Source organism: Ursus arctos, unplaced genomic scaffold (assembly GCF_023065955.2).
Source record: "Ursus arctos isolate Adak ecotype North America unplaced genomic scaffold, UrsArc2.0 scaffold_28, whole genome shotgun sequence".
Classification (NCBI taxonomy): Eukaryota; Metazoa; Chordata; class Mammalia; order Carnivora; family Ursidae; genus Ursus; species Ursus arctos.
This window is the reverse complement of record NW_026622963.1, coordinates 38,208,941-38,348,257: the sequence shown is the minus strand read 5'-3', so window position 1 is coordinate 38,348,257 and position 139,317 is coordinate 38,208,941. Positions and strand designations below refer to the sequence as shown.

The 139,317-nt window shown below is 59.6% G+C and overlaps 2 protein-coding genes and 1 non-coding gene across 3 annotated transcripts in view; all 3 read right to left on the bottom strand.

The window, feature by feature from the left end:
- The window catches only part of CTSH (cathepsin H), a 14,333-nt gene extending 11,894 nt beyond the window's left edge, over window positions 1-2,439 (bottom strand). The window contains exon 1 of the mRNA XM_026510613.4: window positions 2,294-2,439. Coding sequence (XP_026366398.1) covers window positions 2,294-2,384 — 91 coding nt within the window. The 5' untranslated portion in view covers window positions 2,385-2,439. The remainder of the gene's footprint in view (window positions 1-2,293) is intronic.
- A 16,625-nt stretch (window positions 2,440-19,064) lies between these two features.
- Window positions 19,065-113,957, bottom strand: RASGRF1 (Ras protein specific guanine nucleotide releasing factor 1). The gene is made up of 27 exons (XM_026510612.3): window positions 113,682-113,957; window positions 92,945-93,051; window positions 87,803-87,950; window positions 80,414-80,506; window positions 77,621-77,874; window positions 70,036-70,115; window positions 68,088-68,281; window positions 67,772-67,881; window positions 64,298-64,416; window positions 62,489-62,649; window positions 59,331-59,394; window positions 57,465-57,601; window positions 55,427-55,509; window positions 49,984-50,232; window positions 46,740-47,113; window positions 43,977-44,102; window positions 42,446-42,616; window positions 42,081-42,187; window positions 41,503-41,615; window positions 39,563-39,623; window positions 36,476-36,579; window positions 34,972-35,056; window positions 32,231-32,428; window positions 28,569-28,648; window positions 22,745-22,862; window positions 21,730-21,798; window positions 19,065-19,157 (listed from the first exon to the last, which is right to left on the bottom strand). Exons 1-27 carry the CDS (start codon window positions 113,955-113,957, stop codon window positions 19,065-19,067), a joined length of 3,774 nt encoding a protein of 1,257 aa, XP_026366397.1.
- Window positions 61,814-61,974, bottom strand: LOC113263810 (U1 spliceosomal RNA). Its single transcript, XR_003319401.2, has one exon. It is a non-coding gene; the product is annotated as a U1 spliceosomal RNA (small nuclear RNA).
- Window positions 113,958-139,317: the final 25,360 nt, after the last annotated feature.

Here is a 139,317-nt window from a genome sequence, read left to right as displayed (position 1 = left end):
TCTTTTTTTTTTTTTTTTTTAATGGGTCAGCATTAATTCTGGTCTTTTTTTTTTTTTTTTTGAGATTTTATTTATTTACTAGAGAGAGCGAGAGAGCACAAGGGAGCATGCGTGCACTAGCGGGGGTGGGTGGGAGAGGCAGGGGCAGAGGAAGAAGCAGACTCCCCACTGAACAGGGAGCCTCACCAGGTGCCCCTGGTCTTTGTTTTTTTATAGGTCAAAGGGCTCAGAAATCCTGCTAAATAAGCAGGTCCCTAATTACTGATTGCTTCCGGGAACGGAAGGCAATTTTTAGAGCAAGGTTTCTCAATTCCTATGCCTCAGTCACCTGATGCGCTAAGACCTCATCAGCTGATACCCCGGCGAGGTCCTCTCTTCTTCAATTTCAGTTTCCTTCAAGAATGGACAACAGTTTTGAAGATTTGCTACTGTCTGTCTCTTTTGCTGCCTCTGCTGTCTTTAGAACCACATGTTCAGATTTAGGAGGAAGGAGAGGCACAGATCAGTTTTGGCAAAGAGGATGCTATCCCCTCGCTGTGCCCACAGTCACTTGGAATTTCTTTGTGTTTCTCCAGGGACTCCCCCCTGCTCCCCAGGCAGGAGATCACACTGCTCAGTATTCTGATTTCCCTTTGTGGGTCACGCATCCATCCTAGGAACCAAGCTATAGCCATTTTCCCTGGGGAAGAAATGCCCGTTTCCCCAGTACAGTCCTGCGAAGGGTTTCAGAGGATCCCCAGTTCTGGTTACGGGGCCCTGCTGCAGCGGATGGCTTCAGAGCAAGACAGACCTCAACCCAGCAGGACTTCAGGCAGGACAGAGTTCAGGACTACTGCCTAGCCTTCACCTCTGGGATATTTCAAAAGCAGCAAGCAGGTATGACGAGCCTGGACTATTTCTCATTCACGGGAGGTCAGTGGAAGAATAAGCCAGAGGTGCTCTTGGGGCTGGGCCAGAAGGATCTGCTGGTGAGCCCAGGGCCCCAACCTCAGGCAGACCCATTCCAAATCCACTGCGACTTCTGGAAGAAGTCTGTTTATGTACGCCCTGTCTGGGGGCTGTGTGGGGAGGATGGAGAACAGGGTCAGCAAACCATGGCAAACTGAAAAATGTGTTATTTTTATACTTTCAAATGATTGAAAAAAAAACCTATAACATTTTGTAAGACCAGAGAATCATCTGCATTCAAATGTCAGCGTCCATACATAGGAGTTTATGGGAACACAGCCAAGCCCGTTCGTGCGCGTACTCTTTGTGGCCGCTCTCAAGGGCAGGGGTGAGGACTGCTACACACACGGTATGGCCCACGAAGCCGACAGTACTTACCATCTGGGCCTTGACAGAAAGCCCTGCTCCGGAGCTGGGATGGCTTCAGCGCCAAGGCTCCCCGCGCAGCCCACACAGCCAGGGTTTCCTTAGGTTGGGGCCGGCCTGGAGCTGCCCCCCTCCGGCCCCCAGGTCTGCAAGACTGGGGGCCCTTCTTGTACAAACGAGTAGAGAGAAGTAAGCAGCTTCTGAGCCTCAGTGACCTTTGTCCTGTCTCTAGGCTGCTTTCTGACAACCCTTTTCTGCGCGCCGGGTGAGTAGGGCAGGTGGTCTCAGAGCTCAGAGCCTGGGGTTGGTGGGCTGAGCGTGGGCAGCAGCAGGGAAGGAGGAAAGCCCACAGGGAAGAGCCTCCAGCCTGGGGAGGTTCCTAGATCCCCAGCAGTGGAAGGGGTGCAAGAACAGGGCACAGCCGGACCAGGCACAGCGCCTGTCGCCTAAAGGGGACTCCTGGTGCCCAAACTCACACCGCCGGGCACTTGGAGAGAGGCCCTGGGGTTTCAGGGCTTAGAGCACTTGTCGTCCTGCAACAGTCCAGCCAACCCATTCTACAGAAAGACTCTCAAGGAGCCCATGGGGATCCCCAGGGAGCTGCTAGAAAGCCTGGAAAGCCCCTGCTCACCTTGGCAGGGGGCATCAAAATCTTCTAAGTCCCCAGGCTGTGCGTGGGTGCGTGGGGGCTGCGGGCTTCTCTGGCATTCCAGGCAGTGGCCTGTGCCAGTGGGACCCCAGACCCCCAGCCCACCGGCTCCTCTGGTCATGCAAGACGCCCTCCGAGACCTCCCCCTCCTCCCGACCCCGTCCGTAACGCAGCTCCCCCCTCCCGGGTCCCCACTCGCGGAGGCCCTGGTCCTGGCGCCGCGGAAGGGCCCTGCCCCACTGCCCCAGCCAGGGGCCCCTCCACCCCCAGTCCTCCGAGGACCGAGCCGGCCCTGCGAGGCCCTGTTCCCGCGGTGCCCCCTCCCCGTACCTAAGGAGCTTGCGTAGAGGTCGGTGGCGCCGCAGGCCGGGGGTCCCAGGAGCCCCGCGGCCGCGCAGAGCAGCGGCAACACGACCCACATCGTGGCGGCTCGGCCCGCGGACTGGCTGCGAGCGCCCCGGAACGAGGCCTAGGCGGCGGCGGGGGCGGGGCTCCGCGGCTCCGGGGGCGGGGCTCCGGGACACCCCTGCTCGCCCGGCCGCGGGGGGAGCGGCAGCACCTGCACTCCGCCGCCTCCCGCCCCGGCCGGCGCCCCACCTCCTCCTGCCGCCGTGCCAGGAAGGGCGCGCGGGCGGGGGTGCTGCGGGGGCGGTCACGGCCTGACCTCGGCCCCCCCCCCCCGCCCGCCCCGACCCCCGGGGCCCCGCCCCGACCCCGAGCCCCCCTCCGGTCCTCCCGAAGCGCGTCCCTCTGGTGGTCCCATGCGCCTAGGGATGAACTTGGAAGCAGAGGGAGGAGACAGCCGGTTCTCTGGTGAGGGTCCCCCTGAGCCGCTCTCACGACAGGCATTTCGGTCTTCCCGGTGAAGTCCTGTTATCAGCTTCAGGCCCTTCCGTCTATTGGGCACATGTGCAGAAAGGAGGAAGCCTACATATGAGTTTGGGTGTGAGAGAAACAAATACAATGAGGAACGTTTCAAGCCAAGGGGCCTGAGCCCTGTGATTGCGGGGCCGGGATGGGGGTGGGGGCTGGGGGGTGGTTCAGACCACCTGTAACCAAGCACGGGGCAGGGGGGGAAAGGGGGGCATGTTCCCCTACGTTCGCACCCAGCGGAGCACAGGTTGTTGACCCTCCCTGCCCCCACTCCCATTTTACAGATGGGGAAACTGAGGCTCCAGAGTGGCTGGTGGCTGATGTGGGAAACAAGCAGCGAGCGTCCTCTGGGAGCTCAGCTGCCTGTTGGAGACACTCCTCTAAGGGCAGAAGACGGTCTTAGCTTAACATTATCCCAACCCCCCAGGATCCTGGGAGTCTACTGTAAACAGAGATTTCTTTGGAAACTTCCTTTATCTCGATCCCCCAAGATACATGCTGGCAATCATCCCCGAAGCACATGGCCCCTGATACACATCTAAAGGCCTCATGACTAGGATTTCACTGGACAGTAATAAATGACCTTTTCTAACAATAGCTGGCCTCCTCAAGGTCCTGGAAACCTTGCTTCCCAAATTTCTTCGAGACTTACACTGGCCCTAACCCCTCCCAACCTGTAAGTATATAATGGGCCACTCCTCACAACCCCAGGCAGCTCCTTCTGCCCAGGGGTCCTGTCCCCGTGCTTTAGTAAAACCACCTTTTTGCACCAAGAGGTCTCAAGAATTCCTTCTTGGCCGTGGGCTCTGAACCCCAACATTTTCCTATATCCTTAACTTTCCTAGTAAGTGCAGGGGGAGTGTGAGCCCAGGTTTGAGCGACTGCAGTCTGTCATTCTGGTTTTTTGCAGCCAGAGGCATTTTGGTGAGGTCAGAGCCCGGAGTGGGGGGGTGCTGCCTGTCTCAGCTCTCCCCCTCCCCCCACACCCTCCCTCACTCCCTCCCACCCTCCTTCCAGCAGAGGATTTCTCTCCCAAAGTGCTTTGCCCTGCCCTGCCTCTGAGGCCCCAGGGGAGCAGGTCCGGAGAGGCTCTCTCGTGGGATCTGCCTGGTGGCTAGGGCCCAGGAACGTGCACTTCAAGGGCCTCTGGGTGACCTCCCCGTGTAGCATGTGGCCGCTGCCTGGGCTCGAGAACCAGCAGTCTGTGCGTGCGGAGACCGTCTTCGTCAGTTTACGACTTTGCCCTTGTTTGGACGCCCCTCTGGGTGCACTTTGAGGCAAGGACCTCAGAAAACACCTGCGTTGTTGTTTGCTCAGTTAAGTCCCTGGCCTCGGGAGAGAAGGGTCCTCTCTCTGCAGGCGTCTTGTGCTTTGGGTTTGCGGGATGCACCTCACCTTCCCGCCCATCCCGGTTGCCTGGAGCGAGGCGGGACTGAGGGCCCTCATGGTCTCAGACCCCAGGCTTGCCCCCTCTGCTGGGTCCCCGGTGACCCTCTTTTGCGGATCACTGCAGAGGGTCTGAGCTTAGTGTGGAGAGCACTGGCTCGGTCAGTTGGAGACCACTGTTTGGCTCCAGTCCTGGCCGGTGGGACGTAAGCGGGTGGGTCACGCCATAGTAGTGACTCGCCCCAAACCTGGGCTCACTCTTGCGCTCTCCGTCCTCGGCTGCCTGCCCTTGTTTTCGTGGCACTTGTCTGCATGTCTGGCTCTCGCTGGGCGTCACCGCTATGAGGGCTTCTCCGTAGTTCTGGTCCTCTGCGCTTCTGCAGACGTGAGGCTGAAGACCGGCGCTGCCAGCACAGCCCTGCGGGGTGTTCAGTCAGCACGATCCGGGCACTGCCGTGAAGGGACTCTGCAGATGAAATTCAGGCTTAGAGTCGGCTGACTTTAACTGATGGTCCTGGATTACCGGAGGCCTCCAGTACAATCGCGTGGGCCGTTCAAAGCCAAAGAGGAAGGCCCAAGAGTCAGAGAGATCAGCCAGAAGGAGGACCAGGAGCTTGAATCCCAAGAAGGGCTTTGCCCGCCATCGCTGGCCTCGAAGGGGCCAAGAGCCGAGGAACGTGGGCGGCTTCCAGAAACGGAATGATGCCAGCCGCCAGCTCGCAGGGAAGCAGGGACCTCAGTCCCACCAGCCAACAATCCTGCCACCAACCTGAATCAGCTGGGGAGCAGCTTTGTTCCCAGAACCTCCAGAGGGAAGGCAGTGTGGCTGACACCTTGAGTTTGGCCATGTGAGACGGGGAGCAGAGGAACCCGCCAAATCCACATGGACCTCCGACTTCTGAACTGTGAGATCGTGTCTTTGCGCCTTTTTTTTTTTTTTTTAAGATTTTATGTATTCATTTGACAGAGACAGCCAGCGAGAGAGGGAACACAAGCAGGGGGAGTGGGAGAGGAAGAAGCAGGCTCCTAGCGAAGGAGCCTGATGTGGGGCTCGATCCCAGAACACTGGGATCACGCCCTGAGCCGAAGGCAGACACTTAACGACTGCGCCACCCAGGTGCCCCTCTTTGTGCCATTTTAAGCCTCTGAGCTTGCGGTAACTGTTACCCAGCAGTAGGACACCAGCGTACCAGGCGAAATGCTCGGGTTACCTGGCGCCTCTGGAGACAGGTGGCAGGCGAGGAGGCTAGCATGCATTTGCACTTCTGGGGTCTGGGAGGCGAAGAGAGGGGAGCGGCTTTTACCCGCCCCACCTGGGAGTCATGACCGCCTTCAGGGATGTGTCAGACCCGGAGCCAACCACTCTATGTGAACAAACTCTCTCAATGCTCCCTCTTCAGCCCCATCGTACAGATGAAATGACTGAGGCACGTAAGCTATTTGCCTAAGGCCATGCAACTAAGGGGTGGAGCTGGGGTTTGAACTGCTGGCCCACTGAATCCAGAGTTCTGCTCCTCAAAAGTAGGCATCGGCCCTGCGGGACCAGGTGGATGGCAGGGAGCCGCAGGCCTGCCTGCTTTCCCAACCGGCCAGGTCTGCGCTCCCCTGAGGCGCCCGCACGGGCCAGGCGTCCAGCCAAAGTGCAGCTCCTGGATTCTGGGGTGACCACCTGCATGCCGCACGCCTCCCACATCCTGTTCTTGGGACTGCTGCCTGCCTGCCCCACCTCTGTTTATCCCTTTTCTTTAGGTCCAATCTCCTGCTCATCCCCAGCTGTTAGCTGCAGGTTTAACTGGTTTTCCAGATCACCTGTCAGAGTCAACCTCTTAGCAGATAAGCTGGGCCCTCGCCAGATAAATTTCTGCACCCCACCTCTGCCATCTTGTAATGGTAGAAACTGCGTTCACAATATAATCTCATAGCTACCACTGACACAGACCGTGTTGTTCCATGCTCGTAACAACCCTGTGAAGCTTGTCAGAGCGTACATGTACCCACTTCCCAGCTAAAGAAGGTGAGGCGTGGAGAAGTTCAGTAGGTGTGCTGGTGGGTGGTGGAGCTTCACCCACAGCCGCGTGCTGCTGATCTCACGCACTAGGCAGACCGAGGGTTGGCTGAGTGGGTGGGTGGATGACTGTAGAGGTGCGTGTACGATGGTTGAGTGGATCGAAGGGGCCATTGCTAGCTGGCTGGCTGGCTGGCTGGCTGGCTGGATGGATGGAAGGATGGATGGATGAAAGGATGCACAGATGGACGGGTGGACAGATGGAAGGATGGATGGATGGATGGATGGATGGATGGATGGATGGAAGGATGGAAGGATGGATGGATGGATGGATGGATGGATGGATGGAAGGATGGAAGGATGGATGGATGGATGGATGGATGGATGGATGGATGGAAGGATGGATGGATGGACGGGTGGATGGAAGGGAGGATGGATGGGAGGATGGATGGAAGGATGGATGGACGGGTGGATGGAAGGGAGGATGGATGGAAGGATGGATGGATGGATGGATGGATGGATGGATGGACGGGTAGACACAGAGGTGAGTGACCAGAGGGCCTACCAAATAGGAAAGGTGAGGAATACAGGAGGGGTGTAGGTCCGCATCAAGGAGGTTCACAGGAACTCAGACCTCTGGCTTGTTCCATCCTCCACCAGGAGACACGGCTTAGTCATCTTGGTTACTTCCTGTGCTGTGGGTCAGAGAAGTTGTCTGGAAATGTCCTCTGCTAGAGAAGTCATCATTTGTGTTCTAAGAAGTGAGGGAGCACCGTGGCTACGCCTGGTGATGCTGTAGCCACAGCCAGGAGAAGTGCGGAGGCTTGCAGAAAAGTCCAGAGGCTGCATTTCATCAAGGCCAGGACTGGGGTGAAGGCCTAGGGTATGTTGTGCGAGGGAAGAGTTAGATCCCGTCATTGTAATTAGTGACATTTCGTTCATCATGGATTTTTTGCAGTGTTTTTATTTAAAAAAATATTGCACTAAAATATAATTTAACTTGATTCCTGTTTTTTGGCATTCCCTTCCATTTTGCACGCGAGGGGTATGTCTCACTTCATTCACCCTAGTCCCAGCGCAGCAGTTTCTGGACTTTTCTTCAAGCTCCCACACTTCGTGGGGTGGGAACATACCCCCGCTCAGCTGGTTTTGCTCTTGCATCCGGGGAGGCAGGAGCTCAGGGGCTGGAGCCCGGAGCATGTCTGCCTCCAGTCGTTTCTCCTACAGAGCCTCCTTCGATCTCTCGTCCACAGCTTCTTTCTGTCTACACTCCTTTGCCTGTCACTTAAGACCTCCTATGATACATCCCTATCCTGCTTGTTATGTCCACCACCACTGCACTCCTCATCAGTCCACAGGTGAGCTCCTTGTGGGGCCCAACCCCCAGCTTTCTCTCTGTTCTCCTGTCTTATTCTGTCTCTCCTACAGAAACTTCCTCTTCCAGGACCCCCGAATTAATAATCTACACCACACACTGTTACGCTTTATCCCTTCCTGTTCTGGAGAGCGTCTTGCAGAGCTGGTTGATCTTCTGCCAGCTTGTACGCGTTCGGCTGTCAGTCTGAGTGGTCAGTGCCCATGCTACACTGGTGGTTAAATATTTTGAAAGTCAGGTTTCCTGTATCTTGTCATCTGCAGTAAAAATACCAGAGCGCTGGAGCTCAAGCCCAGGCCCGGCATACAGCAAGCACAGTGTAAATGCAGCCAGAGCAATAGCTGACCTCATTTGTTCTGAGTCGGATGTGACGGGCTGGGGCATTACAGGTGGCGTTTGAAGGGCTCTGGGTCCTAGACGAGGGAGGCCTGGAGGTGCTGGACTCCCCTCCCGGTGGGGCTTGCAGTCCCCACAAGAGGACCAGGAATGGGTGTATGGGTCTGTGGTTGGGCTCAAGGCTCAGGGGCAACAGCGGGAGAGGAAGCAGCAGGTGGGGCGACACGGAGGCCCCGGACCCAGAAGAGAACCCGCAGGTTGGCCTGGCCCCTGGCCGTGTATGCAGAACATTCCCCACCTCCCTTCCTGGCAACGAGACTTGACCCTGCCTGTCTCTGGCATGAGTCACTTGGCCTGAGTGTGGGTCACAATTGCACAGTAAACACACACGCTTGCAGGTGCAGGGGCCCACAAGGGGCTGCCTGAACGATGGGGGCCGGCGGGGCGAGATGGTGCATCTGGGTGACCCCCCACCAGACCCCTCCCCTGCACCTGCCTGGTCCCCGGGGCCCCGCCTGCCATCGCTGGGACCCTTCCTCATCTGACACCTGGCCCCTCCTTTTCTCTCAGCCAGACACCTTGCGTTCCTGCCCCTGCAAGGTCCCGTTTGAGACACTCCCTCCGAGAAGCTCTCTGACTAGACCCCCTCTCTCGTTCCTGTGTCGTCGGGCTGCCGGGAGCGTCCGCTCAGCGGTGAGGCCCGACCAATCTAAAGCACTTGTGATCGCGGCTGGAGGGCTTCTCAACAGACACTTAGGTTCAGCTCGTGCTCTCTGTCTTATTTACGCAGGCTTCACGCCCAACGTGGGGCTGGAGCTCACGACCCTGAGCTGAAGAGCCGTCTGCTCTCCCCACCGAGCAGCCAGGTGCCCCGTCTCTCTCTCATTTTTGTTTTTTTTAAAGATTTTTATTTGACGGAGAGAGACAGCCAGCGAGACAGGGAACACAAGCAGGGGGAGTGGGAGAGGAAGAAGCAGGCCCACAGCGGAGGAGCCTGATGTGGGGCTCGATCCCAGAACTCCGGGATCACGCCCTGAGCCGAAGGCAGACGCTTAACGACTGCGCCACCCAGGCGCCCCTCTCATTTTTTTGAACTGAAATTCACGTAAAACGAAAGGAAGTGTTTAAAAGTGTGTAGTTCAGGGGCTCTCAGCACGTTCACGGCGTGTGTAACCCCTGCCTCCGTGTGGCTTCCAAGCCTTGTCGTCCCCGCGGAACAGCCCACAGCCGTGAAGTAACCACTGCGCGTCTCCTCCGCACCACTAACCTGTCTCCTGCCCCTGGGGGCTTGCCTGTGCTGGAGACTTTCTGCAGGGGTGTCGGGTCCCAGGTGACATCGCGTGTCTGGCTCTTGGCGTCGTGTTTCTGAGGTTCACCCAAATGTCTATTTTATTTCATTTTATTCTTTTGAGAGAGAGCAGGGGTGGGGAGGGGCAGAGGGAGAGGGAGAAGCAGACGCCCCACCGAGCAGGGAGCCCGACGTGGGCTCGATCCCAGGACCCCGGGATCATGACCTGGTCTGACACCGAGAGTCCCACCCTCTGCTGCCTGAGCCAGCCAGGCGCCCCCATTTTTGTTTCAGGCTGAGTAACGGTCCCCTGCACGGGTAGACCACATTTGTGTATTCATTCCTCCGACCGTGGATTCTTGGGCTGCTTCCACTCTTTGGGTATTACGGAAGCGGCTGCTGTGAACATTCGTGGGGAGACACCTGGCCGGGGCATCCCCGGATCCCATGGGAACCCCGTGTTTACCGTCCTGAGCACCTGCCAGACCGTCTCCCACAGAGGCTGCCTTGTGTCTCTGCGCCCCAGCCGTGAGCGCGGGTCTCCGTTTCTCTTGCACAGACCCATGATTTTCTGGGGGTTTTCGGCTGTCGTCATGGCCACTGAGAGGGTGCGGCGCGCTATCTCATCGTGGCTGTGGTTTGCATTTCCCCCGTGACTAATGTTGGACACGTTCTCCTGTGCTTGGTGGCTGTCTGTCCATCTTCTCCGGAGAAATGTCTATGCAGGCCCTTTGCCCGTTTCTAAAACTGATTTATTTGTGCTCTTTTTGTTGAGCCGTAAGTGTTTATATATTCTGGATACTAAACTCTTACCAGTTACCTGATTTGTGAAAACATTTCCCCCTTCTGTAGGCTGTCCTTGGCTTTCTCGATGGCGTCCTTGATGCCCTGAGTTGGTAATGTTGGTGGAATCCACTCTGTTTTCCCTTCAGCCCCTTCCTTGCAGCCCCACCTGGAAGCAGACCCAACAACGGACCAGCACTGGTGGGTCAGCGGTGCTGGGAGCTGCAGGAGACTCTGGGCGCCCTGCCCGTGCTGGGTCTCCGGGGCTGGAGGTGACAGGTCTGTGGCATGAGCCAGAGGTTGGCCTCAGACGGGACAGATGAAGCCCTGGGTGGGAGAAAATTAAGGCTTCCTGGAGGGTCGTTGCGAAAGGGTGGGGTTTGGGAAAGCTGGTGGTGCGCCGGGCGGAGGGAACAGCGTCAGCGGGGGCAGGCGGCAGGGGTGGGGGCTGCGGACCGGTGGACCTGACATCAGAGCCTGCTCTGGCAGTCACCCAGCAACCCTGGGCTGCCCCATGCCGCGTGACACGCTCGGTTCGTTCCCTGTGCGAGGGGCACGGTGGTGCCCACCGTGTCACGATTCACGGAGTGGGTCACTGTCTGTTGCTGCGGTAACAAATGATCACGACCTTAGGGGCTCAACCCCGGGACCCTGAGCTCGTGACCTGAGCCGAGGGCAGACGCTGAACCGACTGACCCACGCGGGCGCCCCAGGGGCCTGGGCTTCTATGTACAGTTTCTGGGGGGACAGTCTTTCCCAAACGCATTCCGACTTGGGCAGAATTCAGTTCCTATATTTGCGGGACTGAGGGCTCTGGTTCCTTGCTGGCCGTGGGCTGGGGCCTCTCAGCACAAGGCCACCTGCGTCCCTGCCCCCTCCTCCCTCTGTCTTCCAGCCCGCGGAAGCGGGGAGTCCTTCTCTGTACCGTCTCTGCCTCCAGCTGGAGAAAAGTCTCAACTTTTAAGGATATATGGGATTACGCTGGGCTCCGTGATAATCAAGGCAGTAATCTTCCTAATTTAAAGCCTGTAATCTTAATTTCATCTGCAAAATCCCCTTTGCCAATGTAATATAGTCACGGGTTCTAGGGATTAGGGCGTGGACGTCTCTGGGGGACCATCTGCCTGCCGCAGTCCCAGGTGACATTAAATAGAGTTAACCATGGTTGGCACCAGCCGATAGTGTGTCTGGGTGGCACATGTGGGATTAGGGGGTGAGGAGGTCATACCCGGGGCTGAACCGACATTTGCCTGGTGAGGCTTTGGTGTATCATTCTCTAGTCTGGTGCTTCCGAGCCAGATCACCCAGGGTGTTGTTAAAATGCAGATTCTGACTTAGGAGGCTGGGGGGAGGGCCCGAGATCCTGTGTTTATAACAGATTCCCAGGCAATGCCCGTGGTGCTGGCTTAGGGATCACATTTTGAGTAGCAAAGATCCGGTTCATTTCTTCAACAACCATTCCCTGTAGACCGGGCTCTGTGCTGGGCAGCGATGAACGTTTTCACCCTCGTGCAGATTACAGGTTAGTGGGGGAGGACAACTGTGTAACGAAAGCAGAAACGGTTTTCATAGCAATGACGTAGGAAAGAACGTTAGGGTTTGAAGCCGACGGCCAAGAAGGAATTCTTGAGGCATCTTTGGTGCAAAGTTGGTGGTTTATGAAAGCACGGGGACAGGACCCGTGGGCAGAAAGCTGCACCGGGGTCATGAGGAGTGGCCCATTATAGACCCTCAAGTTGGGAGGGGGTTAGGGACAGTGTAAGCCTCTAAGGATTTTGGAAGCAAGGTTTCCAGGACCTTGAGGGAGGCCAGCTGTTGGTGGGAAAAGGTCATTTTTTACCGTCTAATAAAACCTCAGTCATGAGACCTTCAGATGTGTATCGGTGGGCCTTATGCCTGGGGGATGATTGCCAGCAGGTATCTTTGCGGGGGGGGGGGTGGTTAGAGATAAAGGAAGTTTCCAAAGGAACTTTGATACGTTAAAGTAGACTTACAGCATCCTGGGGTCAGGCTAAGGCTGCCTTTGGCCCTCGGCAAGTATTCACATCGAGGCAGCTGAGCCCCTAGAGGAAGGTCACTGTGCCTGTTGCAGGGACTTGTCAGTGGGCTGTAGGCAGGAAGGAGATTTCATCAGTTTTCTTCCACCTCTGTGTCTCACATCAGTCACACTAACACATTGTGTGCCTTTCTCACTCTTATTTCTCGTAAATCTTATTGGAAGATTTAGGCTTTATTCAGTGGCTCCTGGGTGGGGCAGCGTGTGCCCACGCACCAGCATGGTGGGGGGCTCGGAGACAGGAGGGAGGGCCGGAAGTCAGCAACAGGGAAGGAAGGGGCGTTTAGGGCCGGGCACCTTGTTTCCTGGTGGAAACTGGCAGAAGCCCCCAGTCGTGCTGGCCTGTTCAAAGTTGACACTCCCGTCTCCGGAATACACGGTGAGCCCACCGGAGAGAGAGCGGTGAGGAAACGTCCCCACTCTGCTTGGACACGTGTTCTGTGACTTCCAGCGCCAGCGCCCGCAGTCCGGCTCATGCCCCTTCCCGGCCCCTCCGGCTGGGGCATCAAAGCCCAGAACGCAGCCGGGGCGGTTTTCAGGGCGCAAAGCGATGGACAGAAACCCGCAGGGCTCACGCCCGAAGGCTTAGTGCGTCGTGCTGGGCTGCGTGTGTACGTGTTGTTTGTGTGGGCTTGTGGAGTTGTCAGATCGCGGACGGACTTCTAATAGCGGCTGTCCGCCGAGAGGCTGGTCCGTGCTGGCCCATCGCCCTGCTCTGCAGAACTCCAGGTGGGGGCTGCAGGTCCTGGGGCACCCTAATCTCTTGCCCACGGTTGCACAGCCGGTAAGCGGCAAAGCAATGGTTAGAACCGGTCTGTCCATTGCTTGCGGCTTACTTAGCCAATATGTGTTGAAAACATATATTCTGTTAAATTTTTCTGAGTGTCATTTCATTTGAAAAAAACAGTCATGGGGGAATGCGAAGGTCAGGCTTGTATCCCAACAATACCTCCGCTGAAATTTCAAGTTCTGTGCAGCTGAATTGTATAATTTAGACTGTAACGATGCCACTGGGTCAGCGAGACAGACACACTTAGTAATGCTTACTACTGAGCACGAAAGAGCCATTTAATTTAAACACGGTAATTCAAACATGTGCTTTGCCTGGAGCTCATAAAATGTCATTCTGTTAAAGCATGTCTCCATTTAGGTAAGAGGACTGTCCTATCAAAGCTACTTTGTTACGGAAGTGAGAACGGTTCGGCATATTGTTATTAAGTTATGAACGGATAATGGAAGACACTGTGGAGAACAAAATGCACTTGGCGGGAGCAAGACCGACCGCATGGGCTACGTTGTGGGGACGCTTGTGGTCCCTTGAGTCGTCGAGGGCGACAGAAAAGGTGGGGGCGGGATAAGGGTCCCCAAAAGAGAACAGTCCTTGAACCCTAGAACCTGTAAATGTCAGCTTGCATGGAAGGGGATTCTTTGTATTTTTTGTTTGTTTGTTTTGTTTTTTCCTTTAAATTTTTATGTAGGGGCGCCTGGGAGGCTCAGTGGATTAAGCATCTGTCTTCGGCTCGGGTCATGGTCCCGGGGTCCTGGGATCGAGCCCCGCATCGGGCTCCCTGCTCAGCAGGGAGTCTGCTTCTCCCTCTGCCTCTGCCCCTCTCCCTCCCTCTCCCCCCCATGCTCTCTCTCGCTCTCAAATGAATAAATAAAATCTTTAAAAATAAATGAAGTTTTATTTAAAATTTGCTTAGTTAACATACAGCGCAGTGTTGGCTTCAGGAGTAGAATTCAGTGCTTCATCACTTACATAAAACACCCACTGCTCATCGCAACAGGTGCCCTCCTTGATGCCCCTCCCCCACCGAGCCCAGCCCCCGCCCCCATCATCCTTCAGTCTGTCCTCTATTGGTAAGAGTCTCTTATGCTTTGCCTCCCTCTCTCCTTTTCCCCCTTCCCGTATGGTCATCTGTTTTGTTTCTTAAACTCCACATATGAGTGGGACCGTACGGTATCTGTCAGGAAGACGTTCTTTGTAGATGCGTTCAGCTAAGGGTGTTGGTACATTTACTGGCTTAGCAGAGCGGCCGGAGCACACGTACCCGAACTCGTCTGAGCGCGGAGCCGAGGGAGGCCCCTTGTCCCTGTGTCTGAGCCGCAGCCGTGAACACGGGGCTGAGGCGCTGGCCGGGGGCGAGAGCAGACCCTCCTCCGAGCCCCCGGGGCAGCGTGGCCGTGCGGACGGACACGGTGACTTTGGCGGGGCTTGAGGTCTGCAGAACGTGGGCAAATACATTTCTGCTATTTCAGGTCAAGAATCAAAGGCGCCCCGGAGTTCTCAGTAGTTTTGAAGAATGTAGGGTCCTGTAGTCGGAGAACGCTGGCACAGGGTGCGGGCAGGGGCGGGCACGAGCTGCCACCTGCCCGCAGAGGTAATCAGGAGGTTAACGTGGACGGGAGCCGTGTGGCCCTGTGCAAGTGGGAGTCAGGGGTGACGTCTGGGTTTCCGGCTTGCACAACTGGGTGGGGTGCCGAGGAGGCCGGGGTGGGGCGGGAAGCTGCTGAGGTCGGTTTGGTCCAGTTGAGTTCCAGGTGGCAGTAGGTGACCCCCAGGGAGACGGCTTCTAGATGGTTGGCGAGGGTCTGAAGCCAGGAGGCAGGTGTGGCTGTAGCTGGAAACCTGCGGGTTATTGGCTGCATGGGTGTCCTGTCCCCAGCTGGTCAGGAGCTCTGGGTGGTCGGGGACAGGCTGGGTTGCTGTTCACCGGGTGTGCACATGAGGGAGTCTGATGAACGCCTGAGGCTGCGTGGGTCCGGGCGGCACCGTGGAATCCTGTCGCGACAGCCTGCCTCTTCAGGCTCCTGCCCCTGCCGCCATCGGGCCCTGCAGGGAAAGAGACCACGGTCATTGAGCACAGGGCGGGAGGAGGCGCTGGCACCGGCAGGCAGGGCCTCCGTGGAACCCGGTCGCGGCAAAGACCACGGCCACCTTCGTCGTGTGTACTGACCTTAAAAACAGCCGTGAGGAGTTGGGGGCAGAAGACACCCTCGAAACCCAGCCGGCCGAACTCAGACAAGCAGTGAGGTGAAGCGAGCTCGCCGCGTCTCCCCACAAGCCAGCCCACAGCCTGGAGCGAAGCTGGCTCCGCTCACCGTGGGAGGGGCACGAAGCTGGCGCCGGCCACGCAGGAGCAGGGGCCAGGGATGCACCAGTGATGCTGAGCCTGCTTGCATTGCAAATGCTCGTGTTTTGTCCATCACGGATGCTTACGTTAATTTCGGCTTTAAAAGCACTAGAATGTTACCTTTATTACGGAGATTTTCGGCAGCCCCTTCAGTGTGACACGTGGTGGATGGGGGGGGGTTCCTGTGGCCTCACTTTAGTCCTGCCCCGACACAGCTCCGAGAACCGCCCAGCGCCTGACCCCAATCCCGAGCGCCTGCATTCATGGGAGTGGTGCCCTCGCCGCTGCTGGGACGGTGACACCGCGCTCTTGCGTTATCCGGGTCAGGTCAGGCGTCTCAGCCTCCACACCACCCCCCGCCTGATCGTCCTCCCGGCGCTTACCACCCTGCCCTGGCCATTTCCAAAACTTGCCCACTGCCCGCTGTCCAGCAGAACACGAGCCTGGCAGGGGGCGGGGACCCCAACTGCCTCGCTCGTACCTGAGTCCACGGAGCCCGAGCCTTCGGTAAATATTTCATGAAGGAACGACGGCTGGGCTGGTCAGGCAGGTGCCTGCTTTGTGCTCAGCATCTCACCGAATCTTCACAGCAACGCTGCCAGGGAGGCAGTGTTATTGTCTGCGTTTTACAGAAGGGGAAACCGAGGCACAGAGAGGCGGCATAACTTGCCCCAGGTCATACAGCTGGTGAGTGGCCAGGCGGGGATTTGAACCTGGGCAGCTGGCTGAGAGTGGGGCATTCTGGGTAACTTTGGGGTGCAGGGCCAGCCTTGTGCCTCGCCGTGTGGAGCTGCTGTCCCCCTCTCTACCCACCTCCATGACCAACTGTGACACCCAAGATGCCTGCAGATGTCCCGCGGGGAGCAGCACTGCTGCAGCAAGCGGCCCTCCCCTCAGGAGTAGATGGGGGTCGTCTCGTGGGGGACGAGGGCAAGGCGGTCCCCGTCCTGAAGCCGGGAGGCCAAGGACACACAGTTGTGCTTTTCTCCTGCCTTCCCAGGACCTCAGAGGAAGGGGACTGCAAGCTCAGCCATGCTGGGACCTCGGGGACGCCCCGCAAGGCAAGGCCCAGGGAGCCCAGCATGGCCTTTCGGGCCAGAAGGAGTCACGGCTGGCGGCTTTGCTCTAAGAGGTGTGTTTCCCGCAAGCCCTCCTGCGGCCCTCCGACCGCGCCTGTTCTCCCCTGCCGTCAGCTGCTCCTTCTGTGCTACGCACTCTGTGGGCTCACTCGTTTAACCCTACTCCAGCATGAAGTGTTCCCATCCCCGTTTTTCAGATGAAGAAGTTGAGGCTCAGAGAGGTGGAGCGACTTGGCTGGGCTCACCAGCAGGTAAGTTGTGCCGCTGCCAGTCACAACCAGCGGGGTCCCCGTGGAGAGTCAGGTCCCCGCAGAAGTGGGATGAAAAGCGTGGGCAGAGAACGAAGGAGCAGGTGCGACCCGCCAGCCACGGGTCCCAGGGAAGGCGGCTCTGGGATGTTCCGGAAGTGGGTCTTGCCTTACTTGGGGCTTCGTGCCTATAACTGAGGGCAGCGTTCTGGCGCTGGCCCCCGTGGGAGACGGTCAGGGGTGCCCCCGGCTGCTCCCTGGGGCGGGGTGCGGTGCTCAGACCCTTTCTCCTCCGTGCACTCCTGCTCGCCCTCCTCTGTCGCCACTGGGGGCTTCGGGTGGCGGCCAGGGCCGCAGCCGCACAGCGTGTCCTCTGCTGGGCCCAGACAGGAGCTGCCCTCCCCTCTGGGGATTCTCGTCCCTGGGGCTTCCCATGACCCGATGTCCCCCATCTCATGTCCACCTCCGTGTTGCACGCTCACACTAGTCCTTCCCGAACAAGCACCCTGTCTCACACTTCTGGGGTTTGCTGGCCTCTGCCTGGGGCGCCCTCCCCCCTGCTCTGCCTGGCAAGTCACCTTGCCTACCCCACCTCCTCGTAGCTGCGGGGTTTCTCCAATCCCCCCACCACGTGCCCTGTCCTTGGTGTCCCCAAGGCACTTCCCACCCCATCCTCGGACAGAGGCTCAGTGCTTTGTGTCTAGTGACTGAAAGATGCTGCAAATCCTTTGCTCCTCTTCCCATCAGGAGGAGCAGTGGGGTCTCCTTCCCCTTGTGACCCAGCGGGACCCATGCTGGATCCATGGGATGTGGTAGGAAGTCTGAGGCTGGGTCATAGAAGCCTTGCAGCTTTTGCCCGAGCCTCTTGGAAGGTGGCTCTTGGGACCCAGTGACCACCCGGGGAGCCCAAGCCACAGGGAGAGGCCAGGTGAGGGTGCTGAGCAGACAGCCCCAGCCCCAGCTCAGCCCCCAGCCAACATCAACTTCCAGCCACTGAGAACGCCATCCTGGACACCCTGTCCTGTCCTGGACATCTTCCCCCGCCCAGTGGAGCCTTCAGGTGACCCCAGCTGCTGTGGCCCTGACCTCAGGAAAGTCCTGTCCTCACCCCCCAGGACTCGGAAACCTAACAGAAACTGTTCCAAGTCATTAAAGCATTGGTGTGATTTGTCCCAGGGGCAGCAGGTCACTGAGCCGGTCTCCCTCATCAGACCGCGAGTCCCCAAGGCCAGGGTCTGTGTCCTCGTCACTCTGGATCTCCGGCCCCAGCCCAGGGGTCTGGGAAGGACCAGGGGCTCCTCAGATGCCCCTTGAGTGAGCGAATGAAACCCATCAAAACTCACTGTTCACCCTGAGATAGAAGAGATTTATTAGCAAGAGGTAATCAGGAAACATATATTTTTACAAAAATGGAAATTTCTTTTTTTCCAAACAAGCCGTAAGTTGAAATATTGTAGGACTTGAAATAGAATTCTCATACCACTAGGTATTGCTTACAGCAAAAGTTGTCCGTGTGTCGCCGTGAGCATGCCTGCCGCGTGAGTGAACCGCGTCCTCTCTGCTGGGCGGTGTAAAAAATCGGTGGTGGTACTCACAGAATAAGCACTGCGGTGCTCTATTCCTGCTAGAAGGCGCTCAGACAGGACTGCAGTGTGTGCGATAGAAACACTCGGGGGCTGGCTCCCTAGTTCTATAGTGTGGTACTATTTTCACAAAGCAGACAGACTCAGAGCATCTCAACGTAAGCTGTAGTGGCCGTTGGGCAGCTAAGAGAGGAGGAGTGACGTGTTCTGTGTCCCCGACTTGCAGCGAGCGCGGGGCCGCGGTCGTTGGAGGCGACGCGACCTTGCGCTGTGACTCCGTTTCCTCGGGACGTGCCAGGGCCGCGTCCGGGTTCGCGGAGACGGCTGCTCATGCTACCTGGTGTGAGTCCTAGAGCGAGGGGCGCGCGGGGCCTGCGCGAGGTGGCAGCGCTGGTGTCGCGGGGCATGGTTCTCGGTGGACAGGACGCCCCTCCGTCCAGGTTACTGGGGGACGGGGGAGCCTGGACCCCTGTGATTTTGGCTGAAAAAGCTGCTTTGGAAATTGGCATCACCGTCAGCGGGGAGATCTGTGAGTGACTGGACTTCAGGGTGCGGTCCCCTCCCGCCTCCCCCCACCCCCCAGTTAGAACAACTACATGAGACATGCTGGGAGGACGCCCGGGGCGGGGGGCGCGCAGCCCGGGGGCCCGGGCCGGGGCGGGCCGGAAGCAGGAGGGTGCCCTGGCTCGCGTCCGCACGGGGTCTGTCCCCCCTTCCGAGAGAGTGAGGGGCCAGGAAGACTTGGACATCGTCGTTGGAAAGAACCAGGCGCTGCGGGATGCGGGGAGGGGCGACATCGGGAACGGAGCCGAGACGCCTATTCCGGTCTACAGGAATCTAAGAACGAGAACGGACTGGTGTTCTTGGAGCAGCACACACTAGAGAGGAGAACTCAGGGACCAGACAACTATGTACAACGTCACACAGCGCGTGTCCGGGGAGCGGCCGGCCCGGCTCAGGTGGGCAGCTTGGGCTCCATGCGCAGAGAGGACTCGTACAGGCTTTCCTCGTCCATCACGAAGGACCGGTCCAGCAGGTACTGGGTCACCTGAGGGGAGGAAGACACAGAAGGAGAAGTGGCCGCGGGCCGTGGGGCCCCCGGGACACCTGACGGCGGATGCGGGGGCCCCAGGGGGCAGGTCCTCCGCCGGGTGGCCAGGCCGGTGCGCGGCGCTAACAGGCCTCACGCAGCGTTCTGTCTTCGTGTTGTCTCGGTATAACCGTTAACATCGTCCTGACAGTAACGCCAGGTCGTGGGCGGTCAGCATGACCCTCGACTGCTGTTTCTTTGGCGGAACGCTAGATGAAGTATGTGGGGCTTTTTATTTTTTAAAAGATTTTATTTATTTGAGAAAGAGAGAGAGAGACCATGGAGCAGAGGGAGAGGGAGAAGCAGGCTCCTCACTGAGCAGGGAACCTGATGCGGGGCTCGACCCCAGGACCCTGAGATGAAGGCAGATGCTTAACTGACTGAGCCACCCAGCTGCCCCGATTTTGGGCTCCTGTTTTTGAAAAAAAAAATCGACCTTGCCAGGTGTAGAATCCGAGTGGTGGGTGTCTGGGTTTTCCATGTTCTCTCAACGTGTCTTTATGTTGCGAAGATAGATTTAGACGTTCGGCTGACAGAGCGCCGAGCCGCTGCACCCCAAGAGAGGAAAGTGGAAACGGCTGTGTGAGGGCCGGGCTCCCCGTCTGGCCTCGCGCGGCTCACCCCGCGACCAGACCTTGGACGGGACAATCAGGAGGACGCAGGGCCTGCCGGACTCACTCTCCCCTCCTCCCCACGTCACAGGCTGGGTTCCTACAATTAGATGTGCCTGAGGGGCCAGAGCCCAGCTACCCCCCCGCCCCTGGGCAGCCCCAGCTTCGCCAAGCGTCTTCCCTAGGCTCGTTCATTTGTCAGCTGTTTGGAACCAAAGGTTCGTTTCTTTGCTCAGAAACCCAGGGCAGAAGGAAGAAGACATCGCAGGTCTTCCACCGTGTGGGGGAATCTGTGGTGGCGGCTAGAGCAAAGCCGGGTCTCGGCAGCGAGCGTCCTGGCTCCCGGACCCCGTGATACTGGGGGGAGGGAGCGGCTACCACGCTGGCTCCCAGTCGCAGACGCAGTGATGACTGTGCCCGACTCAGGCTCTCGGCGGCATCTCCGGGGTGGCCTCCCGGTGTCCCAGTCTAGATCAGCCCACATCCCCTGAGAAAGGCGTGAGGGAGGGTACGGCCGCGGGTCTTCCTCGCCCAGCTCCAGCCTCCCGCCGACACCCCTGTCCTCGAGCACAGAAATCTCGACCCTCAAGCCCCCCGGGCACCGGCGCAGGGATCAGCCAGTTCTCTCCATCACGAGCATGCTCGGGGTCGAGCTCCCCGCACAGCTCTGCGTCAGGGGAGACGGGCCGCCAACAGCACCCCCGTGACGCGGGCAGAGACAGGAGTCCGTAGCTGGTGACATTCCATGCGTCGGCACTCGAGGTGGAGCTTTGGAGGAAGGGCCCCGGGCCTGACCCAATGCCTGGCACGTAGCGTGTATCAGGAAGCATTTGTGGAATGACAGAATGAACACAGAGCAAGGGCAAAGGGGCCCCATCGGTAACCCACTGGTTTTTCTCAAAATCAGATTCTCAGAGGGCAAATCTGCTGCAAAGGAAAGTGAAGCTTGATTTTCTGGGGTGCGTGGGGGTCAGTCTGGGGCTGGACAGTCTGTGAGCCATGAGCTAGAAGGCTGAGGGGCTCTGGATGGGAGGGGACGGATCTCTGGGCAGAAAATAGGTCATAGGATCGGAAGCCAGAGTTTGGGTCAGCAAGCCTCAGTGACTTATCTGTAAAATGGGCACATGGTTCAGAGCGTGAAGGGAGACCAACACGCGGTCTTTCCAGATGCAAATTACACCAGTTCTGTAAGCTCCTTTCCTGGCTTCGCACCATCCTGAGGACGAGGTTCCGGACCCTTCCAGGAGCCCAAGCTCGCCTGGTTCAGGCCGGTCTGCTGCAGCCCCCTCAGGCAGGCCCCCCCCGCACGGACCTGCGTGGGTTCTCTCCCGCCCCGGCGGCAGCCGCCAAGGGGGAACCAACCTAGGTGACCATCGTGAGAGAATGGATCAAGGAGACGGGTCTCTGCGGCGCTAAGACAAATGGTCTCAGAGGAAGAAAAGGACTCGGAACGACGAGGTGTCCTGCGCGACATCAGAGGGAAAAAGCTCGGCCCTGCTCGCGTTTGCACGGAGATGGGGACCCCGCTGCCTCGGGATGGGGACTTGGTCGCTGGGGGGCTTTCCACCGCCTGCCCTCCCCAGCTGCGAACTGTGCAACTGGGGACCGGACTACTTTCAAGAAGACGTGAACGCTGCCTCCCTTGCCTCGGTGGGGGACCAGACAGGATCAGCGGCCACCCCGGGGCGGCTCAAAATCAGCCCGGCGCGGCTGGGTCAGCGCCCGCCGCTGCGTGAAGCCGGGAGAGCTCACCGCTGGTCAGGGGAATGGAAGAGGGAGGGCTTCCTGACAGGGCTGGCGTTTGAGCGGGGGCCCCGGGGAGCCCCGAGCAAAGGGGGTTGGACGTGGAGGGACAGGGAGGACGGAGGGGTCCGGACCGAGCGCCTGCGTGAGAGCCGCCGGGACGGCGGAGCGCTTACCTTCACCTGGTGCTCTATCTTGTACGCGGTTTGTTGGAACTGGCGGATCTCTCGGATGATGTGGGATATCTGCGGGGGGGGGGGGAGTCTGAGAAGACAGCTTGCTGTCTCCGCCCCCCCCCACTTCGCAGCACAGAAGGGGCACCGGCAGCCAAGCCGGAAGTCGCCTCCTAATCCACAGACACGTGGCCTCCTGGAAGCCCCACCCAGCAGCAACCTGTTCCCACAGGTGAGACCGTCAACACTCTACAGGCTGCCGGTGCCAGTGAGAGACACGGCTCGTCCCATCAGTGGGGCAGGCGGACCATCATCCCGAAGCAGCCCCCGCTTCTCAGCAGAGGTCAAGGCCCCGGCCACGTGCTGAGTGCCCGCCGTGGGCAGGCGCCCCGAGAGGGCGTGTGACAGAGAAGCCCTTCGAGGGAAGGAAATCTTTGGCGGAAGCCCACCGCCCGGCACCAGTCCGAGGTCCCGGGAGATGCCAGACGGGCCGGCTACGACTCGGCCCCCACCCCTCCCAGGCCCAGCAATCTCGGGGCAAATCTGAAACCTGCTCGCCTGTGCTCAGGACGTGCTGCGGTCATGAATTTGTTGGGCCCCACGAATTTAGTGTTCATATGGACAGTAAAAGAAGGGGTGCAGATAAAGGGACAGACCTCGGGTTGTACAGTCGCGGCTCTAGACCCAGAGAGCGCTGCCCTTCACCTGCAGGGTGATTGTGGGTTGGTCACTGGCCTCCCCCCCGCCCCGTCCCCCCGAGTTTCAAGCTGTTCGTCTCTGGGGTGGGGCATGCCGCTCCAGGAGTACCCACCCCTCCGCCTGCGGGCATCATCGGAGGGAGTGCAGTAAGGCCGGCTCGGGCCTGCCGCATGCAGCCTGCGCCTCAGGGGGAGCCCTGGCCCACGTTGGAGGAGCCAGACGCAGGCTTCCGAGAGCACGTGCCCGGTGGAGCAGGCCCGGTGGCCCTGGGACTCGGGTCTGGGCTTGGACGCCCCCCCGCGCCGGCTGGGAAACTCACCATTCTCATCTTGGAGAAGTTGACCAGGCCGTCCTCCGTGTAATTGGGCGTCCCCTCTTCGATGAAGGCCAGGTCGGTGAGGTACATCCCCAGGTAAGGGACACAGGGTGGGTCACAACTTGGAAGCAAATGGCATTAAACAAGAGTTTTTCATTTAGACACACGAGCCTCTGCTAACATAGGGCCCCCTGCACGCGTCTTGCTTTGCTGAGGGCAAAGGGATTTCTCTTCTCGAGAATCCCGGGACCTCTCGGGCCCGAACTGGCTCTGAGGGTCAGTCCTGTGGGGTGATGGGGTGACATGGTATCAGTGGGGCCCGGGGCGTCCCCACCAACGGTCCCCTCCCTCCTTGAGCCACAAAGCCCTCCCCTACCTCTCCAGCCCGTCCTGGATGAGCCCCCCTTCCCCGTCTCTCCAGTGAAACTCTCCATCCAGTCCTGCTCCACTCACTCCGCAGCCCCTGCCCCATTCCGCCAGCCATGGTACGCAGCCCCCCAGCGTCCTCCTGCTGCTTGACACTCCCTGCCTCTACTTCTGGCCCCCCGGACGTCCTGCCCCCCAAGCACAGGGGTCCTCTGAGGTCCCCCTCCTGCAGGAGGCTTCTGGGCAGGGGGTTGGGGGACAGTGCCCACGACAGGTGACTTTTGGGGGAGCATTTTTGGGAGATGGGGCCCAGGAGTGATGGACCACACCTCCTGCTTTGTGGCTCTGAAGCAGGGGCTTTGGTTACGGTTTTGTGGTGACATCTTCCCACGCCTCCGGGTGGGGCAGGAAAGGGGCCGATTTTGTGATGGGTCCAGCGGCCCCCACGTTCCGGCAGAGCTCCGGGGAGCGCCCTCAGGGGACCCTCACGGCGTCCCGGGGCCTCCTCTCAGCTCAGCACACAGATGCAGGGAGCTCTCTGCACGTGCCTGCAGGTGTGGCTGACCCGCTTCCTAGACCCTCTGACCTTCGTCTCCTCGAGGCCACATGGCAACCTGCCAGTGTAGAGGGAGGTGAGGCGGGGAGGACGGGGTGGGGGGCAAGGACAGACACCCAGCCTCTGCCCCTCGCCTGCTAGGTGTGTGACCCCGGCCGGTCTGCCGGTCCCGAGCTCCCCCCACACAGCGGAGCGGGTCCCCAAGGCCGTTTTAGCTGCTCCGAAGGGGCGTTTGGGTGATGCCCGGACACTATTAAACGACACTGATTCCTGCGGTAAGAAACACCAGATTTTCATCTGGTGGTAGAATGGCCTGGATGCTTTCTGACACTGGCCATTTCCGCCCCCGCTTCTTCCTTTTTAAACAAGTAGCAGCAGGTCTCAGGATCGAGTGTTGGCAAATACCGGGATCCCGGCCAGAACTCGGTAACGTTTTGTTTCCGCTGCGTCTCCTTCCAATGCTAGCCTGTTTTATGGCAAGTAAGGTGGTTCATTTACTGCCCTGGTATCGTTCTCCTTCTTAATTACACTTATTTTGGGGGAAAACGTGAGTTACTCATCAGGAGACTGCTAAGGGTGTGTAATTACAGCCAGCATGCGGGTGGGGGGTGGGCCCTGGAGCCGGGGGGGGGGGCAGGGGCAGGACAGTTGTTTTTTGAACTAGGTCTTGACTCTTTCTTGAGTGTTGAAAATAATTTAGCAAGTTGATTGATCATATTTTTTAAAAATGAAAAAAAAATCAGAAGTAGAATCAAAGAAAACATCTGAGTTCATTGCATGGACCAGACATAATCGTTGTTTTGCGAAGTTTCCGTACACGCTATGCATGTATGCATTTCTCTATATATGTGCATACATACATACATACATATATATATTTTTACTGTAGGTCGTGATCAAAAAAAAGGCCGGACCCGTACGGGTCACCGGCAGGTATCTCTGGGTCCCACCGGACACACAGTCTGTGACAGTTCAGGCCCAGCTTTCCACGTCCTGCCTGTCATCCTGTGAGTCTGAGGCACAGGCTCGGGGGTGGATGGGGACACAGTTCAAAGATGGAGGAGGAACTCCGGGGCCCGTAGGGGGTGGCAGCTTGCTGGCCGGTGGTCTCTGACGGGGCTTCCCAGCTCGCCCTGCTGGTTCCACGGGTGACTCGGTAACCCGAGGCCGAGAAGCACCTCTTGTCGGGGATGGAGGGGGGAGGGGGAGGGAGGCCGCGTGGCCGTGGAGTGTTCCTGGAGACCTTGTGGGGTTGCTGACTGCCCAGACCAGGGGGGAAGATCGGGGTCCTCTCCCATGGGTGGAGGCGGATTTCCCTGACCTATTTACCGAGGCTCACGAGCCGGCTGCAGCGACACGGCCCATGTGCAGGTTAGTCACCGGCACGTGGCACCGCCGGCCCCGTTACCACTCCGTCCCTGGTCACTGCTCCCCAGTGAGGTGCTTCCAGGGGGGGCCCAGGGAAGAGCACGCACGAGTCCTTCAATCACGTGCACGCACACCGAGTCCACACACACAACCAACAGCCAACCCCAGAGCCGTGCCGGTCCCTGTGTGGGTGGCCGGCGTGGAGTGGCGGGTCGGGGCAGGTGTGCGGAGGAGAGGGCCGGTGGAGGGTCCCCAGAGGGCGCCCCTGTGTGGGGACGGAGCCCCGGGAGCAGCTGAAGGAAAGGCAAGCATGCTGGTGGCCCTGACGTCTGGCTAGCTGTGCGCTTTCCCCGTGGACAGCTCGGTCCCTCTCGGGTGGGGTCCTGCCCCATCACAAGAGCTGATCTGGGGTGGCTTCCTCTGCTGACAACCCCTCACGTGCCCATGCCTGGTGTTTTAGGGAAAACAGAGGAAAGTGCCCCACTTTCCGGTCTAAACGCTGCCTCTGGCCTTCTGGGCGGTGCCTACATGGGCCTTGCCTGTCAGTGTTGGTTTGGGGTTCCCGACTGGATGTTTCTTTCCACCAAGAAATTTTCGATGATGTCAAGGAGATGACAGAGGTCACGGGGTACCAGCAACTGAAAGTCAGATGCGGCTGCCCCGTGGGCTTGCCACCGAGGGGTCGCCTCTCCCTTCTCCCTCCTCTGCCCTGCCCCGGTGGGGGATGGGCCACTCTCCCAACGCTCTGCTGCCTCTGCTTAAGGACCTCCCCTCCTTCCCAGGGAGGGTGTGAGGGGCACTCAGGCTGGGCTGTGTGGCCCCGAACCCCGGGGGCCAGGGTCCAAACCTCTGGCACGTGGTGCAAGAAATTAAGGTACTCAGATTTTGGGGAAAGAACTGCCGTGGGGCAGGAGTGGGGGTGGGGCTCGGAGTCCAATCTTGTTTCTGCCGCCTGGACACTAACTGCTCTGCCATCTCGTTAGCGGAAGACCAGCCTTTGCTGGGTGGTCACAGGCAGAATCAAGCTGGGGAGAGGTAGTTGGTATGTTGGAGCCCCTGGACTCCTCATATATCCACGGGTGGATGGATTTTCACCCCGTGAGGGGGGTCCGGCGAGGGGCTGGTGGTCAGCTAGCCCACTGGCTCCCCATGACTGTTCCTGTCCTTCTCTCAGGTAGCCGGGGGGCCAGGCTTTCTGGCAGCAGCCTGCCGTGAAAGCCGGGGCCCCGTGGTCCTCTACCAGAGGGCTTCCTATCCAAATTAAAGTCAATGTGCAGGTAGGCCAATGTGTGCTGGGTTAAGATTAGACGGGGTGGGCAAAACCAGAACTGACCCCAAAAAGGCTGGTGACCAAATTTTACTGACGCATTAGATCTCAGCCAAATCCTGTGGCTTGGAGCCGTGGGAGGCTCTGATGGCCGGCAGGCTGACAGGAGGGACAGTCTCACAGGTTCTCAAGGGGGTGGGCTTGGGGAATGAGCAGGGCAGGAAAGGTCATGCTGAGGGTGTCTGGACAGGAGACAGGTGCACACACCAAGACCTGTAGGTGGACTCGGGGGCATTTAGGGGGTGGCTGAGGGGAGGAGGGGTAGGCTGTAGGGGAAGTCTTTGCTGGTAAAGGTAATAGGGCCACTCATTGACATAGTGTTGTGGGCTGGGACCCACACGGTAAGACTCAGCACAGCTCCTTGTCCGGGTCACCAGCTGTGCCCACAGACTGCCACTGTCCCATGCCTGGTGAGACGGACCACAGGGGTTCACACGCCATGGCTCTACGGGAAAACCACAGTGCCTCCGGAGAAGGGGCGCCAGACATGTCTGCCCTCTGTCTCCCCAATCTCTTGGTCCTCCGCAGGGCTTGGCCCACGTGTCCATAAAGCAAGAACCTGGTTTGCACGAAGGTCTCAGCCCCCAGAATGCTCGGTGACCCCGCGGCCCGGCCGCCCCCGCGTGGCAGGGAGCAGAGGCGCCTGGGACAGGAGCTGACACAGGCTCACAGGGAAGAGGGGAGACAGCACGGGGACTGAGACAGGACAGGGGCCGTGGAGGCAGCGGTGGACGGACAAGGAAGCCATGGGAAGGAGACAGATGGAGGGGCGCCTGGGGCGGGAGGACAGGTTGGTGCATGCACACTGGGGCAGCCCCCACAAGCACAGCCCATGGCGGCTCCGGGGAGCCCAGGCACCAGACAGACGGCACAGGTGTGGGCGGGACATCTGTCTGAGGACATGAACGCGGAGATGAGTACAGCAATGGTACATAGAGCTGGCAAAGGACGGGCCGGGAGCGGCGGGGGGGCAACAAGGAGGGCAGACGGGGCTGGGGTGCATGGGGCATCTGGGCCGCCACCTAGGGCTGGGGGTACGGGCCTGCCCCATCCCCAGGCCCTGGGGGCAGTGACTGTGCGAACCGCAGGACAGCAGGACAGGCGCTCATGGGTTCTGAAAGGGGCCAGGGCCCCGGGGTGGCCCAGGCTCTCTCCACGGGGTGCAGGGAGGAAAGGGCGAGGCCATCCCTGCGAGGCCCATGGAAGGACGGCAGAGACCAGTGCAGTGGCCCGAAGCACACGGCTATGGGTGACCGTGAGCCCGCCGCACGTGAGTGTGTGGCCATGGTGGGTACAACGGGCTGGGGCTCTACTGGGCTGGCACAGCTTGCCGGGACCTGCACGGGAAGTGGCCTGGGGCAAATCACGGAGCCCCGGCCTCGCAGGCCCCTCTGTGCCAAGGCCCGGCTCTGTCGCCATGGCCGCCAGGGCCTGGGTGTCCTCAGCCTGAGAAGTAGGACAGGACAGTTGCACAGTGGTGGTTCTCGGGGGGGGGGGGTGATTTTGCCTCCCGGGGTGGTCAGCAAGGACCGGAGGCAGTTTTGGTGGTCAGAACCTGGGGAAGGGGCACTGGCATCTCGTGGGTGGAGGCCGGGGATGCTCTAAACATCCTACAGAGCACAAGACGGCCCTCGACACAGGACGATCCTGGTCCAATGACAAGAGAGCAAACAGCAAGGGCAGCTGGGGGAGCTCTGCAAACAGTAAGGTGCGGCTGGGGGAGCTCTGCAAACAGTAAGGTGCGGCTGGGGGAGCTCTGCAAACAGTAAGGTACAATTGTTGCAAAAACTGCGTTTTTTTGATTCCAAGATGCCATTTTCTGTACAACGCACTCTTGTTTTGGGAACTGATTCTCAATAAAAAAAGGAAACACAATCAATGAAATAAACACATTGACTTTAGGGCACATCCTGACGTCAGAAATCCTGAAACGTGGGGACAGTGAGCACGTCAGAATGGAGGCATCCAGCCTCAAGCTCTCGGGCTCAAGGGACGCCAGCGTCCTTCCCTCTCCTCTCGGGGGAAATGCCTCTGAGACCCTGGGATTTCTCTGCCAGACCACGGAGGACAGAGCCGACCCACCCTGGAGGTCTGGGGTGCCTAGGGGTCTTGTGGACGGATGGACGGACGGACGGACGTGGCCCGTGAATGCCTCCGCAACGCAGCTCTACGATTTAAGCAGTAATGGTGACAAAAGGACACACACTTACTTTTTCAGAGCTTCTCGCAGATTCTTAAATCTGCCCTCTGACGATACAAGCTTTTGGAGCTTGTCAATCAAAGCTTTTGTCTAGAAAGAATCAGAAGCATTTACTAACACGCGGCACGCACTCCATGGGCTGCCCTCGGGGCTCCGGAACCCCCTCTGCTCTGCCCGAGTCCGGGGCCTCACCCCCCAACTCCTGAAGAGTGAGACACGGACCCTCGTTCTGCGCGTCCGTGAGCACACGCACCCTTCAGAAACACAGAAGTGGGGCGTGGGGGACCTGGGCACCCCGAGACTGGGGGGTGGCGGTGGGACTCGGCAACTGTAAGGAGCCCCGTCAGGGCAGGGACTTTCTCGCACACTGAACCCCAGGGATGCAGCCAAGGGATACGCCTTCAGCTGCGGCTCTCAGGACCCCACACAAATACAAGAATCGAGAAGATCATGCCTTGCCGGGCAAGAGCCAGCCCCTGGCCGAGGGTCCCGTCTGCTGCACGTCAGGCTGGAGACTGGTGTCTGCCTACGTGAGGCCGCCCTGGGTCGGGCTTGGCGCTCCTGTCCCTGCATGGCCGGGGAGCCCCTGTGCCTTGGTGGCCCCCAGCTCCCTCATTCACCCAACGGCGAGGGGGTCTAGTGAGCCAGCTCCCATCCTCAAAGTCCAGACCGCGGCCGAGGGGACACTGGCCACAGCCCCTGAGCTTTGGGCCAGACGTTTTCTGAGGAATCTGCCCACAGAAAACGACAGAGTGTTCCTTCCGATGGGAGAAGAGACCACGTGTGCTCCCCCAGGGGCACGGCGGGCAGAGCACCCGGTTCAGGCTGCTCCCTGACTGGCGAGAAGCCCCGTGACCAGTTTGGCCTGACCCCGCTCCAAGCAGAAATGTGTTCTGGGGCCGGTGAAAGAGACACATGTAGCCAAGGGCACAGGATTCTGCTTTCCCCCGAGATGGCTGCCCTCCCGTGTCTGTCCTGAAGCCCAGACGCCCAGGCCACCTCCACCCCAGCGTCTCAGCTTCCCCCCTGCACTTTTCCAGAGTTTTCTGTCCAGAGCTGCTGCCTCGCTCCTCTTTCCCACCCTCCTGTGGAGGAAGGACCTGAGGCATGAGGCCAGATGCGGGGCCGAGAGTCCTGGGCCAGGGGCCTGGCTGGGCACCGCGACCAGCCTCAGCGGGCCCACGGGCAAGACAGGACTCCTCTCCGAGCACTGGGTCTCCATGCTCACATCTGGAGAATGGGAGGGTAGGCCCGGGTGTTCCCTAAAGGCCACAACAGTTCAGATGTCCCGGGACCGTGGGCCCCACAGAAGCGGATCAAGAGGCCCCGGGGGCCGCGTAGCTCTGGGCGACGTATCACCCGCCAGCGGTCGTGAGAGCCTAGGGGGGATGTGCTACGTGAGGGGGTTTGGGGTATACACTTGGGGCCAATCTGTGGCTCTGAGATGGGTACGCTCTGATTCCTTCCACGTCTCTGTTCCTCTGGGGTGTCACTCTGTCCAGGAAGGAGCTTTGCCACCTGAGAGACCACTGGGTTTTCCCAGCCGCTGCTTAAAAGAGTGAGTTCGGCTTGAAGCAGCTCAGTGTCTCGTGGCGGGGCCAGGAGCTCAAGCGGCCCCAGGCCCCCGGGATCTCGGGCGTCCCTGTTGGCGGGCAGAAATACGGGGCACTTGGAGTAGGTCGCCGAGACCAGACACCAAGCGAGGAGCCTTGGAAGTGGTGTTGAGAACAAAGATGACCACAGAGCCCCCTGAAGGTCCTCCCTTCCTGTCCGTCAGACAGAACGCTTCTGGAGGCCAAGGCTGCCCCCTCCCCAAGAGGCCCCGAAGTATCATTAGCCAAAAAGAGACTTCTGTTCCTACGAGAATGCAACATCCTCCGGAGGGGAGACACACAGATCTGTGAGTCATCTGCACCTCGAGGGGGTCCCCTTTTCATGAGGATGGGGCAGGGGATGGGAGAAGAACAGGGAAACGGAGCCAGAGGTCCCCACCAAAGCCTGACCGCTTGGCTCTTGCACGGGTGGCCTGCCCTTGGAACCAATGCTTTCCTGCTTCGGGACAGCACATTCAAGCAAGTGATGAAAACTCGTTTCAGGCCTGCTAAGAACCGTAGCCCTTCGGGTGGGTCTCAAGTATCCACAGGACACCTGCAGAGGGACAGAGACCGTCCCTGGCTGGTGCGGGCCAGGCACCACACAGACGCACAGGGCACAGCAGACGTGCTGGGAGAAGCCAGCAGGGCCCAGCCGGCCACAGAGCGGGCAGGCCTGCGTGCACTTTCGGAGACACCTCTGACGTCTGGACCCAGGTCCTGAATGGCATCTGAGCTTCCTAACTGCCTTCCATCCGCACTCTCCTAAGAGACTGGAAGACTTCGAGGTGGTCCAGGTGGTTCCCTCCCAACTCCAGACCAAGGGTGATGCTGGGGAACGAGGCCAAGAGAGTCACGGAGGCCCCAGTGTGGTGGGAAAGTGGGGCTGGTCTGAGGGCAGAAGAAAGACGCGGACCTGGAACGGGCCCTCAGACTCCGCCGACAGCCCCGCCTAAGCCCTGACAGGCCAAACCAGCCTGGATGCCCCGGGGGTCCCAGCGCCCTGTGCTACGCACGGCCAGATGTGCCTACAGGCCTGAGCTCCCGAGCCCTAGCCTCTGATCTTAGCAGGAGCCCCTGACAGTCCTTGTCCTAGCCCTGACGTGTCTGTGCGTGAAGAGGCAAGAGGCCCAGGCTTGCCGGGAGCAGAGCCATCCCTGTAACATACTCAGGCTCACTGTCACCTGGGGCCAGAGTGACCAGATGTGGGGAAGGCAGCGTCCCAGGCCTTCCCGGTTTGGCTGCTTAGCTAAGGAGGAGGAATTCATGGACCAGCTGCTCCCTGCCTGGGTGGGGGCAGGATCGTGACCTGCCATTGGCATGAGGATGGTGGGGGGCAGGTCATAAAGAGAACACTGAGGGGGACTCAGTTTTCAAATCCAGAATGGTCCAGATGAGACCTTGGGCCCCACAGAGCCCACCGAGCTGTAGGACCACAGACACTGCTGCCAAGTTATTGGTGCCTTTAGAGGCTCGCTCTGCCCTTCGATGGTGCCCGTCCAGCCTCCTGCACACGTTATCCACCACGTGCACCAAGGAGGTGGCCCCACTGTGTGCTCCTCTTAGAGCTGCCCCCTCACGACCTCAGTGTAGGGAACTTTATTCCCAAGGAAGAATCCACATCTCAGAATCATGTTCTGAATGAATAAAGATCAAGCCCACGTTTAAGATCACCGACTATCTCTGGTGGCCAGAAGGACTGGTGAGGCTAGAGTCCTGGGAAGGAACTTGCAAGACCGTCTGGCCACCGTCTCGGCAGCCCTGCAGATCCGGATTGGCATCAGCATGAAGCCACCACTCTTGTCCCAACTCAAGGAGAAGAGCCTTGGGACCAATCGTCACTGTCTTACACGTCCTGCTTTGGAGTATTCATTATTCAAGTGGAATTAAAGTCCCGTGGGTCCCAGTGCCACATGCGTGGGCCCGATACCTGGTCCCAGGTGATATAGGAGAAGAGGTTCTCCAGGGAGTGTTGGCCCTCACCCTTTCCTTTGCCCACATGTCCACCAGAGGACAGCACTCTGGTGTCCCAGCCCAGCCCAGCCCCAGGCAGGCAATGGTGCCAGCTTCCCACCCGCACCTGCTTGGAGACTTTGAGCCACGTCTTTTTCAGCCGGAATATTGCGCTCCGGTTCATGGACGAGGTGATCTCCAGCACAGCATTATAGTTGTGTAAGCAGCGGCATATGTCGGCCACGGCCACCCACTTCTCAATGGCACTCACTCTTGCATTGATGTCTTCATTGCGGATGATTTCCGAAGCAATCAAGTTACTGATCTTTAAGCCCATGCAATAAGACAAGAAAAAATAAGAGGCATAAGTATTGCAAAGCTGATAAATCATTATCTTCAGATGCTATGGTTGCCTGTTTGAAAAATCCCAAGACAATGCTCTGGAACATTACAGAACAACTAACAAAGCTCATTAGGGTGGCTGGTTAAAGACAACATACAAAAATGAGAAGTTTTCCTATGTATTGGCCATACCAGCTAGAAAATACCATGAAAAAGATCTTCACAATTCCAATGGAAATGGGTTAGTTACCTAGGAACCTAAACTGCTGTGAACTTGGGAAGATCCTACATGCAAAAAATTTACCAAAGGTGTAAAGGTTTGAATTATGAAGAAAAAGATCAAATTCCCAAATGGGAATGTAAATATGCCATTTTTCAAAACTAACACGTGACTTTAATGCAATCCAAGAAACATGCAATGGGAGCTTCCTGAGAACCTGACGGAGTGACCCACGGTTCATCTGGAAGAATGAAGGAAAGCCAAGCTCTGTGACAGTCTCCAGCATTCAAATGGGGCTCGGAGAGGACCCGGGCTCCATGGCATCCTGGTCTCACATATAAATTCCCCCAGGAGACAGGCACATTCACAGGCACAAATCAAATGTGAGTGGGACCGGGGGCAGTCAGGGAGCCAGGGGGTGGGACCAAAGCATTGGTCCAAAGCATTCTTTGCAATTTCCTATGAATCTACAATTATTTAAAAAAAAGTAAAAAAAGACTACTTGTTATAAAAAATTAAGGTAATAAAAGGACATTTACAGATGAACTAAAAACTATAGGGCTTTATTGCCAAGACCTCTTCTCAAAAATAATTTCTAAAGGATGTACATCAAGAGGATGGATTATAAAGGTATTTAAGAATGGAAACCCCTGAAGAGAACCAGGAAGGAATGATAACTCAAAATAGTACATGTATTTCAACTCTTAATTACATTGATGTGATAAAGGTGTTTTTTTTTTCATCACAAATACTGAACCCAAAACCACTTTTACATATAAGTCATACAAATTTTTTTTTAAGAATTAGCTCAGGAGAATCTTCCAGAAGATAGAGAAAAATGAATATCTTATAACTTATTCTATGAGGCCCGTATAATCTCGATACCGAAACCGGATACGGACAATACAAGAAGGAAAATCACAGGGGCATTTATGTAACATCCCACGACCATGTTAACCTGTCCCTGGAACGTGAGCGTGGACACAACTATCCCAGAAAAATCTGCATTCCCTGCATCAGACCGAAGGGGGGAAACAGTAGGCCTGTCTCAAAAATGCAGAGAAAAAACTGTTGATAAAATTCATTATTTATCTGTGGTAAATACCATTAGCAAACAAGGAAAATAATTTCTGTAACCTGATAAGCAAACATCATCCCACACGGGGAAACAGGAGAAGCGCTCTAACCACCACCGAGATTCATTATCAACATTGCGCTCAACTCCGTCCTAAGGGGCTGCAGGGGTGCATGCGGGCAGCAGGGGTGCAGGCAGGACGAGGGCGGGTGCACTCCAGGCACCTCTGGCCCCTGTCCTCGTTCTGGCCCTGATGCTGGAGAGCCCAGTCAGTCCCACTCAATGAGGCAGAGAGATCGCAGGCAAAGGGCCAGAGAAAGATCTAGAAACAGTTGCGGGCTGTGACGGCCTCCGTCATGGAAGCACGCGTTCTGTGTGTGGCGGAAATGCTGGATTTGAAGAGAGATGGCCAGATGCCAGGGGGTGATGAGGACAACCCTCGGAGGTGGATTGCGTGGGTTCAAAGCAGGCTGTCCTGCTGTGTAACGGTGGGGATGGAATTGAACCCCCTTGGGCCTCAGTTTACCCGATCATAAAGTGAGAGAGACGGGGTTAAGCGAGATGGTGATGATGGCGCCCGCAGCACAGCGCCCGGCATGAGGCAAAGAGGCAGCTGACGCTTACTCGGTGTCCTGGCCGTCGGCTCGCCTGGGCCCCGGGCACACACTGGGGCGGGGAGGGCGAGGGCGGGTGTTTCCGGGACCCGCCCGCCTGCTCCACTTACTCTCTGCAGCCGGGACACGGGCCCCCTGTTCCGCTGCTCGTTCCCTACAGGGCTCCTCCCCCGAGCTGCAGGACGGGGGTCTCCCGCTCTTCCTCCCGGCGGCCAAGGAGCCTCCCCAATGCGGGCTGTGGGCCCGGGAGTCCCGGCCAGGCGGTCAGGACAAGCTGAGTCATGTGCTCCTGTGTCCGGCCATCACGGGCCTTCCCTGGTGTGATGAGTCTGCTCAGAGTGCCCTCGGGGCTCGTGCGAGGCCGGGAGCGGACGGCGCCCCTTGCTGGAGGGGGCGTGGCCGTGGGGATGTCGCTGGGACATGTCTTCCTCCAGCCAGACACTCATCAAGGAGACTCCAGGCATCTGCCCTTGGAGCCTGCGTCTCCTTGTGTCTACAACGTGGGCTAAGGGTGGGTGTGAGATTAGGACGCCTGCCACGCACCCAGCACCTCGAGGGTCCTGATGAAGCAAAACCCGGGAGAGAAAGGCACTGCCCCCCGGCCCCCCCAAACTCACGTCATTGAAATGCTTCGTGGTTTTCATGATGTAAGGGGTCCTTTCGTTCTTCTCCAGTTTCATCCAGCCTTGTCCAAAGAACTCCCTGCGGGAAGTAAGGAAACCCAGGGCCGATGAGCTTTGCCTTGCTCCGTTCTTTGCCTCGATTTCTCTGCTTTTTGAAAGGCCTTCGCTTCTCAGAGAGGAGCTTCCTGCAGAGCCCCAGAGAGGAAGGGACCCTGGGCTGGCGTCTAGCTCTGCCTGGCGTGGCTCAGGGCTCCGCGGCCTCATCTGTGCAATGGGACCGTGAGCACACTTCCCCACGGGGCTGCTGCCAGGCCAAGAGACTGTGTGGGAAGGCCCAGCATCTACCGTGGAGTGCAGAATCGGGGCAGGTCCCGTCCTGGAGCTCCTGCCTCACGGCGTGGGTTCCCATGTCAGACTCACCGTGCAGAGGCTGGTCTGCACACTAGGGACAGAGAGTAAGGAGCCCGCGGTCTGCAGACGAGGGACGGAGGGTCAGGAGCCCGCAAGCCAAGCCAGCTGAGCGTTCTGGTGAGGACCACCACATGGGAAGGCCACAGACCGTCTGAGCCTCCCCGGGGAAGCTCTGCATTTGGCAGGGACAGTGAGGGGACCCCGGCAGCGTGCTGTGGGCAGGAGGGGACTGAACTGTGTTTGAAAAGATTCCCTGCTTCTCCTCCCACAGGAGCCCATCAGGAACAACCAGGCTTCACCAGGAGACGTGGCAGGTGTCTGAAATGCCGCCACCCTCTACCCGGTGACGGCCGTCGGGAGTTTCTGGAAAGCAGAGACCCAAAGCCCTACAGCGGTTCAGAGCCTCAGATCCGGAGATTCCAGCTTTGGAAAACTATTCTTGGACGGCTGTCAGAAACTCACAGAAACACTTCGTTGCAAGGAGGTCTCCCTGAGCTTTAGATACAAATGTGAGAACTGAAAACAGCCCCGTGGCTTCGCGCACTGTTGGGGAATCCCGTGCACTTATTACGGTGCTGTTAGCGAGCGCCAGTGGCACGCTGTCGGCCGGGGAAGGGGGGAGGCGTGAACTCATCTAAAGAGTGTAATTACAAGGAGCCGCTGGGGGTGACTGACAGTAGCCCACCAGAGTACGTGATGCCAGGCCTTGGGGCTTCTTCAAGATCAGAGCTGCCCCGCCCTCTGCACCTGGGGCGCACGGGCGTGCACGCTCACGCACGCGTGTGTACACACTCTCACACACGCGTGTGCATATATGCTCCTTCGTCCACACATACCCTCCTCTAGAGCTCTGGAGCAGGAGCGCTGAGCTGGAGGTGCTTCTGGAAGAGCGTGTGTGTCTGCGTGGGCGCGTGTGTGCAGAACTTGGGGCCAGGGGAGAGGACCCTCCTGCACCCCGCGAACGCACACACTTCTGCTCCCCTGCCGAGAAGGCACGTGGCCCTGCAAGTCCAGTGCGTGGGTCCGCGGAGGCACCGAGGCCGCTGCAGGGGGCGAGGGGGAGGGCCCGGCACCCGCGCCCACTCACTCGTAAGGGATCTTCTTGAAGACCAGGTGGTCCAGCAGGGTCAGCTGCTCCGCGATCTCCAGGGCCGAGTGGTTTTCGAAGGGCTCTGCCTTCACGCCTTCCGCCTGAGGGGAGCGAGTCCTGGGTTAGGCCCTCCCGGGTTTCTGGCCGCGTCTCTGATGTAATCTTGGCCTGGGTTCTGGTGAGCGGGCGAGGGAAGGGGACGGCGGGAGCCAGGAGCCCCGTCCGCTGGGCCCGGAGCGTGTGCAGACCTGCGCTCCGTGAGTCAGTGCTCACACGGCATGGAGGCTACCTCGTCCCAGCCAGGACCGAGACCGCAGAGGCTTCCAGAGGACCATGACTGGCTCACGTCACTCGGCAGGAAGTGGGCCAACTAGGCCTGGAACCCCGGCTGTGACTCCCAGGCTCCCAGTGACCTGTCACCTCCCCTCGGGCTCTGTCTGGATCCATAGTTGTCTCCATAACATCTCCTTTGAAAACTCATTAGTGGGTGTGGACTCAAGGTGTGATTACCTCCCGGGGTGCCCAGAAGAGGGCTGTCTGGACTTCGTTTTGGGGTTCCCATGTTTCTGGCCCCCAGGGACACCGTGGGCACCACCTTTACGGGTGTCCACCTCCTGGCCCCCCCTTGGGAAACACTTGCCAGGGGACCAAGGTCCCGGTGGCAGGGATTTGATCAAAGGTGGACATGGAGAGGCTGGTGTCCCTGCCCCAGAGGCCCCATGTCGGATGTGGGAAGGGACAGAGGGCGCTGGAGAAGACAGTGGAAAGAGCACCAGGGCTGGCCTTGGTAGTGGCCTGTGTCCATGAGGGAGGGGTCAAGAACGAGACTCACCCCGATCTCCAACTAGGCCACATGGGACAGAGGGGCCAGCTACACTGCCCAGAGGCCCCAGGGACTGGGCTGAGCCCCCAAAGCTGCACTGCTCACAAGGGGACAGGGCCCACCCCATATCAAGGGGGCAAGCCCTCCTGCCAGACTGTCTGCCTGCCTCCCTCCCCCCTCCCTCAGCGAATAGTCACTGAGGATCCTTGCTGGACACTGGACACAGAAGGACCAGAAAACCCAGTCCTGGGCTTCAGGGAGCTCCTGCCACAGGCCGGGGCGGGGACGGAATGCAGGAAAACAGGGAGGGTACCCACGCGGTCCCCCTGGCATGATGACCCCAGGCCAGAAGCCTGATGCAGCAGCGTGGGGCACGATGCCATCAGGGCACGACCAGTGGGGACACGGGGACAGGAGAAGCAGGTGCCACCAGGACACCAGGTTTTGGGGTAAGGACCCTCCCGGAGGCCTAGGATGGCTGAAATGTCAGGCCTGAGGGCCTGTGGCTGGCCTAGGCCGGGGACGGGCCCGTGGGGGTCGGCCGCAAGAAGGTGTGCTGGGCAGGAGCAGCGGGCGGCTCACCCTGCGCCCTCTCGGTCCCCAGCAGACAAGGGGGCCTGGAGGAGAGGCCGGAGGCACCGCTCCCCCACCTGCCATGGGGCTGTCAGTGTCCCCGCAAGCAGCCCTTAGGCTCTCTGGTGAGGCCGCTGGGGCCTCCTCCACACAGGAAGTGCCCCCACAGGCTCTCCGGGAACAAGTCAGGGCCGGAGGGCAGCTCAGCGCTGTTTTGTTCGGCAAGAGCCTCAGGATGTTTGCCAGGGAACAAGGGGCTCTCTGGCTCTTGAGGGCTCAACATTCCGGTTGGTCCCTGTTGGGAAACTGCTCCCCTGCGGGGAGGCGCCAGGAAGGAGCCCGGTCTCCCAGGGCTCAGCCAGCGTCCCCGCCCCAGGGGTCAGTGTGGTGTCTGTGCAGGAACAGCTCTCCTGCCCCAGGGCCCAGCCTCAGTGCCTCGCTCAGGAGCCAGGCTGTGGGCCCGCTGCAGGCAGGTGTTGCCCCGTGGGGGCCTCGCCCATGCCCAGGCCCCGGAGAGCCGGCCCCGGGAGCCGGGACGGGAGGGGAGCTGTGGGCCCAGGACCCGGCATCCTCAGTCCTCACACTGGGTATGGCAGCGACTGGAGGTCGATTAGCCAGTTTGGGAAGTGAGCCAGCATGGGGTGCGGGGAGGTCAAAACCAGTCTGCCGCGAGCTTCACTGGCCGCCGTGGTGGCGGGGCCCAGGACTCTGGGGTGGCTGTGGTGCCATGCTGGGGGGCACATCCCTGCCTTGGAGGAGGAAGCGGGCCCAGCCAGGCCCTGGGACCACACATCACTCCTTTCCACATGTGAAACGCCACCATGAGCTCGTATTCCTCGTGGCAAGCCCAGCGCTCCCCGGGGCACCCTCATTTCTGGGCGGGTGGCCAGCAGCACCCCGACTCCTCCGACTGAGGCAGCGTGGTGTGTGGACCAAGCTCTTGCTCTGGAGTTGGGACTGAGCCGAGCGCGAACTCCAGCTCTGACGCGACCCTGGGTGGGGATGTCACCTCCCCAGACCCCTGCTGCTTCATCTTGAACGCGGGGATGGTGGTGTAGACTTGCTGTTGATGAGAGCCTGGCAGGGGTCTGCGTGCAGGGGCCCATCAACCACAGCCAGGGCCCCGGACCACGCGGGAGCAGAGAACACGGCGCGGGGCCAGGGGCAGTGGCAGTGAGCAGAGGATGGGGAGAAGAGGGGGAGAGTTGTGACGGGTTGATTTTCCTCCCTCCAAAAAAGTTGTGCTGAAGTCCTCCCTGGTACCTGGGAACGTCCCCCGACTTGGAAATAGGGTCTTTGCAGATGCGCCCGGGTAAGAGGAGGTCATCGGGCTGGGTCCCAATCCAATAGGACTGTTGTCTTTACAAGAGAAGGGAGCTTGGGCACCGGGACAGACATGCTCCGGGAAGGTGATGCAAAGACACGCAGGGATGAGGACGGCCTGGAGCGAGGAGGTGGGGATCGGAGGCTCACGGCCATACGCCAAGGGCCGCCCAGAGCTCCGGGAAGCTGGAAGAGGCATGAAGGCCCCTCCCCTGGAGTGTCCTCCACCAACACCTCGCTTTTGACTCCTGTCCTCTGGAACTGCGAGAGGACGCATTGCTGCTGTGAGTCATGGCGCTCTGTTCCGGGCGCCCCGGGGAACCCGTGCGGGAGGGGACCGCATGGCCAGCGGCAGCCCGGCTCACCATCTGCGTGATCTCCTCCAGCGTGATCTGGTTGTCGCCCGGGTCCTCCTGGGTCAGAGTCCTAGGGGACGAGATGGCTCGATGAGCCCCGTGCAGCCCGTACCCCGCCTCACCTCCGCCCCCCCCACCCCCCCCCCATGCAGGGCCCGGTAGGCTGCCCGCCTCTGTGCTGAGCTTTCCCGTGCCGGAGCCCACTGCCCGTTTGTCACGGACGACTCCCTGATGGCCTGACCTTCAGGATTCCACTCCCTGACCCTCCTGGCTGGGTGAGGCCTCTCCTGGGGCTCCCTCAGCCCCGGTCTCCTGGTGTTGGGAAGGCTGTGTGCACACCTGGCCCCTGCTACCTGGGGGCTAGGGGCCCCTGCGACCTGGCGGCTAGGAGCTCCTAGGGCAGGCTGATGTCTGATCTGTCCACCCCCGTGGCTCGGACACCAGCACAGGGTGGGCCCGTGGCCAGTGCACGTTGAATGACAGGAGGAACACGGGGAAGGAACCCCAGGCCTGGGGGCAGAGTGGGCAGGAGAGCTGTGGAGCCTTCCAGAGGGAGGAACAGAGGAGGTGGGAGGCCCAGAGGTGGCCTGTGTGGGGAGGAAGGAGGCGGCCAGGGAGCACGGAGTGGGCAGCGGGCCGCGGTGGGCAGTGAGGGTGGACCCTGAGTCGGGCCACATGGCCCAGCCCCCACTGTGATAGCATGGTGACCGTTGAGGGAGGAGGAGACCGGGGGCCCGTGGGGCCTCGGCGGACAGACTCGGACCAACCAGACGTTTTTAGGTAACCTGACGGCCAGGTGATAGTCATAGAGAAAGCGTCCTGCCCCAGGTGCCACAGTTGGCCGTGGCGCGGGCGCCATTCCAAGCAGGGTCGCCCGAGCCAGCCTGCTGTCTTCGTGGCACCGGAGGCAGAGTCCTGCACGATGAAGGTGAGAGGGGCCTGGAAGGCCCTGTGGGACTCTGAGCCCGAGGGACTGACAGGGTCCGTGACGAGGGCCCAGGAAAGCAAAGTGCACAGTCTGGGCGGAGGGAGGCTGGAGACTCAGGCCGTGGACAGGAAGTGGCTGCAAGTCTGGGTCAGAGAGAGCGCCCGGGGACAGGGGGGCTAGAAGCCGGACCCTGAGCCCCGACAGCGGGGCAGGGCTGGGGGGCGCAGTCCAGGTCAGCCAGATGACAGCAGCGAGAGGACAGCGGGTCTGTGCCGACACCCACCCCCTGGGCTGCAGAAGCCTCAGCGTGACCTCACCCCTGCCTCACCCCGCCCTTGGAGTGAGTGTCGCTCACCCGTTTTATGGGGGAGAAAAAGAAGGCTGAGGAAGGGGACCTGCCCAAGGTCACGCAGTGAGTCACTCGCTGAACCAGCTCCTGACCCCTGACCTCAGCCCTGACCCCTGCCGTCCGCACCGGAGGAAGACGGACGAGTTTGGGGATGAACAATGTAACTCGTTTCAGACCTGCAGCCGCCCCCGGGCGCCCGCAGACAGGAGGGCGCCAGCCCGTCAGCACAGCTCTCGGCGGGGGCGCGAACCCTCCTTATCTGGCCGAGTGCTGGTGCAGCCCCCGGTGCCACGTGGCTTGTGACCGAGGAGCTGAACTCTAAATTGCGTTAAGGTAACAGCCCTGGGCGGCTAGCGGGGGCCACAAAGGGCGCCACGGACCAGCCAGCAGCTGGGGGTTGTGCAGGGAGAGCAGGCGTGGCTCCTGCCTCAAGGACGTTAAGGTCGGAGGGGAGGAAGGACACACGGACCGCCTGCTCGGGGGTCCATCTGCAGAAGCGGGGTGCGCGCCCCCCTCCCCCAGCGGCTCAGGGCTCCTCCCCCCGCACACCTGCCTGAGGCCAGCCTGCCTGGAAGGGCCCTCCATGGCTCCCTGCCCGTGGCCGGCCGTGAGGGGGCAGAGCCTGGGCCCCCGCGCAGCAGGCCGTGCTCAGCCGGGCCGGAATGTCCATACCTGATGATGTTGGCCGCGGCCTTCCTCTCCTGGGTCAGCAGCTCGGGGTCGTGCATGACCTCCTCCAGGAAGCTGATCACTTTGCATCTGAGCTCGTCATTGGTCTCAAAGTCCTGTGCGGGAAGACGCGGCGGCGGCTCTGGACCCTGTACTCAGGCCCCCCGGCGCCGGCCTCTGGCCAGCCACACGCGCAGGGCTGCCTGCCCGTCTTCCTTCGCCCTGGCCGTGCGGGGCTGGGGGGGGGGCACCAGGGGAGCCTAGAGACCCTTAGGTGTAAAACTCCAGGCAAGACCAAGGGTCACCCCTTGGCCGGCTGTGCCCCAAGGCCAGGACCCTGGGGGTACGGATCTACTTGGCTCCCTGCTGCAGAGGTGGAGGGACGCAGGCCCCGGGGCCCTGGAGTGTCCCTGGTGCCCTCCCAGGCGGGGTACCGGAGCGGCCCCTTGTCAGGGTGCTGGACGGCTCACCTGGGCTCCCTCCCTCCCGCTGCCCCCGAGGCCGTCCTGCTCACAGTCCCGGCAGTGGGTCTCAGAGGGCAGTGGCTCCTGGGGGCCAGTGCCAGGGGGCCTCCCATGCACCTGAGAGTGTTTGGAGACCCAGTGGCGGAGGACGTTCAGGACGCGGTTGGTGGCCGCTCGGCGGATCACGAACTCCTTGTCCCCGTTCCTCTGGTCAGGGGGAAACCCTGCTGGCACAGGGACAGAGGGTACGGGAGGACTAGAAACGGGGCTCAGCGCTCGTCTGGACTCAAGCCCCAGGCCTGGGTAAGCTGGGCCGCTGCCATGACTGGCGGGTGGGCGGCTGCCGCTGGGGGTCAGTGCTGGCCAAGGTCCGGAGCAGCAAGCCCTGAACACCGGGGGGCGGGGGGAACAGTTCCCGGGGCTGGGGCGGCTGGCCTGCAGCTGGGCTGAGCCCGTGGAGGGGCGGACCCCCTCCCGCATACCTGCGCTGGCCAGGGACAGCCTCCGGTACTTCTCCTTGTTCGGGGTGCCCTCGTTGGCTCCCGCCGTGGCTATGGCAAAGGCCGAGGCCGCTGACAGGGCACTGCGCGTGTTGTCCAGTTCCCGACACGAAGTCATGACGACCCCGTTATTGTAGGAAAAGAGGGGGAACTCTGTGGAAGGGACGGAACCAACCCTCAGCCTTCCCTGGCGCAGCCCTCGCTGTTAGGAAACCAGGGGTCCCCACAATGGAGCAGCCTGAAGACGGGCAGCCGGTCTTCACTGCCCCTGGGGCTTAGCAGGCGGAAGTGGGGGGCGTGCCACCCCCAGGGCGGTCTCGGGTAGGGAACCCCCCCCCCCCCCGCCCGCCGCCTTCTCCGCGGAGCTGTCCCCAGTCTGCTGGAAGTCCCCAGCCAGTGCCCCATCCAGCTCTGCTGTTCCTTCCCCCTGGGGCTCAGCCGGCCTGGGCTGCTTGGGGACAGCGTCGTGAGCCTCCTTACGCTCTCAGCCTGTTTGGGATGAACACATAACCCGTCCAGCACCTGACACCAGTAATTCACGCTGTCGGGCTCACGGGCGTGGTGGGGTGGCGCGAGGCCCGTCGAGCGGTGCCGCCTCGGGTGCGTTCATTACCCTCTCTGAGTCTCCGCGCCGCTGGGCGGTAGGAACATTAACACCTACTCTGAGCGGCGAAGTCACAGTCAGAGGAGGGAACGCAGCCTCAAGTACGCGGCGTCGCGCGAAACGCTACGTGCACCGTGGAACGTCGGTGCCGAATGATGTGTGATTTCTAGCGGTACAAGCCGTAGACCCTGACTCCGGAGCCCTGTCATGTCATCTTTCAGTCTCGGGGCAGCAATCCCTACTCAGGGCAAAGTCACGGTACTTATGCTGCAGGGAGCAAGTGATTTATTTTGAAACCTCCAGGCTCAGTCCTGACGCTTGCGCTGTGCTGGGGCTGAGCCGTGGCTGTGGGTCCACGGCCGGGCCACCCTGGTCTTATGGGGTCTCCCGGGAGGCCGGGACAGCTGGGGAGTCCGTGGGCTGGAGGCAGGAGGGGCCGCCCTGGGAGGTGAGGCGGAGCAAGGGCTTGCGTGGGGAGTACCGCGTGGGGACCCGAGACCCTCGGGGTCAGGAGTCAGGCGTGGGCGGGGGCTGTCACCACCTGCCAGGGTCTCCTCCCTCGTTCCGTAACTGGGAACCACCTGGCCGCTCCACAGGGCTGCCCAACCGTGAAAGGACCCGGCCCAGGGCTCGGCAAACCCCTGAACCCGGGTGTCCGGGAACGACACCACACCCCCGTCGGCCCCTCCTGCGTCAGCCGCACCCCCTGGTCCGGAGTCGGGGTGACTGTGCTGGGGAGCAGCGGCCAGTGCTCGAGCCCCGCCGTCGCCCTGTGGGCTGTGACGCACGGTGGTGGCCCTGCACGCGGGCTCCCTCGTCCCCCCGCCTGCACTCAGCCAGACACCGCCCCACCCCGGCCCCAGGCATCCTCCCGGAATCCTTCTGGAACTCCCGAGTGCTGAGCTGCACCTGAGGAATTTTTGCTTTTGACCGACTTTGGCGTCGTTGGTGATTTGGTGGGTGACGCCTCAGTGTCCCCGTCGTCACTCTGGTTTTGGTCGTTATCGGACTCCTCCTTCACGGAGACTTCTGAGCCTGGGGGAGAGAAGAAATAATGTCACGTGTCTTCAATAGTCGTTCGTTGAGAAAATCAGGCCTGTAATTGGCCGAAGCAGAACAGAGCGGGTTTGGGATTTGCCGGCTGAAAGAAGCGTGACAGCTTTATCTGCCGAGGGTGCTGTCGGAGCCTTTCTTGTGCCCACGGGGGCCGTTGAGTCTCCGCGATGGCTCTTTTCTCCCTGGGCTTCGCAGACCCTCACGGGCCCCGCTGGGGACCTTGTTAGGATGCGGGTGCTGACTCGGGGGTCTGGAGCAGGGCTGCACGTCCCTAAGGCGCCCCCAGGGGATGCCCGCGTGGCTGGTCACAGACCACACTCTTGAGCGGCAAGTTGTGGTGCCCTGCGACCCCCCGCGTGCGTGTGTGTGCATGTCTCTGTGTGCTTGGGTGTGCGCGTGAATGTGAGCGCATTCACGCATGTGCGTGCACATGGTTGTGTGTACATGTGTGTCTGCGCGTGTCCAAGAGTGCATTGCGCATGTGTCTGCGTGCACGTCTGTGTGTGCACCCGTGTGCGCACCTGTGTGAGCGTGCACGTACGTGAAGCATCCTAGCTAGGGTGGCTATCTGCACCACGTTGCCCGGTGGGTCCTGCTTTGCGCCTGCGGTCCTGCACTTCCGGTCACTATCCAGGTGTCCTGGCTGCGGCAGTAACTTACAGTCTCCCTAACCTTGGGAGACTCACGGTTTACACACTTCAGAGAAAAGTGATGAATTCTATTAGAAGTGAGATCTTGGGGGCGCCTGGGTGGCTCAGTAGTTAAGCGTCTGCCTTCGGCTCAGGGCGTGATCCTGGCCGTTGTGGGATCGAGCCCCACATCAGGCTTCTCCACTAGGAGCCTGCTTCTTCCTCTCCCACTCCCCCCTGCTTGTGTTCCCTCTCTCGCTGGCTGTCTCTATCTCTGTCGAATAAATAAATAAAATCTTAAAAAAAAAAAAAAAAAAAGAAGTGAGATCTTGGGGCGCCAGGGTGGCGCAGTCTAAGCGTCTGCCTTCGGCTCAGGGCGTGATCCCGGCGTTCTGGGATCGAGCCCCACATCAGGCTTCTCCACTAGGAGCCTGCTTCTGCCTCTCCCACTCCCCCTGCTTGTGTTCCCTCTCTTACTGGCTGTCTCTCTCTCTCTGTCGAATAAATAAATAAAATCTTAAAAAAAAAAAAAAAAAAGAAATGAGATCTTGGTCAAAAACTCTTAACCTATCTGGGCCTCAGTTTCCCCAGCTGGAAAGCAAGTGAAATTACACGTGACCGTTTTGAGACCCAGACAGGCCTTCTCTTTAGAAACGCACGTCTGCGTGCACACGCCATTTGGCGCACAATCAGACAGGTTCAGGGGCCCCTCGATCGCGGGTCGAGGAGCCCGTTATGAGATCACTTTTCAGGACTGAGTCGTGTTAAATTTCGGAATGTGACAGGCCTGGATCCGCTGCGCGTTTGGTCAGATGGTTACCCGTCCTTTGCCCCTATAGGCTGGCATCTGGGGCCCTCCTGGTTACAGACGCTCAGGCGTTACTGTATGTGTCACGGCTAGATGTCGCTGGTGACATTGGTCCCTGGGCTTCCCTCCCCTCCTCCTGACACAGAGGAGACATCCTGACCATCTTCAACGTCTTTCTCAAAGGCTCTTCCTCAAGGCCTGGGGTTCCAACCAGCCCAGGTGTGTGTGTGTGTGTGTGTGTGTGTGTGGGTGTGTGCGCGCGCACGTATGCTGACCGAGGACTGCGCCCGGGGCACCGAGGACGTGTCCTGAGCTGAACTAAGGCAGAGAACCAGGGGCGCCTGGGTGGCACAGCGGTTAAGCGTCTGCCTTCGGCTCAGGGCGTGATCCCGGCGTTATGGGATCGAGCCCCACATCAGGCTCCTCTGCTATGAGCCTGCTTCCTCCTCTCCCACTCCCCCTGCTTGTGTTCCCTCTCTCGCTGGCTGTCTCTATCTCTGTCAAATAAATAAAATAAAAAAATTAAAAAAAAAAAAAGGCAGAGAACCAGACCGACCATCCAAGGAGGTGCCCTTCCAGAATGGTCAGGAGGGCTCTGAGAGTAGGGAGCTGGCGGCCTGTCCCTCCTGGTCTCTCTGCTGTCCCCACACCCGCTGTTCCAGCTGCACCGAGCCGCACGCAGTGTCTGAACACACAACGCTCTTCCTTGCTTTGGTCTTGCCCGCTCCGATGTGCTCCCCTCCTTCCGGTGAATTCTGGGCCCTCCAGAAAGCCTTCTCTGACTCTGCAGACAGCGTCCCCAGCCCACCCCCCAGGGCCCCTCGAATTCCCTTGAACACAGCGCACCAGACGTCCCCGTGGACGTGTGTGGTCCTGTTCCTCGGCCGCACCGTGAACCCCGGGGTGCGGGAGCTAGGTCTGCTGACCTCTTCTGTCCCGGGACCCACCCCACAGACGGACTGACGGACGGGGGACGCAGGACGAAGCTGCAACGTCAGGCGTCCTGACCACGGCGCCGCTCGTCGGACGCCCTGCGGGTCTCTGCCTCCCTCTCTGCAGGAGGGGCTCACTCGTGTGTGGCCACCCCCCTCTGGCGGGGACCCCCAAGCCCCTCCTGCCCTGGGGGAGCCCGGCGGGGCCAGGGGCCGAAGGGCTGGCTCGGCCCATGTGTCCACTCACTCTGTTTGCTGAGAGCCGCGAGCTCTTCGGGCTTCTCCGCGGCCGTGTCGCCCTCGTCCGGAATCTTGTTGGTGAAGCTGCCAGACACGTAGAGCTTGCTGGTGTCCAGCGTGGCCTTGCCGAAGGGCGACACGGCCGAGTACAGGCTGGTGTAGCCGTTGGAGCTGCAGCCGAGGGCGGCCAAGTCCAGCGCCTTGCCGCCCGTGATGATGGGGATGTTCAGGGACAGCTTCCGCCGGCGGCTGGGGGACGACGTCTTGGTGATGGACAGGGGCGGCGGTGAGGAGAACTTGCGGGTGGCGCGTGGGGACTTGGGAGGCTCACCGTACAGAAGCTTGGTGTTCTGGCCGCTGGCAAACAGGAGCTCCAGCGACCTGCGGGGCGGATGGGGGACGGAGACCAAGGGTCAGCGTGGGCCCGGCTGCCTTCCCAGGCCCGGGGACCCCTGTCTCTGGGGGGCTCCGGGGGCAGCAGGACACAGGGGGGCCCGTCCACCTTGGGACCCACACCCACCCGGCGCCGCTTGGCTGAGCGCACTGTGCGGAGCTGCCCAGAGATGCTGAGATCGCAGAGCAGACCCCGAGGCGCAGTGATCTCAAGGGGCCCGAAGGTACGGACAGACAGGCACTCCCGGGCGGGGGACAACCTCATCATTTCAGGGACAATAAACCAGTGGTTCCACTTCCAGTGCCGGTTCCGAAGGCCAGACCGACCTGGCGCACGCTCTTGAGTCGTGTTTATAGGATTTAAACCTCTCTGAGCACCCACACCCAGGATCAAGGGGAGCGGGGACTCGAGGACACAGCCCCCGTTGGCCTCGTGACCTCACTCAGCTCAGACCTGGGCTCTGCCAGCTCAGGACAGCTCTGCCCCAGATTCTGTGCTGAGTTCTGCACCATGCGAGCCCCTCCATCAACAGGCGTGCACCCTTAGCCCAACACTTCCCAAAGGTTGTTTTTGGGGGGATGCAGGTTTGGGAAACATCTCTGGTGTTTTTGCTACGTGTTGCAAGGAAAACCCTTCCTTTCCCACTCCGGCCGGTCGTCCCACTTTGGCTTGATGCCCCAAGCAGCGAAGCCAGTTTCAAGCGGCACACCTGGGACCCCGGCACCTGGGCCGGTCCTCTCAGCAGGCGCATGTGAGTGGACACAGGCAGGGGGCGGTGTGGTGACGTGGCCCGTGGCCAGAGGTCGCACGTGCTCAAGTGTCCCATCCTGTGGTCCAGGCGGGGACGTGGGCTTCCAGGCCAGCAGCAGGCTCTCGTGCACCAGGGCCTGATGTCCCCCACGTGCTCTGACCTCCCCCCGCACAGGTCCTGAGTGTGTTTACAGATGGGGAGGCCGAGTCTCAGAGATCGGACACCTCCCGGCTCCAAACTCCGAGTCCTCTGCCCCCCCACCCGGGGCTCAACCAGCCAGGGGGCAAGCCTGGGGCAGGGAGCGGAACGTGGGGTCTCCCAGCAATCCTGGTCGTGCCCCTGGCTCTGCATGTCGGGGGCCACCCCTCAGGGCCAGGCTGGCAGCGGGTGACACGCACATAATAATACATATAATCGTTCACACGTGTGCAACGTGTCTGCTCTGTGTTCTGCGCGGGACAGACCTCTGGGCCCCCAGGAAGTTCTCCTTAGTTTGCATGTGGGAACCCAGCCCGGCTGGGGTGGTTTGTCCAGCTTTCTTGGGTTGGGAAGGTTCCAGAAGTTCAGAGCAGAGAGATAAGACCTGGTCTGCCCTGATGAGGCCAGAGCAGGAAGACGGTGAGCGCTGGTGTCTGCAGCCCGAGGGACCGGGGCACGGGGCAGCGCTGAGGGCAGCTGGCTGCGCCGGCCGCAGAGGTGGGGAGGGGGAGGGGTGGTTAGAGCTGCAGGCCTCCTGACCCTCCTCACGGCCTGGGCTCTCAGTTTGGAGCAGCTTGGCCTCCCAGTAGCCCTGGGAAGCAGGAGGGACACAGCAGCTCTTCTCCAGGTAGCCCCAGAGCTGGGGCTCGGGCCCAAGTCCCACCCAGGGGGTGCGGGGCATTCAGCGGGGCTCTGAGGCTCAGGATAGGCCGGCCCATCCAACACTGAGGTCTGGGCAGAAAAGGAAGTCACCTGCTGGTCCCTCCCATTTCCTGATGAGTCCCCCCAGAGCAGTGAGGTCCCTCGGGGGCCTGGATCCAGTCCCTGAACTTGGCCAACCACAGGGCAGCCCTCGTGTCGCGGCCTCGCTGTCCTGGTGCTGAACGGGGATTGCTAGCTGCCTTCTCCATGTGTCTCAGCTGGGCTGCAGGCCCACGTGGGATCACTCCCGCACGGCCTCGCTCCGTGCCGGCCTCGCCTGGGTAACTACCAGGTGAGACGGGGTAAAAGGCTTCTGTTGGGTGCCCGGCCGTTGGACTGACGCTGTGGTTCTGAGGCCGGCTCTCGGGGCTGGCCCCAGGCCTCCACCAGGCTAGCCCTGACCCTGTGATGTGGGCTGTGCCTGCCCTTAGAGTTCTCACCTGGCAGGGACCCAGGGCTCGCGGTGACCCACCGGGCCCCTCGAGGCTTGGCCAGAGCTGGGGGTGGGCGGTTGAACAGCAGTTGGAGCAGGGCAGCAAGGAGGACAGGAGGAAAAGGAGAGTGAGGGCCACCCTGCCCGCTACACCGACTCACAGACGGGCCCGCGAGTGCACGTGACCACCCAGGGCCCTGGCTCAGGCCCCCATCAGCCCCAGACTTCTGGGGCCCGGGGGCGAGCCTCCGGGCCTCTCCGGATCCCGGCTGGCCCAAAGGCAGGGCTGTGCTGTGGCGCTGGGGTGGAAGGGTGGCCTTGACGTAAGGCCAAGGCGGCCTGCCTTCCACACGCCGCACCAGCCCGCGTGTGCCCAACGGGGCTCCCTCTCTCCACAGCAAGGTGGGGTCCCGGCAGGGAAGGGCTGAGGCTCTCGGCCTCTCTCCGTGTCTTCCACCCCTCCCCCCGTCATTCCTCCCTCTCCCCTTCTTTCTGAAATGGGAAGGGGGGAAGCCCTGTGCTTCGGGGAGAGCCGCGTGCACCCTCGAGACGCCGCCCCACCCCAAGAGCCCGCGGGCAGAGGGGCAGACAGCGGGGCCTGGGCCGGTCAGCCCTCCCGGCCCCCGTGCAGAGCACTGGCTGGTTCCTGGGGCGCCCACATCCCCCCCGCCCCCGCCTCAGGTCGCAGGCTCTGCAGCCACCTGAACCCCGAGCTCGGCTTCCCTCCCGGCCTGGAAGGCCCGGGGCCGTCGGGAGGGGGAGGCTCTGCCCACCTGGCGGGGATGGCGCTGATGGGCTTCCTGTAGATGGTGATGAGCTTGTCCAGCACCACGACGGCCGTGGTGAAGACGCGGTAGGAGTGCAGGAAGGTGTTGAGGAAGTCGATGCTGAGGAAGCGCAGGTCCGTCAGCCGCTCGAGCAGCCGCCCCACGCTGGCGTAGCGGATCTGCAGCACTTTGCAGGAGTTCATGGTCTTGCTGAAGCGGATGTCCACGTCGTCGCAGTACAAGGAGGCGTCGGACCTGCGGAGGGAGGGAGGGCCACGGGGAGACGGGGTCTGGACCCGCGAGCCCACGACCGTCTCCTGAGCCGTCGCAGTCTCCCCGACGCGCCACAGCCGCGGACGGGCGGACGGGCGGGAGGACGGGCTGCCGGAGGACTGGCTGGCCTACTTGGGGGACAAGCAAAGCGCGGGAGGGCGACACGGAGCAAGAACGGGACGCGGGTTCTAGCTCCTGGCAACAGCCCACGTACGCGACGTAAAACTCCTAGAAATTCTGGACAGAACGTAACAAACTTACAAGTAACGTGTTGCTGAGATCACAGGAGGGGGGTCTGTCCGCACACGTTCAGGGCACCTCTGTTCGTAACCGCCCTGAAGTGGAGGCCGCCCGGGGCCCGCCCGCGGCCGAGAGAACAGCCAGGCGGGGTGTGTCCACGTGGGGAGGGTCGCTCGGCTGGAGAGGGCACCGCGCACGGGGAAGGGCCCAGCGCCGCGGGTCTCGAGGACACACCAAGCGAGCGAATCCAGGAGCAAAGTCCGCACGCCGTACGTCTTCATTCTCATGAAATGTCCCAAACAGCCAAGTCCACCGACACAGACAGCAGGCGCCGGCCGCCAGAGGATGAGGCACTGACCGCTGACACGCGTGGGCGTTTGGGATGATGGAAACTTCCGCAATCAGGCGGCGGTGAGGTTTGCCCAACACACTGACGCGCTGAAATCCCGAACTGCACACTAAAACGCTGAGTTTTATGCTACAGGAATTACACCTCAGGAAAAACCGAGCAGAGGCTAAAAAGCCGTAAGGGAAATTGCTAGTGGCCAAAAATGAAGAGGAATTTGGAAACCAGTTGATGCTTTCTGGGTCTTTGGGGCATTGGCTGCTGGTGGATACGGAGCTCCTCGGGTTTCCATAAGGAACGGCAGGGCTCCGCGCCCGATGGGGGGAGGGTGTTGGAGTGAGACCCCCACAGATGGCTGAGGCCCTGGACAGTGGCCTCGAAAAAATCTACCCACTGGGAGAGGGAGACGGTGAGCGTCCTGGTTTAGCCCCGGCTCCGGGGAAGGGAGGACGGGGCACAGAGTCTCCTGAGAACGTGCTATGTGCTCTCTCCGTGGCCTGGAAATACAAACACGTACCACGTCGTGGCCTGGGAGCCCCAAACGCTATGAAGAGGAGTCCCAGGCTGTGGGCCCCCCAGGGCACTGGGCCGCCTGGGCCTGCAAGATCGTCACAGATAAATCCCCCGAAAAATGAGCTCACCAATCAAAATTAAGAGCCATACAAGGATCAAGCCCCCAGGGGCGGCAGTCAGCAGACGGAGCACATCGCTGAGTTATGTCCCTGGAGTCTCGTGTTTTCTGACAATCCGACTATGTTTTCCTACCTGTGATTTTTCCCACTGGCAGCCCACCCACAGCTGTCCTCCCTTCGGCTCAGGATGAAGCCAGCTTGCCACAGCCCTTGCCGAGGAACCTCCAGCCTGGGCAGGGGTGGGAGGGGGCTTCCTAGCAGCCCCGTCCCTTCACCGTGCCGGCCTCCGCAGGGGAGGTCCTGCCTCCCTTGACTCCCCCTCAGCTGCCTGTTGGAGTACGAGGGTGGGTCTTCAGCCAGCACTAGATGCTGGGCCTCAGGTATCTGACTGAAAGTAAGACCCTCAGGGCTGGGCAGGTGTCCTGGACCGGACCGTCCAGAGTCCCGCAGGCGGGGTGTGTCCACGTGGGGAGGGTCGCTCGGCTGGAGTGGGCAGAGTGATTGCTGCATGGTGTGGGATCCCAGCAGGAGCTACCCGCTTTTCTGGGACCTTCCATGTTGGATATGGTGGGGGGACGTCTCCGTCCTTCCACGCCTGGGCCCCAGCGTGTCCAGCCCTGGCCCGGCATCCTCACCAGGACCGCCGGACCCCTCTGGCAGCTGTTTGCTTCTAGCACCTTCTCTTCGGGCTCCTTCTGCGTCTGGACGGGTAGAGAAGGCTGGACATCCCCCCATCCCCCTTCTCCTCTGTTCCGAACTGGCCGCCACTGTCGGTCACAGGGCCTCTGTCCACTGTGCAACCCCATCCTGGACTTCAGCTCCTGCCAGTAAAACGGGAGACTGCCCCAAAGGGACACCTGTTCCGACGACTCCCTCGCGGGCGGCCTGAAAGAGCGCTGTGGCCGTTAGCAGCGTCTGCCGCGGCTTCGGACCGTGTGCCAGGCCTTTGCCGGCCCTGTGGGAACGACGCCAGCAGTCCCGACTGTAAGCTCAGCCCGGCTTCTCTCTTCGCTCTCGTCCACGCTTCTGGACGGGAGCTCCAAGCGCATCCCGCCTCCGGGCGTCGCCGGGCAGCTGGGCTTCCGGGGAGGGCGCGCCACCTCAGGCCACCGTCCTTGAGGCCACACGCTGGGGCCACTGTAGCGCCCTGGAGCCTGGGGCAGGTGCAGTGAGAGTCCTCAGAGCTCTGCGTAGCTGCGGACCCTCCTCTCGCCCATGCCCACCAGCATCCACGCGCCAGAGCGCCCGACAGGCCGCATCAGGAGGCAGCTCGGGACGTCACGCCTCTTTGTACTGCAAACCCCGAATCAGGACCTTCCTGACTCCGTCTGATGTGGGGACTGTGCCAGGAGCGCGGAGGCTCCTGGGCACAGACACAGGGAACGACCCCTGCCCACTGGCCATCCAGACAGGCCTGCGGTGTCCACGCGCTCCCTGTCAGAGCGGCGACTGGGGTTCCTGCTACCGGCCGGTGGAGAGCCTGACTCCTCGCCTGTCATGTTACCCTCCTCTGACTCCTGCCCTGCTCTGCCCTGTCGCTCACGCTGCAGATCGTGTAGGAAATCCCAACCGGGCCGTGCAAAATAGAGGAACCTCCAAGCAGGACAGAGGAGGGAGCCAGCAGCGTGTGGGACACGCGGACACACACGAACTCAGCGGAGCGTACGAGTGCTGAACGTGCAGAGGATGGGAGGACCCGGTGGACACCAAACATTCAGGACACGAGGTGTCTGAGGCACGGGGACACCCCGTGCTCATGCCTGGAGATACCCCATCTGGCCCTTTACCCGCTGCCTGGGGCCAGGCACATTGGCCGGGACGGCTTGGCCAAGACTGCAGGTGTGCGGCCGGCCCAGGGGCTTTCCGCAGGTGGGCCCACCCGGTCAGGCTTCCACGCTGGTCCTCGCAGCCAACCACGGGCGAGGAAGGCTGAGGGGGCCAGTGGTGCCGTGTAACCAAGTGTGACATCCACTCCAGCCGGGACCACTGGCCGTCTCAGTCCCCGCTCCTCACGCACGTTCAGAACCGACGCCCTGGACCGTGAATAAACTCCTTCCTGGGGTCTGTGAGCCTTCTTGTCGCAGGACCTTCGTCTGGGCGAGTGGGTCTGACAGTGAACGGGGAGGCCGGTCACCTCCCACACGACACGTGGCTCTGCGGTCCTGCCGCCCTCGGGGCTAATTACCATCCCCAACGCACACACGTTTTCCTGTCTCTGCACCTTTGTTCACGCTGTTCCCTCCCCCAGAGCGCCCTTCCCCTCCAGCATCCTCACAGTCGGCTCTGGCGTCCCCTCTCTGGGGCATCCTCCCCACCGTGCCAGGGGCCGACGCCACTTGCCTCTGGACCCTCTCAGACTCACGAGCGTTTCTCTCACTAACAGATCAGTGAGGGCAGAGACCAGGCCTGGTTGCTCTGCTCCCCCGGCCCTCGCAGGACGAGGACACCGCGCACAGCCACTCCTGCCTGAGCCTGGGGCTGGCAGGTCCTCACATGGCCACGTCGGTGTGGACGTTCCCTTTCCTCTGTCACTGTCAGAGTCTAGAACTCGCTATTCTTCCTTCACGGGCGACACCTAGCTCACTTTGCCGCCTCCATGTTGCGTCCTGGGCAGAAAGCGAGTGGGCGCCCACCACACGTTTAACCGTGATTCCACACGGGACTGTAATTTTCTCGTCAGAACAAATCCACCCCGTGCCTCGCAGCATCTGAGAAAGTCAGGGCGCCAGCGCCACCGAGGGAATTCAGCTGGCTTTGCGCTCCCGCCGCCAGGGCTCAGGCCCGCCCGTCTGCTCGGGAACACGGGCTCGGCCCGCGCCACGGTGCGCAAAGACCGCCTTGGGACGCTGGGCTTCGTTCTGTGAGCCTCCCGAGTGGGTCGTGGGCAGCCTCGCCCCGAACCGCAGGAACAACGCTAGCTCTCTGTCCAGGACACAAAACCACAGACGCGGCCTCCTCCTACCCCCACGCAAGACGACAAACCCAGGAGGCCAGTAGGGAGGGGTCATCCTCTCCCACTTACAAGTGAGACATCTGAGCTCAGAAACACCGCGCGGCTCGTCCGCCATCACGCACACAGCTGCAGCCGGGGACCTTCACGGTCAGGCCCTCCTCCCGATCCCGCCAGCGCTGGCTGTTCAACTGTGCGCTCACGGAGCCCAACAATACCTCGCTTGGTATCCAACCAACCCTGCCTTGGCTTCCCGGACCCGTCCACACCGTGGGGCCGGGTGTGGCGCCTTCACGCACCGGGCTGAAGAATGCACCTGTCGCTCCCCGAGCGCACCCTTGAAGCATCATAGGCAGCGGGTCCCCCAGACCCACACCTCCAGGTTCGGGTCCCGGCACCGCCCAGGCTCCGAGGTCAGAGGTCCGGACAGAGGCCGGAGAGCCGCGGGGCCACCCGGATGGGGCAGGAAGGAGGGCGAGGCGGGGGCAGGAGAGCACGTCCGCTGGTGGAGAAGCAGGCCTGGCGCAGCCCTGGAGCTCTGACCGCGGGCTCAGCGGATGGCCACCCCCTCCCCCCCGGCCCTTGCGGTCACTCGGACAAACACCGTGGCCCCGGAGCCCGTGTTTATGAAGTGTTCTCATTTTGTAATTTGGAAAAAAAATAGTTACTAAAATTAACGCATAAAGTTTCATCCTGTTACCATTTAAACAGCCGACTACAAAAATCCATGTTTTAAAAACAACAAAAACGGAGCTGAAGTCCTCATTCAAATACACGTTAACTTAAAGCAAACAAGCACACAGACGCCCCCGAGCCCTGGAGATGGAGCCTGGCGCCTCCGGAAGCCCTGTGGCTGGAGGACCCTGTGCCCTGCTGTGGCCGTGGCCGTGACCGGGTCGCGAGCCCGCCGGCTGTGGCTGTGGCCATGGCCATCTCCAGGTCGTGAGCCCGCTGGCCGTGGCCGTGACCGTGTCCGTGTCCGGGTCGCGAGCCCGCAGCGGTACTTACTTGATCATCTGAGGCACGGTGACCTTGGAGTTCTCCTCAAATGCATTCATCATCAGCCCGTTGCACCGGATGTTATCCACACACTAGAAGCAGAGAGGGGGCCCCAGGGTCAGAGCCGCGGCTGCCACCCGGGGCTCCACCGCAGCTGTGCCCAGGGAAAGCTCGCGGGCCCAGCCTGACACGGGGTCCTCACGTGGGACCGTCGTCCTGGCAAGGGCAGGTGGGCCGCAGCCTCCCGTCACTCCCACCAGAGGCCAGCTCCTACTGCAGCGACCTTTTGCGGACTGGCCTGACCTCCCTGGGCCTTCCTGTCCCTAACTTGGAAGTGGGATGATGCCAGCCTAGCTGGGCTGTTGGCAACAGGGGCGCCCGCCCTGGGCGCTCTGTTGCTGACCTCTGGGGTCTGGCGTGAAGGGCCAGGTCAGGCCCGCCGTGGCCGGCATCAGCCTCCACGCCCCTGCGCACATGGTCCCGCACCCTGGGTTTTCTGCTCAGCCACGGCCATACTCTGGGGCCGCAGACAGTTTCCACATTAAAAACCCCGTCTGGGAGAGGCCAGGCTGCCGTCACTAGGGCAACAGATGCCCACGTTTCACTCCACCTCGGAAAAACTCAAAATCCACATTCTGCTTTGAATAAGAAGTACCCCCAAAATGAAAAGTACACCTTTGGGGGGATCCTTTTACCTCTCCCCGCCCCCGCCCCCAGCCTTCACATCTTTGCCGCCGGCGCATCTCAGCATCTCAGCATCTCCTGGTTTTGAGGACGCGTGTGTCGGGGGAGCTGGCAGAGGGGCTGGCCCAGGGGGCGGCCCATCCAGTCTGTGGGGGACAGTGTCCCGTCAAGGCCAGGCCCCCTTTCTTTGGGGGGGTGGTCTGTCAGAGGGAGGGTTCCTGCTCCTTGCACTTCCCGGCTCGGAGGCTCCCTTCAGCTCTGGTTCTATCAGCAGCAGCGAAGGCAGGGTGCCTGGCCGTGGACAGGGGTCCCCGGAGGTATCGGGGGACCTGGGGGAGGGCGGAGGGCCCCCGCTGGTATCAGCACTGTTTCCTAGTTTCTGGTTTCCCGGTTTTCTCTGGGGCGCGCTGGGAGCCCCGAGAACACGTGTTAGTACGCAGAGAGTGCAGACGGCCGCTACGCGCTACCCTGACCTGCCTCGCTCTTCTGGCATTTCCAGACGGGCAGGCAGGCCAGAGGGTTGGGGGAGCGGGCGGTCTGGGCATAAAAAACCAGGGAGTGGGGCCCACCATTAGATGGAGCAGAGCTTCTCCCCGAGGCCTCGCGGCCCGGTTGGGGGGGATCCCAGCTTTGCTGTCCTCTTTCTCCCACCGTCCGCTGCTCCCCTGCACGATCACCCAGGGTGCAGAGGGCACGCCGCAGGCAGATGGAGCTCTTCTGCGAGGGGACAGGGCTGCGCTAACTCAGAGAGAGGCCTGTGTCTCTCTCCGGGGCCACGGACAGCCTCTTCCAGACTCACGTCTCCGCCCTGGTCCCACAGGAGCCCCCAGCCCTCTGGGTCTGCTCACCGGTCCCTGGGAGGTCTGTGCCTCCCGTGCGTGCTGCCCCAGAGGAGCGTACCACCCTAACACGTGCGCAGGCAAAGACCGAGGCGAAGCCTTCTCTCTGTGTAGCTGACACTAGGCCTTGCAGGGCCCTTCCTGCCTCTCCAAGCTCTGTGATGTCCAGCATCCTAGCATGGTGCTGTGCAGACTTTTCTGTGCGTGCCAATGTCCTGGGGCATTCGTGCTAAAAGGTGGATTCCCAGGCTTCGTGCCCGAAATTTGCATCTAGGAAGTCTGTAGGGAGCCCCAGGGGAGCTCAAGCATCTGGAGTTTTAAAAATTCACTGTAGGATATGATTCCAGCTGCAAGGAGTTCCCCACCCAGACTCTGCCAACAGGAGGGGACAGCTGGCCTCAGCCTTGGCCGGGGCTGGACCCGGAGGACACTTGCGTCTTTTCCGTTAGAACCCTGTCCCCAGGGTCCCAAGAGCTCAGGCGGGAAGGGACCGCATGCTTCCAGGAACAGGTGATCCCACTGACCTGGCTGATGTCACTGGTCCACGCCGCCTTCTCCTGTCTGGACGAGGCCACGAGGATGACCGTGAAAGGCGGGGAATCCTTGGGCTCAACCCCGATCTTAAAATCCAAGTGGTCTATGTCTTGGTTGGATCCTTTGGCTTCCAGTTGCAAAACATGGAGTTAGCAGAATGAGCGGAGCCCTTTCTAAGCTGGGAAACATCTTAACGATGCCCTCGCCATCTCACCCGCGGGAGAAGGCCCCGCAGCGGCCGGGCACCGGGCCCCTCGCTACCGGCAGAACACCCCCTCTGCCCACGGTGAGGAGCCCCCACTCCAAAGATGAGCAAAGGCTTGGAATGAGAAGTCGCTCACGACCACATGGGGCTGCCCAGCGGCAGAGCCGGGGGTGGGGGGGGTCGGCCTCTGCCCTCATTTCGCCAACGGGCAGCTGAGGTGCCGGGCGAGGACATCGCAGAGACGCGGCAGCCGTGGTGAAGCCAGAACTAGAACCAGCTTCATGCTGGGCCTGCCCACCCCACCCCCCCGGTCATACCGGGGCCAGAAGGGGAACCTCAGCTCGTCAACGTTTAGGGGCCGGACTGGACATTCAGCTCAGCGTAGAGCCCCCCAAAGCCAAAGTATGTTCTGGGTATTTTTGTTACTGTTCCCAACCTGAGAACTTCCTGGAGCTCTTGGAAGCTGTTTACTGGGGAGGCTAAGAGCACGGTGTATGGATGCCTTTCAGGGTGCCCGCGTTAACTGGGGGGTACAGCGAGTGGGGCTCTGCTCTGCCGTCGCTGACTACGTGACCTTGGGGGTGCCCTTCCCGCTCTGGCTGCAGACGTCCTCCTGTGCACAGAGGATGTGACCTCTCTGGGACACCACCCTTCCAGTTCTGACACTCGAGAGTTTTAGGGTCTCTGCTGGGCACAGGACCCCCTGCTCTGGGGTGGCTCAGGGATGGGACGGTGCTGGCTGCTCAGAGAAGTGGGGTGTCTGCGTGTGAGGGTGCTGAGTGGGGAACATGTGGGGCCGGGCCTCCACCTCCCTTGGCCCTGGAGGGAAAAGGGCTTTGGGGCCTGACCCTTCCGCTTGAGTCTGGGCTTTTCCATGGCCCAGCTGTGGCCAAGATTAGAGCAGGTCAGGCCACCAAGAGCCCTCCAGGTAGATGTTACACGTTTGTCCTTCCCTTGGGGGCTGCATGGCCCGGCTCCCAGGGCAGGGGCAGGAAAGGTTGACCGGGAACGTGTGTGTGTGAGTGTGGACGGAGCCCCACGCCTCCCGCAAACCCCGTGATCTGAGGTGGTTCAGACGCAGCCCTGCTCTGAGGCACCCCAGTCTGGGGAAGGGCAAAGATGCAGAGTCCTGTTGGGGTCCTCCCCCAGGTAGGGTGGGGGGGCAGAAGGGACACGAGGACCAACGTCAGCCCGATAAACAACAATAGTGACTCTACCCCCCCACCCCCACTTAAAATAATGAGCACATTCCCCAGTGACGCCCGGGCAGGGAAATTCCACAGAACCCCCTCCCACCAGCTCACCTCCCACCTCCCCACCAGTCCCCCTCTCACTGGAGGACAGAGCCGTGCTGCCCTGGCCCTTTCCACATGACCCAGGGGAGCCACCGTGCATGGAACCCCTGGCCACGTGAATGATGGGTGCTCACGGAGGGTCTGTGACCCCCAAACCGAGCGGGGCCACCATGTTCAGGGGCCCGAGAAGCGTGGAGGGAACCGGACGGTGGATGGGGGCTCCCACCTGCCGGCTGGCCTTGCTGGGCACTCTGACCGCCGTACCTCAGTGCCCTCCCTTCCCCCCAACAAGACGGGCCGGGGCGAGCAGGTGTCGGCAGAGTGCACGCAGGCTCGCGAGCAGCTCGCACACCTACCGTCTTCCTCTGTGCTCTCTGGGTCCTCCAGCAGGGTGCAGTCGATGAGGGAGATGACCCCGTTCTGAAAGACAGCAGGGCCCACCTCGAGTCAGCAGGGACGCGCGGGGGCAGAGCCGCATGTATGGGGGTGGGACGCGGCCGTACAGGTGTGACGCGTATGCACACGTGTGTGCGTGTGTCGTGTTCCCCGTGGGTATCGTGGTTTTCGTGTCGAAGGACATTATCCTCACGTAAGAAGCCCCATGAAATGGATCAGGTGGGACCGTCTCACATGGGCTTCCCCCGAATGAGGGTCAAGGGACATCTGCGGGGGGGTGGGCTAAACCTGCACAGTCCGCACCCCCCAAGTCTGGGCCTCGACTTCACGTTACCAGTGGGGACACAGGGCAGTTGACCGGATGCGTCATGGGTCCTGTTCTGATTTTACAGGTAAGGGATGAGATCCGGTGAGGGGTCTCGCCCGAGGTCACCTGGCCGCTAGTGCTGGGTCGGGCAGAGCCTAGAGGCCTGACCTCGCCCAAGTCACTGGCTGGCTACCAGTTCCGAGGGACACCTGGCAAAGCGCCTCCCCTCCTCGAGTGTGGGAGCAGCTCCTGGGCGTGAGACGCTCCGACACTGTAGTGAGGAACAGTGACCCACGACTGTGGGGGGTGGAAGATGTCGATACCCCACGCCCCTCGGAAGCTGAGGTTGGCTTTCCTCCCCCTCGAGTGCGGGCCGGGCTGGCGGCCTGCTTCTCGGATGGCGTGCACCTCCTGCTTGCTCTCTGGGGGTCCCTCGGACCACGTGTTCTGGGGGAAGCCAACTGCCACGTGGGGAGGCCACCCTGGGAAGGCTGGTGCAGCCCCTGGGCCTGGGCGCCTCCCCGAGACCCCCACCCCCGGCCACCCAGCCCAGGAGCTCCAGGCCGCCGGGCTCGGCCTCTGTGAGACCACGACTGCCATGAGCCACTCCGTCTGGGGGTAACTCGTCACGCGGCGTGGATATGTAACGTAAGAACTGACGGCAGCAGAGACCCAGCCGTGGTGCTTGCAGGGCAGGCTGCCCCCGGGAGGGAGAGCGGGCCTGCAGGGGCGTCCAGGTGCCCCAATCCTGGGTCTTGCTTCTTGCTTTGCTCTTCAGCAGCCTCGGCGAGCCCTCAGCCTTGACAACCCGCAAAGCCCCGCGTTGCTCTGACAGCTTCTTCCTTCCGAAGACCTTGCGGTGGTTTTAAATCTTGCAGGTGTGTCCCAGGGCGTTGGGAAGCGGCCTTTCAGCCTGCAGTTTCGGAGCACAGACCCTGGAGCCAGACGGCCCGCCTAGGTTCAAATCCCCGCTCAGCCACTGGCGGGCTTCTAGACGCCTCTTACAGACGGGGAAGCAACAGTGTCTGCTTCAGCGGGTGGTTCTAGCAGGTGGGGGCACATCAAGTGCATAAAGACGGCGCCCGGCCGCGGTAATCAGTGTGCCAGCCTCGCCGCCGTTATCGTGACGTTCATGACGACGGCGTCAAGCGTGATGACACCTGCACCTGCCGAGCTCGTACCGCGTCCCAGGCGCTGGGCTCGTGCTTTGCACCCACTCCCTTAACCCTCACAACAGGTGAAGCAGGTGTTTTCACTCCCGTGGTGCGGTGGGTAAACCGAGGCTTGGCGGGGGCCCGCCAGTTGGAGCAGCACTTCCGTGTTCCTTACGCTAAGGGACTTCAGAAGCTCAAACACCCCCCACCTCTGGCCGAAGTAAGAGAAAACCCACAAACAGAAAAACACGTGCTTTCAGACTCAGGCTGCGCTCGACCTGCCGCACTGACCACTGTCTGCCGGGGGACGTCCCTCCTGCCCTGAGACAGAGCCTCGCGGCAGAAACCCCGAAGCTGATAAATACGGAGAGCGCCCCCTGATCTGTAGTCTGGTCGACACTGGAGTACTCGCTGTGAACTAATTTCCGCTCGCGCGGCCCACCCGCTAATTTGTCAACAGGCTCACGTGAGTACTTTCCCCGACGACACCGCTTGACCTCGCAGCAGCTCGCGGGACGTTACGGGCCAGGCATCCGGGGTCCGCCTGATGCTCTGGCACCTTCCGGCCCTTTCTGGGACGCACCCTGTTCAGACGCCAGGTCTGCCGAAACACGTTTGCGGGGGAGACCGTGCCCACAGGCACACCTGCTTCGCCTCGACTGGACGCCAGCCGCCTGCGTCCCCGCAGAGGCCCTGCTGGGGACGGTTACCCCTGTGCTGCCAATGGGGAACGGAGGCCGAGACAGGGGCAGGGCCTGAACTCAGAGCTGTGAGATAAGCTCTGTGCCAAGCTGGGGACCAGGAGACTCTGCCCGGAGGGCACCTTATGTACGGCCCGTGGTGTTTGAGCAGACGTGAGGACGGTCCTCCAGGGCAGAAAGACGCGGACGGTAGGAGCCAAGGCCCTGCGGTCTGTGAAGGAGCGGGGGGATTTGAGGTGCCGATTCCCTTTCACTTCCTTCCTTTTTGACCATCAGTCTGGGGGAAGGTGGAGTGCAACCCCCTCCCCCCACCACCAATGATGCAGTCGAGTTTCCCGCATTTGGGGAAATCGCAGGGGTCTGCCATCCAGAGGGCACGGAGAAGCCTCGACCTGGGCAAACCAGCTTCGTGGTTGTGGGATCTCTCCTGTCGGGTAAATGTTCCCCTTCCCTTTTGGGATGGGCCAGTTAGCTGAGTGTGTGGGGTCTCGTGTGGGTTCGCGAGGTCCTGAGGACCGGACCTGTGCCTGAGCCCCTCCGCGGCCTGCGGGTGCCGTGGTGCCGGAGACACCCCGGGAGCGGCCGTCTGAACGCCTTCCGCGTGGAGGCCAGGGAAAGGGTCTGGTGCTGTCTCAGCCCGGCCCTCCCGTGCAGCCTCGCACACGCGTGTGCGCACACAAACACACAAAGGTGCACCCTCAAGGCTTTGTTGGACCCGCGGCTCCTCTGCCGGGCACCAGTGGTTGCGGCCCCTTTGGGGGTCCCGACACCACTCACCCTCCCATTCCCCATGATCTCTCCAGAACTGTCTGCAGCCAGCTCACTCCAGCCCGCCTGTCAAACCAGCACACGCGTGTGCACTCCCGTGTCTCTGAGGCCTTGCGCGCTGTCCGGGCCCCGGGTCAGGGCACTGCCTGCCGTGAGCCCCCCGCGAGCCCAGCCCGAGCGGCCCTCACCTTGGTCAGGTGGAGTTTCCCACCGGAGCCTCTGGTGCAGATAATCAGATGCTTGGAGAACAGGAAACACTGCCGCTCGCCCTCCTTCTTCAGCGACAGAGACCCCAGGCGGCCCCGGGTGATCTTGCCCTTCTCAGACATGGGCACCTGGATGAGGGAGCCTGTGGGTGGAGGACAGACCCTGAGCCCAGCTCCCAGGGCCATGCTCGCCTCTGGCCCAACGCTGGGACCAGGGAGTCCAGGTTCCTGGCAGCAGGTGCGCTAGGCAGGACCCCCCTGCCCCCCGGCCAGGGCCCTGGCAGACGGAGGAGCCCTCCAGGGCAGGGCCCATGTGGCGGGCACGCAGGGCTGGGCTGGGTTCTGGGGGGGCAGCACGCGTGGGGAGCTGGCGCTGGCCCAGACGGGTCAGCACCATGCGTAGCCCTGCGGCCCGTGGCGCACAGACCTAACCAATCGGGCATGGTGTGCTGGCCACGGAGCCAGACGGAGCCCCATCCCGGACACCGCGTGCTGGCAGCAGGAGCCAGGATGAAGCCACTTGCCGCCCCTGCGCTGGCCCCGCCCCTCACACACACGCCACACGCTTGCTTTCCCACCTACACGAGGCCTCCGGGGTCAGGCACACGCACGCCCCCTCCTGCACCGTCCCCCTCCTCGGCTGCCCTCTCTATAGCTCATTACCGTGGCTCCCTGAGCGCCCCCCCCCCCCCGGGCGGGAAAGCCCTTCCTTTCCAGCCCATGAGCTCCTACTTGTCCTTCCCTCCCAGGAAGCCCTCCCTGACTGCCCCCACCCACTCTGCCTCCTGCCCACGTCCATCCCTGCCTGGACCCCTGCCCTGCGTCGGTCTACCCATGACTCCCTGCCCCCTGCACAGTCTGCTTCCAGAGGGTGGGGCAGGTCTTGTCTTGAGGAGTCCCCGGAGCCCAGCGTGGGCCCCCCACAAATGAGGCAGGCGCTAGTGTTGGATGCATGACTAACGAGTGAGAAAGGGCTTTCGGGATCCCCCTGCCTGGTTCCAGGCCAGCGCGGCCCCACGGGAGGGGAGGAAACACTCTGCTTGGGGAACGGGGCACATTCCTGGCCTGTGCGGACACTGCCTGTGCCAGGAGGGGTCCGTCTTTGGGCGTTTCCAGCGCAGGCGCAGGGGTCAGGCAAGTAGGCTGAGCCTGGGGAAGGGCACGGGGGCCACGCGGGGGCTCAGAGCAAAACTCCAAGTGGAGGACGCACGCAGAGCCGGCTGCCCAAGCTGGAGGAGGGCCTAGCAAGCCTTTCTTCTGGTCAGAGAGTCCCAGGGCCTGATAGAAAGACCTCTGGGCATGCAAGCAGAGGCCGCTGCCCACAGAACGCGGGCTCTGGGTGGGGCAGCCCTCAGGTGCATTGAAGCCCTGGCGTCCCCACGTGGGCGGCCAGTCCCTCCCCGCCCCTCACGGGGGCTGTGCCTCCTGGATGCGGATCCCCAGGGGCCAAGGATGATGGGCAGAGGACAGAGGGACTGAGCCACACCACCAGAAATGCTTGTGATCCAGGGGCCCGTCTGTCTGTCCTCGTCCTTGCTCCCTACTCTCTCCCCCAAAACACAAGTCGGCATTTACTAGGGTGCACGACAGATAGGCCAGGCCGTCTGGGAAGAAGAAGACAGACATCTCTGGAGGGAAGGAAGCTGCGCAGGCCCACAGCACCTGTACGTGGACACGACGCCCACAGCCCTGCAACGGCCCCGGGGCACTCCGCAGGCACGACACTGGAGGGGTCCCAGGGGCCGCCTGCCCCCGTGGTGGGGCCAGCTGGGACTGGGTGGGGGTGCGTACCTTGTCTCACGAAGGTCTGGCTGGTGTCCAGCAGGATCTCGCAGCCCTCGATAATCATGCGCTCGATGGCGAGGTTCTTCCGGATGTTCTCCGTCTCGCTCACTTCGTCATGCATTATCCTGCGGGGACAGGAAATAAGTCAGAGGCAGCAGGAGGGGAAGCCAGGCCTCTGGCCAGACCCAGCGGGAAAGCCTGGCTCCTAGGATTCTCGGAGCCTGCAGTCACGAAGGGGAGACGGCCTGCATTTATTGAACACCCACTGTGTGCTGGACACTCTACAGGCAAGTGTGGTCTCATTTTCTTCTTCTGGAAACTCAAGGAAGCAGGCGTTATTTCAGGGAAAAGGAAATGGAGGTTAGCAGTTAGGAAGCAGGTGTGTCTGATGTGAGAGTCTGAGCCATGTGCAACAGAATGGCAGCATGGGGAGGAAGACGGGAGCTCAGAAAACATCCTTTGTTCATTACTCTGCCCCTTATCCCACTACTGGTCTTATTTCCATCAACAAATCAATTTATCTCTGCCCCTGGGCCTTTGCACTTGCTGTTTCTGCTCCTTGAATGCTTGTTATGTGGTTGTTTCCTTAACGCTGTTTGGGTTCTGGAATGGCTGAGTTTGGAGCGCTGGCAATCCAGCTGGCTCAGGGACAGACTAACTTCAGTTTACTTTCACAGGAGGGAAGCAGGCCACAGCATGCCCCTGAGACAACGGACAGCTCTGTCCTGTTCTGACTGCCGCAACACTCCTCTTTTCCAGCAGGTGGCGCCATCTACCTACTTTTAAATAAAAGGGGGTTGGGGAAGAGGCGCCTGGATTTCCAGGGGTCAGGAAGATGATGAGTAATTTTGGGGGGGTCTGGAAGAAGTGCCCCGCCTGCTCCAGGAGAGGCTGATTCCACAAGTTAAGGGCTGGCAGTTTCCGCAGAGACGTTACCCAGCTCAAACCCCAGGACAACGGGAGGGGACACCTGTCAGGCCGGGTGTACGCTGGTGGAATCGGCACCCTGAGCAATTACGTCTCTGGCCCTCAGTCTCCCCACCTGTGGGATCTGGGGGCGAAGATGGGAGATAACCGACGTCTGGCGCACGGCGGGTGCTTCCGTGAAGAGCAGCGATCAGCGCGCTGTAACTTAGACATTATTTTTATCTGTTGTTTCTTCTGGCTATGGGACCCGGGCTTCGCGATGGGGCCTCGGCACCCCCAGCGATACTGTCCTCAGAGCCCAGGCCCCAGCCCGCCTCTGGGAGGGACGTGGGACCCAGGAAGCAGCCACGGGCGATGGGAACCATCCGCCTGCTGGTGGGGATTCTCCCCAGGAGGGCTGTCGTTCGTGAAAGTGTGGGAGGGATTCCAAAGCAGCGAACCTGGTTTGGCTGTGAGACCCGCGTGGCCTGCTGCTGCTGAGACCATGCCAGCCGTGGGCCGGGGTCTGCGTCGGGGACCAGGCTGCACGCGCAGCTGGGGCTCATGCACATGGGGAGCTGGAAGTGGAGCCGGTGCTCAGGGCGCCTGGCGGTGGGGGTCAGGAGGACAGAGGGGCAGGCCCAGAGGCGGGTGGGAGCCAGTCCCAGGGAGGTGGGCGTGTGAGCACAGCTGGGGGGCTGGAAGCTCTTGTGGCCCCCCCGTGGGCGGGGAGGGGGAAGGGCTGATGGTGCAAAGACAGGAAAGCCCCCTCTGTGCATTAGGGCTGAGCTCTGGGGCAGGTGCGGGTGACGGGGTGGGATGCCCAGGACCCCGGGAGATGGGAATCAGGGTCTCAGGTCAAGCACGTTGGGCGCTAGGACAGGGCGCCCCAGGGTGACGAGAGCCTCACTGCCTCACAGGGGCCCCCGGCCTTCTCCTTGGGGAAGAGTGTGCAGGATTTGGCTCCCTGGGACTCGAAAGGACAGAGGTTTCGTGAGTCGGCAATCACGACCTGCTAACACGCTTGCCCTGCCCTGGGCCAGCGGTCCTCCCTCTGCCCAGGGGGAGCCAAGGCCTGACCGGCTGCCCCTTGCGGGCCCGGGGACGCCTCTTAGGGCCACCGGGCAGGGCTGCGGTGGGTCGACCCTCCTTCGTACCTTCTGGCACCCTGTCTCTGGGCACAGGGCCCCTCCTCACGTCTGGCTCCCACACGGTGGAGCCCCCAGGGTCGTCTCACCAGTCTCGTGATGACCCCTGGTGTCTCGCTCCCCTGACCTCCATGCCCTGTTCCACTCCGGCCACCTCTGCCACTGCTGTCTAGCTCCAGTCCTCGCAACAGGAAGGACTCCCCTCAAACGGCCCCTCCTGACTTTCCTCCACCCTTCTGGCTGCTCAGCCTAGGACCCTGCAACCCCCTCTAGTCTCTGTCCCTCCATCTAACCTGCCAGACACTCCTGCCGGTTCCACCTTCAAAATGCCCCTGGAATCTGAGCCTCCGCCTCACCCATGGCCGTCTGCCGCTGGCCACCATATCCGTCTGGGTGACGCCTGGGGTGCTGGGAGGCACCTGGGTGCCCAGGTGTTTGGCCTGAGACCCGATCCCTCTCCCCCAGGGTCCTGGGAGCACAGCCCGCTCCTCCACCTGGGCCCCTCGGCTGCTTAGCTTACAGAGGGAAAGCTCCCCTGGGCTCTGGAGACTCGGAGGGGGCAGGTGTGGGGCCCTGACCGGAGGCCCCCAGCTCCTGTCCCCACTGACACCACAGGCTGCTGGCCAGAGTCTCGGGCATGTGGAGCCACAGGGTGGACACAGTCCCACTGGAGGACAGAGGGAACGGCCCCTGTGAGTGTCCTTCTACGAGCCCCCCGTGCCCGGTGCCCACCACCCGCGCCGTCCTGCCCGGTGCCCACCTGGGCTTGAGCCATCAGCGTCTGCTCGTGGGGCTCTGCTTCCCGCTGCCGATGGCTGAGCCCCTGCCTCCGAATCCTAACCTGAACACCAGCTCTTACCAGCCGGGGCTGAAACTCCCGGTGGGGCATCCTCAGCCCCGGCCTGGGGCCTGGCCAGGGGTGGGGGCGCCCAGAGGCCAGGCTCACCTGGACAGCTCCTCCAGTTTGGACTTGGCCAGGGTGGGGGTGCCCAGAGGCCAGGCTCACCTGGACAGCTCCTCCAGTTTGGACTTGGCCAGGGTGGGGGCGCCCAGAGGCCAGGCTCACCTGGACAGCTCCTCCAGTTTGGACTTGGCCAGGGTGGGGGCGCCCAGAGGCCAGGCTCACCTGGACAGCTCCTCCAGTTTGGACTTGGCCAGGGTGGGGGCGCCCAGAGGCCAGGCTCACCTGGACAGCTCCTCCAGTTTGGACTTGGCCAGGGTGGGGGCGCCCAGAGGCCAGGCTCACCTGGACAGCTCCTCCAGTTTGGACTTGGCCAGGGTGGGGGCGCCCAGAGGCCAGGCTCACCTGGACAGCTCCTCCAGTTTGGACTTGGCCAGGGTGGGGGCGCCCAGAGGCCAGGCTCACCTGGACAGCTCCTCCAGTTTGGACTTGGCCAGGGTGGGGGCGCCTAGAGGCCAGGCTCACCTGGACAGCTCCTCCAGTTTGGACTTGGCGTAGTCCAGGCTGTTGCGCTCCACGTGCTCGTGCGGGGTGTGCGCCAGGAGCTCATGCAGCGTCAGGATGTACCTGGGGATCTGGGGCGGGGTGGAGACAGACGGAGGGACGGAGTAGCAGCACAGAAGGACAGGAAGAGAGAGGGGGAGGCAGAGAATGGCCGTCAGCTGGGAGGACCCCTGGAGCTGGGCCGTCTGGGACCAGAGCCGGGAGGAGCCGGAGGCCGGGCGGGCAAGCTCAGGACCAGGGGCGCCCCGCGGCCCCCCAGCACCGGGCAGGGCGCCACCTGGAACATGGGGTAGGTGAGGAAGGTCTCCAGCGTGCGCTCCTCGCAGTCGGGCTTGGCCTCGTAGTGCTTCAGCAGCTTGTCGAAGTCGCGGTTCTGCTTGCAGTGCGCCAGGATCTGCAGGCTGTACTGGTGATTGCGCACGAACTCCTGGTAGATGTTCAGCATGGGAAGCAGGATGTCGAACAGGTCCGCTGCAAGGGAGGGCGCTCAGCGGGGGCTGTCTCCGACCCCTCCCCGGGGAGCACGGCCCAAGGGAGCATCACCCCGAGGAGCCCCCCGACCCCCACCCCGGGGAGCCCTGGTGAGGGGGGGGGGACGCCGGCACCCCTGCCCCCTCCAGGGCCAGAGGGGCGGGCCCCAGCAGAATCACAGTTGTAGAGACCGGCCCGTCCAGTCTGGCCCCCGTGTGTCAGAGGCCCCCCGACAGCAGGTGCAGAGGGTGCTGCCGTGGCCCCCACCCCTCCGGGCCGCGGGCACTCCCCGTGGGCTCCCAGCTGGGTCCTCCCTGCCAGGAACCACTCTCCGTGGAGGGAGGCTGCCTCGTGCACAGGCCACGCCCCACCCCGTGCCGGGCCCAGGTGGGGGTGTAAAGGACGGCCCCCAGCCTCACCCATGACACCTCTGAGGGGCCGGCCCAGCTCCAGTTCCAGAGTTTCCCAGGGGTCCAATGATGCCCCCGGTGTAACTGTGTTGTGCCCCCACTGCCCCCAGCACTGGCTCCCTCACTGGGTCACATGGAGGGCTCCCCAAGAGGCCTGCCTCCCAGAGTGTCCCCCCTGTGACAGCGGTGATGACCGAGGTCACAAGGTGAGTCCGCAGCGGGCCTGGAACCAGGTCTCCTGACTCCCTATTCCAGTCTTCCCGCCACACCTCACACCCTCCTGAGTCTGGTTTTTTAGCCGTCTGTCCCTCCGTCCATCCTCACCTGTCCTTCTGGACATCTGCCCCTGTCCACCCTGCAGCCCCAGGGTCCTCCTGCCCTTTCAGCCCCCCAGAGCCCAACCAATCTCCCCAAACTCATCCTTCAACACTTGATGGGTGGGGTGGGCCCATGGAGCCCGAGGCTTACAAACCCCATTAAGAAAGGAAAGACCCGGAACCGGAGCTCCTGGGTAGGGCCGTCCACCCCAGCAGCCAGAGGGCTCACCCAGCAGCTGAGGCCGTAGGGGCAGCCCTGTCTTTCCAGGGCCGCTCACATTCTGGCTTTGGGGAAAGTGGGGGACAATGACTTGAGAAAAACAACAAAAAAGTGCCCACCCACTCAGAGGCCTCCGTGGCCTGAGGGCAGTTCTTTGTTCCAGAAATTCTATTTCTGGAAACGTATCTCAGGGAAATACTCCGTAAAAAGGAGAAAATGTCACACACGGAGCTGATGATTTCTAGCAACAAGAAGTGGGACCGACTCCGGAGAGCCGGTGACGGGCGTGGAGCAGTACACAGCCATCAAAAAGCCCGCTTCCAGGGTAACAAAACACTTGTGCCATCAAGTTAAGTAAAAAAAAAAATTAAAATAAATAAAAAAACAACAACCCACAGCAAGATTCAAATTGTAAATTCAGTATGTTTGCAATTATGCAAACTGGGAAAAAAAACCCCAAGATCTATGCATAGAAAAAAACTGGAAGAAAGCACACGGAGATGTTTATGGCAGCTCTCTTTGGAGGGAGAACTATGATTGATATTTTTAAACCTTTCCTACTTTTCTGGATTCTCATATTTTCTCAAACGGGTACGTCGATATTATTTTTAAAAGGAAAAAGTAGATAAGTAACTAAAAATAGATGGCTTCCTCCTAGAAATGAGGTTTTTGCCCACGTGTGTTTCCTCTTCTCCCCGAGGGATTCAGGGGGCTTGCGAGGGGCCTCCACCGCGCTCTGGGAGGACGGGAGTGCCGGCAGCCTGGAGGGCGGCCCTGGGGAGGGACGTCGGGGGGCCGGCTACTCACCCAGGACCAGGGTGGGCCAGCTGGAGATGCGGGCCTTCAGGCCCTGGTAGAAGATCTGGTGCAGGAACATGATGGTCTCGCTGCAGGGAAAGCACAGGGTGAGCTGCGCTGCCCCGAGCCGGCGGCACCCAGGGGCCGGCGGGACCCCAGCAGCAAGCTGCTTCCTCCACGGAGCCCCGGGCGAAAGCCCGTCAGCAGTGCCTGCAAGCTCGTGGGGCCCAGTGCTGGACGAGTACGCAGGACTCCGTGTTAAAAAGCAGTGGAGAATTCCAGGACGGCCCCAAGTAGGGCTCCCCAGGCCGGGGCTGCCAGCCTCCCTGTGCCCCCCAAGCTCTTGCCATCTGGGAGCGACCTTGGGGACCCCAGAGGAGCCCAGGGCTCTGGAGAATACGGAGTAAAGGCCGCCGATGACGTGCGTATTGGGCTGTGGCCTCAGACCCACACGACGCAGGGCTGCGCTCAGCCTGGGCCCCGATCCTGGGCTGCGTGGTCTTGAGCAAGATGCCGAGCATCTCTGAACTTCACATCTTTCTGCACAAAACAGGGAGGTGAAAGGTAACCCTGCAAGCAAGGGAACGATGTCAGTACCCAGTGCATAGCGGGTGCTCGGTAAACGCTAGCTCTCCAGTGCCCTTTGTGGGACAAGTTAGGGAAGCAAAACACCCAGTGTTCCCCCAGCACCAGCTCTGTCACTGCCTAGAATGCCCGGGGAATGTGCGCTCCCCAGGCAGCCACTCTGGCACCCCCTTCCCGCCCACGGCTCCCCAGGCAGCTGGCCCCAGAACAGCCCCAGTCTGTTGTCACAGCTCGTCCTCTGAGGACATGGGGACTTCTTGTCTCCGCGGGGGAGAGGCTCTGGCAGCCCCTTCCCTGCCAGCTGTCCCTCCTCTGCTGCCCCTCATCACCCTGGCTCCTACCACCCTGGAGATCTGGGGGTCTCCCTGGAGGGTCTGGGGCTTGCCTTGGACCAGATGGGGCAGTGCAAAAGGATGCTAAGGTCGTGCACCCTATTCTCGGATGGGAGAAGTGAGGCCCCTAGAGGAAGAGTTGGGGCAGCCGGAGCCTCTGAGCCTCTGCTCTCTGCTCACACGCCCTCCCCCCCCCCCCGGGCCCTGGGCTGTCCCCTCTCCCAGTGCCATGTGTCCCCGGGGGCCTCACTCCCTCAGAACCACAAGGCCAGGCGGGGGTGGAAGGCGCCGGGGGGCACGGGCCTGCGGGCAGCAGAGCATGGGGTCTCCCTCGTGTCCGGAGGGGACCCGAGACCTCAGGGGAAGAAGAAGGGAAGGCTGAGGGAGAGTCGGGGAGAGAGACACCCAGACGACACCTCTGGGTGGAACAGCAAGGCCTCTAACCTGGTTTCATCTGCCAGACGCTCAGGATGGAAGGAGAACATGGCGCCCGAGAGACTGTCAACAAGATTCCAAGCAAAGGAAACGTTCTGAGCTCTCATTCCGAGCGTGGGTCCTGTCACCATGGAGACGCGACTGTCCTCTCCCTGAGGTCCCACGAGAATGGTGCCCCTGGCCTGGTGACGCACTGATTCCCCGACCAGGGCCACCCCGAATGGCTGAAGTCATTTTCAGTTTGAGGCAGCAGGTCCCCTACAGAGGGACTGTTGACGGGGCTGGTTTCTGTCTCTCTGCGGCCCCTGAACTAGTCTGTTGAATGAACAAACACGTACTGATCCCGAGAACGTTGGCCGGCCACGTGTGAAGACCACTTGGACAGTTCAGAAGCCAGAGACTGACCCAAGTGTGTGTGAGAATGCACAAAGGGAAGAACGTCTGATCTGAGATGGGAAGACTGGGAATCAGGGGACTTTCGGTTCTCCAGGGAGCCAGGCAGCTCTGGACTACCCTGAGCACAGCCCCAGCAACACTCAGGGGAGCCATTCCCAGGCACCTCCAGCAGACAACTGCCAGGATGCATCAGGGAGGAAATGCACCTTCTTAAATTCCAACACTGCACGGGCTACTGTAATAGCATGTTAGGAACATCACAAGCTAGGGCTATAACAATACAGTTGACGAAGCCTCCATTTTTAAAGTACAAACTGAGAGAATTTCACCTGTAATCCTACTACTTAGAAGCTACCATCATTACCCATCTCCTAGGAAAATAAATGGATCTTATTTTGATTTGCTTTAAAAAAAAATAATTGTTACGTTCATTGAACATTTTTCTTATGTATGGCCATCTGAATTCCTTGTTTTGGGAACTCCCTAGCCACATCCAATTACTATTTTGTCTCTTCTTAATTTTATTTATTTTATTTGTTTATTTTTTATTTTATTTTATTTATTTATTTGACAGAGAGACAGCCAGCGAGAGAGGGAACACAAGCAGGGGGAGTGGGAGAGGAAGAAGCAGGCTCATAGCGGAAGAGCCTGACGTGGGGCTCGATCCCAGAACACCGGGATCACGCCCTGAGCCGAAGGCAGACGCTTAACCGCTGTGCCACCCAGGCGCCCCTCTTCTTAATTTTAAATAACCCTACACATTAAGTAAATAATCTGACACACATGTTGTAGACATTTTTGCTCAGCTGTCTGCCCACTGATAGTGTGTTTGCTGTTTTAATTTTTTATTTTTCGGAAGTTTTTCCCTTTTGGCCTGTGAGGCCTACCCTGTCTGTCCGTCTCCTGCTTCTGAGTGTGTAAGGGCCGCATACACACCTGCTTTGTTTTGTTGCTTCGTTTTTACATGGAAGTGTGCAGCTGCAGTCCTCGGGTGTGCGATGTGAGTAAGGGTGCGCACGGCGTTCCCCCCGGTGAGGCCGGCCAGCTGCCCGATTCCACCCGTCAAACACGCCCGCCGTCTCCACTGCTTTTCCACGCTGCTTCTTACCGTTCCTACTTCCTACACGGTCTTTGGTCTATTTCTAGACTTTCTACCTTACTTTCTGGCATTACCCTCGGGCTGTTTTCCTTCTTTTTAATGTATTTATACACTTTCATAACATTTTAATTAAAGTAGGGCATGTTTCCTCCACTGTCCTTGTTTGGAAACACCGTTTCCGACTTACACGTATTTGCTGCTTCGGCTGAACTTCAAGATCACTTTGCTATGCTGCCCTGTGGTTGGAATTACATTACATTTATAAAATATTTTATAATTTGAACGTGGCCACTCCAAGACACAAAATCTTTCCATCCAAGGGGATGGCCCACTCCCTGTAGAGCCTGCAAGCTCAGAAAGATTTTTATATTTTTAAATGGTTTGGGAAAAAAAAGAATATTTCACAGTACGTGAACATACGTCACATTCGTATTTTAGCGTCCGTAAGTGAAGATTGTCAGAGAACAGCCACCCGCATTCATTCATGGATCATCTGTGACCGCTTAGTTTCAACACAGACCACATGGCCCACAGGTCTGAAATACCTCCTTCTGGCGCTCTACAGAAAAGCTGTGCTGATCCCTGGCCCGTGCGAATACTGTCCCTGAATTGTGCAGTGTGTAGCTGATGCAGCTGTCCATGACGGCCCTGACCCCACCCACAGCCAAGCGGGACCTAGACACAGAGTAAGTCATTATGTAAGTGTGATGAGTGCCACGAAGGGCAGCAGGGGGCCCTGGGAACACACAAGCAGGGACATAAGCCAATGGTGGCAAGGGACATGGGGGTGGCCAGGGACGTGATCGCCAAGGAAAGACGTGAAGACAGAGTAGGAGACAGCCATCAAGGACGGTAGGGCGGGAAGAACGTTCGAGGGAGAGGCAGTGACCTGTCTGCAGAACACAGCTGGGACGTGTTCATTCTGCCTAGTCCCCTCCTGAGCCCAGAAAAAAGGGGAGTGACTTGCCCACGGCCGGGCCGGGGGAGGCGGGCAGAGCCTGGCCCCTTACCCAACTCCCCTCCAGTGCTGACATGACTAATCCATGGTGGCACACTGCCCACCCCCCGTCTCACCATCCCGCTCAACTCAGTCAGAGTGGGCATCCGTGTACAAGCCACCGGGGCGGGTGCCTCTGGTCACCAGCCACGCCTGTGGTGCCCTGTGCTGGGGGTCTGGGTGTGGTTTCCACTGCCGGGAAATAGCCCCAGTCTGTGAGCCTGTTGTCTGGGTGAACCGAAACGGCTTGCACGCGTTTACTGGGAACATCTTTCTTCCCCGACTGGGGGAGCACACCGTGAACCCCTCCCTGCCCCACAGCACCGTCAGGGAATCCGCCAGCCTGGAAAGAGGCCTCCCTTCCCCAGCTCCAGCAACTGCCAAGCTAGCACCAGGTTTCCAGCGGGTCAGATCTCTCAGCCTAAACGCAAGTCCCGCAGGAAGCCATGTGCAGGAAAGTCTTCTCCTGAGTGGGGCAGCCCCTCTGCCCGTGACACACGGACCGCTGTGCTGTGGTCGGAGCAGGGAGCGCCGGGCGGTCCGCACCCCGGGTGCTGTCTGCACAGCCCTTGTGCAGTAAGCGGGACAGCGGGGCTCACGTGCAAGAGACGTTCTCCAGCGGAGCAGGGGCGAGGCCGAGTGCACGTCCAGACCCTCGCAGTCATGAGCAGAGGGAGGAGGCTGGGGGTCAGGGGACAGGAGCCCAGCCTGCTAGCTAGCAGGGCGGTGGGGAGTACGGAGCTTAACAGGAAACAGAGCGGGGCTGACACTGCAGTCCACCCATCACTGTGTGCCCTCGGGCACACCCGGCAACCTCTCTGAGCCCCAGCTTCGTGGGGCGCCTCTGAGGACTGGAAAGCATGCAGGTGCGAAGCAGGTCCCACAAAGCACAGCCGTAACGTGGTGAGCGCCGTCCAGAACGTTCACTCCCGCCAAGTGCTGGCTGGGCTCGTCACGAGGGCAAGGGAAGCGTCACCCCAGCGGTTCCTTGTGCTCACGAGGGCACAGAGGAGGGGCGGTGAAGGTCGTGCTGTGGCCCACCGACCGTCCGACCGTCCGCTGAGGTGCGGATCATCCCAAGGCAGGCACTCCCGGCTCATTCGCCCCCAGCCTGGGCCGGGGAAGGAAGGAGCTGCAGCCTGCTGCTGCCCAAGATCAGGGCCGGGGCGGGGAGGGAGGAGCCGCACAACACGTGCGTCCTGCCTAGGCTCCTGCGCTCTCCTGCTTCACACGGTAAGAAAACGGAGTGGAATACAGCGATTGCTTCTCCCCGTTGAACCAGCCCTGCATTCCTGGGGTGAATTCCATCTGGCCATGATGTGTTTCTGGACCCGACTTGGTCATGTTCTGTATCCCCGCGCACTGATAGGAGACAGACGTTGTTTTGGGTGCTGGAGTGATGCCGGCCTCACAGAGGAGGAGGGAAGCGCCCCACCGCGTGAGATGTGGATTCTTTCTGGCAGGTGCGTCACTGGGGGCTTGCCGGTTGCGTTAGTGTCTCGCTCCCACGGAACACGGGACACCCAGCGCAGTGCGAGATGCGGTGTGCGAACCCCTCACTGGATCCTCCGACCCCCGTAGGAGGCAGGCACGCTCCCGCGTCAGCGGAGCCCACGCTCTGGAGGCCGTGAGAACTGATCAGGCTGCCGCGGTTTGGACCAGGATCAGTGAGATCGCGAAGCCAGTGCCCGTCGGCCGTGGGCCCCTGCCCCTTGCAGGTGCCTGGAGCCAGGAGACGAGGGGGCTTCCTCCCTCCTGTTTATATTCAGGCCTCCGACCGATCGTGCACTCGTTGTAAGATAAAAACCATGGGCTACTTTTTCAAACAACTCCTGAGCAAAGGCTGGGAGCTGGCCTGAAAACTCTCCACCGAAGATGCCAGCTAAGAGAATTCCGTTAAAGATTGATAAGAGTAACAAAATCGCGGAAAGATTAAAGAAACACAAAAGCACGGCTTTCTTAGTGGTGGTGGTAAGCGCTCACGGAAGGCTCGCAATCGTGCCCTGAAACACCAGAGGCACGCGTGGCACAGAAGTGTGTGGGTGCCTCCCGCAGCACAGCTGACCCTGAGCGGCCCGGGTTTGAAACGCACAGCCCGATACCCACGGGTTTCCTTGATAAACACAGTATGGCGCTGAAAATGTATTTTCCTTGTGATTTTCTGAACACTGTTTTCTCCTCTCTGGCTTCCTCTATTGTAAGATAATGTCTGTAAACCATTTAACGAGCAGATTACGGCTATGTTATCAGTAACACTATCCGTAGTTAAGATTTGGGGAGTCCAAAGTCATACGTGAATTTTCAAGCATGCGCCCCTGACCCTGGAGTTGTCCAAGGGTCAGCGGCGCCAAGCCTCCAGGGCAGGGGGCCGCCTGCAGGTGCGGTCCGTGACCCGTGGCCGCGGCACTTGCGAGAGATGGGGCTCCCCGGCTTCACCCCAGACCTCCGACAGAGAAGCACAGGGCGGGTCCCCACACCCGCGCTCACACATGCGTGTCTGTGGACCTCGCTGCACTGCTCAGGGCGCTCAGGAAGGGACGCTCCTGTCGCTGCGTCGGAAAGACCCCACTGTAGTTTCTGGGGTAAATGTTACCCAATTTCACAAAAACATAATTGATTTTCTTCATTTTAGGAAATAGAGGCATTTACATAATACTTAAAAATTCAACATGTATGTTAAGAACGAACCTCGTAAAGCCCAGTGGTTCAGTTTCTAGAAGATCTTCAGGGGTCAAAGGCTGTCTCTTTCCTGCCCCCACCCTGTGGGCGTCCACACCCATGGCCTCAGGCCTGCCCACCCCAAGGACTCTGGGCCTCTCTAGCCGGACCCCTGCCCGGCGTCTGCACCCCTCCGTCACTTCCGGGCTGCCCCACAGGCCCCTCGCACCTGCACCCCCTGGGTCCTGACCGCCGTGGGGAGGGCCTGGCTGAGGGCCGGTCATGGAGAGTGAAGCGGCTGAGTGAGGCGTATTTGGGCAGGACCACAGCTGAACAAACATCTCGGGGCACACAGTGGCCCACCCTAATTCCTGGGGGGGTCGCTCACACATTGCACTTTGGTTATGTGTTCTCACGTCTGTCCCTTTTCTGCAGTTCACCCAACTTTAGCACCCGCCAAAACGCGCATCCACTTAAACCATTTAAGAAACTCCTTTTATGAGGAGGTTGACGGCCACAGAGCAGCGGCTAGCGCGGCCTTCTGGGGCGCCGCGAACCCCACAGCGACGCCAGAGTCGCCATTTGGGAAAAGTGCGTGTGTCTGCAGGGCAGGTGGACGTGCGGCGCTGAGCCTGGCCTCCGGGTCATTACGGCCACGTCAGGGTAGAAGCACGGTGCAGAGTTCGTGCTCTGGGGCCTGATTAAAACTCAAACCGCTTCCACCACCGCTTAGCGTCGGCCCTGACAGCGTGGGAGCCACGATCTTCTGCTGGGGGGCTGGCCTGGCTCCCCGCCGGAGGTTCCCAGCAGCCCTGGCCTCTGCCCCCGCGGGGCCCTCAGCATCCCCCACGCCCAGCCGGGTTCTGACCATCAGACGCGTCTCCGAACGCTGCTGGGCGTGCCCTGGGGGACTCGCCGCCCTGTGAACGCCTCCACCCGCTACGTGGCCTCCGTGTGCTCTGCAGCCACGCTTGTGCGGGGGTGTGTGGCTCAGAGCCACATGGCTCGGGCGGCGTCCACGCCGTGTGGGCCGTCTGCTCAGCCGTGCCGGGCCGAGCACCCCGAGGTGGGCCCCGCCCCAGGGGAGCTCACCTGTTCAGGAAGATGCTGCTGACGTCGTCGTGCGTGATGGGGGGCTTCTTGGAGCTGGCGGCCATGCGCAGCGGGCGCAGGAAGTTGTTCACCAGGATGTGCAGCTGCTGCACGTACTCGGCCTCGGCCTCCAGCATGCTGAACACCACCTGGTTCCTCTTGCGCATGCTGTCGGCGTGCGGCGAACGGATGTAGTCCTGGATGATGGTCTTCCACTTGCGTCGGCACAGCCAGCCCCGCAGGAAGCTCTGCACCTGCGGGACCGGGCATGAAGGGGGGGGCTCCGTCAGCGGGGCTGCGAAGGTCCCCGGGGCAGGGACTGTAGGCTGGGCGTGCAGGGAGGAAAGGCCGGCCGGGGGCCAGGCCTGCGCACGCCGCCGGTGAGGTCCTGGGCAAGCTGCCTGGTCCCTCTGGGCCAGTTCCCCATCTGTAGGCAGAGCTAATGGGGGGCGCCCGGACTCCAGTGCGGTCTGGGACTGGTGGCATCTCCCGGGAGCCTGCTGGAAAGGCAGATGCCAGGCCCCGCCGCGGACCTCTGTGTGTGAACAAGACCCCCGGGGCTGCTGCAGAAGTGGGCTCTGAAGGAGGGTGGTCCGAGTCTGCACTGTGGGACGTGGCTGGAGGACAGAGGCCTGCCAGGCTGTGCTGAGCCCGTCTCCCACCGCATCTCGGCCCACGACCGGCCTGAAAGCCCGGGAGTCTCCATGAACACGCATCTGGATGGAGGGTGCTTATCAAACCGCACAGAACGTGACAAATGAGCTAATCTCACGCTGGGGCCTCACGAGCGCTCTGAGTCCCAGCCCCTGCCTGGAACCTCTTTTCCTGCCTCCGTGGGGAAACGCCCGTTGATACTTGATCTGGGAGTCGGGCTGCTTGGCACGGCCGCGTGTTGGCAAGAACTTGGGAGAGGACTCGATTCCCAGGCACACAGAGCTCCCTGCTGCTGGGATGGACCCCTGGGGGTCCCAGGATCACCTGCTGAGGACCGGGGACGGCTGATATCAGTCTCAGCTCAGAGGGGCACGAGCGGCACGTTTGGCCGTCAGGCTGCGGATGTGTGGCTGGGGCTGTCTGCCCCGGAGAGGAGCCCAGCCCTGAGCCCAGACCTCTCTCTTCCAAGACAGGGAGGCTCTCTCCACGAGGGCGGGCCTGCCCTGAGCCCCCAGGAGGGGGAAAATCGAGGGAGAGAGGAGGATTTCAGCTGCTACGTAAAATGTTCCAACCAGAATGGCTTCTCAAAATGGGCCCAGAAGCCCAGTGGAGCCACAGCACAGATGGAAGGGGCTTGGCTGGGACCTGGCGGTGAGCCCCGAGGCCCGTGGGGGCCTGGCAGGTCCTCCAGACGCAGGAGGCCGGCTGGTGGGACTAATGGGGCTTGTGTGGGAGGAGGGCCCTGGGCTGTATGACCTTGTTTTCCGGGGGCCGCAGTGTCCAGGGAACAGAGGACGTGCGCTCTGCAGCTCGGGGCCTGGGGTTTAAACGTCCTCTGCAAACGCGGAGCTCTGTGACCTGGGCACGTCCCTTTGCCTCTCGGCACCACAGCCTCCCCGTACGTGAAATGCAGATAATAATGAAACCCCAAAGGGTTTTCAGTTAGGAATGAATTAATCTGCATAAAGCTCCTAGAATAGCGTCTGACACACAGAAAGTGCTTAATGAATGTTAGCTATTTCTATTTTTGAGGAACAAAATCCAGATTTTGATGTGAAATGTTTAGCTTTTAAAGCACTGGCAACAAATTAAAAAGAAAAAAAACACACCGTGTGGGCTCAAAACCCCAAACACGCCAGGAGGCTGAACTCGGCCCGGGGGACGCCCGTGTGCAGTTTCTGGTCTGGGGGCGTCGGGGGCTTTCTGCCCCCTCTACAAGAAGGACTGTCCAGTTCTACCAGTCTTAGGGTGACCCGGGCTCCCTGGCTTCAAGTCTGGCAGCCTGCACACGCACACATGCCCCTTCCCTGGGCATCTGCTGTCCTCGCTGGCCCACGGTGCTGGTCAGCACCCCAGCCACCGGGCAGATCCCCAGGGCCTTCTAGATGTTTGCCCCCTGGACTCTCGTGGAGCAAACCAGCAGGGGTAGCTCTCGGGTCCAGGGGCTCCCATGCCAAGGTGTGTGTGGGACTAGAGGGGCCAGTTGTGAGAGGAAGGTCTGCATGGGGAGGGGGCGGGGGGTGTGGCAGTGGGAAGGGTGTGGGGGGGGGCGTGGCAATGGGGAGGGGGTCAGGGGTGTGTGGCAGTGGGGAGGAGGCTGGGGGTGGCAGTGGGGAGGGGGCCGGGGGGTGTGGCAGTGGGGAGGGGGCCGGGGGAGAGTGACAGTGGGGAGGGGGCCGGGGGGTGTGGCAGTGGGGAGGGGGCGGGGTGGGGGGAGTGGCAGTGGGGAGGGGGCCAGGGGGAGTGGCAGTGGGGAGGGGCCAGGGGGGGTGTGGCAGTGGGGGAAGGGGTGGGGGGGGGGGAGTGTGGCAGTGGGGAGGGGGGCCGGGGGGTGTGGCAATGGGGAGGGGGTCGGGGGGTGTGGCAGTGGGGAGGGGGCCGGGGCGGAGTGGCAGTGGGGAGGGGGCTGGGGGGCCTTAGGAAGTTGCCCCCTTGATGTGAGAAAAGCTCGCAGCTGGAGCCTGCCACCTGGGTTCCTTCCGTTTTGGCCTCTGCTGTACCCATGAAACAGAGGGAACCACTACCCCAGGGACAGCCCAGAGAGCCCCTGACCCGTGCTGTTCGGGGGCCTGTGTCAGGCAAGGTGAGGGCGGCCTGCCCTGGGGCGGGGACGGGGCTCCTAGGGGGGCTGCTGCAGACCTTCTTGATCTTCTTAATGTCACTGTCCTCATCGCTGGGGGTGACGGTCTGGGTGGACTGGATGCGCTCGTTGTCCTTGAGCAGGGACGCGATCTGTAACAGATGCAGATGGCAGTGGTGAGCGAGCGCCCTGCCACCTCCCCCAGGAGGGCCTGCGGGACGTGTCCCCCGCTCTGTGTGGGGCTGTGGAGCCAGACGGTGAGTGAGCACTGGACTGGGAGCCCCCGGCACCGGGCTCTGGGCAGCCCGGCTCCAGCACCCAGGGGCCTTGGGAGAGGCCCTCCCCTTCTTGGGCGGCTGGTGCCCCAGTGGAATCTGGGGCTTTGCCCTCGATCTGTGGTTCTCCTCCCTACGCCCCAAACCATCGGCCCCTTTATTTTTGATTTTTACTCTGGCAAAACAACATTGAACTTCACCATTTTGACCCGTTTCAGCTGGGCCGCCGAGTGCCACTGCAGTACACCACATCTCCAGAACTTTCCATCTTCCCACACCGGAACTCCGTCCCCATGAAACAACATGCCCCCGCCCCTTGTCCCCTGCCCCATCAGCTTTCTGACTATGAGCGGGACTCCTCTCCGACCTCAGAGGCCTGGAATCCTACAGACCCTTCCTTCTGCGACGGCCGACTTCACCTGCTGTCAGTCGGTGCCCCAGGTCCACCACGCGGCCACAGGTGTCACAACGCCCTCCTTGTTAGCCCCAGTAATTTTCCGTGGTATTTACATACCCTCTTGCAATCCCTTCATCTATAAATGGACGCTCGGGCAGTCCCCTTATTTTTTCAGACAAAGCTGTGCTGGAATCAGAGAAAAGCAGGCGGCTGAGGCAAAGCCCTGCTGGTGTGGCCACCCCCTACCCCCCAGGGGCTGCCCTGAAGCCCTTCTCCGCCCAGGAGCCCCCTGTGGACGCTGCTGGCCTAGAAACACGGGCCAGCCCTGGGAAGGAACACTCGCGCTGCCCTAGAAAGCCTCCAGTCGCCTGATGTGGGGGTCAGAGAGTCCAGCACAGCCCAAGCCCAGAACCACGGGGCGGTGCCCAGGAGAAGGGGGCCCCGGGGACCACACGGTGGCGGGGTCCCCTGGGCCTCCTCTAGTGGATGGCCCGGGGCGCGTTCTTCCTGCCGCTCCGAGCCCAGGTCCTGCTTGCCCCTCCCTCTCTGTCTGCTGCTCCCATCCACCGCTCCCGGTGCCTGCCAAGGGGCCGGGTGCTCGGCACACGCCTGTGCGCTACATACAGAAGCGAATTCCAGGAGAATCGGAGCCCCCCCCCCCCCCGCCCCAGGAGCCCACTGCGGCCGCTGGGCCCGCGCGACCAGAGACAGTAGCGCGGGGAGCCTGCCAACGCCACGGCCGAGCCAGCTCCCTCTGCAGAGCACACGGCTCTGTCCCCTCAAGGCCACTTGCTGAACCGCAGAACGAATGGGCTCTCACGATTGAGCACTTTGAAAGCAAAATGAAACAGTTACCCGCTCTCCACTCCCCTGGCTGCTAAAATTACCGCAGCCGATGCTCGCAGAGTGGCTGAAAATACTCGAGAAGTGTTCAGGCCGGCGAGGGCTTTTCTTCTCTCTCTCATTGTCCCCTGCCCGCCCCCCCGGCTTTTTTTCAGTTCTCAGAGAACATCTTCACATCGACATAACGAGTGGCTCTTTGATCTATGCTCCAGAGGGCCGACGGACACACGCGCACACGCACACTTGTGAGCACACGCACACACACATACACGCACATGCAGGCTCTTAGCTCAGAAACACGGGGATGCCGGGGCAGCACCCCCACCCCTGGCCTGATATTATCACTTCCCGCCGAGGCTTTGCACACCCTACCCCTCTTCTCTTCACAATGGCGACGTGTGTGTATGAGTGTGTGAGTGTGTGTGTGTGTGTGTGAGTGCGAGTAGCCTGTATTTAAAACTGATGGCGCTCCTCTCAGGGAGAGGCGTTCCAGGACAACTCCTCAGCAGGGACCAGGGCGAAAATAGATGCAATTAGGTCAAGCACTACGCTCCAAGCTCAGGCAGTGCCGGCAAGCCCTGGAGCCTTTACTTAAGCAATGGGCTGGGTGGGCAAACTCTGGAGTGCTGTGAGCCTGGGGACCCTGCAGAGGTCTTGGGCTTCGGCTCCTCCCTGCCAGGAGCGGAGCATGGGGAGGTGGAGGGCGCCCCAGCCCCACGGAGCTCCCACCGGCCACCTTTCTCGAAACCTGGCAGGTCCCCTTCTGGGGGTGGATTTGCTTTGGACCCCAGTTTGCTTGGCTGGCACCCAGGGCCTGCTCGGTTGACCCTCGGCAATGATGGCCACGGAGACCTGGCACTTTGTCTCCTGCCCCGACCCCCTGGCTGGCGTCCAGCCCTGGCTGCCCAGCCCGGCTCTACGCCTGGTGTCTCAGCGGGCCCCTGACCACCTGCCACCCCGCAGTCTGGCTTTCTTGGCCATACCGCTTTGGGACACAGAGCACTGGCTCCCGCCCACCGTCCCTGAGATGGCGTCTTTAATCCAGAGGGCATTTAGTGCAGTAGCTGACGGGGGAATTCACCCAGGGTGTTTTTGTTACCAGCCGAGGTTTTGCTAAAGATCTCCGTATTTCTTGGTCTTCAAGCAGCTGGCACACGGCCCAGCTTCCTCTCCTCCCCTCTCGATCCCCTCTGGCCTCTTCCAAGCCAACCAGGGGCCCATCTCCGTCCTCCTGGGCCAATCTTGTCCACTGTCCTGGTGACGCCTCTGTGTTGGGCTCTGGTGAGAGGCGGCTGGAGGTGGAGAAGCCAGATCGCTCCCTCGAAGAGCTCCCAGCCTAACAAGGGGGTCAATACGACAGGACAAGTCGTGCAGCGACTGCAGTGGGAGGGTCTCGCCAGGGAAGCAGCAAGGGCCATCCAGAAGAGGTTCTGAAGGATGAATAGGAGTCCAACAGGAGGGCTATGGGATGGAGGACTTCCAGGGGACGGGATGCTGTGAACGGAGGCACGGGGCACGCAGGGTGTGGTGTGCCAGGTTAGCAGGGGAAGGGCACGCAGCAGGAGACACGGGAGGCAAGCCTCCAGGCGTGGAGGTGTGCCCCGGTGCGGACCACAGGGCTGGCTGCACTCTCCCGAGTCCCCCAGAGTGGTCTCCTCGCTGCCCTACCTTCCATGGCAAACTGTTTGCAGGACTGATCTAAACCCTGCACTGAAGATCTCCGCAGTTCCTTCCAGAGTAAGGCCTCCAGGACTCAGGTGCAGGACTGCATCTGAGCTGCCCTGCAGGTCCGCTTCGGCCTCCACACTCACCTCCGACCGTCACCGGGAGAAGGATCGCTGCTGAAACAATGCCCGGAGGGACGCCCTTCTCAGAGGTGGAGGCCCCTTCGCTTTAGAAGGTCCTCAGCTGTGTGGCGACGGGAGACGGGGCCTGACAGGGTGTTGTCAGGGGAGCCAGAGAGCAGGGGTGCCCAGTGCGGTATAGACTTCTGTCGGGGCGCCATCTCTCGTGCCCGCAGGGAGAGGCGGCTGCGGGGCTGCAGGGCGCACAGGGCGCAGCGGTGGAGCTGGTGACCCGCAGCGTGACCTGTGCAGAGCCCCGGACCCGCAAGGGCCCAGGTTTGGCTGACGGCTCGGCTGCTGCTGCCCGGACGTTCTGAGGGGCCTGGGTCTTCCTTGTGCCGCGAGCCCTGAAAATCACACAGCTGGGCTGGAAGAGGAGACCGTGAAATGCCACTGACCGCTCTCTGAAGGAAAGACCCCGACTGGCTGCGCCTGCCAAGTCCACGGTGGACAGTCCCACCGTGGCCCACGTCCAGCTGCCACAAGTTGAGCAACCAGCCTGCAGAACTCCTGAAGTTAGACGGCAGGTTCCCGCTAGGAGCCAACTCCCGGGCACCATGCCCTGGGGGGGAGGGCTCCCGGTGAGATACCGCCACCGTGGCAGGAAGGGCCAGGGGACGGGATGGCGGGGCGTCTCCTGTGTAAGCCAGTTTCTGACTCAGCTGTGAAAGCCGCAACTCTGCTGTGTCCACATCTTTCAGGATGTCTGTCCTGTGCTCCGCACGACAGCCCATGTTGGGGGCTTGGGGACAGAAGAGGGAAGCACAGTCGGGCAGCCGTCAGGGCTTCTGTGGATCCTGGTTCTCCTCCTCGGACAGACGAAGCAGGACTGTGCTTCCTGGATGGCGGGCCTGGTCCTGTGACGCGCTGTGTCCATGGAAACGTGAGCAGAGGTGTGCGCATCGCTCGCAGCTCCCTTCCCTGCGCATGAGCCCGGGGGCCCCGTCGGCTGTGTCCCTGACTCCGAGTGAGCGTTCTGGAGCAGGACCCCCAGGGACACCCCATGTGAGGGAGGAAGCAGCCCTTGCTGCTTGAAGCCCCCACGATGTGGGGGTTGTGACCGCAGCGGGGTCCGGGTCACCCTGACAGACACGCGTGGTAGCCACCCTCAGGGCACCGAGCAGTGCAGGGGGAGGGCAGGCCGCTGCTGTGGGAAGGATGAGGAGAGTCCGGAGACCAGAGTCTGGGAGCGGGAGGTGGGCAGGAGAAGGCAAGCCCCTGCATGTCCTCGGGGATGTGCGGGACAGGCTTGGGCAGCTGTATCTGGCCAGTGGAGGACAGGTGGACCGTGGGGGCCCGGGGCCCTGCGGGCGATACCTCGGTTGGCAAACACGCCCCCTTACATCAGACCTGGCTCCTCAGGGGGTCGGCATGGGCCAAGGATCTGGAGTCAGGAGACCCAAGTCCGAGCTGGGACTCCGTCACTCAGGTGACCTTGGAGCGACCTTGGATGAGTCCCTCCCTTTGCTGTGGACCTAAGCGTCTTCGGATCCCTCCAGTGGTCACGTTCCACGGCCTCCTGCCTCCCTCGCGGCCTACTTCCCGGGCACGGGCTGTGTCCACCTGTCCTGCAGGGTGTGTGGGGGACGGACTACAGCCCAAAAGCTTTACTAAGACAGCCTTTCTTTCAAAGTCTTCTTTTAAAGGATCTTTTGCCCTGGAGGGCGATGCACTCAGTTGGAAGCGTTGCTCCAATTTCCCACCAAGCTGCTCTCTGCAGCCATCACACACTCTCACTCACACACACACACACACACACACACACACTCACTCTCACACACTCACAACTGACCTGCTTTCTGCTCCCCAGCGACACGGGACGCCCCCTCGGCACCCACCCCTCTCTCGCGCACAAATCCCTGAGGCCCTCCGCAGCACGGACCCGCACCCTCTCTGCCCGCAAGACCTCATCTTCTGCCCGGGTCCACAGCGCCAACTGTTACAATGCTGATGTCATCGTACGACAATCAGACCCTAGCGGTAGACGCTGCCATCCCTCTAGGACCCTGCACAGGGCGGGACACCCATGTATTCACTAAGCACCTACTGTGTGCCAGGCATAAGGAGTGAGTAAGAGCAGCCGGGCCCTCCAGGAGCCCCCACCAGGCTGGTGGGGACAGGCACGGAGCCGGCTCTGATGAGGCAGGCGGGTGCGGGAACGTCGAGGGGCAGGAGCAGTGAGCATTCTCCCAGCTGGGGCGGGGCCCTGCGCGGAGGCGTTGGACCTGCTAGGATTCCACAAGGCAGGAAGGTGGGATGACAAGGGTGCAGGGCGCAGGGCTCACGGCTCTGGCTGGAGCCCCACGAGACCGGGGAGGAGGGTGCGGGGAAGAGGATGAGGCCAGGGGCAGTGGTCAAGGGGCTGCAGGCTTAAAGGCAGCCGGACTCCTGCTTGTAAAGCTCCTACTGTGGGGCTGGGGCAGGCCTCTGGCTCCTCACAGGGGTGCAGCCCAGACTCGGGGATGTGTGCTGGGCTAGGGGAGATCCCAGGGGTGCTCTCCGGGGTGGGACTAATTCCAGAATGAACCAGGTGGCTTAGAGACGGGACAAGCTCCCACCCTGGAGCCGTGTGCGAAGAGGCTCCGAGCGGAGTGGAAAGACTGACAAGTGGACAGCCAGCCCTGGGCTCCAGTCTCAGCTCTGCGCACCCCCAGCTGTGTGAGCTCAAGAGGGTGGCTTGCGGTCTCTGAGCCTGGACCTTCTCAGGATGGTGCTGGACAGACTGAGGGGGCCCGAGGTGCCCGGTGCAGGACTGGAGGAGGGATGTTGACTCTGACATTTGGTTGGACCTGAGCTCCCAAGGGGACTTCACGAGGCTGGTGACCTCCAGTCTGACCACGCCAGGCGGAGCTGGCTTCACGAGCATGGGGGATGCGACCTGTGCCTGGGGCTCCCAGCTCTGCGGCTCCCATCTAGAAATTCTGAAAATTTTCTCTTTGAATTTTCTGTGTTGTAAGTGACATGTGATGGGACCGCGGAGCGCACCTCAGGGTCTTGGAGCCTGAGCTCACGTGTGCCTCCCCGGGACGGGCTCTCGGCTGCCCACTCCCCACACCCTAGTACCCGGGAACCCACGACCACTGCTACTTTCTGTCCGGGTGGCAACTGGGTGGCATCAGCAGGGAAGATGGAATCCCACCGTCACCCCTGCAGGAGCCTCGATGTGGGAGGGGGTCCCGTGTGCAACCGTGGGGTCTCAGGAAGGGTGGGAGACAGCAGCTGGCGCATTCGGTGGGTGACCCCCTAATCTGGGTACCTAGTGCATCACGGTGCAGAGGCTGGGGGAGGTGGACACTGAAGTTGGGGGTCACCTGCCCACCGTGGGTTGGGGTGGTGGGCTGTGGGCGGCGGGGGGGGGACTTTCCCAGCCCTGGCCTCAGCCTTGCATCGGGCCCTGGAAATGACGTCGCTGACCCTGACTGCAGGAGTCCGAGCTTTCCCATCCCCTCCTCAGCGCAGAGGCCTTGGCTCTCGTGTGATGTGGCCAGGCGGTGCTGCGTGCGCCGTGGGGCGGGGATCAGATCCTTCTGCGGTGGGTGAACAGCTGGCAGGGGCGTCTAAGGGGCAGAGGGCACTGCCCGCTCACACGTCGAGGGAGCTGCTCGGGAGGCCGAGACAGCGCAGGTTCCAACCCTGGAGGTCGGGGGCGGAGGCCTGGGATCCGCATTTCTAAGAAGCTGCCGCTGCACGGACCGCACTCAGTGTCGCGGTCCTAGCAGGCTCAGCCTCCAGACGGCCGCCCGGCGAGCCGCGGAAGAGCAGAGCGAAGGGGCTGCCGTGATGCTGACCACTCGGCGTCCCCGCGCCCGCGCTGTGCTGGCCGGCGACGAGAATGCTTAGTCAGCACGGTCCTCTGCACGGACCCTGCAACTCGCCCCTCACCTCACGCCATCCTCACAACCTTGCCGGGTGAGGATAAAAGCCCATCTTACAGATGAAGAAACCGAGGCACGGGGCTCAGGGGGCAGATGTGAACCCAGATCTGACTGTGCACCCTTCCCGCTCGGCCCGTCGCCCTCCCGCCGCCCCTGCAGGAGCCCGGGGTGGCGTGCGGGGCTGGTCCGGGGCCTGGACCCGGCCGGCGGTCACCTCTGCCTTCAGCCGCTCGATCTCGATCTCGCCGTCCTCGATCTGCCGCCGCAGCTGCGTGGCCACCGTCTTCTCCGTCTCCACGATCTGCAGCAGGTGCAGGTACTTCTGCATCAGCGCTTCGTGCTCCGTGGCCAGGGTCCGGTAGCTGCGGACAGACGGACACGCAGCTTAGCACGCCGCCTGCTCCACCCTGGAGACGCAGCCCGGGGGACGCCCCCACCGACGGCACTCGGGAGGGGGTCCTGACGGCCGCGCACAGCGCCCGGGGCCTCTTGCCCAACTCCCGTCTCGCGCTCCGACCTCTGGGTCCCACTGGTCCCATTCTCCCCCACCACGGCCCCCGGGCCTTTGCACAGGCAGGTGTTCTGTCTGAAGCCCGTCTCCCCTCCTCTCCCCGGGCTAGCTCTGACTCCAGCCGTGATGCTGTCTTTTCCAACCCAGACGGTAAGGGATGGCCCCACAGCCCAGGTCTCTGAGGCCAAACCCAGGGCTCTGGGCACACACCCATCCAAGGGCAGCCTCGGCTGGGATGCTGTGTTGGGGGAGACTGGCAACAAGGCTGAAGGTTAGGGGGCCGGGTCAGAGGGTCACCACAGGATAAGCAGAGGGCAGAAGAGATAGCCAAGCATTTGTGTAGTTTAATAGGCCTCAGACTTGCAACGAATCACGACTGGGGGGACCTGGATGGCCAGCCTTGCAGGGGGCTGCCATGCTCTGCCCAATGTCACCGGTCCCAGGCCTCTGGGGGTGCAGCCAGGTCACCTGTGTTCTGGGCCAGGGTTCTCCCTGACACCCCACAGCACGAGCAGGGCCATTTGAAGGTGTTAGAGTTGGGGAAAGACCCGATTCCATAAAGGGGGTGCAGCCTCAGAGGGTGGGGGGCTTTGCAAGGGAAGTTTGCAGCAGGGCCCATCGGGGCAGGAGGCTGGGAAGCCAGCATGGACTCAGAGGGTAGGTCCTCCCTGTCCCTGGTCCCCATCCTCCCCCCCACAGGGCCCCCAGGAGCCTCCCCTCCCCCTCCTGCGCCTGCACCCCCAGCTTCCTCCCACCCTTGGCTTCTCCACTGCAGACAGCTCCCAGATTCTGGCCTCCAACTTCAGCCGCCAGAGCTCCCTGCCCACCTCCCATCTCCACGCCTCTCTGGCCTCAGCCCCCACCTGCCGGTGGCCCCGTTCCTGCCTCGCAGCCTGCCTGCATCACCGTCACGCTCTCTGCCACGTCCCGCCAGCCCCCCAGCACGGCCACCCCTGCCCCGCACGTGTGGGTTCTGGCTGAGGCCGTGCTCTGACCCAGTCTGCCCGCTGGGCCCGGCCTCGCTCGCTCGCTCGCACACCCATCAGCCCGGGGACCTCAGACCGGTGTCCGTGTCCCAGTGTGGGACAGCCTGGCACACGTGACGCACGCATGCTGTGATGACTGTGCTCCCCTCCCGTCAGAGGGCAGAGGCCCTGCTCGCCCCGCCCAAGCCCAGGCCCCGTCCTGGACCCCCGAATGTCCGTCCCTTCTGTGTCAGCAGTGGCCCCTGTCCCACAGGCTCTCTCTCCTCGGCACATAAGGAGCCCCGAGTCCCTCCGGCTGAGGGACAGACCCAGCCCCCCTCCCACCTGTGCAGCACGGTTTGCTGAGAGAGCAGCCCGCCCTCACCCATCGTCCCCACTGTCTGTCCCACCTGGCTCCTAGCCCAGGGCAGCCCGGGGCGGCCACCTGCGCCCACTGGAGCAGCGTCCTGGTCGGGGGTCACCAGCAGGCTCCCTGTTTGCCCAATCAAGAGGACACCGTCCCGTCTGGCAAGTTCTTACATGACTTCGCAGCTGCCCTGAATGGGCTGGTCAGTGGGCGCCGGGCTCGCGATGCTGGCTTTAGTCACTGTGAGCCGCACGCACGCGCCCTCAGCCCTAAATGTGAGAGCCCAGGCAGCCATGTGTGGGGAGCAGCCTTGCACTGAGGGGTGGTGGGGGTCCCCTGGAGGCGGGGGAAGCCTGGTCCCTGGATGGGGTCAGAGGAGGCTGACTCCCGTGGGGCCCGAAGGCGGCAGGGGGTGAAGGGGAGGGTAGATGGGGCAGGGGGAGCAGGGCGCGAGGCAGACTGGAGCACGTGCCCAGGAGGGTCCTGGCTTCCCCGCCCGTCTAAAGAGCAATAAGGCTGTAAGCGCGGACTCTGCTGGGCAGGACTATTGCTTGACGTGAGGATTGTCGGCTCCCTTACAAAAATGAGCATTAACCAGAATATTAGGTTTCAAAGTTTCTCCCACTTCCCGAGAGGCTCAATTCTCTTTACTTGCAAGGGAGATTCAGCGGAGGGACGGCGGCATCTGTCTTCAGGCTGCCACACTTCTCTGCACTCCAGGGGCGTGGAAATCCGAGACTTGGTGCCTTGGTAGTGGACGCTGGCGCTGGGTGTGGAGTAGCGTCTCCGTGCAGCCGATCCCGGCCGCTCCGCCTCCCCCTCCCCCTCCCTCTCCTCCAGGAATGAGGTACTGAGCACCTCTTTGGGCAGCACTGTCTTTGGAGACCCAGACTCTGAGCTGGAAGGGAACTCGGGAACCACGAAAGACCCACGTTCTCATTTTATGCATGAAGACACTGAGCCCGGAGAGGGGACGTGACTTCCCCCAAATGACAGTCGGCGAGCGCAGCGGCTGGAGCCAGAGCGGGGCTCCAGTCCCCCTCAGCGCGGGGCCGCTCACGCCCACGTGCCGTCTGAGGCACACGTTCCCCGCCTGAAGTGTGGACGGTCACACACGGCTGTGGACCCTGCAGCGCTCTTCTTCCTCTGCCTGGTGACTTTGACGTTGGTCTGTTTGTGACGCGTGCTTGTGGCGGTTGCCTTCCACCGCTGAGCGGTGTTCTGTCACGCGGACGTACCGGGGCTTGTCCGCACGTCTGTCTGCGGATGGACACCTCGGCTAGTTCTAGTCTGGGGACTCCTGTGCATAAAGCTGCGAGGGACACGTGCATACCAGACTTTCCGTGGATGTTTTTTGTTTCTCTCAGATAAACACCGAAAGGCTGGAATGGCTGGTCACAGAGCACGCCTAGCCATGTTTAAATTGCTAATTTTTAAGCACCTAAGAGTTTTCTGAAGTGGCTGAGCCGTTTTCCGCTCCTGCCTGTGTGTGTGAGTGACGGACCCCAGCCCGGCCCAGCCTCTGCTGCTGTGTCCCCGTCACCTCTGCCAGGCTAGGCTCCGTGTGTAGCAGCGTCTCACCGCCTCTAAGGCATTTCCGTATCAATGGATTTTCTAAGCCGGCGTCGTCTTGGTTATCAGACTGTGCAACCAGTTAGGCTTCTGTATTGCTTCGACACTCAGAAAGTTCCTCCACGTGAATGATTCATTTGGTCCTCAACTCAAAACTGTAGCTCTGAGCGTGTTACTCCCCTGGTGTAAAACCTTCGATAGCTCCCACCGTTCACAGAGTAAAGGCCAAACACCCCAGCTGGGTGTTCAAGACCCGTTACGACCTTCCGAAACCCACACTTGGTCTCTTCATTATTCCTGGAAGCCTCCCTCCTCCATCAGTGCCTTGCGGGTGGGGCTGGGGGCCGAAGCGCTCATAGTTAAACCCGTTAAACATGCCTCAGCCTGGTCCGCTGGCTCAGATCAAATGTCACCCGGTTTCCAGCTTCCTTCAACTCCCTGCAGACGTCTCTTCCCCACGGTGCCTTGTACCCACCAGGGCCTTCGCGTATGAGAGCTAGCTGTGGACATGTCCAAGGTCTTCCTGACCGGACGGGACATTCCTGGGGAACAGCTGCACCCCTCCCCGTCTGCCCAGTGCCACACTCAGAGCCTGACTCTACGAGTTCATGTGTGAGAGCCTGGTCTCCATGGCTGGACTAGACACTCCTCGAGGACAGGGATGGACATGGCCTGACCTCAAGGTCACAGTCAGTGCTGTGGCCATAATGAAGGGTTTCTGGTCAGCTGGCTTGTTCCAGGGCTCAAGGAAGGGCCCTGGTATCCATCCATCCACCCACCCATCCACCTACCCATTCACCGTTCCATCCAACCACCCAGCCACACACCTACCCATTCATCCCCCCCTCCATCTGTCCGTCCATCCGTCCGTCCATCCACCCATCTATCCATCCATCCATCCATCCATCCACCCACCTACCTATTCATCCATCCGTCCATCTGTCCAGTCACCCCCACACCATCCATGCATCATTCATCACCTGTCTATGCATTCACCATCACGCATACTTTTAAACACATCCGTTCATCATTCATCTACCCTCCATTAATCCTTCATTCATCTTCCATTCGACATCCAACCTTGCGTCCATCCTCCATCCATCCATCCATCCATCCTTGAATTCTTCCAGTCCACATTTGCTAACCACTTGCTTATGCCTCTATAAGCCCTGGGGATGCAAAGAACCACACCTGGTCTCTGCCCTCAGGACCTTGCACCTAACAGGCAGACAGACACAGAAACACACCACTCCCCACTGAGCCAGCAAGATCACCTGCTGAGAGGGGCAACTCTGGGGGTCCTGCCCTCCCACAGGACTCGGCTCTGCCAGGGGATTGTCAGCTGTGGAGCCACACCCTAGCCCATAAGCCTGTCACTTCCCCACGACCCAAAAGACTCAATCCAGTGTGGAGCCCCGTTTTCTCTGCAGCATATATGGACAGCCCTTTGCTTTTCTCTCCATCTGGCCCCTCCAGCGTGGAGCACACACTGTTGGGAGAGAGGAGGAGGTCCAGAATCCCCGAGCTCAGAGAAGTTTAGAGAATGTCTGTCTACAGGACAGGAAACGGGCCCAGAAGAAAGACAGGGACAGTTCACGGTCACCCAGCAGATGAGTGGCCGCATCCGGGTTGGAGCCCGGGCTTAGACTTCGGTAGCCACAAAACCCTGGACCCCAACTGAATGGGGCTCAGCTCCCCGACGGGGAAGGGAGGAAGGAGCCGGTGTGTTGAAGCAGGTGGGAGCTGCTCCTCAGGTCTCCGGCTCCCAGCGGCACCGAGGGAGGCACAGACCCAGAGCTCCAGGGCTCCGAGGGTCCCCCGCCAAGACCCCCCTCACGGCTCTCCCTCTCCCACCCCCCGCTCCGCCGGGCCTGGGTCTGCTCCGGGCAGGGCCCTCGGGTTCAGCCTCTTCTGCCGCGACTGTGGGGGGGTGGGACATACCTGGCGTGAGCGATGGCCGCCACCCACTCGTCACAGTCCTTGGCATCCTCTGTCCTCAGCTCCAGGGCTTTCTGGTTCTCGTGGCTGAAGTTAACCGTGAAATAATGCTGCACCGAGAAGAAGACATCTCTGATTAGCCGGGTGCCCGCGGAACTCGCAGCGTCTGCTGCTCCCAGTCTGGCTGTTTTGCAAAGTGCTCACGGCCACGGCCGCCAGGTGAGGGTTCGTTACTTGTGATCACGGGACGCCATTCTAGTTAGCGCTGTCTAACTCTTGATTAAGGCAGGCTTTGTACGGTGGAACAGGGCCTATGCTTAGGTATTGTAAGAAGGAAGCAAAACCCACAAAGCCTGATTTGTCAACAAATTGCAAAAAAGCCAGTTTTAAACCACCAGGTGTGCTTGGAGGAAGGCAGAGAAAGAACACCATGGGGGACCCGCTTTGGGAACTGGGTGCCAACTGAGTGCCGCGTGCCTGTAATTCACTCCATAGAAATGTACCAAGCACTCTTCTGGTCCTGGGGTTAGAGCAACGGACAGACAGGGCCCCGAGGGGCGCCCATCAGAAGCACCCCTATTGGGTGCAGGTGACCTGCTCGGGGCCTGCCCCCTGGGGAAGCAGAGGAGCCAGCAGCAGACACACATCAGTTATACTGTCCAGGTGAGCGCCCCTCGGCTCCTAGAACGACGCCTGCAGCCCAGCGAGCACACCTGTGAGCTACGGTCATTGCTGTGAGGGAGGCAAGAACACAGGGCTGTGGGGGCAGAGAAAGCCACCCTTGGGTCAGCCCAGGGAGCGCAGGATGGCTGCCCGGCGGTTGGAGCCCCGGTCCAGGACAAGGAGCGTGGGGGCAGCACAGACATCTGGAGCCCCCAGTGTATTCGGGGTGGAAGGGGCTGGATGGCAGGAATAGGGATGCCAGAGACAAGGTGGGCAGGGTCTGGGTGGCGGTGCCCAGCGGGGGGACGGGCTGAGAGGACAGAACCGGGGGGACAACACCCAGGTTTCTGGCTTGAGTGATTAGGGGGTGGGGGTGCCCTGGAGAAGGGAGGGGCATTGGCAGGACGAGGGGCAGGTTTTAGGGGGTCGGGGCGGAGCGGGGGAGGGACATGCAGACTGTGTGCCCATAGGCCGCGTCTCTCCAGGCTGCCGAGGGGGTTGGGAGTGTGGGCCTCACAGAGGGAGGCAGGCAGAGGGGTGGGCCAACCAAGTGCTGGGGCCCCACCCGTGGCCGCCTCTGGGTCTCATCCTGGTGGAGGTGGGAGAGAGGCAGGTGGCGGGGTGCAGAGATGGACCCACAGGTCCGCCGGGCCAGAGCCGCACCCGGGCCACGGCGTGGCACTGTGTCAGACGAGGTGCTGTCCGCGTCCCCCTCCCTCCCCCGCGGCGCCCAGCCGGCCGGGAGCCGCCGCCGAGGTTTGGTGTGTAAACTATTTTTAGCCTCTGCTGACATTTACTGTATTTCTGTTAATTGTCAGTCTTGGTGGCAGCCAGGGTGTGCGTGTGCGTGTGCGTGTGGCTGGAGAGCCAGTGTCTCTCCCGTGTTTCCTAGGAAACAGATAACTGGGGCCACGGAACGAAATGTCAGTTGCAGCCTCAAATAACTGAATTCGGAAGGCTCAGGTGGGCACGCCCTGCCCCAGGAGCAGCTGAAGAGGGGCAGGTGGCCTTCTAGCACGTTCCCCGCCTCTCCGGAGACTACGAACACCCCTGCGCGTCTCCCACGATCTCACGGATTCCCGCCTGCACCACGTGGAGCAGGTGTTAGCTGCTTGCACGGTGTTTGAACCTGAGGCACAGAGAAGTGGTACCACTTGCCCAGGGCCACACAGCTGGAGAGCAGACCTTCCCCAGGCACCCACCATCCACTCTGGCCAGGGCTTGGCACGGGGACAGACAGACGGGAAAGCCTCCGGAGCCTACAGACAGGTGAGACCCTGGGTCCTAACTCAGAAGCTGGGGACTCTCAGCTGCCTACAGACAGGCACGGTGGTCCCCTTGGGTCCCCAGGGCGGGTGTCCTGGAGCTGGATGGGCCCACGGAGTGGTCTCCTTTCCTGCCAAGCTGCTGGGGGTGGGGGTGGGGGCGGGGGGCAGAGCTGCTCGTCCCGGGAGGGGCCGTGTGGATGGGGGTCCCTGAGCCTGGCCCTTCAGGGCTGTGGGGAGTGAGGTGCTTGGCTAAGCCCCTCACCCCGAACAGAAACTTCTTCACCGTTGGTCCAGCTTAGTGGAGAAGCATGTGGCTGTTTGCTCCCCTGGTGCACCCTAACCCCCTGCAATGCTGCCTCAGCAGGAAATGTAAGCACAGGAAACGGCTTAGAAGCCTCCAGGTCCGAACCCCGCCTGCAGAGACCCCCAGCAGCAGAGACCTCTGGCTCTCAAGCCGTGAGGACACTCAGCTCTCTGCCCCTCGGGGCAGGATCGGCTCCCAGAGGCCCCTCCCCCCACGCCCCGTTGCCTCTCCAGGGTGAGGCTAGCCCACCCATCCCTCCACCCGGCCTCCGTGGGGCCTCTATCCCTGTCGCCCCTCCTCCAGGCTGAGCCCGTGGCTGGGGCTGGGCTCCCCCAAGTGTCCTGCATCTCTTGTCCTTGGAGACAGCACCTAGGCGCCAGTGATGGACGGGCTAGAAGTCCAGGAGCAGAGGCTGGCGGAGGGGTGGCTGTGGGGCCCTGGGGGGCAGACAGACCCAGAAACATCACTGCACCCCCTGGCGAGCAAGCTGCTCGTGCCAGAGTGAGCTCTGGGGAATGCCAGGGCGTCCGCAGGCGGAGGGCAAGGGGCGTGAGCGCGGGCTGCTTGGGAGCCGCAGCTGGAGGAGACACTGGGGGTCACAGGCCCGGGCCCAGGTTCCTCGCACACGTGGCATCCCCGGGGGCACTCCCACCCGAGGACTTCACAGGGACGAGGAGGCAGGACGCTGTGCTGGGTCCAAGGTCCCCTCCAGGAAACAGCGCTGCTGAGCCAGGACAGGGCAGCTCACAGCCCCGCGGGGCTTCGGTGGCTCCAGGCGGCCCGGGCTGCCATGTAGATGTCTCAGAGGACTTGGGGGCAGCGCGATCCCCTGGTGCTTGTAGACCTTCCCCGGACACTGGGTCTACACAAGCCCGGTGCCCGAGTGACCAGCAGACAGTGCCCACGAAGGGAGCTGCGCTGAGTCACTGCAAATCCGGGGTACGGATGGCCGTGTGAACAAGGCTTTGCTCCACACGGGGCCTGGGGGTGAGGGAAGGGAGACGCTGACGGAGACAGAGACAGAGATGCAGAGATGGAGACGGGGGGGGGGGCGGGGGCAGAGACACAAAAACGGAGAGAGGAAGTAAAATCCGCTGGGAAAGGACGACGTCCACAGGGGCAGAGAGAAAGGGTGACTTCCAAGCTCCAGGAAGAGCTAAGAAAAACGCAATTTAGAGAACTGAGACTGAAGGAAAACGTCAAGGCTCAGAGCCGCGCGCAGAGAGACCCAGTAACCCGCCAGCAGGGAGGGAGCAAAGGCCCAGGTGTCCCGCAGGGGTGCAGCCGCCTGTGAGGTGGGGGAGCGCCGTCTCACGGAGGGGCCGCGGTTGGAGGTGTGAGGTGGCCCCCGTGGGGGCTGGGCCCGGGATCCCCAGTCACCAGGGTTCTTTTCACAGTGACGGGCCAGGGCACACCCAGAGTTAAGGGGGCAAGTGGCCTCTTGGTCAGAGCAAGGGCACTGGACGTGGAGTCTGACCGCAGTGTGGCTCCGGACGGCGGCCCTTCCTCTGGGACGCTCAGGCCCCGCTCTGTGAAGTGCGTAGTTGGGTGGACACACCGGGCTGCGGTCTTCCCGAGTTTCGGGCTCGCTCTCTCTCCACCGGCCCATCTATGCATATATCCACGTCTCCATCCGCCTGCCCACCTGCCCACTTGCCCACCGAGATGGAGGGAGGGAGGGAGACACAGCCTGGAGGAGAGTGTGCGCTCTGCCTCTTTCCCCGAGACGGTGTCCCGTCTCCCTACAGCCTTCAGGAGGCTCCTGCGCGTCCCGTCGCTGTTGGGCTCAGGTGTGGCGCCCTGGTTCCGGCTGAGGGCTCAGGTGTGGCCCCGTGCCCTGAGGTCAGCCCACCTCATTTTCTGTGCTTGCTTTGCTGAGCCTCACAGCTATTGCATGTTTTCAAAGTGACGGTGTGTGACAACCCTGCATCAACCATTTTTCCAACAGCATTTGCTCACTCCGTCTCTGTGTCACCTTTTGGTAATTCTTGCAATATTTCAAACTTTTTCTCTATTGTTATACTTGTTATGGTGACCTGTGATCAGCAATTATGACTTCCTGAACGTTCCGATGATGGTTAGCAGTTTTTAGCAATACAGTATTTTTAGTTTCACGTACGTACATTGCTTCTTTAGACATCATGCTGTTGCACGCTTACTAGACTACAGAATAGTGCAAACATAACTTTAATATGCATCGGGAAACCAGAAAAATGTATTTGAGTTGCTTTATTGCGATATTCACTTTATTGCAGAGATCTGGGACCGAACCCCCAACATCTCTGAGGTGTGTCTGTAGGCTGATATATGCAAGCCACGTGGTAACCACAAAGCAAAAACTTATAGTAGATACACAGAAGATAGTGAGATAGGAATCGAAACATAACAGTAAAGCAAGGCATCAAACCACAAGGGAAGAGAGCAAGAGAAGAAGAAACAGAGAGGAAATAGGAAATATCCAGAAAATAATGAACAAAATGGCAATAAGTACACACCTATCTGTAAGCACTTCAAGCATAAATGGATTAAATTCTCCAATCAGGAGACACAGAGTGGCTGAATGGATTCAAACAAAAACCAAGACCCATCTATATGTTGCCTACAAGATGTCAGGACACATAGATTTAAGAACACACAGACAGGAAGTGAAGGGACGGAAAGAGATGTTTCATGCAAATGGAAGCCCAAAGAAAGCAGGGATAGCTACACTTACATCAGACAAAAGGGTCCTCAAAATAAAGTCTGCAGTAACAGACACAGAGGGGCATTACCGACGAGAAAGGCTTAATCCAGCAACAAGATACAGCATTTGCAAATACGTAAGTACCCAACATAAGGGCACCTGAACACATAAAGCAAATGCTAAAGACCTAAAAAGAGAAAACTACAGCAGCACGATAACTCAGGGGACATTGACACCCCACCTGCATCGGTGGACAGATCGTCCGGACAGAAAATCAACAAGGAAACAGGGGCCTTAAAGGACACAGTGGACCAAATGCACTTGACAGCCCCACACAGAACACTCCACCCGAAAGCAGCAGAAAACACATTCTTGTCAAGTGCGCATGGAACATTCTCCAGGAGAGAACATATGTTAGGCCACAAACCAGACTCAGTGAATTTAAAGAAGACTGAAATCATACTGAACATCTTTCCAGACCACAATGGTATGCAACCGGGAATCAACTGCAACAGAAAACTGGAAAAAAAAAAATCACAAATATGTACAGAGGAAACATGCTACTGAGCAACAAATGGGTCAATGAAGAAATCAAAGAAGAAGAAAAAAACCCTTGAGATGAATGAAAGTGAAAATACAACATATCAAAATCTGTAGGATGCAGCAAAAGCCGTTCCAGGAGGGAAGTTCATAGTGAGACAAGAAACAAGACAAATCTCAAACAAACAGTGAAACTTTATACCTAAAGGAGCTAGAAAAAGAGGAACAAATGAAGCCTGACATCAGAAGGAAGGAGATAATAAAGACCAGAACAGAAATCAATAAAATTGACTAAAAAGACAACAGAAAAAAAATCAATGAAACTCATTCTTTGAAAAGATGAATAACACTGATAAACCATTAACTAGACTCAGTAAGAAAAAAGAGAGAAGACTCAAATAAATAAAATCAGGAATGACAGAGGGGAAGTTACAACTGATACCAAAGAAACACAAGGGATCATAAGGGATAACAATGAACAATTATACATCAACAAATAGGACAACTTAGAAAAACTGGATAAATTCCTAGAAACATACAGTCTTCCAAGACTGAATCATGAAGAAATAGAAAATCTGAATGGGCCAATTATAGTAAGGAGACTGAATCAGTCATCAAAACCCTCTCAACACACAAATGTCCAGGACCAGACGGCTTCACTGGTGAGTGCTACCAAACATCCAGAAAGATTTAATATCCACCCTTCTCAAACTCTTACCAAAGGATTGAGGAGGGGTGAGTGCTTCCAAACTAATTTTCCCAGACCAGCATTAACCTGATATCAAAAGCTGACAAGAACACCACACACAAAAAAAGAGAAAATTACGGGCCAATATCCCTGATGAACATACATACAAAAAGCCTCAACAAAATATTAGCAAACTGAATCAACAACATATTAAAAGGATCATAATCCATGACTGAGTGGGATTTATTCCAGGGATGCAAGGATGGTTTGACATTCACAAATCAATCGGTGTGATACACCACATTAACAAAATGAAGGATAAAAATCATATGATCATCTCAACAGATGCAGAAAAGCACTTGACAAAATTCAACATCCATTTATGATAAAACTCTTATCAATGTAGGGTTAGAGGGAACATACCTCTACATAATAATGACCATATATGAAAAACCCAGAGACAACATCATACTTAATGGTGAAACCGAGAGCTTTCCCCTAAGGTCAGGAACAAGACAAGGATGTCCACTCCCACCACTTTTATTCAACACAATACTAAAAGTCCTCGCCACAGCAATCTGACAAGAAAAAGAAATAAAAGGCATCCAAATCACTAAGGAAGAAGTAAAATATTTACTAGTTGCATATGACATGCGACTTATATATAGAAAGCCCAAAGACTCCACCAAAAAAAACTGTTAGAACTGATACAGGAATTCGGTAAATTTGCAGCATACAAAATCAATGTACAGAAATCTGTTTCATTTCTATACACCAATAATGAAGAAGCAGAAAGAGAAATCAAGGACTCAATTCCATTTACAACTGCCTCAAAAAGATTAAAATACTTAGGAATAAACAACCAAAGAGGTGAAAGACTGTAAAACACTGATGAAAGACACTGAAGAGGACACAAAGAAATGGAAAAATTCCATGGTCACAGATAGGAAGGTTTAGTATGGTTAAAATGACCACACTACCCAAAGCAATCTATAGATTCAATGCAATTCCTCTCTGAATCTCAACGGCATTTTTCGCAGGAAGGAAACAATCCTAAAATTTGTACGGAACCACAAAAGACCATAAATACCCAAAGCAATCTTGAGAAAGAAGAACAAAGCTGGAGGCATCGTGCTCCCTGGTTTCAAACTATATTATGAAGAAAGGTATAGTAATCAAAACAGTATGGTATCGGCAATAAAACTGAGCCTAATTGAAAATGGAGGGGACTTCCTGGCTGGTGGGTGGTTTGTGGGCTTGCAGGGAAAATGGGATTATTGTCCAGGCTCTGATCCATTTCAGAAGTTCGGGGCAATGTCAGAGTTGCTAAGGGTCTGAGCTGCCCACCTGGTGGGTGACCGGTGGAGCACATCAAGAAGCAGGGTGAGCCCTCCCCAAGGGACGCTCAGGGCTCTCCTCCCGTCCTCTGCTGATCACTCCCCCAGGCTGGGCCATGGACACACACACACACTCACACGCACTGTGTGCACAGGGGAGGGGTGCAGGCAGAGGGGCGCTGGCCCGCAGGTGCTTGAGGCTGGGGCTCTGCTCAGTGACAGCTCTGGGGCCCCACGCCTGCCTGGGTCCCCTCCTGCAGGGAACAGGGCTGTCTGCGGCCAGCGTGTTCTTGGAGGAGCCACCTCCTCGTCCTTGGGGCTGGGAAGACATCACCTCCCCTGCTCTTTGTGGGTCTGTGCTCCTGTTCTGCCCCTTTCTCTGCCTGTACCTGCTGGCCCATCTGTGCACCTCTGCCCCTTTCTCCCACGGTCTGGCCCTGCCTCTCTGGTCTCCACCCCTCCCCAGACGCCTCTCCCACACCCCTCAGCTTCCTTCGTCAGGGTACATGAGTCAGCTGGCTGGGACCACCGCACAGGCTCCAGGAGCAGCCCCCCAGGTCTCCCCTTCTCGGTCTGCCCCTCCTGCTCGGGCTGGGGACAGGCTGCCTCAGGTCAGGAGCTCCCTGTGTCTCTCCTGCCCCAGAAGTCTGGACGCATGTGCTCTGCACCTGTGACCTGCACTCTCCCTCCCTAAGCTCCGTTCTGGCTGGTTCGGGCATGTCTGGGACACGGATCGTGGAGCAGTATGGTCTGCGATTAGGGCACGGGCTGAGGGAGGAAGGAGGGGCCGCTGGCCTGCTTTGGGTCCAGGTCCCAGGCTCCAAGGTGTCGGTGCTCCCAGCCCAGCTCACTGGAGCCCTCTGACAGCCACAGAGAACCGCAGTGTCCCAACCCCAGCATCTGGCTGGGAACCTCACGTGGCTGGTGGTCTAGACAGGAGCTGGAATGTTTCTGGGGTTCTGGGTAAACACTCTCTATCGTCTTTTCTAGGGAGGAACACTGACCCTGGGTATCCCCAGAGTCCCACAGCCTCAGATGGTGTCGGATCAGAGCTCGGACAGACCCCAGGTCACCCTTGGAAGCTGAGCCACCCCTGAGCCTCCCCAGAGTGACCAGGCTGTGCAGAGGCAAGAGACAGGCACCGGCAGGGCTGCAGTGTGGGCAGCGGACGTCCTGGGGTCGTGGAGCCGCTGGGACGACAGCGGGACCACATCTCGGGCGCCCAGAACGATGCCCGACCGAGCAGGACTCCCTTGAAGCTTCTCAGGGTCCGCAGGAGCACACGTGGGCCTCAGCATGACCACAGGATAGGCCCTGAGTCGCACTTGTCACGACGATGTGGCCACGTGGTCACGCGGGACGGCCCCCCGTGCAGAACGGCAGCACTGTTCCGGAATCTGCCGTGGGGACCCCCCAGAACTCTCTGGGGCCACACAGAGCCACGCCCGCGGCCCCCGGGGTCCTGGGTGGGACCAGGACTCACACACTACAGGATAAACTCAGAAACAAATCTGGGCCCTCCTCTGGGAGTCTGTTTCCGTCTGGAATCCTAACAGGCCGCCTGAGAGTGGCCACAAGGACCCAGGAGCGTAGCAGCAACAGAATCCACCAGTGGACCCCACCTGACGGTGTTGCAGAAACAAGGCTCGCTGAAGGACCCCTGGCCTCACCGGGGCTGACGGAAGTGCCCGGAACTGGCCCAGAGCCTCCACCGATATCCGGCCCAGACCAGCCCTTCCCTCCCTCGGAAGTCAGGGCTGAGTGCCTTGACCTGAGGCTCCCTAGGAGTCCCAGGACGGATCGGGAGCGTACTGAGCGTGGAGGCCAGACTGCTCCCGCAGATCCGGAGCTCTCCCAGGCCTGGCAGGTCCTGCTGACTGCTGCGACCCCCTCCCCGCGGGTCTCCGCCACAGCTATACCCTGCGTCCCAATGTGATTAGTGTGCGTGTGGCCCGCACGTCGAGGCTGAGAACAGCTCACGGGTCTAGACCTCCACCTGGACCTCAGCAGGTGACCGGGGGAGAGATCCAGAAACGAGACCTGTGAGTGCCGAACTCACAGGCAGGACCGCACATCGCACCTGGGGTTGTGCCAGGACCAGAAGCACGAGGGTCCTTCCTTACCTTGGCTGGAGGAATATTCTAGAGACACATCTGTGGTCTCACCGGGGCTGAGGGCCTAGGCTCCAGCTCATGCCTGCCCCCAGGATGCCCTCCCTCCTCCTGTCTGACCTGGCCGCTAACCGGCTCCTGCCGCCTGATGGCCATCGGGGGCTGGATGGATTTCCCCTCCTGCCCACGCACCTAGTTTCCACAGTCCTCAGCGCCTGGGTCGCAACCTCCAGCATCGAGGGCGGCTCAGCAGACTTGAGCCTCTAGAAGTTGGGGAGGTGGCTCGAAACCCCCCGCCTGCTTAGCCTGCCCCCCTGCCTCATGCCTTTCTCACCTGACTGGCAGGGGTACGGCGACCCCCACAGGACATCCAACACTGGGCATCCACTGACGGGCAGGGGGACCCAGCGTCCCACTCTGCCCACGACCAAGGGGTTTCTGCAGGCACAGAATTCTGGTGCTGAGGCCAAGAGAGTCCCGAGCAAGCCAGGAGGGTGGGTCATCCCAAAGGCGAAGGAGCTGGGGTCAGGGGCGCTGCTCAGAGCTCAGTGACCCTGGGCAGCCTCTTGTCTCTCAACAATAACGCCCGCCTTTGGCAAGACAGATACAACTGGTGTCCATCATGGAAAATAACGTTCTTTCCACTTTCATTCTCTGAGTGATTTCTCATTCATGACACCGACCCGCGTGTCTTCGGTCCCCACAGAACCGGACACTGGCCCCCTCATGGCTCAGTGACAAACACAAAGGGCCTCCAGGGAGGCCGGGCACCCCTCCAAGCCAGAGCTCAGCCTCCCGCTTTCCCGTTCCCTCTGCACCACCAGGCACACGGCCACACGTTGCCACGGCCCCTCTCCTCCCCCAGCAAAGCTGTGATCAGCTTGTACTGTGATGACTTTTTAATGGTCTTTCCCAGGTGCTCGGAGAGGCTCGATGTGGGCTGCACATGCTCGGGCCCCTCCTGGGACCCGTGAGAGCAGAACGCGGGGGCAGTGGGACGGGGCAGGGGCAGGGGTTTTGGGCACCAGAATTTTTAACCCCCCCCCCACCGTGGGTTCTGATGCTCACCCAGTGCTGGGGACCCCCGAGGGGAGTGGTGCCCGCAGCAGAAGCACTTCTCCTGGAGACCAGCCCCGGAGCAGCCGTAGGCTTGTGCCCCCGGGGTCACACCCAGGGTCCCTAGGTGTTTGGAGCCGTGACGTGGACAAGCGCGACTGACGCGCTGTGTGTGGTGAACGCCAAGAGCAAGAAAAAGGAGAAGGAATTGGAAGTGTCCTAGAGAGAAGCGGGGACGGGGGACGGTCTAACTCAGGGGGCGGGCAGAGGGGGGTTCCTGGTCCAGGCCGTGGAGGCCGGGCACAGGGCTCCTGCATGCGTTCCCTTACTTACCACTGCAGCCATTCCAAGGGGGTCCTTCCTCTGCTTAAGCTGCTCTGAACGAGCGCCTTCCTTTCCACTGAATGATTTCCGACCAAGAAATACCCCTGGAGCTTGGCACTGCGCCTTGGCCTGGGCATGGAGCAGCCTTCATTTGCTGACACATTTGTCACCATGGCACAGGAGCCTGGCTTATTAATTGATAACAGCAAAGCCACAAAGCAGGTGACATTGACTCTGCTTCTCGGGCTTGGGCAGAGGAGCTGGCTGGAGGGGCTGGGGCGCCCTGGCTTCTCATGATCAAAGTCTAGGACTCTTCAGGGACACCCAGAGGCCCACGCGCATCGTCAAGGCTCTGAGCATTCCTGCGATGAGGGAACTTTCCAGGGACTTACTCTGCTATGGAAACCTTCTGTTTTCAGCTTCTAGATCGATCTACATTCCATAAAACCAGTGTTCTGGGGAGTCCACCTTGGGACCCTCGGGGTGGAGTCCTCTGACCTCGGTTCAGTATTTGGCCTTGGGGTCTTCAAGACAGCTCTCCTGTGGATCTGTTTTCTCTTTCACAAAATGGGGAGGGTATCACCCGCCTCACAGGGTTGTTTAAAACAGATACTGTGAGAGCTCATGGCTCATAAAAATGGGTAATAATGGCTTTTGAACAAGTTGAATCCTTCCCAAGTCTAAGCGATGGGTCTAGTCAACCCATCGGGGCAAATTACCGGAAACACACGTGCATGTGCGTTCACACGCGTGTACAGACGGCGGCCCCCAAAGCCACTGGAAGCTGTGACTATGACCTTATTTGAAAATAGGGTCTTTGCAAATGTACTCGAGTTAAGATGAGCTGTACTGGGTTAGGAAGGAGAGGCCCTGGTGAAAAGAGGGACACTGGGGTGCAGACACACAGAGAGAAAGCCCAGCAAGGAGGTAGGCAGACGCCACGGGCCGCCAGAAACCAGCAGAAGCTGCACGAGGCCAGGAGAAGTCCTTCCCCAGGACTTCATTCAGACTCCTAGCCTCAGAACTGGGACAGATTCCAGTACTGCTGTTTCAAAGTAAAAAATGCACACCCCTGCCCCCCAAGCCCCCATGTGTGAGTGCACACACGAGGCCCGGGGGCTCGTGACCTGACGGGTCATGGCTACACTAATGTCGGGGATTACTGTGGTCACAATGGCCGGCATCCTGGGATGGCTTCCACTCCTATCTCCCTCTCATTCCCGATATTCAACTGGCCGGCCAGTTTCCTGCTCTGGACATCGGAATCCGTGCCCGCCCCCACCCCGTGCCATGCCCTGCTTCAAGGCTTCATGTCGTCCCACCTGGACCACTAACCTGCCCCCCTCCAGCCCATCCTGGTCTCTCCCGCTCCAATTCATCCCGCTCGGCCAAACCCAGACCCACCGCTCCCTGCCTGCCCTCGCTGAGTGACAGAGGCACCATTCTTGGTCGTCTCTGGAGCCCTGGGCCCCCACTGGCTCTTGCTCCTCCTTCGGGGCCCTGGTCCCAGCTGGCCCTGGGCCTCGGCCAACCCTCTCTGCCAGAGGCTGCCCGGTGTCCCAGTCCAGAGGGGCCGTGCTGGAGAACCTGCTGGGTCTCCAGCCACGTGTGTGTGTGTGTCCCTGTGTGTGCCTGCACGTGTGTGTGTGAGCACGCACATGTGAGAGTGTGTCTGTGTGCATGCACGTGTGTGTGTGTGTGTGTGTGCACGCACATGTGTGCTCCTGTGTGCGTGGACACAGCCTGGCCTGCGTTCCACCTCCCTCCACCCTCCCCACAATAAGGGCGGTCACCCAGGCTCCTCCTCAGGTCCTCCTGGACACCCAGTTCCCCTTTATACCTCCTACACTCAGGCTCCCCAGCGTAGCCACCCTGTCCCCCGACCGCCGCAGGGAGAGGTCCCACTCTCCCTGTCTTGTCCTCTGACCTCTCTCCATGCCCCTGCAGCACAGGGCACGCTCCTCACACGCTGACTCTCCCCAGCCCCGGTGTCGGCGCTTCACTAGGCGGGCCAGCTCCGTGGAAGTACCGCCGTCCACCGGGCCCCACACTGCTCCCACACCAATCCTAGGACCGACCCAGCTGCCTTGCTCCTAACGCCCCACCTCATTGGATATGGCTCCACACCGGGCCTGGACCCCACTTCACGATCTCCCCCTGCTCTGAGTGGCCTCGTTCCGCCCAGGCACTGCCTCTGAGTTCTCAAGCCGGACTCTTCCCAGAGCCTGGTTCTTGCACCGGACTCTGCTTTGTCTCCAAGCCGAGTGTCTGTTGCAGACCGCTGTCCAGCTGTCGCCTCCTGGGCGGCCTGAGCCACGGGTCACTGTGGCCCGCCACCCAGCGGGGACTGAGACCTGCTGCGGGGGACACCTTACCACTGGCTCACCTAGCTGCCTGCCCCACCTGGAACGGGGGAGAGTGGCTGCAGGGTCAGCCCCTCCTCTCAGACTCAGCCTCGAACTAGGCAGTGCTCAGCCCGTGCTGTGGGGCCCGTGGCCCATGTTAGTGCAGGCTCCACGCCTCTGCCACTGGATGGTCTCTGTCCAAGTAAGTTACTCCAGCCCGAGGAGCCACGGCCACAGAGGTCACGTGTGGCTGCACCTGCATGAGTCTGGCCCCACCGCTCTAGACGTTTGCTGAATGTGGGAATGAGCTCCGGTCTGGCCCTGGAGGCCATTCAGCTTCCATCACAAACCTGGTGAGCAGCTGCTCCGGGGGAAGGCTCGGCTCTGTGGCTCGGCACAGGGGCTCCGGGGGCCCCTGCAGCCCATGTGCCCCCTGTCCTGCGTGTCCCTTCTTGGTGGAGCTTGGACCCTCAGCTTTCCTCTGTAGCAGGGCTGACCACCCTGTGCTCTCACTGTTTACTTGCCGGGCTGTCTCCTCGCTGGAATCCTTCTCCTTGTTATTTGGGGGGAAACCCGGTGGTCGACATGCTTGTCTTGATGCCCGCCCTGGGATGACAGGGTCACAGAGCACAAGGAAACAGGGAGGCCTGGCTTGGGCCTGCCCCTCCCCATGCGAGCACACACAGCTCCGCACAGGTTCTGCCCTCCTGCCGTTATGGTCACCGTGAAGGAGCCCTGCCTCTGTCCCCTGCTGTTCTGTGTGTGTGTGTGTGTGAGCTGGGCGTCGTGGACGGTCTGCATTCTGGAAACACAAATCTCCTTGCGCACGCGCGTACGGGCTGCAGGACACATGGATGCAGAGAGATAGTGGGTGCCTCCGGGCTCTGCGGTCGAGCACTGAAGGGTCGGCACTTGCCCGCTGCCTCTGGACGGAAGCCTTGTGACTTGCTTGTCCGCTGAACTGTGGCCCGAGTGGGTCACTTCTGCTCCACTCCCTCCCCTTGGCTGGGGTGACTGCGGGGGCAGCTGTCAGGGCGAATCTCCATCAGCTCGGCTCCCCAGGGGTCACAAGGCCCACTGCACAGGATGTCAAGCGCGAACAAGAGACACACGTTCGCGGTGTTCGTGAAGCTCCTGCTTGTTACTGCAGCTTAACCCAGCCCTCCCAACGAGCGCACGGCGAGGAGGCCGCCCCCAAGTCCAGGTGAGAGGTGACAGTCGCCTGCAGGATTCAGGAGGCGGAGTGGACAGGGCTGGACGGGGGTGTGGCCGCCAGGGACGAGAGTCTCCCCCAGGGCCATGCTTGCTTCCGCGTTTTCAGAAGCCCACCGGTCTTTGAGGTAAGCGTTACCACCCCATCCTAATGTCCGGGGTCACAGCCTGGCGTGGACTAGCTTCGAACCTGCCAGAGACCCTGTGACCCGGGCCACTGCTCCGCTGAGCAGATCTGACCATGACCCCCGTGACCCGGGCCACTGCTCCGCTGAGCAGATCTGACCGTGACCCCCGTAACCCGGGCCACTGCTCCGCTGAGCAGATCTGACCATGACCCCCGTGACCCGGGCCACTGCTCCGCTGAGCAGATCTGACCGTGACCCCCGTGACCCGGGCCACTGCTCCGCTGAGCAGATCTGACCGTGACCCCCGTGACCCGGGCCACTGCTCCGCTGAGCAGATCTGACCGTGACCCCCGTGACCCGGGCCACTGCTCCGCTGAGCAGATCTGGTCACGAAGGTGAAAGCTGGAGCCGTAACAGCCTCCATTTACTGACGAGACCCACCGTGCGGCTAGGGCTTCACAACACTCAGAACAAGGGTGCGAGGGAGGCTTTGCTCTCCACCCCACAGCTGGGCCAACTGAGACTCAGGGAGCTGGACAACCTTCCCAAGCTAAGAGGATCCAAAGCCCGTCCGCGTGGCCTGAAACCCTCGAGGCTAGAGGCAGGGAACTCACTCCTCAGCGGGTGGGCTTTGCACGTGAAGGGCTGCGTGCTCCTCTCCGGGAGGGGGTGGGCAGTGGGGGTGTCCAAGGGCAGGACAGGTGCACTCATGGAGGCGTCTTGGCGCTGGCAGCGCTCCGCCCCCCCCCCCCCAGGTCCACACGTCACCAACGCTCCTGCATACACATCGGGGGCTGAGTCCTGTTCTCGGCTGTGTGCACGCAGGCGCCGGTTCCAAGCTCCCACGGATTCTGGGGAAGCCGGACTGTGGGGCGTGGATGCCTGTCTTGGTAGGTTTTCCCTTGACGCTCACGGGATTGGAGTTGCAAGGCTCTCACCCGAGCAGAAAGACAAACTCCTTCACGCAAGTCAAGGAGCGACAGTTGCTGCTAATTCTCTGTTGTTCTTGGCAGGGGGTGGTAAACGGAGCCGCCCCCCGCGGTTTGTGGGGGAGGGGCTCAGGTTCTGCACTCACCTGGCCGCTCTGCCGCGCACGTGCTCTCTAACCTTGAATAAGTTACTTGACAGCTCTGCGCCTCAGTGTTGTTGTCTCAAGAATGGGTGAGCAGTGACAAGCTCCCAGGGCTGCTGGGAGGACTAAGGGAAGCGCTCACACAGAACAAGCACTCTGGGGCCTGGCACATAGTAGGTGCTCAGCACAAAGGAGGTGCTTGGCAAACTGCATGTTCTTCAGTATGTATTGGTCTAGTGACGTCAGGTTCCATCCAGTCCAGCTGGATGGCGGGTCCTGCCAGTGATACCCGAGCGTCTGTATCGTAAAGACCTCGGTCTTTCACTGAGTCAGGGTTCCGACACCCCTCATCGACTGCCAGTTGTGACCACCCCTCGTTCTCCACCTCAGCTGGCCCCCGTTCTCCTGCGCCTGGAAATTCATGGTCATCACAGACTGTGACCACGGCGTGGATGAAGGAAAGCCCAGGCTCCGTGGGAGGGAGGCCGAGGCCGGGACCTTGGGGGTGGGGAGGACGCTGGTCACTGACAAGCATGAGGTGGGAGGTGCTTCCAGGTGAGGGAGCAGGTGCCAAGGCCCTGAGGTAGGAAAGAAGAGGCCTGTGTAGGGCGAGGAGGAGCAGTCTGAGGAAGGTGGGGCAGGGCTTGCGGAAGGGCAGACTCTGAGGTCCTGTCGGTCCCGCAGGACAGGTTGCAGTTTTTCCTGAAGGCAATGGGAGCCACGGGCGCGTTCAGAAGCTTGGTGCGGTGATCTGATGTGCGCCCGCCCGGGGAAGGTCCCTCTGGCAGGGGCTGTGCGGAGGGGGACTGGAGTGCGGGCTGTGGGACACCGTGAGGGTGTTCTGCAAGCCATGCAGGGAGCCCAGGAGGAGGCGGAGAGGGAGGATTCCCAGCACCTGGCCATGGCTGCAGGGGTGCACCTGGGGAGGGCTCCCCGCCCACCCCCCTGGGAGCTCTCTGAAGACACACACTTTCTTTTTCTCTGCAGCCACGGACGTAGCCGAGGTCTGGCCCCTAGAGACCCGTGTTTACTGCATAAATAAACACAGTGCGACCTCAGCTGGGCCTTGCGTCTGCACGGTCTGGAGCCACCCGCACGCACCGTCACCAAGCAGGCAGGCAGTGACCTGGTATTTCCTTGTCCCAATTAAGGTATAATTACGGAGCCTCTGCAACCTCATTTCAGCTCTAGAAACATCTGGGGGATGGCACGGTTAATCCCGGGGCCTCACAGCTGCAGGGGCCGTGCGCTGGGTCTGGAACAGCGGGACCTCTCCCCCTCCGGAGGCACAAGCATCCGCAGTCCGAGTCCCTCGCTCCCCATCTGAGGGGTGTTGCTATAGGACCATCCTAACCCCCTATGTTCAGGTTGCATTTTCCTGGTTGGCCGAGGGGTGGAAGGTGCTAGAGCGACGGGAGGGCATGCTTTGTGATGAAGACCGGGTAGCTGCAGACAGACAGAGAAGGAGTCTCATTCCAGCCCCTGCCTCGCGGGGCGGCCCCGAGCCGGGTTCCTCCTCAGTGAGCAGGGCTCACGCAGAGCCTTCGGGCTGCTGTTGACCTGAACGCCCCAGGCCGACCGGGGAGATGTCCTGTGAGCAAGGACCGGGCGTGGGCTTCCTCTTCCCTCCAGGGAAAGGCATCCGCTGGGTGGACAACATGGGAGTCTGCCCACGTCAGTGCTCCCAGTGAATCAGGGAGAGCCCGGCGTCCGCAGCTTGACCCCTTCTGGTTGGGGGTGGGGTGAGGAGGGTGGTGGGGCTGGTCCGGTCACGTTCCCCACTGCAAAGCTGAGGCTGGAAGCCTTAGCTCAGGGGGCTCAGAATGAGGGCAGGAAAAGTCCGCATGGGGCACTCAGTGCCAAAGCAGGGCCAGGCATACCAAGGGTGCAGTGGTAGGGAAGCGAAGTCCAAACCCTAAGTCCAAGTGCACCTGGGCCTTCCGTGTGTGGGCTGCAGGGCTGGGAGGAGAGGAAGTCAGCCCAGGTGCCCAGCAGTGGCCACTGGGCACGGAAGTGGGGCCGGCCCGGTGGGCCTTTGTGAGATGTGGGATCCCAGCTCGCGGCTCCAGGATACTGGGGCTGCACCAGGGGCTGTCAGACCCACATGGAAGCCCCCAGATGAGAGGGCGTCAGGGCGCCACGTGCCTGGGATGCAGGGTCTGGGACTGGCACCCTGTCAGCCTGAGCACGTCAAGTGTGCAACGAACATACGAGGCACCAAGTTCAGCTCAACACACACTCTCTGCGCACCTATTACGCGCTCGGTCCCTGCCGAGCCCTGGCCTTTCCAGGGGGAAGCCGCCTGCTTAGACCAGGACAAAATGACGTCCTGCTTAAAGCAGGTCTTCACCAGGTACGGGCCAGTCCAGTCAGCCTGCCAGCATCTTCGAGGCCTCCTAACGAGGGCACTCCGCCACACGCCCAGAAGGTCTGGTCAGGCTTCCTGTGGGCCCAGATGCAGGGCCGACTCAGCGACAGGCTGGCTCCCGTGCCAGGGCCGCGCGGCTGCCAGGGGGCGCCCAATCCCAGGAGAGATACCGGGCAGCTGCTGGGACGACCAGTTTTACTCTAAGACGCAGAACGGAGACGCTACAAATTCCCGTAGGCTCGCACAGGCCGAGCAAGCAGGATGCACTTTTCCACGTTAGCCAAACCCTTGCTCCAGAGCCAAATGGAAGGAACAAAGCAGACGTCTTTAACGAAATCGGCACCTGAGCCGGCAGCACCCGACCATCGCCCGCTCGGCTCAACCCTGTCCTGTTCTCCCGCCACCAGGCTGCTCTCGGAACTCCTCTGGGGCTCCCGGACGGGTGGTGTTCTGGGGAGACGGCCGTGAGCACGCGTGTGTATCATGAATTGGTTCTGCACCCCTGTCCCTTCCAAAATCTGCTGCTAGCGCATTTCCGTACCTGAGCCAAGACTGATTTGAAATTAATGTAGGATCTCGTTTTCAGGAATTCTTAGACACTGGGTGAACTCCAGGCCTGATTCTGCCACTGACTCACTCTGCTGATGGGCAACATCCTTCCCCTCTCTGGTCTTCCGTCTGTCTGTCTGTGAAATGGGAAGGACAGGCTGTAGGGTGTCCCTGAGGGTCCTTTCAGCTGTAACATTTTCTGTTGGGCCCCTATGCCCTGCCCAGGTGGCTACGACTCCCCCAGATCTAACTACAACGTGCTGTGAGCATACTTTCATGCACACCACCTAACTGTGCTCTGGAAAGCAGGTGTAATCATCCCCATTCCGCAGATTACAACACAGAGGCTCGGAGAGGTTGAGGGTGTTCACTGAGCTCACAGAGAGCCAGGAGGGCGCAGTACTGAGATTCAGTGTCAGACCCGGCTCTGGCTTCCAGGGTGTGGAGAACAGACGCTTGAGCCCCGTGGTTCCCCAGCTTCCTCCTTCCCTCTCTCCCTGCCTTCCCCGGGTGCTCAGCTCTGGGCTCTGGAGCTGGGGACTGAGGGATGGAGGTGGGCTCCAGCTCCAGGGGGCTGGGGGCTACTGGGAGGTCCAGGGGGACTTGGGCTGGCAAGGGCTGGCAAGGTTCTGGAGGGCTGGTGAGGTCAGGCTATCAAGGGCCGAGAGCAGCGTCTCTGGCCCAGCCGGGGTCTGGCTCTCGGGTCAGTCCTCTAGGCCCCATTGAGCCGAAGGAGCTGCCTGCTCTTTGCTCTGCTTTGCCCTCTGGGAGCCTCTTCCTGCCCTGTGTCCTGCCATCCCCAGAGATCCATCCCCAAATATTCCGGTCCCCAGAAATCATCCCCCAACACCCACCAGACAAGGGCAGGGAAGACAGAGGTACCGCAGAGGCCGGGCTCAGACCTGTCTTGACAAAGAGGTGGCCAACTTCAAGCAAGGCTTCCAGGCCGGCCAATTCCAACACCGCCAGTCAGCACGCAGCAGCGGCTTTGAGATCTCAGCTATCTTTCGGAAACCCAAGCCGCGGTTGCCTGGTATGACACTGGGCAAGTAAAATCCCTCTGTGGGCCTCAGCGTCCTCCTCCAGGCAGTAACCAGCTGGTTGCGCGCCCCCCCCCCCCCCCATGGATCACAGGTCCCTTCCAGCGCTGACATTTTAGGATCCACTATCTTTGACTTCCCTTTCCCAGAGGCATGGAGACTGACCAGATGCCTTTGGAGAGCGCACCAAGCTTAAACATTGCTCTCCTCTCGGTCGCTCCTCCCTCCCTCCACGCCAGAGGCGCACCCCCACCCCGCCCGGGCCCCCAGGGCAGATCCAGGCCCGGCCCTGAGCCCTGCAGCTCCTGAAACGCGAGGGTAGCGCGTTGGCCGCGACTGCGGCGGTGGCGGAGGCGCAGGGGGAGGGGGAGGAGAGCAGCGCCCGCCTGTCCCGCGGCCTCCGCAGCAGCCCCGGCCCTGACTTAGGCGCGCCAGAGGGGTCCCTGGAGCACGTCGGTCTGGGGCTCGGGCCTGGGGCCCGCTGGGAGACCTTCGCCGCTCCATGGCACCCAGCCGACCCCTGCGGCCCCGCACCCCCAACTTGGCCGAGCCAGCGCAGTCTCTCCTTCACTCCCAGCGGCGGTGGGGCAGGGGGCCCGGCGCTCAGACGCTCTGTCTCGCCCCGCCCGGGCCGGGGGCAGACGGTCGCGGCTGTCGGAGGCCGAGCGGGTCGCGGAGCGGGCGTGGGAGTGGGAAGCACCAATTTTGGATGGATGTGGGTCCACATTCCTCGTCTGTCTGGTCCTCTGGACTCCCATCTCCTCCCGCACCCCGTCGCTCTCAGCGCCTCCGCGTCTCGGCCCCTGCGTCCCCGCCTCCCACGGAGCTCGCCGGGTGAAGGGCAGCCGCAGCCCGCGCCTACTCCCTGCCCGCAGTCCCTGCCCCCTCTGCCCGCCGCGGGGTCACCCGCCCGCTTGAGCCAAGCCTCCTCTCGCGCCGAGGGAGCCGAGAGTGGAGGGACCAAAGTTCGGCCACCATCGGCCGGCGGAAGGCCCGCGTTGCCGAGGGCCGCGGCCGGGGCGCTGGGAGGTCAGACGCGGCGCTGGCCTCACCTGTTTCTCCAGCGGCTCCTTGGCCGAGAGCGCAGGCTTGGGGGAGGGCGCGCGGTCGCAGACGCAGCCCTCCAGCAGGTAGAGCCCCGAGGGCCGCGAGCTCGAGTCGCTCTCGAAGTAGAAGAGCAGGTTCTGCAGCAGCGCGAACCACTTGGTTTGCCATTTTGTGTTGTCCGAACTCCGTTTGCTCAGGTAGCCTTTGCGCGTGCCGTCCTTGCGCGCCAGCAGTCCCAGGGACGCGACGTGGCCATCGTTCAGCCGGATCCCCTTCTGCATGGTGCTCGGAGGCCAGCCAGACCCCACGCGCTTACATCTTTTCCGCGCGGCCCCCGGCAGCCCCCTGTCCGTGCGCGCGGCGCGCTGCCTCTCTCTGGCGCTCGCTCGCTCGCTCCTGGTCGCTCTCCCCCTCCCCCCAAATAGCTACACTCCGGGATCTGGCGCCGAGCCGCGGCTTCTGGAAGCGAGATGTACCATTCCCCGCCGGAACCTCTTCTCCTTTCCTCAGCGCCCCGGGGCCCCGGAGATGCCGTCCGACCCTCCCCCGGCGCGGGGCAAACTGAGGGACTGGCTAGCTGAGCGCGGGCGAGGGGCAGGCGGAGTCATGTGACGCGGATCCCTCGAAGAGCCGGTTTCAGCAGCGCGGACAGAGACACGCACGCAGCCCGCCGCGGCGCAGAGCGGCGCGCAGCCTGCACCTTGGCGCCACCTCCCCCTCCCCGGACGCACACACACGCGCACGCACAAACACAAATCCTGCCCCTCTCCCTTGGTCTCCCCTGCTCCCCTTCGGGTGTTAAAAACCAAATCAGATCAATATTCGTTTAACCCCATGGCACCCCGGACGTTCGCCATCCTGGGAGTTTGCGTCTTTGCGCCCCACCGCAGCGCACTGTAGACCTGGGGTTAAGTCCCAGTTGCATTTTCTCTTCCAAAGGCTCCCTCCGGTACTTTATTTTTCTCATCCGAGGTGGATGGTGGAGGGTGGTCGGCGAAATAGATTCGAAAGAGCTTTCGGTCCTATTCTTTGCGTTATCGGCCGGGCCACATTCATTTCAGCGTCCAGCCGCACTCTCGGTGGCTTCCCCAGCGACCTGAGGAGAGCACAGGGGTGAGATGGGGGAGGGGTTAGGCGAGCGCTCATTTCATTTCATTTTATTTTATTTTGAGTGTTGCCATAATTACTGGCGCCACCCCCTGCGCCCTGAGGTCTGGCTGGCGAGCCGCTGCCGGGAGTTTTCTGGAAATACCCCCCAAAGCCTAAAGGCGGGCTTCAAACGCAGGCGCCAGGGACCATGGGAGCCTTCAAATAGCTGCTCTGGCGCAATGATACCTTAATGATAGATTTTCCGTTCTTATTTTTAGCTCCCGTTCGCCTACACAGTTACACGGCATTTATCCGAGAACGTCACAGCGCCCGCATGCTGCACCGGGAGGGCGCGCGGGCCTCCGGGCGCGCCGGGCGCTGGGGCGGGGAGCGCGCACAGCCGTCTGCCGCAGAGGGCAGCGGCCCCCCTCGGACCCGCGTGGCGCCCGGCCTGGCCCGGCGGGTCTGCGGCGCGAAGGGCGGCCGCGCAGCCCGGGAGAGGAAGGAAGGAAGGACACCATCTTTCAGCGGCGAACCTGCGTGCACCCCTCCCCCGGCGCGCGCGCGCTCTCACACACACACGCGCGCTCTCTTTCTCTCTCTCTCTCTCTCTTTCTCTCTCTCTCTCTCTCTGTCTCTCTCACACACACACACACACACACACACACACACACACACACACACCCCTGGGCTGGCTCAAGGAAAGGGAATCAGGTAGTCGTGGGTAGGCCCGCGCAATCCACGGAGACGCCGCGGTGGCGGAGGAGTGAGGGCTGCCCCAGGGCTGGGCACAATGGCGCAGGCCCGCGTTGCTGTGCTGGGGAGCGCGCTGGGGAGGGGCTGTGTTACCCTTAACCTGCCCTCTCAGAGCCCAGGCTCTGGGCTCGGGGTCTCAATGTAAGGAACCGGTGAGGCTGATTTTCCTTCGTGAATAATGAAAACGAAGTGGGAAGATGGCTAAGCCTCTCCATTCAGCCTGGGTTGTCCCCAGGGAGACCCTGCACTGTGACCACCTTGACTTCTCTTTTGCCCTCCTTATGGAAGCTGAGTTTCCAGAGTGAGGGTCTTCATGGAAACTCCTCTATTAGGCAGCCGGGTACAGAGGCCGCGAACGCCTGGGGCAGGGGCTGTCTCGAGAGTGCTCTAGGTCAGTGAAGTCATTCCACCCCTGTACAACCCCGTGCGGTTGGCGAGCCCCACCCCCACCAGCTCCACTGTGCAGGTGGGGGAAATGAGGCACGGAGGGGTTCAGGGGCTTGCCCGGAAGTGGCGGAGGTGGGGTTTGAACTGGGTAGTCTCCAGGGTCTGTGTACAGCTGAGTGGGGGGTCCCTGGGTTGCGGGGGAGGGAGGTAGGGGGGTGGGGGATGGGGGATGGCTTTTATCCTAAAGGAGGGCAGGATCCCGGGGGGCCATAGCCCAGGCAGAGGCTGCGTGGCAGCCGCTGCGACAGAGAGACCCATGGTACCTGAGTGTTGAACCGGGACTGCACCCGGAATCCCCTGGGGATGTTTGACAAGCACCCACGACAAGCCGTGAGTGGGCTATATATTTTCGTGGGTGATTTTGTGCGCAGCGAAGGTGGGGAACCACTAGGATGGGGCAGAACCCGTGATTCTGTCACAGGCGGGCGGATCGCCGGGGTCTCCACAGGGTGTGATTCTCCCTGCTGGCAGGTCCGAGGGTAACTTTGCACAAGCTCCCTGGCCTCCGAGGGTTTAGAGCACCAGGGAGGTGGGAGGAGATGGGATGTGTTCATTCACACACACCCGCCCCACCAGTGCTCGCTGGGCCCCTAGTCTGTGCCAGGCCTTGGGCTGGGCCACTGGGGACAGAGTGATAAATAAAACAGTCCCTGCTCTGTGGCGCTTAGGCCAGCACAAGGGCGCCTTTTCCACGGGGCGCTTAGTGTAGCGGGAGGAAAACCATCTTGCCCCCAGTTTGGGGAACAGGTGTCTGTAGATAAGGAAATGGAAGGAGAATTAAGGAGTATTTTGGTGGGTCTGATCTCGGCCTTTAGAAATGGCTAGAAAATCCTGCTAAGTCCTCGCAGGGGGTTCCTGTGGGCTTTGCGCCAACTCAGCTTGGGCGTTGGTTGAGACGGGCGGTCTGTGGGTCTGACTGGCCTTTAGGGAGGACCTCTGGGGGCAGGTGTGTGTCACCTGCTGTGTGCGGGAGCTTCTGAGCGGTGTGGTGTGTACACGGGAGGCCTCCGTGTGCTGTTGCGGGGGGGGGGGGGGGAGACAGGTGTCACATTCAGAGAAATTTGCTCCTTTGGCACGATATTAAAAAAAAAAATGTATTGTTCACATCACCTAAAAAAATGAAGAATTAAGTATGTGGAGTCAGCAGCATTTTTGGAAATGGAGGTTTGCCCGGGAGGGTTTCCTGCTCCAGCGCTGGGCTCCGCGGGTCAGCTCCATCGGCCACCCCCCGCCCCACCCCTCTGCGCGCGGACACCAGGGGTTTGCGCTGCCAGTGCCCAGCCAATGGAAGTAGCCGTATTATTCTCTCTGGTGGTAAGTGTAATAAGGCTCTTTGTAGAAATTAACATAATATAGAAAATAAAAGCATAACTTCTTCTCTCTCTCTCTCTATATATATATCTCGCTCTGGCTCCTTTCACTTGGCGGTGTGTGGGTCCATGTCTTCATATTACCGCGAATTTGATGAACAGATTTTTCATGGTTGGGCATTTAAGTTGTTTCCGATTCATAGTTTTTGGGAATGACACTGCACTTAACATCTTGGTGTATACACTTCCCTCCCCTGGGCTGAACCCCTGAAAGCGCATTTCCAGGCTAAGGAGTGTGTGTGAAACATGGGTACTTACTACACTGCAGTTCCAGAGACGCCTTTTGCTCTGTGCCTGGCTGTCCCGGGGGTCGAGGTGGCACGTCACCCCCTGTCACTCCCAGATATCGAGAGTCTCCCCCCTTGAGAGTCGCCCGTTTGGAAAGGGCAAAATGATCCCCTTCTTGTATTAATTTGTACTTCTTTTCTTGCTGGAGAGGTCAGACTTTTTTACAACGTTTATGATCATTTGCATTCCTACTTTTGTGAGTTTCTTGCTAACACCTTTTTTCAGACGTGTTAATATTTTTCTTGTCGATTTGTCACCGGGCTTCATCTATGAGGATAGCTGCCATTGCCGTCACGCACGTTGCGAACAATTTCCACAGTGTGTCGCCTGTCTTTAGTCCTGCCTGTGTCCACTATGCCTAAATACCATGAATGTCTTTGTAGGGGTTGTAAGAACTTTCACGATTTGAACTGTAGCAAATCTTTTTCCTTACGGTTTCTGACTTTGCTCTCTCCCTGCACACCCCCTCCTGGGGTCTGTGTCCCACCCAGCTCCTTCAAGACTGAAACAGATTTGCCCATACTTTCTTCTCTGTTTTTATATTTCATTTTTTCCATGCATAACTTTAATTTGGAGTTTATTTTTCAGAGTGAGGCTGGAATCTGGTTCATTATTAATTTTTCCTACTTTCCCAAATGTCTGGTAAGTTGTCCCCAAACCACTTGTTCGAATAATCCAAATTCTACCCCTGATGTGAGGTAGCATCTTCATCATGGACCAAATTCTTAACTAGACTTGGGACCATTTCAGATGCTACTTTCTGTCCTGCTGTTTCGTCTGTCTGTCTTCTACCAGTGACACATGGTTTTATTTCTTACTGCTTTAATATCTATTTTTTTTTAAGATTTTATTTATTTATTTGACAGAGAGACAGCCAGCGAGAGAGGGAACACAAGCAGGGGGAGTGGGAGAGGAAGAAGCAGGCTCCCAGCGGAGGAGCCTGATGTGGGGTCGATCCCAGGACCCTGGGATCAGGCCCTGGGCCGAAGGCAGACGCTTAACGACTGAGCCACCCACGTGCCCCAATTATTCATCTCTTCTTGAGTCAATCCTGGTGATTTATAATGTCCAAGATCATTTAATACATTTTCCAATTTATTATATAGACCGAACATTTACTTACAAGTTTTCTGATTTTCTCCATCTGTGTTTTTCCTTTCTTAAGTACTGATTTTGTTTTAAATTATGTCTTTCCTTGCAAAGATTTTAATTTTATTATTCTTCTTGTTAAGACTTCAAATTCATTTGTTACCTCTCTTTTTGTAGTTCATTAATGTATACACCTGTGTCTTTAGATTTGTTTGTTGTTTCCTTCAACTTCTTGAATGCGTAATTTATTCATCTTTACTATTTCTGGTTGGTATTTAAGACTATGCCCTTTCTTTTAAGTGCAGAGTTTTTCCAAATTCAATGGGATTGCTGTATAATTATATAGAAAAAAAATTTTTTCTATGTATTATATAGAAAATATATATGCTGTATAAAATACATAACATATATTTAAATATATTAAATATAAGCTATAATTATATCATACGTGGTCTGTACTCTTCCTACGTTTGAAATGCATTGCTGTTTTTCTCGTGCCCTGTACGTGGTCAGTTTTGTGACTGTTCCACGGGTCCCGGGAAAGAGGGCACATACTCAGCGTGGTGATGTCCAGCAGCTCAGCTCGCGAAGTCGTATTTCCCAGCGACAAATCTCTCATTCCGGTTCGCGTTTGGGGAAGCTGAGACCTGTCTGGTTGTGAGCATCAGGGCCGGAGAAGCCGATCTTCTCAGTCCAGTGTCCCCGTGCAGTCCAGTCCCCCGGGACTCGCTAAAGCCCAGGAGCAGCAGAGCTGGCAGCAAACGTGAAGGGCCTCTGAGTACCAGAAGGAAACCCAGGGGCACCTGCTGCAACGCTCTGACTTCGCAGGCTCATGCTGAGGCCCTGTCCGTCCCTCGGCATGCACGCCGCCCTTCACGTTCTAAGACACCTGGTTATTAGGCTTCCTGGCCCAGCAACGATTAGGAAGGGAAAGTTCACAGGAGAGGGAGCCAGATGTCTGTCCTCCCTGAGCAGAACACAGAGCACAACAGCCCAGCCACCCGTGTGTGAGTCTGCGCCGCGCACCCCCTGGCCCCGCTCTGCTCTGCTCCAGCCAGCTCCATGCCCTGGGGTGGGGTGGGAGCCGTCCCTGGTCCCAGCCCCATCAAGAGCTTCTGGCTGGGTTTGTCCCAAGAGACACGTTGTCCCGGAGGGAGAGAGAGTGAGGGGCTCACACCTCCCTCCTGCCCGGCTCGGTCTCTAGGTCCCAGTGGCCGGACTCCCTCCCTTGCTCCTCAGGACTAGGGGTGGTATTTGCTCCCTACAAGAGCGTTGTCTCTGGTGGCTTCCCTACTCCCGGCCCAGACATTTGGAAACAGTCCCTTTATTATACTTGTCTCTCAAATGATCCAATTTGAATGTTCTCTCTGTTTCCTGGACCCTAACAGATGCAGAGCTGGTAGGAAATGGGGGAACAAGTCAGTCCAACCTCCTCATCTTTCGATAGGGAAGCGGCATGCTCAAAGTCACACAGGAAGTTCAAGGCTAGCTAGAAGCAGAATTCAGGTCTCCGGGGTCTCAGCTTGCCATTCTGGCCTCTCCACTATCTTTTCTTTGGATCAAGTTTTGTTACTTACGTGGGGCTAGAATTGCCTTATAAACAGGCAAGAATATGAAAAATAAGTCAAAGATTTGCCACCCCCTTCACTGGAATCAAGCCCAGCTAATCTGATCTTTTGAGTCATTTTAGGGGAGTGGGAGGGGAAGTAGGCATATGTGCTCTGCGTCTCATTCTAATTCAATATTTTTCTTTTTTTCCCCCATCCTTATTTGTTACTTTTTGTAATGAAAAGTTACTGTAGTGAACAAATAGGACAGGGACATGTACAGACTTTTGAGAGATGCTCACAGTCAAAAATTTCTGGTGTTTTAAAGAGAAGGCAAATCTTCAGCTGTTTGCAGAGCTCACCCCCCCCCATCATGGCACCGTTACAGAGAGTTCCAGAATGTTCTGGAGGAGAGACCTGACTGAGTTGCGAGGTGAGGAATAACTCCGGGGCCTCTATTGATTCTTTGGTCTCGGCTTGTCGTGCCGTATAAAATGAGAGAGGCTTTTAGGAAAATGGATTCAGAGGGATTTTAAGATAAATCTATTATCATTAGGCCAATGTGCTGTTTTCAGTCAAAAAAGAAAATCAGTGAAGGAATTTTTTCTTAAGATTGAGGTGCCCAAAGTGGGTAGTTACTTAACAAACAACTTCTCAGCATGCCCGCGGCCTCTGAACCTTATAACTTTGCACGGTTCCTTGAACACGTCAGGAAGGAGCCCCAGTGCCCTGAGAATGAGCCCCCAGGTCATCTTCAGGGTCATAGCTGGTGTAGACTGGAGTCTCTAACAGATGAATCCTAAAGGGGGCGGCTCAAATTCGGTCGTGGTTTCGTTCTCGCTCATCTAACGGCCCGGGATCGCTTTACCGGCTTCAGGCTGTTCTTACCGCAACTGGGTTGTTGCTGACCAGCTACCAAACGTTTATTCCTCAGTGCTGTGGTGGCTGGAAGTCCAAGGTCAGGGAGCCAGCACGGCGGGTTCTGGTGAGGGCCCGATGTTGAGCCTGCTTTCCATTCAGCCAAACGCTGGCCCCTGAGCGGCTCGCTGTCCTCCCCCCTGCAGCCCCCGTCCAGGTACCGTAGCCTGCTCTCTGCTCCTCCAAGAATGTCCAGGGCCGTGATTCTCTGGGGCTCAGGGTGCAGCCTGGACCTCACCAGGCTCCTTCTCCTCAGACAGGATGCTGGCAGGAAGCAGATGGCACATTCTGGGTAACAGGGGAGTCTGATAAGAGGACCATATACAAAGTTGTGCCAGGGTGTAGGGAAGCCACAAGAGTGGAGCAGCATCCCGGGGCCAGGAACAGTGGGGCGCTGTTTCTACACTGGCCGGGAGGGGCAGGGACTAGAGCCAGAGAAGGGCCAGGGGACAGGAGCTGCAACCTTCAGTACAGGGACACATACCGCCCACCGTGATGGGGCCTACTGAGAACTGGCGGAATCAGCACCCCAATTTCTCCCTCCCGCTGCATCTCCTGCCTTACTTCCTATTGGCTAAACTGAGCTGGGAGGCGGAGGGCTGGGAGCCTGCCAGTGAGGTCCCTAAAGGCCAGCTTCTGGGGCGCAGAGCCAGGTGGGGAAGGTGGCAGCTGGATAGGGAGGAACAGGTGCAGGTGGTCTAGCAGCATCTGAGCCCCGGACCCACGTGACGCCGGTCCCCTGCTGAGAGCACCCCTGCTCAGGGAGCTCAGGCTCCGGGGTCTGGGGTGACCGGGGGGGGGGCCCAGGGAAGGCCGTTTGCACCCTTTTGGAGTCCCACAGTGGTGATGCTTCCCCAGCCAGAGCCAAAGGTGCCAGGGCTCAGGGGTGAAGCTGCTGGGCCCAGGCACCTGACCTGCAGAGGGGCTCAAACTGGTGTTGAGTATTCTCTCTCTCTGACGCTGCTTTCCATCCACCCCATGGACCCTCACCTTCTCTGGCCTTGCTTTGGGGCTGACGCGGTGGGCAGGCAGGCAGCTGGGTCTTCACCAGCTGCTCGTGGGGACTGCTCGCTGGCAACTCTCGCCCTCTTTGCAAGCGGGGACGCAGGGCTCAGCATCCGGGCCACTCTGCCGCGGGCACCTCCAGAGCAAGCAGCACTCACTGCGGGGCTTTAGAAGACTGAGATGGCAGGTCTAGGTCAGAGCTTCATCCTAGTGCTGAGCAAGGGCCGAGGGAATGGACGAAGGGATGCCTTCCCCCCACCTATCACGCATCTCCTGCTCCTCTCCTTGTCTCAGTCCACACAGTTCGGAGGAAGAGCGACGCCACCCCTAGCTCCAGGCCTGACCAGTCAGAACACTCCATCCCTCTGGCCGTCGTGAATGGACCAGAGATGGTCATGTGACCCAAGCCAGACGGGGGAGGCTGACACCACGTGATGTGAGCCCTGGCGCAGCGGCAGCCATCTTGCCACCATGAGTGACATTGAAGCCCACGTGAGAAAAGCAGCGATGGTGGATGGAAGGAAAGAGACTGGGTGTAGACGGTGTTGTTTAGCTGCATGGATCCAGCTGGACCGGAATCTGCTCTTCAGTTAAATTAGCCAGTAAACTCACCCTCCCCTTCTTTTTGTCTAAACCAGTTGGATTTTCTGGCACTTGCATCCAGAAGAACCTTCGTTAGTAGAGCTGAAAGCAAGTGAGCAGAACGGCTCTGCCTTCTGGGTTTGCCGCGTGGCTCCATCCGGAGACATCAAGTATTGATGTGGCTGATCTAGGAGCCCCTCCCCTGCTGAGCCCATTCACAGTGAAGGAACGGAGGCCCGGGAAGGGGGAGAAACTCAGAACGGCTCACGTGTCCGCGCACAGCGACCTCACGGTGTCCACAGGGCCTGGTGGCGGTGCCGGTGGCCGCACCTGGTCTCTGTGGCATACTGTGGGGAAAATGCCCTTGACTCCTGGGGAGGGACTTCAGAGCCTGGCAGTGGGTTGCTCTGTCTACCATTTGGTGGCAGACATGACAGCCTACTGAGGGGCCATGGTGTGCAGGAACCCGAGGGCAGAGCCAGAGCGGGGCAGCAGCAAGCGCTGAGCTTCGCGGGCACCTGTCTTTCGTTCCGGGTCACTGGCTGCCACCCGCTGTCTGTCAGGGAAGCAGGTTGAATCGGCCAGGGTACTCTTATTTGCTGGGGTGAGTGGACATTTGTCTGTGACCTGGGCCCTCAGGTTCTTAACCGGATATTCAGTGAGTCATGGTTCCAGGCAAGAGGCAAGAGGTTTTTGTGTCTGCTGTTCAAACCCTCTGAATCCTCTTGATGTTTGCTGCTAAGGATTCTGGTGCCCGGCCCCGTAAGTGCAAGCGTGGGCTTTCTCCTCTAAGGGAGGGACTGGATCCCACATTTCGGGGTGCTGAATGTGGAAGGGCGGGAAGAGGGGCACCTTGTGCTCCTCGAGGGACCAACACTGTCCTCCCAGCTCTGTGGGCGCCTGGGGTCCGCTCCTGAATGGCAGGGGTTCCCGTGATGCTCGGAAAGGGGGGGGGCCCTCCTGCTGTCATCTTTCCTTCAGCCCGCGCGTTTACCCTTCCCTCCTCTTCCCCGACCCCAGGGCCACCTAAGTGGATCGGAGGATTCTGACATCTCAAAACCGAGCTTTCTAGGTTTCCTTCTTGGTCTTTCTCCATCGGGTTGCCACGTGATGAGGGCAGATCCGTATTCACGCGAGCGCAGCTGTCCAGACTCAGCTCACGCACACGCTCACGGCAAGCAGGTGTCTTCCCAGAACGGAACTTCATTTCCGGTTTGAGCCTGATTCTGATGGGAGGCAGGCAGTAAGTCCAGCTGGTTGGGGTTTTCAATTCATGGAGTCCCAGTTCCTTTTCTGTAGTGCTGTGTGTAATTGCTGGGTGGTGGCGGGCCGTAGAAGACCAGGCGCCCACGGGTGGGAGGCCTGTGCTATGTCGTCACCGACAGTGACACCCTGAGCATCCACGGAGACGCTCTTTGTCCTGTTTGGACCGTGGTCCCCAGTACATGTGGTCAGCAGGGCTTTTCCGATCCTGCTTTCTCCCAGCAGCTCTGTACCCACTCGGGCAAGAGACATTGGTCTGGCTTACCCCTCCCCTGCTTTGCTTCGGGGGGAGTGGAGAACCTCCAAGCGTCCTTGGGTGGTTGCCTAGACACCCTGCAGAGTCAGCTCTGTGCTGCCGCCCTAGCCCCACGCTGGCTGGGGTACAGACTCCGGGAGAGATGCCATCTCCCCAGACTCCACCTGGAGAAGAGGCGCAGCGCTCCCTGGGCTGCAGTCTTTCCCGCAAACAGATCCAAGGTTTCTGCCGTGTCCTCTTTCATGGCGCTCCGTCCAGGAGTGTGGGGGGTGCATGCCCACCTTCTCGGGGACCCACCCCACCTTCTGACTCTCCTGATCGCCTCTGAATTCTCTCTGTCTTCCAGCCCAGGGTTATACAATGGGGAAAAATACTTAAAAATATACAGTAGCTTGAATAATAGTGGTGAGAGTACTTGTTCTCGCCATGTTCCCGATCTCAGGGGGAAAGCATTCAGGCTTTCACTGTTAAAGTCTAATATTAGCTGTGGGTTGTTTTTTTTTTTTTTTTATGGATGTTTTTTATCCGGTTGAGGAAGTTCCTCTTTACTCCTGTTTTTCAGAGAGATTTTGTCATGCAGAGCCAAAGTGTTGAGAATTTCTTCAAATATTTTCCCATATCGGTTGATAATAAAATGGGATTTTTCTCCTTCGTCTGTTAATAGGGTGCATTATCAACACGGTGGATCGCCAAGACCGTGGATGGGCTTTCACCTACTGAACCAACCTGTGTCCCTGGGGGAAAGCCCGTTCGGCCCTGCTGTGTCATTCTCTACAGATTGCTGGTTTCTAGTTGTTGTATTTGTCTGCTTTGTTATCAGGGTGATATTGGTCCTACAAAGTGTCCTCTCTTATTTTCTGGGACAGATTGTGTCGCACTGATGTTAATTCTTAGCAAGTCAACACGGTACTGGCGGTTCTCGAGAGCTCAAAAAGGCCAGGAAAGGCAATAAGAGTCAAATAGCTCAGCAAGGAAGGCACAGAACTGTAGCTGTGTGCGGACAACGCGATGGTCCGCACAGAAGATCCTAAGGAACCCGCAAAGAAAAAACAACTCTAGAAGTAAGAAGCGAGTTCGTAAAGGTTGCAGGATCCAAGACCAACCTCTAAAAATGGGTTATATTTCTATAAAGTAGCATTAAATAGATGAAAAACAAAATTGAAAATACAATACCATTTACAACTGCTAGAGAGAGAGAGAATAGTGTATTAGTCTGGAGAACCGGGGAGGGGTGGTATGAGTCCTGCTCTGCATCCGAAGGCCCGAGAACCCTTCCCCCACCTTCGAGTTCTAGTTAGGCCCTCCGTGGGTCGGAGGCTGCCCCACCCCCACTGGTCAGCGTAATCATCTTCACTCGGTCCACTGATTTGAATGCTTATCTTTTCCAGAAACCCCCATCACAGACACACCCAGGAATAATGCTTTACCTGCTTTCTGGGCATCCCTCAGCCCAGGCACGGTGACACATAAAATGAACTGTAAGCCCGTAAGCCTAGAAAATTAGCTATAAATGTCAGTTCGTTACAAGTCTAACAAGATCCGTGTAGGACCTGTGTACTTAAAACTGCAGAGGCTGCTGATAGAAATCTAAGAATATCGAAATAGCGGCCACGGTGCTCGTGGCCTGGAATGTTCATTAATGTTGAGACGCCAGTCCTCTCCCCGACTGACAGCTGAAATGCAATCCCTATCAACGTTCCAGCAAGACTTTCTGCAGTGCAGACAAGATAACTCTAAAATTTATATAGACAAGTCAAGGACCTAGAATACCTGAAACAGTGTTACAAAGAAGAAGAAAGTGGGTCCATTTTAAGACGTGATACAGCTGTGTGATGTTGGTGGAGGGAGGGTCACATAGACTCGCGGAACAGAAGAATCCAGAAATGGACTTACGCAAGTTCAGTCCACTGATTTTTGCGAAAAGTACAAAAGCAGCGCAGCAGCAGAAGGTAAGTCTTTTGGCAAAGGTGCTGGGCAATCGGTCCCCGCAGGCAAAAGTACAGACTTCAGTTTAAAACTCACGTCGTGTACAAAAAAAGATTAACTCAAAAAATGGATCATAGGTACAAACGTAAAACCATTAAACTTTCAGGAGAAAGCAGGACACTGGGCTTGGTGAAGCGTTCTCCGATTTGACAACAAAAGGGTGCTCTATGAAAGAAAAATCAATACTTTGGACAGCATCGAAGTCAAACATGAAAAGGACACGTTCCAAACGGGGAGAAAATGTTTGCAAATCACGTATCTGACAAATGATTCACATCTAGAATATTGTGAAAAAAACCTCTCAGCACTTAGTAGTCAAGCAACAAACAACACAACCGGAAAATGGACAAAGACCGTGAGGGGACAATGCGCTGAAGAGGGGGCGTGGATGGCACGTGGATGGCCGAGAAGCACCTGACAAGGTACGCGGCATGGCTAGTGGGGGCAGCGCAAGTTACCGCCGTGAGCGATCATCCCACACCCACCAGAACGGTTAAAGTCACAAAGAGTGACAATACCAAACGGTGGCGGGGATGGGGAAAGACGGGATCTCTCCCGCATTGCCAGCGGGCACGAGGAACGGGGTGCAGATACCCTGGAAGAGACTTTGGCGGTTTCTTACAAAATTATGTATATGCTCACAGCACAACCCAGAAACCACACTTCTGGGCATTGATCCCGGAGAAGGGAAAACTCAAGTCCACATAAGCCTCGGCCCAGAAATGCTTGTAGGAGCGTTAGAGCAATCGCCCCGAGCAGGAAACGACCAGAATGTCCCTCGGCGACAGTGACCACACTAACGGTGATGTGTTCCCACCGTGGAATTCTGCGCAGCCGTGAGTAGCAGCAAGGTTCTGATTCACCAGAAAACCAGGAGGAACTTCGAGGGCACTCCGCTGAATGACAGCAGCTCGTGTCAGAGTCGCATCCCCCACGATTCCATCGGAGAGCACCACGGAGCACGCTCAAGAGGACAGAATGCGGCAGGTGGCAGACAGAGAGCGTGGCCAGGTTTGCGTGTGGGCGGGAAGCATGAGGGAGGTCTGCGGGGGTGACACGCGTCGGTGTCTTGATGACAGGCGGTCACACAGCTCTGCAGTCGGGAGCCGAGGGCAGAGAGCTACTCGCACACCGTGCAGAGGTCGAGTTCCTGGTTGTGAGACCTGCGGGATGTGACCTTCGGGGGACACTGGGTGAAGGGCAAACCAGGACCTTCTATGTTGTTTTTGCAACTTCCTGTGAGCCTATCATTATTTCAGGATAAAAAGTTAAAAATGTGTATGTACGAGAAAAAACGGGCTAGGGCCCATCATAGTTGATTCTAAATCTATTGTTTATGCCTTTAGGCTTTAAAAAACGGGTGAGAATTTTATGTTATGAATTGAAACTTAGAACATGTTCTTATTACCGACTACAGATACGGAGAGATTATGTTGCTGCTGTCCAGGGTGTTAACATTTGTTCTGTAATGTATTAAAAAGTCCATGTTCCTTTTTTATTATGGTTTTCAAAGCTGTTCTTTATATCTAGTGATATAATGAATGTACACTGAGTAAAAAGTTGGTGGTACCCCTTGTGCCCCACTCCTGCATCCCACTTCTTCTTGTTTTACATTTGATACCCAAAAAAACTGTGTACAGGCAATTTGAGGTTTGGGGTGTCTGAAAGTGCCTCTAATCTGCCATTCCTCGGTTGATAACTTGGCTGGGAATACACTTTCAGGTTGCAAATGATTTTTTAAAAAAGGTTTTATTTATTTGAGAGAGAAAGAGAGCGAGACCACGTGCACAAGCAGGGGGAGCAGCAGGCAGAAGGAGAGGAAGAAACAGCACCCCGCCGCGGAATAGGAAGCCCAATGTGGGACTCGATCCCAGGACCCTGAGATCATGACCTGAGCCGAAGGCAGCCACTTAACCAATGGAGCCACCCAGGTGCCCCCATAAGGGTTTATTTTCCCAGGTAAAGGAAGTCTGGAAGCAGCTGGTTCAGGGTGGTTGTGATGGCTCACAGTCATGCAGGACCCAGCCTTTTTCTGTCTGCTCCAGCTTCATGAGCGTGTTGCGTGCATCTTCAAGGTCACAAGGTGGCTGCTGGCACTCCAGCCATCACATTCACATTCCAAGCAGGAAGAAAAATAGGAAGAAGCAAAGAAGCATTCTTCAACTGTCTGATCTTATTTAAGGAGGCTGATCCTTGAAATACACCAAAGCAACCTATATTTATATTTTCTTGGCCATCGTGCAAGGGAAGTTAGAAATATTTTCTTTTAGTTGGAGATATTGCTGTCAAAAGCAGGCTTCCACCACCAAGGGAAAAGGTGAGGACAGATGCTGGCGAGGGACCAGCAGTCTCTGTGACCCTGTTCTTTCCTCTCGAGGCACTCTCCAGCTCCTGATGTCCTCCTGAGAACACAGGCGAGGGGGCACCTCCTTTTCCCTGAGGTCCCGGGCCTAGCTGCACCTGCCCAGCCCCACGATGGACTTACAGTCCCCCTCTGTGTTTACATCAGTTTTATTGTCTGAAAAGTGCTTCTCACCCCCAACCCCCCCTTGTACACTCCCCGAACTCCCCGTATATTCAAACTCGGCCTTAGATGCCTAGCCAGTGGAAGCTTCCTCCAGGATTCCTTCCCTGATTTCAACTGCCCAGACCAAGAGTACTTCCTCTCCTCCTCTGAGTTCCTTAGCACTTTGTGCAGCCATAGTAGGAGGAGGGATTAGGGTGGCCACCTGTTCCTGTTTGCCCAAGACAGAGGGGCTCACAGGACACAGGACTTTTGGTGCTAAATTGGGAAAGTTCTGGGCAAACCCGGATGGGCCTGTCCCCCTGTAGGGGATAGAACACGGAACGTGGCAGACAGTAGATACGCAGGAGAGTGTCTGTCAGTACTGCACAGACAGACCAAACGGCCTTGGGCCTCGCTGACCCTCCACATCCATGTCTGTGAAATGGGGCTCGCATCAGGCTGGCGAGGTCCTGAGGACAGCAACAGCTCTCGCATGTGAAAGCTCTTTGCGATGCGGTGCCCTGGAAATGTGTGCTATGCTCACATTCCTTCCCATGGTCCACACCACATTCCACAGGGTGCATGTGAATGCTCGTGTCGTTTCCCCTCCTGGACCGAGAAACCTGCAGGTGTGAGCCCCCCGCCCCCCCATACATCAGAAGGGTCGGCCACTCTTTGCAGCGGTGTGAATTTGCATCCCAGCAGGCGTGTCTAAGAACAACCAGTATTTTACTTTTGTCAATCAAATTAAAACTGGGTATGAGCTCCCAGTCACTGTGGTTGAGTCACTGCCTGGAGCAGCCCTCGTGAGGGGGAGCAAGGACGGTTCGGCACAGGCCAGGAACGTCAGCAGACCTGTGCTCTCTGTCCCATACGGTCACTACCGCAGCCTTATGCTCGAGCCCCAGGGGTTGGCTCCAGGGAAGGACGGCTCCTCCGTCTCCACGCCGAGCCAGGCTCTGACACGGTTTGCAGCAGCCTGGGTCTCAGTCCCTGGTGCCCACGGGCCCCGCAGTGGGAGGTCCCGCTCCCCTAAGCCCCACGTGCTGCCCGGAGGGGGTGCGTGCTTCCGTGTCGCTGGTGTGCGGCACTGCATGGGCTTGTGAGAGCTGGCTGCCGGCACCTCCCTTCCCAACTTCCTACTCAGTGCCTGAAACCGTCCGCGGTGGAAATCTTCACAGCACAGAAACAGCCCAGGCTGCAAGTCAGGACCCACCCCACGGCTGAGAGCAGGTGGCGAGCTGTTACCAGCGCACCTCCCGCCACACCTGCTCCCTGTCTCTGGGGTGGGGTGGGGTGCTGAGCCTCTGCCCCGCATCCCAGACCCCCTTTCCGGGCCTGACAAGCCCTTTGTGTCCGGAGTCCAGACTTGAGAAAACCCACGCCTCTCCTTGTTGCCCTGGGGCAGACCGCCGAGGCCGGCTGGCTCTCTGGAGAGGAGAGGGAGGTTCCTCTCCTTTTGGGTTCTGCAACTTTGTCCTCCGGCCGCGTCTGCAGCGTCCTAAACCACAGCTGGCTCCCGGGGACCTGGGAGGTGGTCCCTGCAGCACCTGGCACGGTGCTCTGGTCCCAGCAGAGTGAGTGGAAGTCGCGGTGCCCAGTCCGGTCCCCTGGGCACACCCCCATGGGGCCCCGCTCCCCCGGCTGCCGCGCCGCCCCGACCTCTCGTGTTTGGGAGCTCTGTGTGTAACCAGGCACTCAATGTTCCGTCTGCGAGGCTGACTCCAAGGAATTGCTCATTCTCAGATATTTATGCCTTAAACCGAAGACCAAAAACCGTGGATTCCTGCCTCCTGTCTCTTCATGGCACCGTTAGTAGTTTTCAGGGGCTGCATTCTGTAAGTGGATCTGCCAGCTTGTCACTGGTGAGTTCTAAGTCACCAGTGACACCCGAGGAAAAGCCCAGAATAACTCCAGCCAGCCAGCAGCGCGTGCGCAGGGAGAGAGGAGCGCAGACATCGGACTCGCAGGGGACCGTGCGGATCTCACCTACAAACCCCAGGAAGAGCGTGGGTCTTTCTGCAAGGAGGGAAGGACACTGTGCTGCTTGCAGAGCCTTCTCCGCTCTCCTGCGGGGACGATACCAAGCAGAAGTTACTGCTGTCAGGTTGCAGACAGGTACACTGAGGCACAGGGCCGTCGGTACAACTTCAAGAAAGTTAAGTTCTTTATAGGTAGGATCGCTGAAGTGAATATATGCAAGGGAAGTAGTGAAGTGGGAAGAGTGAATCGTGCACTCAGGAATTTGTTTATTCAACAAGCTTCAGTGAAGGGCGCCTGGGGGGCGCAGTCCTTAAGCATCTGCGTTCGGCTCAGGGCGTGATCCCGGCGTTATGGGATTGAGCCCCACATCAGGCTCCTCCGCTATGAGCCTGCTTCTTCCTCTCCCACTCCCCCTGCTTGTGTTCCCTCTCTCGCTGGCTGTCTCTCTCTCTGTCAAATAAATAAATAACATTTTAAAAACAAACAAACAAACAAGTTTCAGTGAGCCCCTATGTTGCCGGGTTTTTTGCCAGGCTGGGGAGAGATACAAAGATTAATAAAGCAGGACTCCCACTCTCTAAGAGCCCTATGACTGGTAGAAGAAGCAGACAGGCACGTAATTTCAGTGTTGTATGTGCAGGGCCACCATGGACGGTTGTTCAGGCGCTTCACTGCACAAATGTGCTTGGCAGAAGGGGCAAGTGGGACCTGAAATCTAGCCCTTAGTCTGCTTGCCAGGCTTTTGCCCTGGTGAAGAGCTGGGTCTGTCTGAGGAAGGGGTACCTTTTTCTGGTGGTGAAAGATGTAGGTGAGCTCGGCTGTAGCCCCACATTTTTATAGCATCATCTCCCATAAACCATCCCAGGTACTAATCACAAATGGACGGCAGACCCTGTGCTCCCTCCCTCTCTGGGCCTCAGTGTCCCCTCTGCAGTGTGGGGTGACCCTTCCTGTACCAGTGTTGGGGAGCATGGTTTCTTGCAGCACACCCTCGGGGTGATGAGTCCTGCCTTTACTCCTGCAGGCTGGATATTCAGTAAAGGAAGGATATTCTAAAGCGGGAGTCCTGGACTTTAATCAGGACAGAAGGGCTGCCAGAGCCCCTGTGCCCAAAGGGTGGAGTAGGTCATGCCCAATGTTGGAGACCATTGTGGGGGCAGAGCGGTGGAGGTACGGGGCATTGGAGGTCTGAAGGCTGGTGATGGGTGTGCAGAGGTCTGCAGGGCCCTGGGCAGACTCCAGCTTGTGGGTTCCAGACCCCTGATGTTTCATCAGGGAAAAGGCCAGACTAGGAAGTAGGCATCAAGTCAGGGACCGGGTCAGCATGGACAAAAGGAGGGGGTGCAGGGGCCCCTGGGACACTTAGCACAGCCTTTCCTGGGTCTCAAAGGGGTCAGGCAGCCGCTGGGCCTGCTAGGACCCAAGGAGGCAGAGAACCGGGGCAGGGGTGGGAACTGCCCTTGACTGAGGTAGGGACAGGGTGTGCTGTGAGCAGAGCTTGGGCAGGGGCGGCCGACTCCTGCGCTCACCCCAGCCAGGACCGTGAGCTTGGATCCCGTCCAGGCTCCGTTTCCCCACCCCTAAAATGGACACAGTAATCTCTGCTCTGCAGAGTGGCCGTGAGCACAAGGCCCAGCCCCGTGAATGTTCCTGAGTGACAGCATCGTGAGTCTGGGTGGAATATGCTGGCATGCAGCACGGGTGTGAGCAGCGGCCTGCTTTCTGCATGGCGAGAGGGGACGCCCCGCCTGTCCTGCCGTTATTAAAACGCCTCCTTCTGCCGCACATGTGGATGAAGGCGCTGGGCGTCTAGCCTCTGTGACTGCTGTTTCACTGGAAGGAGTTCTAAGCGAGCCCATCACCAAGGCTGTGTTCTAGAGACAGTGACAAGCTGCACCAGGTAGCAGGAGACCGGCTTCTATTTTGGAGACAGTGTCAAAGAGATACTTGCGGCGTGCTGTCAAATCGGAATTGCACGGAGGACGGGAGATGGAGAGAAGCTCTGTGCGCATCAGCACGTCCACGGAGCGATCAAACCCACCAGTTCTGGGAGTTTCGGGGGGAGAGCAGCGCCGAGGACAAGAGAGGAGCGTGGGGACTGGCGGGAGGAACTAGCCACGGTCTGGTTCGCACGCTGTGCTGTATGTAACCAGCATCTGTCACCGATTCTCCGAACAGCCCCCATTCTACAGACGGAGAAACCGAGGCTCAGGGAGGGTAACAGACCAGCCAGGGCGATACAGGGCAGAAGGGGTGGCGCCAGGGCCAGAATCCAGGATCCCCTGCTGTCGGCAGGGTCACTGAAGCGTGGGGTCTGTGTCTTCCAAAAGTCAAGCCATGTGGGGGCAAAGCTAATGAGGCAGGCCTGGGCTTTTCCTCCTTTTTTGTTTCTGTTTGTTATGTTTTCCATGTGTCGATCCCGTGTGGGAACTCGAAACCAGAGCGTGCCAAGGGAAAGCTCTGCACGACCTCCCCCTCCCCCCGCCCCGCGGGCTGGGTCCCCTCGGATTCGCAGAGGCCCCTGGGCTCCTCTTTTGCAGCCCGTGTCACAGGTGGGTCTTCCTCCTTTGTGGAGTGCTGAGCGGAGCGCCTTCCTCGGGGCACTTTGGGTTCCCCGAAGGCAGGTCAGGCCTCTCGGGTTTGCCCCAGCCTTGCAAGCGAGCCCGGCACAGTCATTGCTAAGCAACTGAGGACCATTTCCTCTTGGAGGAGGCGTGGGGTTTGGTCCAGAGGGGATGAGGGGTGGCCACTCCCCCTGGAAAGTTGAGCCTGGGTGGGAGAGAAGCCCAGATGGGGCGTCCACCCTGTCCACGTCCTCGCAGTGTGGGAAGCGCAGGGCCCCAGGCTAAAGATCGACTGACTGATGGATGGAAGGAAAGCAGGGAGGGAGGAAGTCACCAGCAAATCCCGTTCAGGCTCCTCTGTTCCTATCAGTGTATTTGCAAGGCTGGTTTGGGTGTTAATGGCTCAAACACATGTGGTTTGAGGGGCCAGAGTGCAGAGACCTCACCGCGGGCCCCCAGGTCCCCTGTGATATTTATAGATCCTCCATTGTCCTAGTGAGGGGAACTCAGGGCTCTGGGATGCTCAGGGTCAGTCACCTGGGATCCCAGAGGTCAAAGATTAAACACTGGTGTAGACTGATGGTGGGTGCATATCTAACCTCACCGTGTGGGGATCTGGGCTGCTCGGGACCCCCCAACACAGTGCCTGGCAGGGAGTAGAAACTGATAGGACGATTGGTTGGTTGGAAGGGGAACTATGTCACTGATCGAGCCTCCTCTGGAACTTTGGCTGCCTGGAAATTCAGAGCTAAATCTGTAATGAGCTTTCGTAAGTGTCTGGGTCCTTAGGACGGGCATTTCTGTGTGCTGACTTTTTATCTGACGTCACCTTGCACGGGGGACGTTTTTTGTACTGACCCAGGTAACGGATGCTTACAATACATGGTAAGAATCACGCTTTCGCTCGTGACTCAGAGCAAACGTGCTGCACATTGTGGGCTGGACACGTTTGCAGAAGGCAGAGCAGTGAGAGCAAGTACAGCAGAGCGGATGATGCTTTGTCTTCGTCAGGACTGGCCTGCGGCAGGAACTCTCAGGTGAGGTCCTGGGGCTCCCGGCTGCCAGGTGACAGGCGACCGTTCTGCCATGAGAACACGGGCTATGGCTTGTTTGCACAGAACTTTCTGCAAATTAGGAAAAATATGCCCCCACAGGTGGATGCAGCCCCATGCGAAGGAGAGCTGGCTGGTTTCAGCCCCTCTTGACCCTTGCTTGAGCAACTTCTTCTTGTTTTAGATTTTATTTATTTAGTTGACAGAGAGAGAGAGAGCAGAAGCAGAGTGGAGGGGCAGAGGGAGAAGCAGACTCCCCGCCGAGCAGGGAGCCCGATGCAGGACTCGATCCCGGGATCCCAGGATCATGACCTGAGCTGAAGGCAGACGCTTAACTGACGCCCCCCAGGTACCTCTTGATTGAACATCCTTGTACAGTAAACAACCTGCACCACTGTACATGGTGGGTTTCAATGGAAAGGTCTCTAAGGCAGAGACTGTCTCACTTCCCTTGGTAGTTGGGCCTGCCCAGCAGACAGGTCGTCTTGTAGTCAGTTTGCTTCCCTCAGCCTTAGCAGAGCCTGCTCAGCCCTTTGGAAAACACGACTGGGAGGGGACAAAGGGGCTAGGGAGAAAGGAACACATATCAGGTGTCTAGTGTGTGCTTGACTGTGGGCCAGGTGCGGGGTTATAAAGCGGAGCCAGACCTGGTTCTTTCCCAACAGTGTGACAAAGGTGCGGGGCCAGAGCGGGGAGCGCACGGCCCGGCCTCAGGAGTCAGCAGCAGCTTCTCGGAGGACGTCCTCCAGGACTGGGGAGCGAGCAGGGCAAGTAGGGGCAGGGCCTCCCAGGTGGGGAGAGGAGCCCGCGCCAAGGCGATGGTCACTGACGCTGCGTGCTGGGCTGGGGGCCGAGGCTGCCACGGAGGCACTGGTGTCCCTCTCCCCTCCCCCAGCTGGGCGCAATGTCTCTGTCCTGTGATGCCACCCTTCGCCTCCCTGGGTCCTTCCCTTAGTCTCCTGTGCACCCATCCTGTCCGCGCCCGGTGCGGGCTGGTGTCAGGTACCAGAGCAGGTGCTGGGGGGGGAGGGGACGAGTCGTGCTCCTGCCGCAGAGCAGGTGAGCTGAGGCGGTTTGCAAGTGGGTCTTGGGAGGCCCTACGGAGGGGCTGGAGCGCAGGCATCACGCCATCGCCAGGTTCCGGCGGAGGTGACGTCAGGGTCAAGGTCGCACCTGCTCTGCGGTGGGATCCTGGCAGTGGGACGGGCGGGGGGCTCTGAGCCACTGGCTCCACACACGCACCCCCGAAGTGCACAGGGGAGGGTCCCAGGAAGAGGAGGCCTCAGGAGCGGGAAGGAGCCCAGGCCGGCCTCGGACTCTGACTACAGACGACAGACACACTTTTGGCAAATCCGGAGTCCTCTCACTGGAGAGCAAGTTCAGAGCTAGAACTTTCAGGTCCACACAACCCCACAAAGTATCACTGAGGTCCTGTCCATGTGTCTGCCTGAGCTTCGTCTGAACACGGGGTGACGGCGGGGTGGTGGCAGCGGTCGCAGGGCCCCCCCAGGCCCAGCAGCAGCGGTGGTGGCGAGAGCTGTTCTTCCTGCTGTCACCTTCCCTGCCCTCCCGGAGCCCACAGCTGGCGGGCTGGCTCCTACCAGCCGCTGGCCAGGCTCGGGAGGCCCCCTGATTGCTCTGGCCTGACCGTGCCCACCGTTCAGACTAGGGCAGCCCACCCTGCCCACAGCTGGCGGGTGACAGAGGGACGGTGGCCCCACTTCCAGCCCCTGTGGCAGGGTCTGTGTGCGAGGAGGAAGGCCGCCCCCCGAGGGTCAGCCAAGCAGCAGGGCAGAGACCCGTGCAGTGGCTTCCCCGGGGGCAGAGGCCTGGTGGCACTGGACGCAGCAGAGGGAGGTCTGGCCTGGGGAGGCGTGGTGACTCAGCAGTCTGGGCAGGTGTGGCTGAGGCCTGGTCTGTGGGCGGGAGGCTGGGGGGAGCACAGGAGGCTTGGGGGGGCCGCGGGAGGCTGAACGGCCTGTTTCGAGCACTCTGCCCACGGGCCACACACGCACTCACCTGTACCATTTACGGGGTTGGCCTCCCCAGGTAGAACCACAGGGCTCTGGCCCAGGTGACCAAGGAGGGCCCGGTTCTTATTCAGAGAGACTCAGGGAGCTGTCAGTCCGTTCCCACCCTCTGAACATCTCTGCCTGGACGTCTCAGGAGCCCCCGGAGCCCCCAGCGCCAGGCTGGCAGGAATGTGGGGACTGGCCGGGTCTCCCCAGCAGGGCTGGCTTCCAAGAGCGCAGAGGAGTGGAAGCTATGAGCTTGCTCAGGGCTGGTCTCAGAAGTCGGAAGAGTCTAAGCCAGGCCTGGGGCCGGCACGGCATCAAGGACAAGAGGGACAGGCTTCCTCTCCCAGGACAGGAATGGCAGGCAGGTGCCGGAGAAAGAGGCTGGGGGGCGGCCACCTTGGGAGACAGGCCTTGCACTCGGGATCTGGGAGCTGCGGGGCTGTGGCTGCCGGTCCAAGGCCGAGGCCACACATGTGCATGACGGTCAGCTCCCGGGAGGGACTCTTGCCGTCATCCGTGGGCCCCTACCCCTAAGCGTCTAACCTGGTTCTCCTCAGAAGCAGACCTGGAGGGTCATTCAGGAGGAAGTCTGGACCGGGGCGGCTGGGAACCATGAAATGAGCAGCCAGTCTTGCTGGTGGCTTCTGGGAGGTGGCGTGGACCACCGCCTGAGGGGCTGGTGGGCTGGCTTGGCACCCAGATCCCATCCCAGACGCATGGAACTCATGCAGGACGGTTCTGGGGGTCTTGCCCAGGATACCTTTATTCACGTCCAGCCCTGGAGGCTTCTCGTTATCATGGTCCCTGGGCTGGAGCGGCCACACCGCCCATGGTCCCGGGTCCCGCCCCAGCAGCCGATCCAACTCCAGACTTTCTCGGGGCGACACATGGTTCCTCTGCTTGGATCCCTGGGCTGCCCCGCCTCCCACCACCCAGGGGTGTCTTCCAGTGGTAAGAGCTATAACGGGGCTTGTGCTCGTCCGTCCCTTTGGTGGCTCTGCCCCAGAACCCTGCCTCCCAGGATGGGCATCCCCGTGTCGTCCCAGCCCAAGTCCGTGGGCGGGGCCTCAGAAGGCCGCAGGGAACGCTGAGGATAGGCCCGCTCAGGATCCCTCCCCAGCCCCTCGGAGCTGGAAGGGCCCATCAGGAGGGTCCTGTGGACCCAGGAGCTGCTAACAGTCTTGTCTGGGCTGCTAAGGACACGCTCAGAAAACACACAGACGCGGCCGACATCCCAGCGCCACATACAAACAGAAGCAGAACCCAGTATTAGAGACCAGTCATCCTGGAGGATTTCTCAGGGAGTCCCATTGCCGTCTGTGTGCAAAAATCATTACCACATGAATATGTCAGGTCTGAGCGGCAGGTTGGCACCTCCAGCAGTGAACGCAGACCCCAACGACAGGCACAGCATTAATTCCCATAAAAATAAGCCAAGTCACTAATTAAAATTTCTCCCCATCCAAATTAAGATCGCCAAGTAAATAAACCTCCCAAGCTGATGGGTGTACCCAGTTCAGATCTGATTAATAAAACCTAATTTATTTTCCCAGTTTTGTGGATTAAATTCCCCAGTTATGTATTTATTCCTACCACCTTTTCTTCTTGAATCACAAAATAAATGTCAATTTCAGAAGTTAGATGGTGAATATTCATCTCTCTCTCTAGAATATTGTGGGTGGGAAGCTTTCTTCCTGATTTAGAAGAGGAAAAAAACCACAGTTTAAATATGAAGTACACATAAAAGAAAAAGAAATGGGAAATGTATTTTAAAATAGTCTTTTATTCTTCTATTTCCTTTTGATCTGCGTTCCCCAATCTTGTTGCCGTCCTCCCCGCAGGAGAGTGCTCCCATATGTTTACTGTCGTTGTTTCGTGTGTCTTCTTGTCAATGTGCATGGTTACTTTGTGGTTGTGTCGTTTCTAATTAGCCGTATCGGTGTTGTCCTAAAACCCACCGTTTCTTGCTGGGTCTTCACTCGGCACTCTGTGTCCAAGATCCGTCTGTGTAGCTAGGTGAATCTCTAACCTATTGATCATAACTGCTGTAGGACGTTCTGGACGTGCACCCCCCACGGCTGTCAGTTCTGCCAGGGTTGGACCCCGCCATGGCCTCCAACCCCAGGCCACTTCCCACAATGCCATACTCAAAGTCCTTGTTCCCGTCCCCTTGCAGACCCGATCACACGAATGTCCGTGCATTTTATTGACAAACCACAGTGTATGTCCACACGTGCTTTTCAATTTGGTGCAAAAAAAAAAAAAATCCAGTGAATATGGAGATTTGTGAAGCCGAATTTAGGTCTATTAAATTCTTTCTTTGTTTTAATAATGAAAATGTTTGATGAGCTCAAACAGTTAACATGGAGACTCTGAAAACACAGAATTGTTTCAGAAATAAATTATTTTCTGATCAGAACATACCCTGTAAATGAAAAAAAAATACCTTAAAAAATCAAATCTGGGGGCGCCTGGGTGGCTCAGTCGGTTAAACGTCTGCCTTCAGCTCAGGTCATGATCTCAGGGTCCTGGGATCGAGTCCCGCGTTGGGCTGTCTGCTGAGCAGGGGAGCCTGCTGCTCCCTCCCTCTCTGTCTTCTGCTCCCTCTGTCCCCCGGTTGTGCTCTCTCTCTCTCTCTCTTTCTATCAAATAAGTAAATCAAATCTTTAAAAAAAATTAGAATCTGTTGTACCCACTTACAACAAACGTACAGTCCCAGGAACTGGCCCCGAGGTTTGGATGGTGTCCTTCTGCAGCGGAGCAGGGTTATGATTGGTTGGAAGGGGCCACTAAGTGGCAGGGCACACAGGTCCACAGGCCCTCGTGCGCTGGCACCCAGCCCCTGTTGGCACCAGCCTGACCTGCAGCGACAGTGCTCTTCCTCCTCTTCTCAGTTCTAACTCCTGCTTGAAGGGAAGAAGT

Bases quoted from the DNA above. Each gene is read 5' to 3' on its own strand.
- RASGRF1 (XM_026510612.3), bottom strand. From the start codon at position 113,957: ATGCAGAAGGGGATCCGGCTGAACGATGGCCACGTCGCGTCCCTGGGA. The intron at 57,602-59,330 runs GTAGGTGTGCGA...TGCAACTGGAAG, and splicing joins AGAGAGCACAGAGGAAGACG to CCAAAGGATCCAACCAAGAC. The intron at 21,799-22,744 runs GTGAGTTTCCCA...CCCCCCCCGCAG, and splicing joins ACTTCTCCAAGATGAGAATG to ATATCCCACATCATCCGAGA.